At 56.2% G+C, this 140,579-nt stretch overlaps 2 protein-coding genes across 2 annotated transcripts; one reads left to right on the top strand and one right to left on the bottom strand.

Moving 5' to 3' along the window:
• Positions 1-53,809: 53,809 nt before the first annotated feature.
• LOC128835693 (maestro heat-like repeat-containing protein family member 7) lies at positions 53,810-89,510 on the bottom strand. The gene is made up of 20 exons (XM_054025279.1): positions 89,409-89,510; positions 88,052-88,131; positions 86,506-86,626; positions 85,797-85,883; positions 83,440-83,544; positions 82,126-82,255; positions 78,286-78,392; positions 77,020-77,169; positions 75,567-75,721; positions 75,060-75,195; positions 69,293-69,471; positions 69,048-69,185; positions 67,515-67,629; positions 65,403-65,543; positions 63,016-63,192; positions 57,141-57,296; positions 56,158-56,259; positions 55,787-55,889; positions 55,282-55,341; positions 53,810-54,279 (listed from the first exon to the last, which is right to left on the bottom strand). The coding sequence occupies exons 1-20, from the start codon at positions 89,508-89,510 to the stop codon at positions 54,095-54,097; spliced, it is 2,529 nt and encodes an 842-aa protein (XP_053881254.1). The 3' UTR covers positions 53,810-54,094.
• Positions 89,511-105,721: 16,211 nt separating this feature from the next.
• On the top strand, positions 105,722-122,654 carry LOC128835692 (voltage-dependent L-type calcium channel subunit alpha-1S-like). Its single transcript, XM_054025278.1, has 9 exons — positions 105,722-105,777; positions 106,564-106,651; positions 107,098-107,205; positions 108,070-108,122; positions 110,801-111,002; positions 115,715-115,873; positions 116,461-116,571; positions 118,410-118,493; positions 122,085-122,654. Exons 1-9 carry the CDS (start codon positions 105,722-105,724, stop codon positions 122,136-122,138), a joined length of 915 nt encoding a protein of 304 aa, XP_053881253.1. The 3' UTR covers positions 122,139-122,654.
• Positions 122,655-140,579: the final 17,925 nt, after the last annotated feature.

The following is a 140,579-nucleotide window of genomic DNA, read 5'->3' as shown; positions in this document are numbered from 1 at the left end:
TCCCGCTCTGCACCCCCCAGCCTGCCCCCTGGAGCACACCGCCAGCCGGCCCCCCCCAGCACGCCCCTTCCCGCTCCGCACCTCCCAGCCTGCCCCCCCAAGCATTCCCTCCAGACTGCCCCCTCCGCCCCTGCTGCTCTGCACCCCCCGGCCTGCCCTCCAAGCATGTCCCCCAGCCTGCCCCCTCCAGCATGCCCGCTCCTCGCCTGCCTGTCCCCCCAGTCTGCCCCCTCCTGTCCCTGGCAGGTACAGCTCCCCTGCCCATGTTGGAGGGGCACAGGTGTTGGCTCTCCCCCGATGCATCGCTGCAGGCCGGTTTGGCTCCTGACGGCGTGTGAGGAGCTGATTTGTCTGGCCAGACCCCAAGCTGGCTGAGTCACCCTGTCTCCCCCCGCCCTCCTCAGGTCCAACGCCATCTCCGTGGTGAAAATCCTGAGGGTGCTGAGAGTCCTGCGGCCGCTGCGGGCCATTAACAGAGCGAAGGGGCTGAAGGTGAGAGCAAGGTGGGGACAAGGGCCCTCCATAGGGGGTGGACACGGCCCCCCTCAGATCTGCCACAGGAATCTAGGACCTGCCAGATCATGGGCCATCTGAGCAGGATGCCAGGACTGCACGTCCCAGGGCTCAGGCCACCTGATTTCACTCTTACCCAGGTGTTTTGTTAGGTGTCTGTGGGCAGCTGGGAGGTAACCCATTGGTTTTGTATTAGGTCCCCTGGCTCCATCTGGAACAGCCGCTTCCCTTGCACACCAGTGTGGTGCCGGGTCCCCCATCCGTGTCTGGGACGGCCGTGTCCCCTGCACACCGGTGTGGTGCTGTGTCCCCAGTCTGTGTCTGGGATGGCCCCTTCCCCTACACAGGGGCATGGTCGATACCCACAGCAGGTCGTGGTGCTGCAGGCCTGGCCCATCTCTGCATTGGCCTCTCTCTCTCTCTAGCACGTAGTCCAGTGCGTGTTCGTGGCCATCAAGACCATCGGCAACATTGTGATTGTCACCACCCTGCTGCAGTTCATGTTGGCCTGCATCGGGGTGCAGCTCTTCAAGGTGAGAGCCCCTCCCGGCCAGAACCCAGTGCTGGTCTCACCCAACCCACCCTGTCCTGGGGAGAGCTGGGGTGGAGCTGAGCTCAGGGAAGCGCCAGGAAGTGGCTCCTCTTCGTTTCTTTTAAGAGAGGGGATTCTCCCATGTCAGAAATTCAGAGGGAGGCCGAGGACCATCCCCGGCCATCCCCTTGGGGGTACCAGCACGCTGCAGGCAGAACAGGGCAGTGTATGCATAATCTGTGCCCACGCAAGGCAGCCCCATGGCCCAGTGGGAGTCAGCCAATTTGGGGGTCTCTTGCCAGCTTTGGTGCTGACCAGCCAGGTAGCCTTGGGCCAGTCCCTTCCCCACCTGTGACTCGGTTTCCCCCGCCCGCTCCAGCTCCCCACCGTGTTGCAGGATCACAGGTGTGTCCTCCTGACCACCCGTGGCACTGCAGGCCGGTCTGCGCTTGCGCTGTTGTGCGAATGGATGAGGTTGACGTGACTCTTTGGCTAGAAGTGCTACGGGTTGCTGCAGCAGTGGTCTGGCCTTCGGGCCTTGCAGGGCTCCTAGGGGTTGTCAGTGCTGCTGAGTGCGCAGGGAGAGTTGAGGGCTGGCACATCTGGCTGGGCTCTAAGCACCTCTAAGGAAAGGCCCAGCTGGGGTAGGGCCCAGACGCTCACGGCTGGCACTAACCAGCCCCTTTCAGGCTGGAATGGGCCGTGGAGACGCTGCCCCCTGGGTCGGGGCCAAGCCGTGGGGTCATGTCAGGATGTACTGCAGTTGCCAGCAGCTGCCCTTGTCCTTGCTCCCCAGGTCTATCAGTCAGGCTCCCTGCGGTTCACAGTACAATCCCTGATTCTTCTGCTCTCTGCTTAAACCTAGGGGAAGTTTAGCAGCTGTACGGATCCGGCCAAGATGACAGAAGAGGAATGCAGGTAGGAGCCCCCTGTCATCACTGCATGTACCTCGCAGCCAGAGCGCAGGGACCGGGGGTGTCATTGCCTGAGGGGGGACTGGTGGGGAAGGCGAGGAACCAGTCCTGGTTTGTTGTCTCTTGTGCTCACAGCCTGTTCCCGGGACCCTGCTGAGCAGAGGAGCCCAGGCGTGGGTCTCTATGCAGAGCAAAGCCTGCAGCACAGGGCAGTTTGCTCTAGGGGGCAGGGAGCCGAGGGGAGTGTTGAATGGCCAGGACCAAGGAGGAGTTGGGCTCGTAAGCCAGAGGAAGGCCAGGCCAATGGTTAAGGCACTAGCAGGGTTGCCAGGTGTCCGGGTTTTGACCGGAACACCTGGTCGAAAAGGGACCCTGGTGGCTCCGGTCAGCACCACTGACCAGGCCATTAAAAGTCCGGTCAGCGGCACAGCAGGGATAAGTCAGCCGCGGCTTCTGGAAGCAGGAGCATGTCCCCCCTGTGGCTCCTATGTGTAGGGGCAGCCAGGGGGCTCCGTACGCTGTTCCCGCCCCAAGTGCCAGCTCTGCAGCTCCCATTGGTCAGAAACTACAGCCAATGGGAGCTGCAGGGGGGGTGCCTGCGGACAGGGCAGCACGCAGAGCCACCTGGCCGCACCTCCACGTAGGAGCCAGAGGGAGGACAAGCCACTGCTTCCGGGAGCTGCTTGAGGTAACCGCCGCCCAGAACCTTCACCCCTGACCCCCTCCCACGCCCCAACCCCCTGCCCCAGCCCTGATCCCCCTCACGCCTTTGGCTCAGAGCACACTCCTGCACCCCAAACCCCTCATCCCCAGCCCCACCCCAGAGACTGCACCTCCACCCCCAAACCCCCTGCCCCAGCCCAGAGCTCCCTCATTTCTGGCCCCCTTCCAGAACACACACCCCCAGCCCAGAGCCCGTACCCCCTCCCACCCCCCAGCCCCCTGCCTCAGCCCGGAACCCCCTCCCATACTTCGTACCCCTCGTCTCCATCCCCCAGCCCGGAGCCCCTCCAACACCTCAAACCCCTCATTTTTGGCCCCACCCCAGAACCCGCATTCCCAGCCGGAGCCCTCACCCCCTCACGCATCCCAACCCCCTGCCCCAGCCTGGTGGAAATGAGGGAGTGAGTGAGAGTGGGGAGAGCGAGTGACAGAGGGAGTGAGCAGGGAGCGGGGCCTGGGAGGCAGGCAGGGCTGTTCAGTTTTGTGTGAGTAGAAAGTTGGCAACCCTAAGCCTGGGACTGTCTTGTGTTTTATGGAACGACCTGGGAAAGCTCTTTCAGGCCTTCTTCACTCATCATCAAAAGCAGGAGTAGAAGATGGCAGCCCCCAGGCATGGGTGGTGGGTATAAGAGCCAGAGGGGGCTAAGCCTCCCCAAACAGACGGCCTGCCGCCTTTGGAGCGCACCGCTGCCAAAAGGGTGGGCACCCTGGCTGTGGTCCTGCCCGCACTCCACTTGAGTTCCCGCTCCCACTCGTCCTCTTCCTGTCCCCAGTCTGCTTGCAGGGGAGCCTTGCAGGAGGGGGTGAAGAGACACACGCATGCACGAGGGGTGAGCGGCCGGAAGCCGGCGGGCAGGCAGGGGAACCCCAGGGGAGGGGCTGAAGAGGCGCAGGCGGGGATGAGTGGGGCAGGAGCTGGAGCAGGGGCGGGGCCATAATCTGGGCACACGCAGCCTCCCCAAATGGAGGAGTCACGTGCCGCCCATATCCCCAGGTGTTATGTCACCTTTGCAGGTCCCCTTTCAGACACGCTAGTGGGTGAAGTACGTGTCTGGGTGTATAGGGGGCTCCCCTGGGGCATGAGTCTCCCTGGCTGTGGAAGGGCAGAGCTCATCCCGGACGGCAGGATTTGCCAGGCATGTGGTGGGATTTGCCAAGCTGCTCCAGCCTGTAGATCCAGGCTGCCACCTGATCCCAGGTACTCTGGGGAGAGGCACCAAGGGTGGATCTTGGTGAGGCTGCTGGGCAGGTTGTAGACGGGTTGTAGCCCTGGCATCCACATGTGATCATTCCTCAGCACACCCTGATTGCATGACTGCCGATTCCTGTTATTGTCAGAACTAGCATACTCGGCCATGGTGCTTGTCGTGACCAGCACTGGCCTCTGGCTTCCTGCTGCTGTGAGTTCCCCAGGTTGATTTGGTGAGACAGTAACGTGCTCTGAGCAGCATGGAGTCTTCAGCAGGCGGGCACGTGTGTGTCATGGGCAAGGGGACCGGAGAGTTTCTGGGCCCAGTCCCCCACTCGCTCACCCCTCGTCTGTAAATGCGCTGCTGCCTCCCATTCCAGAGGCAACTTCTGTACATGGACAGCGGCCCCAAGCAGCAAGAGCTGTACCCGCGCGAGTGGCTGCACAACGACTTCCACTTCGACAACGTCCTTCAGCCATGATGCCGCTCTTCACTGTCTCCACCTTCGAGGGCTGGCCCCAGTGAGTCCGTCGAGGGGAGCACGCAGCATGGGGGCCGGGCACTGGGTCAGGCTGCACGGGGGGAGATCCCAGCACCCCACTGGTGCTGCTGCCTGGCTGGGGAATGCCATGTGAGGGGACTTCTCCCGAAGATGGGGAGAGGGGTCAGACCCCCCCGCCCCCGATCAGGGGCACAGAGGTGCCAGTGCAGTCAAAGGGGAAGCAGCTGTCTGGGATGTCCTGACCTCTCTGCCTTAGTTCAGCTGGACTGAGCCGCCCCCCCATGCAGCCTGGTAAACTGCATGCTCTCTACTCGCTACCCCCCAGGCTGCTGTACAAGGCCATTGACACCCACACCGAGGACATGGGCCCCATCTACAACTACCGGGTGGAGATCGCCATCTTCTTCATCATCTACATCATCCTCATCGCCTTCTTCATGATGAACCTCTTCGTCGGCTTTGTCCTCGTCACCTTCCAGGAGCAGGGCGAGAGCGAATACAAGAACTGCGAGCTGGACAAGAACCAGGTACTCCCCGTGGAATCCCCCCCATGGAACCTCCCCCACCCTGCCGAGACCTCCCTCCAACCCCCCAGTCTCCTCCCACCCCAGCCCCCATGACCTGGGTTCCAGGGATGCCCAGGCTCTGGGTGCGAGGAGCCAGTTGTACCAGAGCTAGGTGCCAGGGTCTGGACGTGGCTAAGCATGCGGAATGAGTGCCAGCTGGACGAGAGCCGGGGTGCCCTAGCTGGGTGTGAACTAGCAAGACCAAGGTGCAGGGGACCCCAGGCAGGAGAGGCTGGGAGCCCAGGCACGAGGGTGTGTCCAAGCTGCAGAGTTGAAAGATGAGACCCCTGTTCTTCTGTGCCTCTCTCTGTCTGCTCTCTGACACCTTCACCGACACATCCAGGCTTGGCCACCACACTGGGAGCCCAGGATGGTTCCAATAAGCCAGGCTGCACAGACCTCTAACTTAGGGTTACCACATTTCCACAATCAAAAAAGAGGACACGGGGGGGGGGGGGTAAGTCCCGCTCTAGACCCGCCCTGCCCCCATCCACTCCAACCCACTTCCCACCCCCTGACTACTTCCCTCAGTACCCCCAACCCCCCCCGCTCCTTGTCCCCTGACTGCCTCCTCCTGAGAACCCCCCACCCTAACTGCCCCCATAGGACCCTAGCTGTCCCCTGACTGCCCCGACCGTTATCCACATCCCCACCCCATAGTCACACCCCTGCCCCCAGACAGACCCCTGGGACTCCCATGCCCTATCCAACTGCTCCCCGCCCCCTGACAGGACCCCCAGAACTCCCGACCCATCCAACCCCCTCTTCTCCCTGCCTGCCTCGACCCCTCTCCACACCCCTGCCCCCTGACAGCCCCCCCAGAACCCCTGACCCATCCAACCCCCGCCCCCCGCTCCCTGTCCCCTGACTGCCCCCCTTCTCCAACTCCCCGGCCCCCTTACCGTGCCGCTCGGCTTAGAGCAGATGTCTGGCTCCGCCCCGCCCAAGCGGCGTGCTGAGGCTGTGGAGGAGGGGGGAAGCAGGGGAGGGGCTCTGGCCACTGCTCTGGGCTCCACCCCAGAGATGGTTGTGTTTCAGTGGTGCTGTAGTTTGTGGGTAGGATGCAAGGGACTATGGCGAGGTAGGCTGTTAAAGGGCTGTATGTCATGTCTGAACAGGGAGAAGGCTTCAGGGTATCTTTCGGAGCTGGGAAGGCACCTCCTGCTTTATATCCCTGTCCTGTGCGGCATATCCGACATCCTGCTTCATGCTGAGCTTGGCTGGACTGGTTTCCCAGGAGCACCAGCCCTTAGGCAGCCAGAGGTTGCTAGTGAGCTGAGTCATGTATCTCCCCAGCCGGAGAGGAAGGATGGCCCAGTGGTCATGGCACTGGCCTGGGACTTGGGAGCCCTGTGGTCAAGTCCTTGCTCTGCCACAGACTCCCCGTGTGACCTTGGGCAACTCCCTTAGCCTCAGGGCCTCAATCCCCAGCTGCCCAGCCGGGGTCAGAGCACTGCCCTGCCCCCTGGAGGTGCATGAGGGTAAATGCATTAAACTGGGAGGTGCTCAGCTATTGCCATCATGGGGCTCAGATCAGTACCTTACCTGAGTAAAAGGCACTTACAGCATGTCAGGTGCTCCCTGTTTCTGCTGTCCCCTGACCACGGCCTTCCCACGGGCACGCCTGCCATTTTTTGAGTCTCCGCCTTTTCCCTGCTCCTCTTGCTGTGACCCATCTTTAAGGTGACCATATTTCCCAAAGGGAAAACAGAACACCCCGTGGGACTGGCCTGAGCCCCTCCTCCTCCCCCCCCCCCACGGGGTTGCCTCGAACCACTCGCCTGAGTCCCTCCCCCCATGTGGGGCTGGCCTGAGCCGCTCACGCGAGCCCCCCTCCCTGTGCAGAGGGTAGGCGGGGCTGGGGCGAGCAGCAAAGCACATACGGGATAGGCCGACTATTTCCCAAAGGCTGGGGCCAGCGTCGCTGCTCACCTGAGCCCTGCCTGCCCCCCGTTGGATCCCGGCCTCCCCCCCACATTCCTCTGCACCCCACTTTCTTGACAAAACTGGGTGTTTGTCCCGTTTGCCCTTGGAGACAAATGCCCACTTTTGCAAAAAAAAAGTCGGGACGCCCGGGACATGGCTTAAAAAAGGGACTTGTCCCAGCCGAAATGGGACGTAGGGTTACCCTACCCATCTTCCTCAGTGCGGCGCCATTGAGCACGTTGTGACGGAGCAGGGAGCAGGGCAGATTTGACCTGGGAATGTTGCAGGGGGATTGCAGTGAGGAGGGGGGACTTCCCTTGAAGGAAGCTACCTGAGCTGTAACCTGAGCCAGGAACGGGGGTGGGGAGAATTAACACCTTCTGGCCGGGAGACTGAACAAAGGAGAGGAGCAGCGGGAGGAGTGGGGAGTTTAGTTTCGGTTTGGGCTGGGTGGTGCAACGCAGGGAACCCCCAAGCTGGGGTCTAAGCTCCCTGAACCTCCCAGAGGGACCTAATTGAGGGGGTCTGGTCGTACCTACACGCTCTGCTTGAGACTGTGTTCCTGTCCTTAAATAAACCTTCTGCTTTACTGGCTGGTTGAGAGTCGCAGTGAATCTCGGGAAGAGGGGTGCAGGGCCCTGACTCCCCCACACTCCGCAACAACTGGTGGCAGCGGTGGGATCTACTGCACCCCGTGGACGGCGCTTCCTGCAGTAAGTGACTGGGGAGCAGTAAAACGAAGGGGGATTGACGGGGACCAGGCGTGCTGAAGAGTGAGAGAGAGACGGTTATTACCCCTGGGAGTGTGTGACCAGCGAGAAGGACTTTTGCAGTAACAGGGTCCCCCAGGGGGATCGCAGCGAGTGGTCCCAGGGGCGGAGGAGTCTGCAGCTCGACCCTGGCAGAGAGGCGGTGACCTCGAGAAGGGCTGGCACACTAGGGGTCCCCCTGGGAACTGTGGGGAGCTGTGAGCACCCAGGCCTGGGAGTGGCCAGCAGGAAGATGTATGCCAAGCGGCTTAAGAGCGACCTGGTGGAGCTGTGCAAGCAGAGGCGGCTGCGCATTGGGAGGCTCACCAAAGCACAGCTCATTGCCCGGCTGGAGGAGGAAGATCGCGCGAATGAACTGATCCCTGTGTCTCAGGGAAGCAGCCTGGCAAATGCAGCGCAGGCACCAGTGTCTGTCCCAGCTGGGAGTGGTCAGCCGGCTGCTGAGGGCTTCCCGAGACCCCTCCTTCCTATGCCTAGGGGAAGGGTGGGGAGGAGCCCAGCAAATACCGAAGGCGCCGTGGGCCCCCCGGCCAGCAGGGGACCCTCCCGGCGAAGCTCGCCGGCCAGCAGAGGATCCTCCCGGCGACGTTCGGCATCCGTGGAGCAGAATTGGCTGGAATGGGAGAAAGAGCTAAAACTGAGAGAGCTGGAGGATCGTGAACAACAGAGACAGCATGAACGGGAGGAGAAAGAGAGACAGAGACAGCATGAACGGGAGGAGAATGAGAGACAGCATCAGCGTGAACTGGAACTGGCGAGACTGAGGGGCAGTGAACCCCCGGCTGCGGTGAGTGAGGGGGGACCCGGGACTGCACGGAGCTTTGATAAGTGCATCATGGCCCCATACAAGGAGGGGGAGGACATGGATGACTTCCTGGAGGCCTTTGAGACGGCCTGCGAGCTGCACCGGGTTGATCCCGCGGACAGACTCCGGGTCCTTACCCCCTTACTGGACCCCAAATCCGTGGCATTGTACTGCCAACTGGGAGAGGCAGAGAAAGGGGACTACGAACTATTCAAAAAGGCCCTGCTACGTGAGTTTGGGCTGACTCCTGAGATGTACCGGGAAAGGTTCCGGAGTCAGGATAAAACCCCTGAGATCTCATATCTGCAACTAGCCGTCCGCATGGAAAGATACGCCAGCAAGTGGGCTGGTGGGGCCCAGACGAAGGAGGACCTGATTAAACTGCTGGTACTGGAGCAACTGTATGAGCGGTGCCCATCCGACCTGAGGCTGTGGTTGGTGGACAGAAAGCCAGAGAACCCGCGACACGCAGGGCAGCTGGCTGATGAGTTTGTAAAGAGCCGGTCAGGGGGTGGCAGGGAGGAGCCCCAAAGGAACAGGCCCGCCGCGATGCAGAGAGAGAGTCACCCTGGGACCTCCCAAAGGGGGAATATGGGGAATCCCCTCCCACGGGGAATGCCCAGCGTCAGGGACAACCGACCGGCTCGAGGGGACCCACGGGACATGAGCTGCTATTACTGCGGCCGAAGAGGCCACGTTCGGGCCCAGTGCCCCAAGCTCAAGGACAGACTGAGCAGACCGAACCCGCACCGGGTTAACTTGGTAGAGGCCCAGACGGACGAGGGGCAGGCTTCTCACGCAAGAGGGGCTGGCAGCTTATCAACTGCTCAAGAAAGAGAAGGGCCCCAGGCCAGCTTCTCTGGGGGGCCAGATGCTCCGGATTCAAAGTTCTCCGTTTACAGGGTGGCGCGGGGCTGTCCCTGCGGAGCGAGTGCCTTGTTCCCCTGGAGGTGGATGGGAAGAAAGTTTATGGATACTGGGACACGGGCGCAGAGGTGACACTGGCCCGGCCCGAGGTGGTGGCCCCAGATCGGGTGGTGCCCAACACCTTCCTGACCCTGACCGGGGTGGGCGGGACCCCATTCAAGGTTCCCGTAGCGAGGGTACACCTGAAATGGGGGGCCAAGGAGGGCCCCAAGGACGTGGGAGTGCACCACCATTTGCCCACTGAGGTGTTGATGGGGGGGGGGACCTAGAGGACTGGCCAAGCAGCCCCCAGACCGCCTTAGTCGTGACCCGTAGCCAGAGCCGGCGAGGGGCACTATGCCCTGACCTTGGGAAGGATGTCCCACCGGAGGCACCGAACCCTTCCCGGGTGGGGAGGGAACACCCAAGGACAGGCCTCGGGGTGGCTGGGGCTTCCGACCCAGCCGACGAGAGGGAGCAGGTCCCCATCCCTTCCCCAGCCGCCGAGTTCCAGGCCGAGTTGCAGAAGGACCCCTCACTGCGGAAGCTAAGGGGCCTGGCTGACCTCAGTGTGGTACAGACCATGAGGAGAGGATGCAAGGAGAGGTTCCTGTGGGAGAAGGGGTTCCTGTACCGAGAGTGGGCTCCCCCAGGGGAAGTGGAGTCGTGGGGGATCAGGAGGCAGCTGGTGGTTCCCCAGAAGTTTCGCCACAAGCTACTGTACCTGGCCCATGACATCCCTCTCGCAGGGCACCAGGGGATCCGGCGCACCAGGCAGAGGCTGCTACAGAACTTTTACTGGCCCAGGGTCTTCACCAACGTCCGGCAGTACTGCCGATCCTGTGACCCCTGCCAGAGGGTGGGGAAGGCCCGGGACAAGGGGAAAGCAGCATTGAGACCTTTGCCCATCATAGAGGAGCCTTTCCAGAAGGTGGCCATGGACATAGTGGGACCTCTCAGCAAGACGACCCGGTCTGGGAAGAAATACATCCTGGTGGTGGTAGATTTCGCCACCCGCTACCCCGAGGCAGTGCCCTTATCGTCCATCGAAGCAGACACTGTGGCGGATGCGCTGCTGACCATTTTCAGCCGAGTGGGGTTCCCCAAGGAAGTCTTGACGGACCAAGGGTCCAACTTCATGTCGGCCCTACTCCGGTGCTTGTGGGAGAGATGTGGGGTCCGGCACAACTGGGCCTCAGCATATCACCCCCAATCCAACGGGCTGGTGGAGAGGTTCAATGGGACGCTAAACATGATGCTGAAAACATTTATGAATCAGCACCCGCAGGACTGGGACAAGTACTTACCTCACCTGCTGTTTGCGTACAGGGAGGTACCCCAGGAGTCTACCGGGTTTTCGCCTTTCGAACTGCTATATGGAAGGCGGGTAAGGGGGCCCCTGGACCTGATGAGAGACGAATGGGAGGGGAAGGCCAATCCCGAGGGAGAGTCGGTGGTGGAGTATGTCCTGACCTTCCGGGAACGACTTGCCGAGCTCATGGGCCTGGCCAGGGAGAATCTGGCCAGAGCCCAGAGGAAGCAGAAGGTCTGGTATGACCGCACAGCACGGGCCCGCGCCTTCGCCACTGGGGATCAGGTGATGGTCCTCATCCCCGTGAGGAAAAACAAACTCCAGGCCGCCTGGGAAGGGCCCTTCAAGGTTGTCAAGCAACTAAACAAGGTAAACTATGTGGTGGAGCTGTCGAACCGGGCACACCACCACCGGGTGTACCATGTGAATATGATGAAGCCATATTATGACAGGGGGAATATGGTGTTGGCCGTGTGCGGACATTGGGAGGGGCAGGGAGATGACCCTTTAGTAGATCTATTCCCTGGGACAAAAGTTGGCTTCCCCCTGGAAGCAATCCCCCTCTCTGATCGGCTAACCCCTGCCCAGCGAGCTGAGATCGGAGGGGTGCTGCATCTGTACCAACAGCTGTTTTCCAACCAGCCTGGACGCACTAATCTGACTGTCCACCGGGTGCAGACAGGATCGCACCCGCCTATAAAATGCTCCCCCTTCCGAGCCACAGGGAAAACTGCTCAGGACCTGGAAAGAGAGGTCAATGACATGCTGGCTTTGGGGGTGATCCAGCCGTCTTCCAGCCCTTGGGCCTCGCCGGTGGTGCTGGTCCCCAAAAAGGACGGGTCGATCCGGTTCTGTGTGGACTATCGGAAGCTCAATGCCATCACTGTAGCCGATGCCTACCCCATGCCCAGGCCGGACGAGCTCCTAGACAAGCTGGGAGGTGCTCGGTACCTTACCACCATGGATCTTACAAAGGGCTATTGGCAAGTGCCGCTGGATGCAGATGCCAGGCTGAAATCGGCCTTTGTCACCCCTCTGGGGCTCTATGAGTTCCTGACCCTGCCCTTCGGCCTCAAGGGAGCGCCGGCCACCTTCCAATGCCTGGTGGATCAGCTACTGAGGGGGATGGAGAGTTTTGCCGTGGCGTATATCGATGACATCTGTGTCTTTAGCCAGACCTGGGAGGACCACATATCCCAGGTTAGACAAGTGCTGGACCGACTCCAGAAGGCTGGGCTGACCGTAAAACCGGAGAAGTGCAAGGTGGGGATGGCTGAGGTATCCTACCTAGGCCACCGGGTGGGAAGCGGCTGCCTAAAGCCGGAACCAGCCAAAGTGGAGGTGATCAGAGACTGGCCCGCTCCTCAAACCAAAAAGCAGGTCCAAGCCTTTATTGGGATGGCAGGGTACTATCGGAGGTTCGTGCCCCACTTTAGCGCCATAGCCGCCCCCATCACTGAGCTGTGCAAGAAGGGGAAGCCAGACAAAGTGGTCTGGACCGAGGAGTGCCAGGAGGCTCTCCGGGCGCTGAAGGAGGCTCTGGTCAGTGGCCCAGTTCTGGCAAACCCAGACTTTGACAAGCCCTTTATGGTGTTCACCGATGCCTCAGACACAGGACTGGGGGCGGTGTTAATGCAGGAGGATGAAAAGGGGGAGAGACACCCCATCGTGTACCTGAGCAAGAAGTTGCTACCCCGGGAGCAGAACTACGCGGCCATCGAGAAGGAATGCCTGGCCATGGTGTGGGCCCTCAAGAAACTAGAGCCATATCTCTTTGGGCGTCACTTCACCGTGCACACCGACCACTCTCCCCTGACCTGGCTGCACCAGATGAAAGGAGCCAACGCCAAGCTCCTGAGATGGAGCCTGCTCCTGCAGGATTATGACATGGACGTGGTCCATGTGAAGGCACGTGACAACCTGATAGCGGACGCATTGTCCCGGAGAGGGAGCCCTGAACTTCCCCAGGTCACTGGTCAGAGTGACCCCGCTCAGTTCAGTCTTGAAGGGGGGAGAGATGTGACGGAGCAGGGAGCAGGGCAGATTTGACCTGGGAATGTTGCAGGGGGATTGCAGTGAGGAGGGGGGACTTCCCTTGAAGGAAGCTACCTGAGCTGTAACCTGAGCCAGGAACGGGGGTGGGGAGAATTAACACCTTCTGGCCGGGAGACTGAACAAAGGAGAGGAGCAGCGGGAGGAGTGGGGAGTTTAGTTTCGGTTTGGGCTGGGTGGTGCAACGCAGGGAACCCCCAAGCTGGGGTCTAAGCTCCCTGAACCTCCCAGAGGGACCTAATTGAGGGGGTCTGGTCGTACCTACACGCTCTGCTTGAGACTGTGTTCCTGTCCTTAAATAAACCTTCTGCTTTACTGGCTGGTTGAGAGTCGCAGTGAATCTCGGGAAGAGGGGTGCAGGGCCCTGACTCCCCCACACTCTGCAACACACGTGGCCGGCTGGGTTTGGCCAGGGCTGACCGACGCTGTGGCTTTGCCCTCTCTGCATCTCCCTTTCTCCTCTCCCCGCAGGGCAAGCGTGTGATCGGGGAGGACGGCGCCGAGGGCTACAGTGACTTGTTCCAGGAGAACGCCATGCTCCAGAAGGAGAACGCCACCTTGCTCATGAGGGTGAAGGCCATGCAGGAGGCCATTGATGCCATCAACAGCCGGGTCACCCACCTGAGAGCCAGGAGGCCAATTTGATACTGGCCAAGGCAGGTGAGGATGGGCACCTCCAGAGAACATGTATGTGAGGTGGGGCATGCGGATCGGTCCCACGAAAATTACAGCCACCCCAGAGCTCAGGTCCAAGGACAGCTGAGTGGCAGCCCAGCTGCTAGGTGTTTCTGATCTTGTCTGTGATCCTAATTCTGTCCCTCCAGGTGACGGCAACGAGGCCATCGGCTCCCTGATCCAGAACTACATCTGGGAGATCGAGCAGCTCAGGTGGGCGTGGGTCACGTTCTCTCCTTCCGCCCGTCTGGGGGGGCCACATATCGCGTGCAGCTTGAGAGGACCTGCAAAGAGGCAGTGCGGGCTAGCGGGGGGGCTGCTGACCTGGGGCTCTGGAGGCCCAGATTCCCTCTCTGGCTCTGCCGCTCCCGGCTGGGTGACTGGTGCCGCGGGCACTGGGTTCAAATAGTAGGCTGGCATCGCAGCTCTGCCAATGACCTCAGGCAAGTCACTTCCCCTCTCTCTTGCCTTTGGTCTGATGCGACCATTTAGATTGTCGGTGCTTTGGGGCAGCGCCCGTCTCACGGGTGTGTGCAGCACCTGGCACAACAGGGCCTTGAGCCCGTCTCTCTCGGTGCTGCTGAAATATAAATAAAAGCCCCACATTCGAGATGGAAATGTCTCCATCCTGTAGGGCGTCCTGTCCGGCCCTTGTGCTCCCAAGCTTTCTCTGGAGCCTTGGCTGATCCAGACTTAAATGCCTCCCAGGGGTACATTGAAATGCAGTCTGATAGCTAGTGCTGCTCATATGTGGATTTCGTGCTGGAGAAACTGACAACCCTGGAGACAGGAATCCCCTCGCTCGTTCTGGGCCAGATTCTCAGCTGGTGTAAAATCAGCGTTGTCCCACTGGGGTCCCTGGAGCAATGCCGATTTACGCCCCTCCCGCTGAGGATCCAGACCCCGTCTGTAATGCTAGAAAACAGAGGCAGCCGCTGCTGAAGATTAACCCTTAGGCTGCCATGTCAGCGTATCACCGTGGCTGTTGAGAACTGGCTGTCGGCCATAGGGTTGCTTCTCTCCCGTTAGCGTTCAGACCTGGTGGGAAGCCCTGGGGCCTTTGTGACGTGGCCTGGGCTGCATTGCCATCTAAGTGAAGGCACTAAATCCATGAAATGGCATCTGCTGTGACTCTTTGCTCCCACAAGAGGCATGCAGATGGTTAGTGGTGGCCATGCCAGCTTTCCTTCCCTGCGATGTCCTTCTGCAGCACCCCTCCCCGGGAGCAGAGCCCTGAGCCCCTTTGTCCGAGCTGAGCGAGGGCAGTTTAGGTTCCAGACACACACTCTCCTGGTCACCCCTCCTTAGAGGTTGGGGGGAGGGGGTGTCTTTTCCCCTGGGGTTTTTGGACATCTGCCCAGGGCAGCAGATCTCCATAACCAAAAGCCCCTCCGATCCCCAGGACAAAGCTCTTGGAGAGCGAAGCCATGAACGAGTCGCTCCGCCGGAGTCTGTCGCGGGTCTCCTCCAGGCCCCCATACTCCCTGGGCTCGTCTCCAGGCCCAGGCCTGGGGGCACTCAGCAGCCCCGTGGTCTCCATGGAGGCAGAGGCCACCTAAGTCCTCCAGCGGGCCAAGCAGGACCTGGAGCAGCTGAAGAAGGAGACCAAGCAGCGGAGGAAGAGGTGATGGCCAACTCCTTGCTGGGAACAGAGTGGGGGGGAGAGAAGGGGGTTTTCTGGGTGCTCCCATCCCTGGCTCTTCATTATTATGGCAGGACCATAGTTATTGGGATGCCCACTTCTCCTTTGGCTTCCAGCCCTGGCACCCTCCAGCCCCCATCAGCCCTGCTGGTCCAGACATTGTCCTGCCCCATCCCTGGGAAGCCAAAGCCATACAGCAGAGAATCAGGCCTCCTGGGTTCTTTTCTCAGCTCTGCCTCTGACGTGCCACATGACCTTGGGTGAGTCCCTTCCCCTCCTTGTGCCTCAGTCTCCCCATCTGGTAACACTGCCTGGCCCGTCTCTCTGGAGGGCAGTGAAGCTGGGTTCCTGAAGGGCTCTGAGATGGAGGGTGTTGGGGATGTATGGTCTAAGGGGACCGTGTGCCAGGGCTCCCCTGTCACCGGGGTTCATCCCATCTCTTCCTGGCAGCCCGGAGAAGGAGGCCTTTAAGAAGAGGCCAAAGCTGCAGCAGGAGAACGGGGAGGAGACGGACGAGAATGAGGAGGTGCGAGAGGCTTCCCCCGTGGAGTGTGTGGTGGGAGCCCGATTGCTAGCCAGAATGCCAGTGGCCTTCTCTGTTCCTCGCCCGTGGTTGGGGCAGCTGTGTCCTGCCGCACCCAGGGAGGTGGGGCAAAGCCCAGCCTGTCTGTGGGAGTCGCAGGGGATCCGGGGGGCAGGGGCAGGGGCAGGGTCCATGACCACCCCCCCGTAGGGCAGCCAGTCTGCTGCTGTTTGGCCCTGCCTAGGTGTGGAGAGTGGGGGCAGGGCATGGCCGAGGATGGCAGGTAAGACAGTCCCCTCTGCCCCCTGGCAGTGCCCTGTGCCATCTGACACCCTGGCAACAGGTGGGGCAGGACAACTAGCCACAGGCCTTTTCATGCAGCTGGGCTTTGTCCCGTGAACCGTGTCCCCTCTGCCCCAGCCGTCCCGGAGGTTCTCATCAGGTCCTTCATTTTCAGCTGCCATCTCAGCGGGGAGGGTCGGGGGAGCTCCCCAGACATGGCCCACTGCCTTTGCACACAGGGATCAGCCCTGCCCCTGGCCCCGGGTCAAACGTCGTCTCTCCTGCCTCTGCCTGGCACTGGTTTCCGAGGCAATCGCTTTAATTCACCCACATCTGGGGGTGGCGGATGGGGAGAGGCCTGAGCCCCTGCGACGATAAGAGAGGGGCCGAAGGCTCCTGATCTCTGCCCTAACCCTGCGCTTGTTTCCCAGGAGGAGGAGGAGCGGGAGGAGAGTGGCTGTGAGGATGAGGACGAGGATTCGGGCAGCGAGGAGAGCCTGGTGGACTCGGACTCCGATGCGGAGGAGAAGGGTAACTCGGAGGGCACGGCGCCCAGTTCTGTGCTTAGGCTGGGGCCGGGGATATCTGCAGTGACTCAGGGCTGTGCCCCTTTTGGGGAGGCGGTAGGCGGCTGCAGTGGGCCTGTAGGGTGAGCTGGGCAGGTCTTGGCTGGAGGTGCACGAGGTGCCAGTCAGGGTGCTAAGGTGCCCCGGCTCAGCTGTTGCTCAGTGGCACAGGCCTGGCTGCCAAGCTCTGTCCCTTCCTCCTCAGCCCCCCGCATTCGCCTTCGGGTACCCAGGCAAGGCTAAGACCGCAGGAGCGAGATGCCATCCCCTCTGAGTCCTGCCTCATCTGCCTCCTTTCCTCTGCAATGCCAGAGTCCATAGGGGACCCGTGAGCCAGGCACTGCCCCTCCCCTCTCCAGGCCGGCCCAGGGCTGCCAGGCTCTCTCCTCCTGACCTCCCCGGGGCTGCCTGGCTGACTGACTCTCCCCCCACCTCTAATCAGGGAGTCAGGAGGCCGGGGGGGGTCCCCTCCTCCGGGTGAGCTGGAATTGCCTGGGTCAGACAGGGTGGGGCCGAGCTAAGGAGAGAGCAGGGGCCCGAGCTGAGCTGAGCTGCTGGGAGCAGAGCTGCAGCCCCAAAGCCAGAGCACAGCCCAGAGAGAGCAGAGCTGCCCTGGGGGCAGAGCTGCAGCAACCGGAGCCAGAGGGGCCAGAGAAGCAGCCCAGGAAGCTGAAGGTAGAGCAGCAGCAGCAGCAGCCGGGCTGAGGCCGAGTGGAGCTGGAGCCGGGGCTGGAGCCGTCCGGAGCTGGGTGCGGTGAGCAGCTGGGGAGAGTGAGGGGGACCCTGGGCAGTGGGCCCAGCACAGGGAGACGCCTCAGCCAAGAGGCCTTGCAGGCCAGACTCGGAGGGGGGATCATAACCCCGACCGGGCGGGGGCGACGCTGGGAAAAAGGGTCCTGCCACCTAGAGCCTGAGAGCGTGTGGCCACCGCCAGAGCAAGTGTCCGACCCGCAGCGTCTCTGCAGCACAGCCAGGGCCTGAGAAGGAGCCTGGGACCTACAAGGAACAGACGGTGACCTGCCCTGACATTCCAGAGACACAGTTTGTGATGTTCCCTGCCACAGAGCGGGGTGATGTGTTTTTCTTTAACCTTTCCCATTTTTCCTTATTCTTTTATAAAGTTAATTGTTAATTAAACAACTTGTATTTGCTTTAAATTTTATGAAATGATCAGTGGGTCAGGGAGGTGCCCAGTGCAGAGAGAGTACTCCAGAGTGGGGACACCCTAGCCCCTGTCCTGGGTGACCACAGCAGGGTTGGGGGTCGAGCCCCCCAGGAATCCTGGGCCCAGCCTTGTCGTGGTTTACGAGGACTCTGCCAGACAGGAGAGTGGAAGGGGAGCCCTCAAGGGCAGGGAGGCCTCTGGGTAAAGGAAGTGGGAGCGAGGACTCGGATCCTTTCGCTAGCCCACTTCACCGGGGTAGTGCAGAAGCCAGGAAAGTTTACCACAGTAGCGGGACCATTCCCCCGCTAACACCTGCATTCCATGCCTTTCTTGCGGTCCCCAGAGATTCCCGCTGGCTGCTCCGTGTCTGGCTTCCCAGCTCCTGGGATCGATCCTTCTCCTCTGCTGTGTGCCACTTGTCCCGCCTCTTGATCAGGGCTGGGCCTGGTGACCCCGTGACCTCCCAGCTGTGCAGCCCGCTGGCTGTGGGGAGACAGTGGGTGTAGGGCCAAGGGAAAGTCCCTTCCCTCGGAGGAGCTCCAAGCTCTGACACGCGTCAGGGAGACAGGGCCAGGCAAAGAGGCAAAGCCGCCTGGCATCTGCGGCCAAGCTCCCAGCTGCTCCCGACTTCCTCCCAGCGAGGAAACTGTGGCTCTCCAATGCAGGAGCAGCAGCGTAGCCTGCCCATGCAGAGAGCTCCATCTCCAGGGCTTTTCAGTCCTGGGCATCTTCCCCGAGTGGGGCAGCTGATGCTATAACTGAGACTTTAGTGATTGAGACACCTGCCCCCAGCTGAGTCCCACCAAACTCATCTCAGCAGCATGCCCCTCTGGGCTGAACAGCAATGGCTGCCTGGAGGAGAACAGCCTGGAGCGGTGCGGTCCCTGGCACACGCCTGGCACTGCTCTGCTGCCGGGGTTATTGGTCTAAAATAGGCCCATGGTTCTGGCTTGCAGGCAATGACTGGTCTGGGCTACTCGGCCATTGAACATCTCCTAAGCTGCTGGACCAGGCAGGCTTGTCCCTGGAGGCCAAGAGTTAATCTAAAGTGCCCCCCACTGAGGGTGCTTTCCCTGGGGGCCTGGTGGGTCCAGAGGGCAGCTGGGTGGGATGGAGCGTGATGGGCTCGGCCTAGCCTGGCACTCTGAGCGTCTCTGCGCCACCCCCTTCAGGCACCATGGAATGCTACACGGAGGAGAAGGCCAACAAGATCAAGGCGGACTACGAGAAGCGGCTGAAGGAGATGAATCGGGAGCTGCAGAAGCTGCAGGCAGCCCAGAAGGAACGTGCTCGCCTGCTCAAGAACCAGTCGCGCTATGAGCGGGAGCTCAAGAAGCTGCAGGCTGAGGTGGCAGAGATGAAGAAGGTGAAGGTACCTGGCTGGGCAGAGGAGGAGGGGGCTGGAGGGGCATGGCCTGCTTGTGCTAGCTCTTCAAACTGGGGAGGGACGGTGGATGGGCACAGCCCCTTGTGCACACTCCTTATGCTGGGTGTGGCTGTCGGGGGGCCCGCAGGTGGCACTGATGAAGCAGATGCGGGAGGAGCAGCAGCGGAGGCGGCTGGTGGAGACCAAGCGGAATCGGGAGATCGCTCAGCTGAAGAAGGAGCAGCGCAGGCAGGAGGTGAGAACCCAGCTCCTTGCCAGGGCTCTGCAGATAGGGCAGCTCTGGCTGGGGCCTGTGCCCCTCACTCAGCTCTGAGCTCCCACACCAGCTGGCCAGGGTGCAGCGGGGAGTGCGAGTTCTCCAATGGGTCTGGGCCTTTCCTGGGGAGATGCCCCAAGCCAGGCTCCTTGGGACCAGATGGGGAGGGTGCTGGAGAGCCCTCGCTGATGCATGATGTGTCAGGTCCCCTCCCCTGTGCACAGGTGAGCAGTTACCTGGGTGAGCCAGCCTGCACCCAGAGTCCCTGACGCAGGGTGGGGCAGGGGCAGGGGAGCCCCTGTGACGGGGCAGGGCTGAGACAGGGAGTGGGGCCATTCAGGATATGGGGCAGCAGGGGAGCCCTGCAAAGCTGGGGCTGAGCCGCAGGGATGGCTGAGCAAGGCGATGGGAAATCTGGAGCAAGCGCTGCACCAACAGAGGACCGGATTCCACTCTCTATTACGCTCATTGTAAATCTGGAGTAACTGCATTGACATTAGCGGAGTCGCTCCAGATTTACACTGCTGCTGCTGCGATGTGAATCCAGCCGTCACCTGCATCAAGAACATTCCACGTTCAGTCCTGCCCTACCTCTGCTTGACAGTGTGTTAGAGCTCTTCCGGGTGCCCGGCCGCTGGGATCAGTGCCCGGCTTGGCCCCCAGGCCCGCTCCTCTCAGAGCCCGTGTTGGGCCACTGGCCGGCCAAGGCCTGCAGGTCCTGTGAAGCCAGGAATGGGGCCGGCAGCATAGAACAGCGCAAAACCCTGCCTGGTTGGGGAGCTGTGTGCTGGGCACCCTGTGCGGAAACCAGCCACCCCACCGACTGTCTGGGGACTCCTCCCCCTGCTGAAGGCGCAGCACGTCCCCCTCTCCCAACCACATGTCCATCTGTCTGTCCATCCCTTGAGATCAGCACCTGGTGGGGTGGCAGGTTCCGCCTTCCCCAGGTCAGAGGAGGTGATTGCTTCCTCCTGCATCTCTGGTTGCTGCTCAGGGCAGGTACAAATGCCACAGTGCTGCCATCGGTTACAGCAGAATAAATCCCGATTAGCCCCAGTTGCTCCAGGTTTTATACTGCTGCTGGTGAGATCTCAGTGCAGGCCATGGGCCAGATTTTGAACATCCCATGTGCTGGCCCCAGGCAAGGGGGTGGGGGAGCCCTGGGTCCCCTCCCCTTCCCCCATTGCTGCCATGGGTTCTACCCCAGACCCTGGGTTCCTCTTTAGCGGCTCACGCCCGCTCAGGACTCGACTGAGGCTCGGCTTCTCTCCCGCGCAGTTTCAGATCCGGGCGCTGGAGTCTCAGAAGCGGCAGCAGGAAATCGTGCTGCGAAGGAAAACCCAGGAGGTGAGTGCGAGCCCCTGCACCTGCGGGGGTCTGGAGAGCCGCTCACGGGGCCGTGACTGGGTGGGCGCTAAGGCCTGGCTCCTGGATTGGGCCGTTGGCAGGGCAGGGCCCTGGGGCCTCTCCAGACGGAATAGTCCCCTCCGCTGTCCCAGTGGGTCGTGCTCCGCCAATCCTGGGTTGTTCCCAAGGCGCTGGCCCTGGGGGGGGGGTGGATTTCCCACAGAGCCTGGTGGTTTTATGGCCAGGAGTAACCAGGCAGGAGATGACAGTGATTGCGAGGGAAGAAACGCCTGCCTCCGGGGGCAGCTGATCTTCTGGGGTCAGGAAGGAGGAATTCTCTGCATGCCATGTGCGACCGTGCACAACAGGCTGTGTCTCCTCCCTCCTTCCTGGAGCTGGGTCCTGGCAGCTGAGTTGGTCACGTGACTCGTCCAGGCTGCCTCCTGCCCCAGCACCCGTACAGCTCGCGGGATGGTGCGGTGCTTCGATCCCAGCCCCTCCTGATGCATTCTGGGAAACTGCTATCCACGGGTACCGGACCTTCACCCAGCCCAGATAGGCTCAGCTCTCTTGAAAGGTGCTCAGCTGCTCCCGGGCTCCCTTTGCCACCTGAGAAGCCTTGGAGTCGCTCTGCGGCTGGGGGGCGATGCCCCCTGCGGGTGTTCCCAGGAGGCCCAGCCCTCAGGCACTGCTCTCACCCAGGTCTCTGCTCTGCGCCGCCGGGCCAAGCCCATGTCGGACGGGGTCTCTGGGAGGGTGAGTCAGAAGCCAGCCATGCTGGACTCAGGTGCGGAGGTGTCCGCCAGCACCACCTCCTCGGAATTGGAGTCCGGCTCTCGCTCGGTCTCCAGCATCGTGCGCCAGTGGAACCGGAAAATCGACCACTTCCTGGGAGACCCTTCGCCCTCCGTGAATGGGGCTCGGCCCGTCAGGTCAGACCAGTGCTTCCGAATCTGTGTCCCCCATGGCCTCGTTCCCTGCTTGGCCCTCAGGCCCCGGGCTCCTGGGTGTTAGATGGGAGCGGAGTTCTGTGGGAACACGGGAAACGATCGCTCTATCATCGTGGGCGACTCTGCCATGTGGTTTGACACGTGAGACTCTCCACATTGGCGGGAGACCTGATGTGTAAATGCCCCTCTGTCCTGAGCACTAGCGGGCGTGATGGCCGAGCGCCCGCCTGGTGGAAGCCCCCTGACCGTGTCCCATCCCACTGCAGGAAGAAGTTCCCAAAGAAGGGGATGAGCCAGACCTTCAGCAAGGCGGCCCGGCTCAAGTGGCAGTCGCTGGAGTGGCGCATCTTTGACGTTGTCATGCAGAGGATGACCATCGTCAACCTGGAGGCGGACATGGAGCGGCTGATCAAGGTGAGGTGTGGGGGGCAGTGCCCTGGTGGGGATTGGGTGGCCTGAGCATGACCGAGGGCCAGGAGTGCTGGGAGGCTGCTGGCACCTGGACAGCGCCGGCTGAGGCGTTTCCTTCCCACCCGCCCCCCAGAAACGCGAGGAGCTGGCGCTGCTGCAGGAGGCGCTGCAGGGGAAGAGGGGAAAGCTGCAGGCGGAGAGCCCGGAGGAGCAGAAGGGCCTGCAGGAGCTGAACGAGGAGATCAGGTGCTGACCGCCAACATTGACTACATCACCGACAGCATCGCCGACTGCCAGGCCACCATCATGCAGCTGGAGGAGACCAAGGTGCCGGGGGAGGGGGCCTGCGGGCGGGGGTGAGGTGCAGGGGGTCTGTATATGGGGAGTTGGTCTCACGGGAGGGGGAGCAGGGGAGATCACCCCAGGGCATTGTGTGCTGTAAGGGAAAGGGGGTGCTCTGGGGGCTGGTTGATAGTTGGGGTGGGGACTGGGCATGAGCAGGAGGCTGACTGGCTGGACTCTTCCTCTAGACAGTTTAAGCATAAGGGGTGCAGGAGGCAGGTTTGCAGGGTCCTCTTGCTTTCTAAGCTCCAACTTCTGGGCTGAAACGTTGTGTCGTGGGTCACGCGGGGAGTCAGGGCCGAGCTGGCTCCCTGCTCTTAGCCCCCAGAGCTCGCCCCCTCCCTACAGAAACGTCACAGAGCAGCTGTTGCAGTCTGGCTGCTTTCTCTGCTTGTTTGCTGATGACGGCTGTATAAGGCCCAGTTCAGCAGGTGCCTGAGCACTCACGGGGCTGGTGCGATAGGCAGCCGTAGGCCCGTGGGCGCCAGGCTAATGGACATGGCTGTGGCTTGGCTTGGACCAGCAGAGGCCAAGAATCAGCCCTCTTCCGCTGCACGGTCTGCAAGGTCGGGGCCAGGATTTAGGAAGCCCCTTATATGTTGGTCCGTCAGGGTCTCCATCGGTGCTGGATGGTTTATTTGTGGAAGGGACGGCTGCGGAGAGCATGATGTCCACCACCAGCTGCTAGGCCCAACAGCCCTGATGGGAGTTCTGCACATGCTGGAGTCAGTGGAAGCCCTGTCCGTACCATGGGACAAATGAACCCATGATGTATCCAGTACTGCGGGCAAGGCGTGGTCTAGCCACGCTCAATCCTGTCTGTGTGCACAGAAAAACCCATGTCAGCACCAGGCTCCAGCCTGGGTTGCCGCCAGGCTCCAAACATGCTTAGAACATGGGCTTTCTCCATTCCCTGCGTATACGGCAACACAACCTCCTGTGAGAAACTGCCTCGACCCAGCCCAGTTCCACAGTGGCGTTCCTGTAGCCTAGACCGAAGCCAAGCCCAGGGGGCAGCCCGGTATTCAGAGCCAACTCCAGGTGTAGCCATGGGAGAGGGTTGAAGATGCTGTTTGCTTTTGTAGGAAATCTCAAACCCTTTTAGTTTTTCTTTTGAAATTTCCCAGGGGGAAGAAAAAATCAGTTTCTCCTCCCCTCCCCTCCTACCCCTCCCCCCGAGAAACTGGAATTTTTGTGGGTTTTGAAAATCAGTTTTGATGGTTTAAGGCAAAAAAATTGTTGGTCTTGGGAAAGGGTTTCCCTTTTCTGAAACCGCGAACTTGTGCTGAAAGCTGTTGACAAACATTGAGTCTCTTTTCTGATGTCAGATTTTTGTAAAGGGAGGGTGGGATTTTGACCAGAAAGGAAATTTTTGTTTAATCAAATATTTCCACAGAGAAACAATAGCCTAATAATGAGGCCTTTCTCCCTGGCACCTGTCGGGTGTCTGTGCTGCAAGGCAAACCCCACAGCACAAGTCTCAGAGCCTGGATCCATTGCCTTGGCTCGCAGGGCTACGGGGCTAAAACGAAGAGTGTAGACATTCACACAAGGGCTGGAGCCTGGGCTCTGGAGGGTCTTGGAGCCCATGAGCGGGAATGTCTACACTGCTACTTTTAGCCCCGTAGTGCAAGCCCGAATCCTTTGGCCAGAGGCTCGCTGCTGTGGGTTTTTCTTTGCTGTGTGGACGCACCGTTAATGACATGGGGGGTCTGACCCAGGTTCAGCACAGTGTAGCTCTCTGCTCCCCTCCTAGCAGCTGGAGGTCGTAAACAGGTTTTTAGTATATGTCTACGCTTAATCTGCTACAGCTGCAAGGCTTTAGGTGTAGATACTCCCCGTCAGAGTAGGTAATCCACCTCCCAAGGAGGTGGCTGTTTAGTTCGGTCGGCAGAGCTACACTCTCCGGGATGGGCGGGGCAGGATTTTCACACCCTGGAGAGACATAGCTATGCTGGTATAAGTTCCCAGTGTAAACCTGCCCTTGGTCTGCTCTGGTCACCTGGCTAGCGAGCAGCTCCTGCCGTCCAGGCGGTAGAAGCTCCTCTTCTTTAAATCCGCAGGTGTGTGGTTCAGTCCCCATAGATGGCCCAATCAGGGGCCTGGTTCCAGGCACACGTCCAGTGCGAGTGCTCATGCACAGTATTGGCATGCAAGTCGTCTTCCCCGCCACCTGCTCGCAGAGCACCTGTGTCCCTGCCGGCATCAGCCAGTCAAGGAACCCCTCCCAGTTCCGTGGTGCTGGTGTCTCTGCTGGCCCTCTGCTTTCTGCCCTTCACCGCCCTCAGCGCCGTTCTAATTCCCCTCCCTAGGGGTCTCTCTTGCACCGTAGGAGGAGCTGGACTCCACCGACACCTCCGTGGTGATCAGCTCCTGCTCCTTGGCCGAGGCGCGCCTCCTGCTGGACAACTTCCTCAAGGCATCCATCAATAAGGTCAGGCAAAGGGCCTTCAAGTGGGGGTGCAGCTCTGTGGGGTGGGTCGCAGAACATGGGATCCCAGGAGGCCCCCTGTTAGCGTGGGATCACAATTGCTGCAGGTCAGGTTTGGAGCCAGGGCTATTTGGCTGCGCCTGGGGCATCCTTTGTGCATGGGTGAGGGAGACTGAGAGGCCTGCCTGGCCTGTGTGCTGCTGAACCCAGAGAGGGGAATGGGTTTGTGACGTTATTGATATCCTCTGGGACCATATAGATCATTGTTGCAACCAAGGTCCTGTAGTGGCACCCAGATCTTGTATAAGGGGGGTCAAATGGGGTGTCTAAGACAAGGTTATGGTTTACTGGTTATAATTATGCTGTCTATATGTGTGTATCAATTTTGTAGTTGAAGTTATGAATATTGGCTCTATACTGTCTGTATTTCAAACTTCTGCTCTGCTGCTGGGTGACATCCCAGACAAAATGGTGTTAGCTCTGCCTAGCCTGCTTGATGGCCCATTAAGGACCATCAGCTATACAATGGACCCATTGAGAGAAGGCAGATACACCTTGTAACTCAGCAAAGTATGCAGGGACTGGCCCATGTGACTCCAGACTCCATTTTGCTGTAATTTTCCACAATAAGAACAAAGGTGTTCTTACACCTGGAAAAGACTATATAAGGCGGATGCCTCATCTCCATCTGGTCTTCAATCCTGCTTCATACCTCTGAAGGAACTTTGCTACAAGCTGAAGCTTTGAACAAAGGACTGAGGACCCATCCCAGTGGGGGATGTATTCCAGAGACTTGATTTGAACCTGCAGTTTATTCTATTGCTGCTGCAAGCCTGAACCAAGAACTTTGCCATTACTGTATGTAATTGATTCCATTTAACCAATTCTAACTCTCCTCTCTCTCTTTTTCCTTTTATGAATAAACCTTTAGATTCTAAAGGATTGGCAACAGCGTGATTTGTGAGTAAGATCTGATTTGTATATTGACCTGGGTCTGGGGCTTGGCCCTTTGGGATCAGGAGAACCTTTTTTCTTTTACTGCGGTATTGCTTTTCATAACCATTTGTCCCCATAACGAGTGGCACTGGTGGTAATACTGGGAAACTGGAGTGTCTAAGGAGACCGCTTGTGAGACTTGCAGTTAGCCAGTGGGGTGAGACCAAAGTCCTCCTAGTCTGGCTGGTTTGGTTTGCCTTAGAGGTGGAAAAAGCCCAGCCTTGGGCTGTAACTGCCCTATTTGAGCAATTTGTCCTGAGTTGGCACTCTCAGTTGGGTTCCGCCAGAACCGCATTGTCACAGGGGTACAAGCAGCAGCTGAGTGAGGCTGGTGTGGAACCTGCATCTGTGCCCAGGGACAGGGACTGAAGCCAGGAGCTGATTCCCCGTTCCACCCACTGGCCCGTCCTGTGTGCTGGACGGAAGGTAACCTCCTGCTCCCGCCAAACAGGGGCTGCAGGTGGCTCAGAAAGAAGCCCAGATTCGCCTGCTGGAAGGGCGCCTGAGACAAAGGGATGTGACCGGCTCCTCCCAGAACCATGTGATCCTGGATGCCCTGCGGGAGAAAGCGGAGTCCCACCCCGAGCTGCAGGCGCTCATCCACAACGTGCAGCAAGGTGGGTGCTGGGCTTTTCCCTCCTGGGGACCCCCGTGAGTACTGGGCATTGGCTGGCAAAGCAGCCGGCAGCGCTGATGTGGGGCCTGGGGCTGGCAGCAGCTGGGAAGGCTTGGGGTGTTTCCCTGCCCCTACAGATGGCACGTCTGCCCATTGGGACAGATGGAGCCCACCCCTGGGCTCTTGGCATTGCTCTGACCCTGTGGGCAGGAGTGATAGGCCCGCTTCTTCCAGACGTATCAGCCCACATGGTCACAGCCTGTCCAGCCGTGAGGATGCACTGATGGCGCTTTGGTGGCAAAGAGTTAATGATAGCAGGTCTGGGGGGTGGTCCCAAGGACCTAAAGGGCCACACGCTGATTGGCGACCGCCTGCTGGCTGGCTCTGATCGGACCAGCCCAGTGCGGTGCCCTCCCACCCTCTGTCGCGTTGACGCACCCTTGTCGGCCGTTCCTTGTGCAGAGAACGGCTACGCCAGCACGGACGAGGAGATCTGGGAGTTCAGCCTGGCCTCGGAGGGGAGGTAAGCGCACCAGGGAGCGTGCAGTGTCCCAGCCTCGTGCGCCCCTGAGCGGCGGGATCTATGGAGGGAGGGGGGCACATCTCTGTGGCACTCATTGGCAAGGTAGACCCGTTAGAGCTTGGCAGCTAAATTCTCCAGGTTCTGTCTGCACCGAGCATGCTCCAGCCCCTCGGAGCTCCTACGTGGGACCCGACGGTGCACAGGCTACTCACACGCGATGACTGGCCATGCTCAAACCCAGGCGTGCAGGGGCTGTACAGAACTGTCCCAGTAATGGTTCCTCTTGAGGGCCAGGGGCAAGACGGAGCTGGGAGGGAAGAGGGCCCCGAAAGGGACCTGGGGATGGGCTGTACCTCGGGGAATGGGAGGAGGAACCGTAGCCGGGCTGGTGATAGGGTGTTATGGGGTGGGGGTGATGGGCAGTGGTTTCTTCCTTTAGCTTTAAGTTAAGCCTTAAAGGGGATCGGCCATTTAACCCTTTGTTTCCTACAGCTTCTCCCAGTCTTTCACCCTGAAGGGCTCGGCCAGCCAGGACGACTTCAAGTTCAAGGTCAGTTCGCAGCCACAGACAGGGCCATTTAACATCCAGATGTGGGGTCTTTGGTCCATTGTACCCCCTCTCCCTTTGTGCTCACGGCTGGGCGGTGACCCTTGGCGGGAGTCTTCTCCATGGGCGGAATGTCTTGGGTCTGGAACTGAAATAGCCCGGGGTCTGGTCTCCTGGTGACGGCCGTGCCTGGCATGTTACTTTGGCCCTATAAATGGCTCCTTGAGTCGTAGAGCCCACTTTAAACCCCCAAATGCCACATCATTGAGCTGTACTGGGCTTCCCTGAATCCAGGCAAGGTGCCCTGGTGCTGTCTAGCCCTCCTCTGGGAGCAAATAAAACCCATGTGACGCCCTGGTGCTGTGCGCCCTTCCCAGAGGCTAATTGACTGGACCAGTCCCTCCATGTGCCAAATCCTCCTGGGAGAGCTGCTCCGGCACTCTGGGCCATACACGTTTCAGCCTTGCACAGGGGGTACTTCCTGTTGCCCTCATTAATGAGCTCATGAAACGTTAATGCTGGCAACCGGGGCCCAACTGAAAGGTTTCTCTAGATCTGCCACTGCTGGGTGCTTGGCCCCAGAGGCTTCTTGGAACTGAATGGCCAAGGGGCGCCAGCGTCTCAGACTCGCTCCACGTGCTACCCTCGGGGCAGTGAACTCCTCGCCTCTCAGCCCACCCCTTCCTGTGCCACGCCATAGGGGGAACCCAAGCTGTCAGGCCAGATGAAGGCTGTGTCGGCCGAGTGCCTGGGACCCACGTTGGACATCTCCACCAAAAACATCACCAATTCCTTGGTGTCCCTCATGGAGATCAAGGAAGACGGGATTGGCTTTTCCATCCGGGATTCCTACTACAAGGATAAGGTCTCCCGCACCATCAGCCTGCCCACCCGTGGCAGCACCTTGTAAGCCCTGGCAAGCATGGTCCCCACGTGCTTACAGGCCCTTGGGGGAAGAGGTGGGCTGGGCCATCGTATTCTGCCCTTGGAGCCTTGAGTCTGGACTCCTCTCGGTCGAGCCAGCCTGTCCCAGCATGCAGTGGTGGGGCCAGCTTGCTCTGCCATCTTGGATTGCCAGTGTCCACAAACTGCCCGTCGGGGGGACGGGGCCTGGGGAAGGCGGGCACAAACCGGGTTCTGCTGTCGGACAGAGTTGGGCGTCCAGTCTCCACAGCCCTCTTATCGAAGGCACGGAGCTGCCTTCTCCAGCAGCAGTCTCGGTGATGAAGCCAACAGGACCTGCGCTCACAGCGCAAACCCTTAGCTGGGGCCGCTGGCCTGGTCTTGGGCCCTGCCGGGGCCTGATCCAGCGCGCTGGACCCCTGGCTCGGGAGGTGGATCTGTGCGCTGCCCCAGGGCTCTCGGCTCGCTTGCTCTGGGGTAGGCCTGTTCAGTGCTGAAGGGCCCTGGCCCCAAGGAGGGGCAATTGCTGATCAGGTCTTGCTCTGTTCCAGCCCTAGGCAGTCCCGTGGCTCGGACACCTCGCCTCTGACCCGGAGGAAATCCTATGACCGGGGCAGCCTGCCAGGTGAGTGGGGAGAGGCTGGAGAGCACATGGGCCTAGCTCCTCATCGGGGACCGGCCTGTGCACTCGGCTTTGCCCAGGCACGACGCTGGGTGCTGGATCCAGCTGTGCCATAGAATCATAGAATATCAGGGTTGGAAAGGATCTCAGGAGGTCGTCTAGTCCAACGCCCTGCTCAAAGCAGCACCAATCCCCAACTAAAGCATCCCAGCCAGGGCTTTGTCAAGCCGGACCTTAAAAACCCCTAAGGAAGGAGATTCCACCACCTCCCTAGGGAACCCATTCCAGTGCTTCACCACCCTCCTAGTGAAATCGTTTTTCCTAATATCCAACCTAGACCTCCCTCACTGCAACTTGAGACCATTACTCCTCATTTGCCAAGCTCCATTCTCTTTGGAACCCCCCTTCAGGTAGTTGAAGGCTGCTATTAAATCCCCCCATACTCTTCTCTTCTGCAGACTAAACAAGCCCAGTTCCCTTAGCCTCTCCTCATAAGTCATGTACCCCAGCTCCCTAATCATTTCTGTTGCCCTCTGCTGGACTCTCTCCAATATGTCCACATTCTTTCTGTAGCGGGGGGCCCAAAACTGGATGCAATACTCCAGATGTGACTCACCAGTGCCGAATAGAGGGGAATAATCACTTCACCATGGGCTGGCACTGCAGGCCTCCCTGTGCTGAGTGGAGGTGCGGGGCAGGGGGTAGATCCCCGGACCAGGCTTGTGATCATGGGTCTCTTTCTGAACACCCCGGCTCAGGACTTCGGACGTTGGCTTCACGCCTCCCTCGTCCCCTCCCACCAGGCCGCGCAATGACCGCAACGTCTTCTCCCGCCTCACCAGCAACCAGAGCCAGGGCTCCGCGCTGGACAAGTAAGAGCCTCGCGGGGCAAGGAGCGGGTAGGGGGGTGAAGCTCCAGGGAGCCCAGCCCCAAGAGCAGTGAATGGCAGACGGTGACTCCCATGGCTGTCCCCAGGTACCGTCCCCGCTCTGCTTCGGGCCCGGCAGTCCCAGCTGGAGTCAGCCCCAGGCTCCTGCCGAGCTCGTGAAGCGACCAGGGCGAAGGCAGAGAGCTGCGATACCGGTGCAGTAGAACTTCACATGGGGCAGCATCTCCCTGGGCAGGGGCCCTATGCCAGACCTGTCTATAACCCCATTGATATGGAGGGGGGTCTTTGGTCCCCCTCTACTGGCTGGACCTTGTCTCGGGGCTGCCCCTGAGCTGCCAAACCTGGGCCTTTAGCTCAGGCAGAAGCAGCTGCTGTTGAGAGCCTGGGGTGGCAGATGCCCTCCCTGTAGATGATCCAGCTGGAGGCTCGTTGTAACATTGCACTGCTAGAGCCCTCAGAACAGGCCTGAAGCGGTGCCCTGGCCTTTAGCGTTGTGTGCGCACACGTGGCAGTGCCCGGTCCCCCGCTGGGCCCGTGGGGATTCCCTGGTGGGCTGGGGCTGTCACAAGCCCCACTAGCGGCCCTGGGCTCTTTAGCTCCTGCTCGTAGCTCTGGAGGGCCCTGGTTCAGGCCCCAGTGTGTTGGCCAAGATGGCGGCTGTCACACTGGCTGCTGGCAGAGGAGAATTTCACCCGCAGGGACGCTGCTGGGTGGGTTTGGCTGCAGTTATAAAGCGGGTGAGGTGGGTCCAGGGGGCTGCTAGCTGAGGACACTAAGCCGCCATCCCGTCCCCAGCGAAGCATGGGGCTTGTCGGCGCTGGGCTTGGCAGGGGTCCCCAGGCGGTGGGGAAGCCATTTCCCAGTCAGCCCTACCCCGATTCTGTGTGGCACTGGCTGTGCCATCGCACCTGCCCCTTCTGGGCCCTGCTTCCTCTCCCACTGTGCTCTGTGGGGAGATGCCGGCTGCTCACAGGTCCCGGTCCCCCTCAGGAGGTGACATGGCTGCTCTCGGTGGGGCGAGCTTTCTGCCAGGGGCCCGTAGGTGCTCCGATTGCTCCTGGTGTCAGGGGCTGTGACCCTTCGGAGGTGGGGTGGGGGTGCTCTCCAGTGGCAGCCTTTGGTTTCTACGGAGGAACGAGCCCACCTTAGGACTGCCTTTGACCGTCACGGGCCAGCCCCTGCACGGGTGCAAATTGGCCTAGCTGCCGTGGGGGCAGCAGAGCGGCTTTGATTTACAGCTCCCGAGGACCTGGCCCTATGGTAGCAACCACCTCCCATCTGCCTCCCTGCAGAATCCCAGTTTGGTGGCGATGTTCTAACCTGGGGGAGCCCATGGCACTGCCTGCAGCTCAGGACCAGCCCCTGGTCCCCATCCCGCCTGCTATCAGACCGCACGATAGCGCAGAGCCGGACCGTGTCAGAACGCCCCAGCTGTACCCCAAAACCAGGAGTGCGGAACCTGAGGGGCTAGGTTGGATGGCTGGTGGGAGTGATGAGACGGGGGGTTCCATGGGAAGATTAAATGAAGACTGGATGCAGGAATCCCCGGGCGAGGCCTCAGGCGTGCACTGTACTGGGTGATTTTAACAGTCCCTTCTGGCTGAATGACTCCAGTCCAGCCTGAAAGATCTTGTGTCCGAGCCACGTATCCCTTCCTGCTCCTCTGCCCCTTTCCTCTCTGGTTTTCTGTGTCCGCTCCTCCCTCTCTACCCCGCTAGCTTGGATGCAATAACAACACTCCACTCTCTGACTCCGCTGCTGCCTCTCTCATCCGGGATTTTTTCTCCCGTAATCCTGCTAATTTTCTGTCCCTAGGTCTGACGACAGCGATTCCTCTGTCTCGGAGGTGCTGAGGTACATACAACTTTCTATTGATTAGAACTCTCCTGCTTCTCGCATTTCCCTCCCCCTGCCCTGCATGCTGAATCCGTGCTGGCCAAACTCTGGGCCTTGCTTCTTTGCTAAATCTATTGGGGCTCTGTCCTGGTGCTGCTCTTGCTCGCTGTGTGTCCCTCTTTCCTTCTCTCTGCTTCCCCGCATGGCCCTGGCATGCCGTGTCCGGCTGTGGAAGTCCCTTTCTGCCTCTGGTCTCCAGTGCCTTAAGGTCTGAGCCATCGTCTTGAAATGCAGTGCTGGGGATTTAAGCGGATAGCGTACGGTGCTTTCACTGAATGGGGACAGCTGCATGCTCTATTCTGCCTCGAGGGCAGGGCGGGTAGTGATGATATCTCGCGCTGTGTCTGGCCTAGCTGCAAGAGGCAGGGCAGGCCAGCTGTTGGAGCCGGTGGATGCTTGGAGGGTCCAGACTATGATGCTTTTTGTGTGTGTGTGTGTGTGTGTGTGTCTTCTCTCGCACCTTCAGTTCAGACATCTCCAAGCACTTGACAAACGTGGCTTCAGCCTCCCAGCACCCATGGCGAGGCTGGTCAGGATTGTTATCCCTGTCTTGTGCCTCGGTTTCCCCATCTTCAAAGAGTAAACACCTGGGGTGCAGCCTCTTGGCACCGAGGATCCTGTGGCTGCTGCTGAGGCCTGTGCAGCCTCCCAGATATATTAGAGCAGCCTTGGGGTTGCTCTAACTCACTGCAACCTCCCAAAGGGCTGCTTGCCAGCTATGCCACAACCCAGAGTTCCCCTAATGGGGTGTGCTAAGGCCCTGGCTCTGCCCCCAGCATGCCTGGGTTTGCAACACGAGCCACATAGAACCAATTACGCTAGCCCAAGGCAGTGTCTGTGCCAGGACAACTCTCCTTCCCCCATTCCCTGCACATCAAAAGGGCCAGGCTGGCAGAGGAGCATCTCCCCACTGGCCTTTGGGTGCCTATTTGAGACACCGTGGGCCTGACTCTGACACCCTGAGCACCATCAGCTGGAGTAGTGGGTGCTCAGTGCCCCTCAAAAAATCCATTCCAACCATGCCACAAATGTGCCGTGTGACCCTGGGCAAGCCCTTTCCCCTCCCTTTGCCTCAGTGTCCCCACCTGTAATCTAACCCTGCTGGGAGGAGGGGAGGTGCTTAGAGATCCTGGCTGGGAAGCTGCTTTGGGGCTATCAACCCTCTCCATGATGGGCTCTTCCACCTGGGCTCTTTCCTCAGGGGTGTCGATTCTCATGTGCTCAGCGCTCTAGAACCGCCCTCTGAACTCTGCTCACAGCCCCATTGGCTGTTGCTGGGGCAAAGCCTAGAACTGGTTTGAGAAGAGAAGGGCCACTAGGATGATCAGAGGAATGGAAAAGCTGTCGTACGAAAGGAGACTAGAGGAGCTTGGGTTGTTTAGTCTGACAAAGCGAAGGCTGAGAGGGGATATGATTGCTATCTTTAAATATATTAGAGGGATTAATACAAGGGAGGGAGAAGAATTATTCCAGCTTAGTACTAACGTGGATACCAGAACGAATGGATACAAACTGGCCGTGGGGAAGTTCAGACTTGAAATTAGACGAAGGTTTCTGACCGTCAGAGGGGTGAAATATTGGAACGGCCTACCGAGGGAAACGGTGGGGGCGACGGACCTGTCTGGTTTTAAGATAAAGTTAGATAAGTTTATGGAGGGAATGGTTTAATGGTAAAACATAGTAGTCAAGGAAAGCCAAGCAATGGTGGGTAAATAGTATAATGGCTAACGGGGTCGGGCTGGAGACTCTTGCCTATATGCTCGGGGTCTTACTGATCGCCACATTTGGGGTCGGGAAGGAATTTTCCTCCAGGGCAGATTGGCTGAGCCTCTGGAGGTTTTTCGCCTTCCTCCGCAGCATGGGGCAGGGATCTCTAGCAGGAGGGTCTCTGCCGATTGAAGTCACTAAAAACAGGATTGGGGACTTCAACAGCAGAGTCCAGGGAAGGGGTAGGGACGGTTTTATGGCCTGCAGCATGCAGGGGGTCAGACCAGATGATCATAATGGTCCCTTCTGACCTTAAAGTCTATGAGTCTATGAGACAGGATTGTCTCCTGGCCAGGGAGCCAGGATTCCTGGGTTCTCTCCCTGTTCTCGGGGGATTGAGAACTCCTGGGCTCCGTTCCCAGCTCTGCCATTGATTCGATTGTGACCTGTTAAAAATCCCTTCCCCATCTGCCAAAGCAGGGTGAAGCTCGTTGCAAAACCGGAGTGGGTCAGATGGAGAGAGGGCGCTTCCCCCCCGCTGGCCACAGGGTGGTGCCCTTATGCCCCACACAGCACGGCTGGAGCAGGGCCCCAGTTTGTTCAAGCCTGGAGGTTCTGGGGGTTGGGTCCGGAGCCAGCCTGTCCCTGCTAGTCTCTGACCCCACAGGGGATGGGGCAGCGTGTGCCATGCAGCAGCCTGGACTCTGTTGGCTTCGGGATCTTGCCTGGAAGGGGCACAGGGGCCACCCACAGCTCTCACGGCGGGAGGGGGGTAGCTCATCTGTGCCAGCAGCAAGATGGCCAGGGGGTGAAGCCCGTTTCCTTTCCAAGCCCCTGCCCCAAGCCAAGGCAGGGTCTGCACGAGTCTCTGAGCCCTTAGCACCAGCGGGGTGTGACCTGCCCCCGGGGGGCCTGTCTGGGGAGCAGGCTGCCCGGCAGCTTCTGTCTGTGGTTTGCTTTGCTCCGGAGTCCCACTAGCAGGCCCTGGCAGCCCCGTGGGGCGGGATCTGGCTTCGTCCTGGGTCACCCAGCCAGCACCCTCCTGCTGACGCCCTTGCTCTCTCTCTCCCACGGAAAGGGCCTCATTAACCCCGTGGGCGGTGCCAGGAGCGCCCGGACAGCCCCGCTGCAGTGCATCTCCGTGGCGGAAGGACACTCCAAGCCCGTTCTCCGCGTGGACGCCACCAACGAGCTGCTCTTCTCCGGATCCAAAGGTGCGCGCCTCAGGGGCGGGCTGGCTGCTGAGCTCTGGGTGTGATCATTGGGGAGTGAGCCTGTTACCCAGGGGAGGGGCTGAGCCACCCCAAACTGCGGGGGCAGGACAGGAGCCTCTTGCTCAGACGGCACCCGCCTGCCTGAAAGCCACAACGGGCCGGTGCAGTTCTGGGTCCCCCCAGCAGAGGGCAGCAATGCTGCACGAGTCATTAGGCTGAACAGCTGTGTGGTGACATCCCTGAAGCGAGTTGTTGGGGCCTCTGCCCGGTTCCTAGTGGCTGGATGTTCACCTTGCACCTGGCACTAATAGACCCTCCCCCCGTTGGCAGGTCTGGCGGAGGTGCCAGAGGCTGGATGGGCCACAGGGACTGAGCTCCCCTGGGGCACTCGTGGGAGCAGGGGGAGGGAGGGAGGAAGCCATGGGGATCCTTTGCTGAGGACAGGAAGGGTCCCGCAGTGTCATGTGCTCCTGCCTCCTCCCGCAGACCGGAGCTGCAAAATGTGGAACCTGGTGACGGGCCAGGATATCGCCTTGCTAAAGGTCCACCCCAATAATGTGGTGTCCATCAAGTACTGCAGCCACTCAGGGTTGGTCTTCACTGTCTCCACCTCCTACATCAAGGTGTGGGATATCCGGGATTCGGCCAACTGCATCCGCACCCTCACGTAAGTACCTGACGCACCGAGGCTGCCCTGTGGGCCTGGCCAAGCTCGACGCGCTGTCCTGCCAGCGTTCTGCACTCAGGGCAGCATTGCAAAGGCCAAGTGGCCGGGCTGGTCTGCAGGGCTGAGTCTAGGAATGCTGCAATGCTGGTCGTTCTAGCCTGGCCTGGCTCGTGGAAGCTCCGTGGCTTGGTGCTCTGCTCTCAGGGAAGTTGCTCCTCTCGTCTGTTTCAGGGGGCACCGTTCACCCTACAGTTGCTTTGATCAGGGATGATGGGTAATGACCCATCTGCAGCTGCCAGCGCCGTTTCCAGACCCCAGCGAAACAGCCCCTCTCTCTGGTGCCCAGCCACAGACTGAGACTTCTCTTTTAGGCTTCCCCAATCTGACTGGCGGGAACAGGAGCGGCGCCAGGGGTTTTGGCGCCCTAGATGGGAGTCCTTCTGTGCTCCCGGTCGTCGGCGGCAATTCAGCGGTGGGGGGGTCCTTCCGTGCTCGCGGTCGTCGGCGGCAATTCAGCGGTGGGGGGGTCCTTCCGTGCTCCCGGTCGTCGGCGGCAATTCAGCGGTGGGGGGGTCCTTCCGTGCTCCCGGTCGTAGGCGGCAATTCAGCGGTGGGGGGGTCCTTCCATGCTCCCGGTCGTAGGCGGCAATTCAGCGGTGGGGGGGTCCTTCCGTGCTCCCGGTCGGCGGCGGCAATTCAGCGGTGGGGGGGTCCTTCTGTGCTCCCGGTCGGCGGCGGCAATTCAGCGGTGGGGGGGGGGTCCTTCCGTGCTCCCGGTCGGCGGCGGCAATTCAGCGGTGGGGGGGGGTCCTTCCGTGCTCCCGGTCGTCGGCGGCAATTCAGCGGTGGGGGGGTCCTTCCGTGCTCCCGGTCTTCGGGTCACTTCGGCGGCGGGTCCTGGAGCAAGTGAAGGACCCGCTGCAGAATTGCCGCCGAACACCCGGAGCGCGGAAGGACCCCCCACCGCCGAATTGCCGCCCCTCCCCCCCGCCCCCCCCCCAAATCCTGGTGCGGTCACCTAAATGGAAGCGCCGGCCCTGGGCGGGAACATGCCTGGGCTGCCTGTCAACATCAACTCCAGGCCAGGGGTGGGGTTTGTGTCGCTCCGCCCTGGGCGTGGAGCTGGCATGCCTGCTGGTACGGGTCTGGCTGGCTGCGCGGCAAGGCACCTCCCTTGGGTGCCGAAAGCTGCTGCCTGGGTCACCCTTGCTGTGCCGTTGCTCCCGGCTTGAGGGGACGTGGGGCTGAGCGGGAGGGTCTCATCCTGGCACCACTGGCACTGCATATGGCCAGGAAGTGGCGTTGCTTCCCCCTATAGATGGCTGGGGACAGACGCTGTCCAGCCTTCTAATCAGTCCACAATGGGCTAGATCTTCCATTCCACATTGTGTAAATTGCCCCCTCCCTCCCCCGAGGGTCTCTGCCTTGAGGCTCACCTGTTTGTCTCTTTGGCTTAGCTCTTCAGGTCAGGTGATCTCTGGGGACGCCTGTGCTGGGACCACCACCCGCACCATCGCCAGCGTACAGGGGGAGCACCAGATCAACCAGATCGCACTCAACCCCACCGGCACCATGCTCTACGTTGCCGCCGGGAACTCTGTCCGCATCTGGGAGCTCAACAGGTCTGGGCGGGGCTAACTCGGGCCCCCAGGCAGGGGCAGCTCTTGTGGGGAGGCAGACGGGTGCTGCATAGGCAGAGGGAGCAGTCGTTCTGGGCTGAGCGGGGGCCCGCTCCCTCCCGGCTGGAAGCTGTGTTATTGAGGCAGGGGCGGATTTGGACTGGCACCGGGGGAAGCTGCACTGGCACAAACCCCAGCGTGGAGCAGCTTAGCTTGTTTGTCTTGGGCTTTGCACTACATCAGAATGATCTGGACAAATTGGAGAAATGGGCTGAGGTAAACAGGATGAAGTTTAACAAAGACAAATGCAAAGTGCTCCACTTAGGAAGGAAAAATCAGTTTCACACATACAGAATGGGAAGAGACTGTCTAGGAAGGAGTACGGCAGAAAGGGATCTAGGGGTTATAGTGGACCACAAGCTAAATAGGAGTCAACTGTGTGATGCTGTTGCAAAAAAAGCAAACATGATTCTGGGATGTATTAACAGGTGTGTTGTGAGCAAGACACGAGAAGTCATTCTTCCGCTCTACTCTGCTCTGGTTAGGCCTCAGCTGGAGTATTGTGTCCAGTTCTGGGCACCGCATTTTAAAAAAGATGTGGAGAAATTGGAAAGGGTCCAGAGAAGAGCAACAAGAATGATTAAAGGTCTTGAGAACATGACCTATGAAGGAAGGCTGAAAGAATTGGGATTGTTTAGTTTGGAAAAGAGAAGACTGAGAAGGGACATGATAGCAGTTTTCAGGTATTTAAAAGGGTGTCATAAGGAGGAGGGAGAAAACTTGTTCACCTTAGCCTCTAAGGATAGAGCCAGAAGCAATGGGTTTAAACTGCAGCAAGGGAGGTCTAGGTTGGACATTAGGAAAAAGTTCCTAACTGTCAGGGTGGTTAAACACTGGAATAAATTGCCTAGGGAGGTTGTGGAATCTCCATCTCTGGAGATATTTAAGAGTAGGTTAGATAAATGTCTATCAGGGATGGTCTAGGCAGTATTTGGTCCTGCCATGCGGGCAGGGGACTGGACTCGATGACCTCTCGAGGTCCCTTCCAGTCCTAGAATCTATGAATCAGCCCCAGCAGCTGCTGATCATGCCCAAGGGTGGCTGAAAGTAGGACCCAGTGCTCCTCTCCCAGCTGCAGCCCTTAGGGCAGGGGTGGGGAACCTTTTCTCTGTCACTGGCCATTGACCCACAGGAAAAATCAATCACGGGCCACTTACCTGCCAGGAGGGCGTGGAGGCTTGGTGCTTCCCCTGCAGTGGGTGGTGGGAGAGGGCGCCACGGGCCAGATGAAATTAACTAAGGGGCTGGATCCAGCCTGCGGGCCGTAGCTTTCCCCGCCCCTGCCTTAGGAGATCGGTGGACAAGCCGGTCACCCCCTGACACCGCATCTGAGCCCAGCTCCCTGCCCCTAGCCCAAGGCCACAGTCACGGCCCATGGTGCTGAGGGATGTGGTATCCCCGAGATTGCTCCGTGCTCTGCGCCCCGGAGCCCGAGGTCCCCACTTCTGCTTGGGATGGTGGAGAGGGGCCTGGGGCTGGGAGGGTCCCTGCTGGGAGCCTTGGAGACTGGGCCAGCGAAGGGCCTGCAGGAACGAGCGCCTCCTGCTGAGCGCACCCCAGACCCTGACGCCCCGGGCTCCTGCTTGTAGGTTGCAGCCTATCGGGAAGCTGACCGGCCACATCAGGCCTGTGATGTGTCTCACTGTGAACCAGACTGCGAGCAACCATGACCTGGTCGTCACCGGCTCCAAGGATCACTACGTCAAGGTACCCTGGGACCCTCCCTCCCTCCCGCTCACAGGCAGCACAAGGGGCCTTTGAGCCCAGGAACCGCTGCTTGTGCCAGCCCTCCCCACCCCCATGCATAGCCGCTCTCCCGGAGGTGCCAGCTACAGGGGCTCGCTGCCCACCAAAGGCCTGGCGAGGAGGGGACATGCTGGGTGGTTTTGTCCAGAGCGCCCAGCGTCGGCCTAACTCCGCTCCCATGGGGGGCGGGAAGGAGCCGTTCTGTTGATCTCAGCGGGCGCAGAGGGAGGCCAGTACTGAGCACATTTGCAAATGCCACCAGGGTCTGAGAAATGCCATGAGCCCCCCAGCGCTCGTGGCCTGAAGGACCTGGTGGCTTTGCAGCTGGCCAGCGTTCCTGTCCCCACACCTGCCAGGTGTGTCTGTGGGTCACGGGGAGCAGGGTCTGTGCACTGCCCCTAAGAGCGTCCTGGAACCCAGATCTGGGAAATGATGGAGGAGCTGCCATGTCTCAAAGTGCTGGGCAGCTCGGCAGCCGTGGAGACCAGAATTCCAGGTGCCCGGCCCAGGCCTCCCCTCCGCACCCCCCGCTTCCTCCTGATGCCTCACACGTGGAAAGTGGAACCCACCTCCTCCTGCCCTCTGTGGCCTCTGCTGAACCTGCTGCCAAGGAGGCTATTTTGTCTTTGCAACGTGGCCCCTGCCAGCCGGACGCTGAGCTGCGTCCGCACGTTGGCCACCAAACCATTGGAGGAGGTGGAGATTTCCAGTCCCAGCTGAGCCGGGCGAGGTTCGAACCTGCGACCTGTATCTCAGCCCTAGTGCTGAGCCATCGTGTCCCCACATGGCCTCTGCCCAAGGATCCCAGCGTGGCGTAAGCAGGCAGAACCCTGCCGCTGCCAATCCATCCCTGTCTCATTTCACTGGGCCGTGGCTCAGCATCCTAGTGGTAGCTGTGTGGTCGGACGCTCTCGCCATCCCCCTGCCTTGCTGAAAGGGCTGTTGCTGGCCTAATGACCTGAGAGCGACTGGTCTCCTTTGCCACCGGGGTTCACAGCAGCTGCCCTCCGGGCTGTTGCCTTGCAGATGTTTGAGATTGCGGACAGCGTGGTGGGGAACGTCGGCCCCACCCATAACTTCGAGCCCCCGCACTACGACGGCATTGAGTGTCTGGCCATCCAGGGCGACGTGCTCTTCAGCGGCTCCGGGGACAACGGGATCAAGAAGTGGGACCTGCAGCAGCAGGAGCTCCTCCAGGTACGGAGGGGGACGAGCAGGAAGGCCCTGCTGCTGGGCGGGGGGCAGAGAGATGGGCTAGACCCGCAGCGTGCCGTTTCGAGGGCCAGTGCCAGGGTCTGGAGCGAGGACTTAGAACCTGCTGGAGAGTCGCTGTCCAGTCTGGAGCGTGCTCCCGCCATCCTGGGGGCAGAGGATCAGACAGCAGACACAAGGACCCCATCCCTACGTTGCACATGGGGCCTCCAGGCAATGGAAGAGCCCCGGGGGTTGCAAACGACAGTGGCTGGCAGGGTGGGTCCCGAAGGCAGTTTACAGCCGTGGGCAATGCACGGTAGCCAGTTCTATAGGGCTGGGCCCCACCTGCTGCGGTTAAAGGGCTCAGTGGCCTATGGGGAATGGGGACAGGTTGGTCTGGGGGTAGATAGCGCTCGGCGGTGTCCCTATTTCTGACCCCGGTGAGTGTGGCTGTCTGGTCTCCGGGCGCCACAGGCCGCGGTGCCTGGCTCTCCAGGTCAGTGGTGACGCGCTGCAGTGCGGGGATGGCCTCCGGTGGGTCTGGGATAGAGCAGCAGCCGAAGGGGGCGTGCAGGCCGGTGCTGGGAGGCAGGAGGTCTGGCTCTGCCATGAGACTTGGCTAACATTTCAGAGGCCTCCAGTGATTTTATTTATTTATTTTTTTTTTAGTGGTGGGGGGCTCTGTTTTGGAGAACCTACCATGTGCCCGCCCGGGGCTGGGTTGTTCAGAGGAGCTGGGCACTGTGGGAGTCAAGGGGAGCAGTGGGGGCTCTGCCCCTCTGAAAATGGGGTGGTCGGGGTGTCCCCCAAAATGGAGCTGCCCAGAGCTAGTCACCATTTGTGGCTGTGTGACCCTCCCCCACAGTCTCTCCCCTATGAAATGAGGCTAATGCTCATTTTTCTTCCCACTGGAGCACTGAGGATTGATGGCAGACAAATAATTAGAGAGATGGGGGGTGAGGGGGAATCTCTTTTATTGGACCAGCTCCTGTGGGTGGAAGGGACAAGCTTTCAAGCCCCACCCTGGAAGAAGAGCTGAGTTTGCAGACTTGTCCCTTCCCCCCCTCCCCCCACCGAAATTGGTCCAATCAAAGAGATTCTCTCCCCCATCTTGTGTGTCTCGTATCCTGGTTGCCAGCTCGGCTTGGATTGATTAGAGCTTGGAGATCCCCTGGTCAATCCCAATGAGCAATTGTCTCCTGGGGAGGAGCCCTCTTCTCTCCTGCTGAGCTGCTTCTGTAGCTCACCAGAGTCCCCTTGTCTTGAATTCAAATCCTCGGCTGCTGCTTGATGAGAAATCGAGCGGAGCTTAAAAATTCCAGCTCTCAGCCACGGTACAGATGTGGGGGGTTTGTCTCAGCCCATTACAGAGCCAGCAGCCAGCTGCAAACCCAGCATCTGGCTCTGGCTGCTGGCCTGACCCTGCCCTGGAGCTCAGGGGGCAGTTTGGGTCTTGATGGCCCCGGCTGGCAGCGTGGATCGTGGGCGCTCACTGGCTCTGCCCTGTCTCTGTGCCTGCCAGCAAATCCCCAACGCGCACAAGGACTGGGTCTGTGCCCTGGCCTTCGTCCCCGGCCGCCCCATGCTGCTGAGCGCCTGCCGCGGGGGTGTGGTGAAGGTCTGGAACATGGAGAACTTCTCGCCCGTTGGGGAGATCAAGGGCCACGACAGCCCCATCAATGCCATCTGCACCAATTCCAAGCACATATTCACTGCTTCCAGGTGAGGGCAGTGGGTAGGGCTAGGCCCCTGCGGCATGGGAGAGGGAGGTCTGACCCCCAACTCCCCCCAGTGCAGCAGAGCTGCAGGAGCTCTCCAAACCCACTGTTGCTCCCCCCATGTGGCAGGGCCTGGAATGGCACTGGGAGCGAGGGATGGGAACAGCGCCGGAGCCAGGCTGCAGGCGGTTTGGTGTGGGGCAGCAGTCGGCTGCAGGGCCCCCAACCCCTCCCCATCTAGCCTCTCCTCTCCTCCATCTCTCAGCCATTGTTAGGTCGCCCCACAGTGAGGCTCTTCTGCCCCATCCAGTTATGCCAAGCGCTGGTCCTGCCCTGCCCCGCCATGCTTTTGGGATGCTCTTGCCAGCTCCTTTGATGTGCCGGGACTAGCCAGACCTGGTGCTGCTGGCCCTGCCACCCTCAGCGCAGAGAACGGACTTCCTGCCAACCGGGCACCAGCTCCTCCTCGACGGCGCCTTGTGCATCTCCAATGAGAGCACCACCGCCCCCTCCTTCCGCTCCCCGGCCCCTGTGCACAGCCCTGGCCCCCAGAGTGGGTCCCCGGGTTCACAATGTCTCTGGCACCGTCTCTGATCTCCTCTTTTCCGACCATGTCCCTTTTCTCCTTTCCTTTCTCTTCCCCCCCCCCCTCCACCCTCTGTTTCTCTCTGTGCCGCAGTGACTGCCAGGTAAAGCTATGGACTTACGTGCCTGGGCTCACCCCCTGCCTTCCTCACCGCGTCCTTGCCATAAAGGGGCATGCCACTAGCCTGCCTTGACCCTCCTCCTCCTCCTCTCTCTGGCTCTCACCCCCTCTGGCTCTCTCTCCTTTTCTTTCTCTGTCTCTTCTCTCTCCGCTCTGGTCTCAGCTGCTTCTTAACAGTATGAGATTCTTTTGGATTTTCCCCCCATGTAGAGCTCTTTGCAAGAGGAGACTGTCCTCTTGCCCCCCCCCTCCCAGTCCCCCAGGTGATTGGATCCAGCGGCCAGCTCGGGGCTGCATGGGGTTTGCCCATCTGACTACTGCTCCTCCTGGGCCACTGCTGGGGGGATCCCCGCCCCATCCCCATCCCCCACTGCGTCACTGGCCACTGCCAGTGAGGTGCCACTGGCTGAGCCTGCGCTCTGGTAGAGTGCCCCGTTACTGGCGCTCTGGGGGATTATCCCGCTGGCGGGCAGCTGGGCGCATCTGCTCCCTCCTTGCGCCGGTGCCCGCCCGCTTGGGGCACAGCGGCCTTGCTCTCCTGGGCTGCAGCGTGATGCATTTGGGGGCGGGGGAGTTGGGGGCAGGGCGTGGCCTGTAGCTGATTGTACTCGCTGTGCTGCCTCTCCCAGCTGGGGCAGGGGCAGCCCCCAGCCTCACTTCCTCTCTCTCTTCCTTCCCCAGCGACCTGACAGTGAAGCTCTGGAGCTGGAGAAGATTGCTGAACGGCCCGACCTAGGCACTGGAAAGGCCGGAGCCAGGGGGACTGTCGGGCTCCCTGGCGGGCCCAGGCCCCAGCCCCTCTCCCTGGCTGTGAAGAGCTGGGAGCGGCCTGGCCTGTGTGTGCTCCAGTTTCCAGGACTCTGGGGTGACGGCGTCTCAGCTGGGGCTTTGTGAACTGCCCGCTTCCACGGCTAGGGGGCGTTGTTCCCGTCCAGCCCCACGCTGGGTTTCCATGATGCAGAGGGCTTTCTGCTGACCAGGGCGTGGCCAGGCAGTGCTTCGGGACATGGCCTTGCCAGCCACGGGGAGGCCCCCAAGCTGAGAGACTCAACGGGATCATTCCAATCTGTCCCGCAGCCCGTTCAGCAGTCCCAAATCCTGGATGTGCGAGAGGGATCCTGCCAGCTGCATCCTGCTGCTGGCCTCTGCTCCTCCTGGGTGCCTGGGGTCTCATTCCTTCTGCAAGCGGGTGCAGGCCCCTCTCCACGCTTCGTCGTTCAGCAGAGCTGGGATCTGCCGGACGGTACCGAAATACGGAGAGGGCTTGTGTGCTGCCGACCCCAGCCTAGCACCAGCAGGGTGCATGGAGCCCCGTTCGCAGCACTGGCTGCGGTACCATCCTGGAGCTGGGACTCACTCTGTCCCATCTGCTACCATGTGTGCTGCAGGGGCAGGGCTGACTAAGGTCTAGCACCCTACGGCTCACCCCTTTCAGGCCCCCAATTAGCGGTTAGCACCGTAGAGCCAGAGTGCTAGCCCGGTTCCCACTAATCACTGGTGACAGGGCACAGTGTCCACTTCAGAAGCTGACTCCTTTAGCCCCCAAAGCCTTGGGGGAAGCCTGTGGTTCCGACAGGTCCCATCCCTTATGCTCCTCAGGACACAGTAGTAACCCCCCTTCTGAGGGCCCTGTTCTGCAGGGCCGTGGGCCTGCAGCAGGAGACTGCTTGGCAGCGCTCCCCAGCATAAGGGTTACAGACCTGGGGCCGCACTACTCGGAAGGTGGAGTCTCATGAGCAACGGGGTGTCCCAGCACTGACTCTCTTCCAGGACCCTGTTTCCTTCCTGGTCCTTTACACTCAGCCCTTCCACCTCCCGCTGACCCCCATTTCAGGTACGATCCCCCAAAGAGCACAAGGGTCAGTTTTTTCTCTGAGCTGACAGCGTCTCCCATGCCACCACCCACTTCAGCCCTAGAAACAAAGTCACTCGCTTTAAGATTCCAAGGCAAAGTTTCTCTCTGGCCAGAGCTGGGTTGTGGGACCCAGGGGAGTAGGACAAATGGCCTTCATCGGTGGCCTCTTCAAAGGCAGTGGGCCATTGGCACTGGGACTGACCCAGAGCGGGGCTCGTTCCACCCCTCCCTGCCATACCCCAAAGTTCCACCCCGCGATTCTTCTGGTGCCCAGCCCTGCAACTCTTAGCTGAATTGTCCCATGCCTCACCCTGTTCGTCCAGGGGCTCCTCCACCTTCCACTACAGCCCTGCTTTACCCTGGGACAATGCCCAGCCTGGGGTGTAGTCTGTCTGCGTGATCCCCACCAGGCACTGGCAGGAGCACTGCTTTACATTAAGGTTCTTTTGGTGATGGGCTAACCTTACCCCGTCCTGCATTTCCAGTGTGAACAGCTGTAGATGGAAACCCAGACAATAGAGATGGAGCAGGACTAACCGTGGTCACTTTGTCTAGCCCTCACCCTGTGTCTATACTATAGAAGTGTTGCAAACAGCAGGTGCATTTTCCTGCCCGGATAGGATTTTGGAGATGTTAACGCTTGCTACGGCTTTCTCGCTGTATGGGTTGTGGGATCCATTGGAGCAGTCTGTGTTCAGGAGAAGATGTGTAGATCTTTTATACCCTGATGTATTACTGTAATTACAATTATTTAATCAATAAAATGAAGAAAAGCATTAAAGTACATCAAAAAACATCAAAATGAAACAGAGGATTGCTATGTACAGGGTGGGGGATTGCATGTGAGTGATGTTCGTCCATCGTTATCGATGAAGACCTCAACCACTCATTCTTTCGATGACCGGGCTCTGTACGTCTGAAGATGACTGATCAGTCCTATTCGGGCGTGGAACGTCCTGTCACACGTCGGGCAGACATGTAATGGCACTGTCGATGATGTACAAGCAGTTCTGGACTTGCGCAGCTCACGCTTTTTTTCAGCCTCAGCAATTCGCCTCGCCTCAGAGGTATTACTGCCTGTGTGAATGAATGTATAGCCACAGCCTGACTGGGACAGCTGTCCTTCATTAGCAAGGCGAGTTTCGCTAAGGGCTGCAATGTCAATGTTGTAGCGTGCGAGCTCTCTAGCGACAAGTGCTGTTCTTCTCTCCGGTCTATCTGCCGTGATGTTGTCCAGTAACATGTGCACATTCCATGTGCCAATAGTGATCGGTGTCACTCTAAGTTTTGTTTTTATACGACCGCTTTTGTGGGATCCCCGCCAGCCGCGGTATGCTGGCCAGGGTAAGGTGAAGCAGGCAATGTTTAAGGCACCTTTTCTAGCCCCCTCCTCATTCTACGGAGGCGAGCAGTGCAATCCTGAATAGGGCTGCTCAGTCGCTCAAGAAGATGCCAAGCTCCACTGCTGCTTCGGTCAGTGAGGAACGACCATTATGCCTGAGCCGCCTATGTGCAGGTCCGCAGCTACAGCTCCCAGTGTATCCACACCTGCTGCTTCGTCGCTCGCCCATCGCCACAGGACTTGATATGATGTAATAGGATACGATATTATGTCGAGACTTGCACATGAATTGGATTAAAGTGAGGGAGAGTTGCGCGACGTCAGCCTCACTCTCTCTTCCCAGTTCCTATCTGTATCCAGTGGCAAGAACAGAAGTAGAGACGGCTGGAGATAGGGCAGGGCTCAGTGGATGACCAGGACGCCTACGTGTCTTGTGCTCTTAAGCGTTCCACAACGCTTGCTGTCATCACCTTCCTGACCATTGAACCAGGTTGCCTCAGTCAGCCAGATCCAGCCTTCGCATGCAATGGGTAGACAGGCCCTAACTCACAGAGAGTCTCATACTCATCGGCTACCCTCACCTGGTTTAGCCCACCGGTCGAGACGGTCTCCGGGGTGTGGCCGCTGTCACATGCTGACAGCTACTTGGAGCCACAGGTGAGAGCTGGGTATTGTCAAGTGGGGACCAAAGTGGATGAGCTACTCCTAGGAGTACGACTGCTCCCCCATCAGAGGTACTACCCCTCCCTGACAACCCCATGTGAGTAGGTAACCGCTCGATAGCTTTCTTCACCATATAGTTTTTGACAGGTTACCACACCCCATCCCCATTGCCGGCGCCGTCCCCATTTTTCTGTGATTTGCCGGGGGAAGGTTGCGTACTTGTGTTTTGACATATTTAGAGAAAAAAGTATGAAAGACTAGAAAGAGAGGCTGTAAGGGGTTTGCAGCTCCCTCCCCCTCCGTCTGCGCAGGAGACAACACTAGGGTGACCAGACGTCCCGATAAAATCGGGACCGTCCCGATATTTAGGTATTTGTCCCGCGTCCCGCTTGATCTTCGGTCGGGACGCTGCACTCCGCTTTTTTTTTTTTTTTTTTTCTCCGCCGGCAGCACTCAGCTGTTCTCGGCTTTTTTTTTTTTCTTCTCCTCTGACTGCCGGCAGCACTCAGCTGTTCTCCGTTGGTTCCCCCGCCCCCTCCTAAAAACCAGAGGCTGAAGGTATGCATACCTAAGGAAGGGTGCATAATCTCCTCTGACTGCCCACAGCACTCGGCTGTTCTCAGCTCCTGCCCCCGCCTGCCGGCAGCAATGGGCCACAGTAGGGAATTGGGAGAGGGAGCTGTTTGTGTCCTTATACCGGCAGCACTCAGTTTTTTGGGTTTTTTTGCTCCACCAGTGACCCCCCCCCCCCTCGTGTCCCGATATTTTCTTCCTGTCATCTGGTCACCCTAGACAACGCCCCTCGCTATGATACTTCTGGGATACCTTGGTTCAGGGGAAAATTAGCTCAGTGTTAATGGTTCAGGCCTGCAGTCAGACCGAGCAAAGATAGAGAGTCTGTGTCACAGGGCAACGGTGAGGGATGATCTCTTCCGGCCTCTAAGTGCCCTCTACAGGCTGGTGTCTCGCCTGCCGCTGGTCCCGGTGTACCTCCCAGACCCCAGTACCCCTCTACGTCAGGGTCCTGCCCCCGGCAGTAACCCACTATCTGGGTGTCCAGGGGAACCCCCAACCCTCTAACCACACCTTGCCTCAGTGGCTACTGCCAGTCACTGTCTAGCCCCCGCTCACTGGGGCGGACTGCAGCATCATCGGCAAGGGGGGTTGGACCAGCTGCCTCTGCCTATCTCTCGGGTGCCCCTCTGCAGCCCGAGTACCTTTTTTAGGTGTAAGAGTATCCGGACTCACCCCTGCGGCGCCTCCTGCTGGTCATCCAGGGAATTAGCTCTCCAGCCTCTGGAGCGCCCTCTGCAGGCCAGTGATCCGCCTGGCCTCTGCACGCAGGCTCCCGTGTCCTTCCCAGGACCCCGGTGCCCCTTGCTCTGGGTGCTGCCCCCTGGCAGTACCCACACATGCTAGGTCTCCCCTCCCAGGTGAACCCCTACCCACTAACCCCACCTCACCTCAGGATAAGGCCACTGCCAGTCACCAGCTAGCCCCCACTCTCTGGGGCAGACTGCAGTATAAGCCACTCATCGGCAAGGTTGGGTTCGGACCTGCTGCCTTGGCTTGGGCTGCCCTCTGCAACCCCCAGTACCCCTTGGCCTATTACCAGGCCACAGCCTGGGGCTATCCAGGCTGGAGCTCCACAGCTCCTCAGCCTTTCCCCAGCCCTGCTCCACTCAGGTATCCTGTCTAGCTCCCTGCAGCCAGGCCCTTCTCTCTCTGCACTCAGAGAGAGACTCTTGAGTGCCTGGCTCCCAGCCTTCTTATACAGGCCAGCTGGGGCCTGATTGGGGCATGGCCCAGCTGTGGCTACTTCCCCAATCAGCCCAGTAGCTTTTCCCTTTGCCCCAGCCCTCTGCCAGGGCTGTTTTAAACCCCTCAGGCAGGAGTGCAGTAGCCACCCTGCTACACACCCCCCACCTCAAGATCCCCTCCACCGGGGGGGTAGGGTGTCTGTCTATCCCTAACGCCCCAGCATTCCTCTCAGCTGGGCCCGCAGGAAATCCCTCTCTGCTCGCAGGCTGTCCAGTGCAAGGAGCAGCTGCTCACTTCCTCCATAGTTTGGGTTCCCATGCTTGCCTTTTCAGCTCCCCCATGGGATCCCAGGTTTGTCTGGGGCCTCCCTGCCCCTGACAATCCCCTCTGTGGGGCCCTGGTCGTCACCACCCCCTCCTTCGGGGCAGTCTCAGACCCAGCCTGATCCTCTGGCCTCCCCCGCCGTCTCTGGGAGCTAGGCCGCTTTTCCCGGCGCCCCTTGTGGCAGAGGAGGCACAGCCAGTGCTCACCCCTGCCCACCTCAGGGCTAGCCTGGGCCCTGCGAGTTCCGTGAGGGCACTCCCCCTTCTTGTGCCCTGGCTCCCCACAGGCCCAACACAATTTGAGCCCCCCTGTTGGCTTCACAGGGGGCACTCGAGTCAGTCCACGGTCTGTCTCTGGCACAGCCCTTCCTTCAGGGCTCGCCTGGGCCCTGTGAGGGCACACCCTCTTCAAGTGTCCTGGTTCCCCACAGGCCCAACAGTTCTTTGACCTTGGCACCGGCCTCCTGCCCAAGGTGCCTGGCCCCCAATAAGGTCCTTGTGCCCTCCCCCACAGCAGCTGGAGCAGCCTGGCTTGCTGCTCGGCGAGACGGGCCACACGGGCTCTCCAATAATAGTCCTTCATGGTTTTCTCCACCTTTGGTTCTCAAGACTCTGCATTGGGCAATAGTCCACAGTCCTTGCCTTGGCCCCTTGTGTCACGGGTGGACCACTATACCCGTATTCTCCACCATATGTAAGAGTATCCGGACTCACCCCTGCGGCGCCTCCTGCTGGTCGTCCAGGGAATTAGCTCTCCAGCCTCTGGAGTGACCTCTGCAGGCCAGTGATCCGCCTGTCCTCTGCACTCAGGCTCCAGTGTCCCTCCCGGGACCCCGGTGCCCCTTGCTCTGGGTGCTGCCCCCTGGCAGTACCCACACACGCTAGGTCTCCCCTCCCAGGGGAACCCCCACCCACTAACCCCACCTCACCTCAGGATAAGGCCACTGCCAGTCACCAGCTAGCCCCCACTCTCTGGGGCAGACTGCAGTATAGGCCACTCATCATCGGCAAGGTTGGGTTCGGACCTGCTGCCTTGGCCTAGCCCTGGGCTGCCCTCTGCAACCCCCAGTACCTCTTGGCCTATTACCAGGCCACAGCCTGGGGCTATCCAGGCTGGAGCTCCCCAGCTCCTCAGCCTTTCCCCAGCCCTGCTCCACTCAGGTATCCTGTCTAGCTCCCTGCAGCCAGGCCCTTCTCTCTCTGCACTCAGAGAGAGACTCTTGAGCTCCTGGCTCCCAGCCTTCTTATACAGGCCAGCTGGGGCCTGATTGGGGCATGGCCCAGCTGTGGCTACTTCCCCAATCAGCCCAGTAGCTTTTCCCTTTGCCCCAGCCCTCTTCTAGGGCTGTTTTAAACCTCTCAGGCAGGAGCGGGCTAGCCAACCTGCTACAGTAGGCCTTTATCTAGGCCTGCAGCCTGGGGTTTTGCCCAGCGCCCTCAATCAGGGCGGGGCGGCAATCGAGAAGGGGCTGTGGCCTACAGGCAGGCAGGCAGAGCAACAGAAGGTCCATTTGCCTGGCCACTGATCAGGGTGGGGCAGCAAGCAAGTAGGGGGGCTCTGGCCTACATCCGGCAGAGCTGTGGCAGTCTAGGGGAGGTTACCTCTCTGGTGGGAGAGTCAGCACAACCGTCTGGCATCCGGATTCAGGTGGGAGCCAGACCAATGCAGGCCTCCTGACAACCAGGTGGGGATGCTACCACTCCTGACGTTGGGTTGCCGGGGGTAGGGGAACCCAGGCCCTCCCACTCACCTACGTCCCATCCCAGGGCCCTAATAGAAGCGGAGTGGCCTGCCACTGGGTCAGTGGGGAAAATCCAACTGCAACACACTGGCTGGCTTGTAGTCAATGACACAGCTGAATCTGATTTGGCTTCCCTGGGCTCCTTCCTGCACGACCATTCTGTGTGTACATGGGTTCCAGGGTTGTTGTTTGCTTTGGACCACGAAAAAGTTCAAGGAGCTGAGATTACAGAAAAGTCCCATAAAATGTAAAAGGGCTTAAAGCCAATGGGGTTCTCTCTCTCCCTCTTTCTCTCTCCACATACACCACATCTATCTATCTATCCCCATACACCCCCTCTATCTATCTAGCTACATACTCCATAGACTCATAGACTTTAAGGTCAGAAGGGACCATTATGATCATCTGGTCTGACCCCCTGCATGCTGCAGGCCACAAAACCGTCCCTACCCTTCCCTTGACTCTGCTGATGAAGTCCCCAAATCCTGTGTTTTAGTGACTTCAATTGGCAGAGAACCCTCCTGCTAGCGATCCCTGCCCCATGCTGCGGAGGAAGGCGAAAAACCTCCAGGGCCTCAGCCAATCTACTCTGGAGGAAAATTCCTTCCCAACCCCAAATATGGCGATCAGTAATACCCCGAGCATGTAGGCAAGAGTCTCCGGCCTGACCCTTGTTAGCCATTATACTATTTACCTACCATTGCTCGGTATTCCTCAGATAATATGTTTTATCATTAAACCATTCCCTCCATAAACTTATCTAACTTAATCTTAAAACCAGACAGGTCCCTCACCCCCACCGTTTCCCTCGGAAGGCCGTTCCAATATTTCACCCCTCTGACGGTCAGAAACCTTCGTCTAATTTCAAGCCTAAACTTCCCCACGGCCAGTTTATATCCATTCGTTCTCGTGTCCACATTAGTACTAAGCTGGAATAATTCCTCTCCCTCCCTTGTATTTATCCCTCTGATATATTTAAAGAGAGCAATCATATCCCCCCTCAGCCTTCGTTTTGTCAGACTAAACAACCCGAGCTCCTCCAGTCTCCTTTCATACGACAGGTTTTCCATTCCTCTGATCATCCTAGTGGCCCTTCTCTGCACCCGTTCCAATTTGAGTTCATCTTTTTTAAACATGGGAGACCAGAACTGCACACAGTACTCCAAATGAGGTCTCACCAGCGCCTTATACAACGGAAGCAGCACCTCCTTATCCCTACTAGATATGCCTCGCCTAATGCATCCCAAGACCGCATTGGCTTTTTTCACCGCCACATCACATTGTCGACTCATAGTCATCCTCCGGTCTACAAGAACCCCTAGGTCCTTCTCCTCTTCCGTTACTTCTAACCAATGCGTCCCCAGCTTGTAACTAAAATTGTTGTTAGTCATCCCTAAATGCATCACCTTACACTTTTCACTATTAAATTTCATCCTATTTCTGATACTCCAATTCACAAGCTCATTCAAGTCTCCCTGCAGCATATCCCTATCCTCCTCCGAATTGGCAACGCCTCCCACCTTCGTATCGTCCGCAAACTTTATCAGTCCACTCCTGCAATCGGTTCCGAGGTCAGTTCTAAATAGATTAAATAAAATGGGTCCCAAAACCGAACCCTGAGGAACTCCACTGGTAACCTCCCTCCAACCTGACAGTTCACCCTTCAATACCACCCGCTGCATTCTCCCCATTAACCAATTCCTTATCCACCTCTGGATTTTCATATCGATCCCCATCTTTTCCAGTTTAATCAATAATTCCTCATGGGGTACAGTATCAAACGCTTTACTGAAATCCAGGTATATTAGGTCCACCGCATTTCCCTTATCTAATAAGTCCATTACTTTCTCGAAGAAGGGGATCAGATTCGTTTGGCACGATCTGCCCTTCGTAAAACCATGTTGTAATTTATCGCACTTGCCATTAACCTCAAGGTCCTCAACTACTTTCCCTTTCAGAATTTTCTCCAGCACCTTGCACACTACAGATGTTAAACTAACAGGCCTGTAGTTACCCGGATCACTTTTTTTCCCTTTCTTGAAAATAGGAACCACATTAGCTATTCTCCAGTCTAACGGAACCACTCCCGAGTTTACAGATTCATTAAATATTATCGCTAATGGGCCTGCTATTTCCCGCGCCAATTCCTTCAATATTCTCGGATGAAGATCGTCCGGTCCTCCCGATTTAGCACCATTAAGGCATTCGAGTTTTGTTTCTACCTCGGATACGGTAATCCCCCATTCTGCTTGCCCCTCTGTCACGGTGCTAGTATCCCTAATACCTTCATTGGCCTCATTAAACACCGATGCAAAATATTCATTGAGATATTGTGCCATGCCTAGATTATCTTTAATCTCCTCTCCGGCGAAAGTCTTCAGCGGTCCGACTTCTTCCTTCCCCCCTCTATCTATCCCCATACACCCCATCTATCTATCTATCCCCATATACCACATTTATCTATCTATCTACATACTCCCCCTCTATCTATCTATCTATCCCCATACACCCCATCTATCTATCTATCTACATACTCCTCCTCTATCTATCTATGTATCTATCCGCATACACCCCATCTATCTATCTATCTATCCCCATACACCACATCTATCTATCTACACACTCCCCCTCTATCTATGTATCTATCCGCATACACCCCATCTATCTATCTATCTATCCCCATACACCACATCTATCTATTTATCTATCTACATACTCCCTCTATCTATCTATCTATCTATCTATCTAGAGGGGGAGTATGTAGATAGATAGATGGGGTGTATGCGGATAGATAGATACATAGATAGATAGAGGGGGAGTATGTAGATAGATAGATAGATGGGGTGTATGGGGATAGATAGAGGGGGAGTATGTAGCTAGATAGATAGAGGGGGGTGATGTCGCTAGATATGTGTATGGGGATAGATAAATAGATAGAGGGGGTGTATGGGGATAGATAGATGTGGGGGTGTATGGGGGTAGATAGATAGATGTGGTGTATGTGGAGAGAGAAAAAGGGAGAGAGAGAACTCCATTGGCTTTAAGCCCTTTTACATTTTATGGGACTTTTCTGTAATCTCAGCTCCTTGAACTTTTTCGTGGTCCAAAGCAAACAACAACCCTGGAACCCATGTACACAGAGAATGGTCGTGTAGGAAGGAGCCCAGGGAAGCCAAATCAGATTCAGCTGTGTCATTGACTACAAGCCGGCCAGTGTGTTGCAGTTGGATTTTCCCCGCTGACCCAGTGGCAGGCCACTCCGCTTCTATTAGGGCCCTGGGATGGGACGTAAGTGAGTGGGAGGGCCTGGGTTCCCCTACCCCCGGCAACCCAACGTCAGAAGTGGTAGCCTCCCCACATGGTTGTCAGGAGGCCTGCATTGGTCTGGCTCCCACCTGAATCCGGATGCCAGACGGTTGTGCTGACTCTCCCACCAGAGAGGTAACCTCCCCTAGACTGCCACAGCTCTGCCGGACTGTAGGCCAGAGCCCCCCTACTTGCTTGCTGCCCCACCCTGATCAGTGGCCAGGCAAATGGACCTTCTGTTGCTCTGCCTGCCTGCCTGTAGGCCACAGCCCCTTCTCGATTGCTGCCCTGCCCTGATTGAGGGCCCTGGGCAAACAGACTCTCTACCATTACTTGGCCTGACTGCAGGCTAGAACCATTAACACTGAGCTACTTTTCCCCTGAACCAAGGTACCCGGAAGTATCATAGCAAAGGGCGTGGTCTCCCGCCCAGACGGACGGGGAGGGAGCCGTGAATCCCTTACAGTCTCTCTTTCTACTCATTCATACTTTTTCTCTAAATATGTCAAAACACAGGCACACAACCTTCCCCCGGCCAAACACAGAAAAATAATACAAAATAAATTTTCAAAATGGCAGACGGCACCAAAAACATACACGACTGGAAATGGGGAGGGAGGGCGGGACGTAAATGCTACACAGTGCATGGAAACCTATCAAAAAGTACATGGTGATGAAAGCTATCGAGCAGTTAACTACTCACATGGCTGCGCAGAGCAGGCGGCCAATGGGGAAGAAGCCATGGTCTGGCACGAAGCTCCCAGGGAAGGGAGGCTGGCTTTTCCCAGAGCTAGGGCAGCTGGGCAGCTTCAATGACCGGGCTCTCCTTAGTGCACATTGTTCTTATCCTATGAAAGCATGTCCATAGGCTGCTGTGGGCTGGCGGGTGGTTCTTGAACGCCTCCAGGATGAAGATGGTCTGAGAAGCCAGGCTTTGGACCGAGGAGTTGCTGTCCTGCTGCAAGCCTTTGAGGTCTAAGATTGAAAGGAAGGAAATGGAGGTCAGAGCCACAGAGCTCTGGAGAGCCCCAGCAAACCAAGCCAGTGCTGTACCTCTCGGCCTGTGACAAGGAGGCAGCAGGCTGGGAGGCGGGAGGCAGGGGACTAGCAGGAACAACCAGCAACCTTCACTAAACATCCCTGCTGCCCTCCACAAATGAGGGAGCCTCCAGACACAGGCAAGAAGTCCCAATGAACCCCATTTACTCACTATTTCTAGGACTGCCCCATCCCTGCAGTATCTGAGCACCTCATCCCTGCCTGTATTTACCCTCCGCCTTCCCCCCAATGCACAGATGGGCACTTAGGTCCAGAGAGGGGGAGAGTCATAAAGGGGGCTTGGACATTGTTAGGCTATGCCTAACTTTAGGTGCCCTGCTGCCATCCAGGAAATGCCGAGGAGGGAGCTCAGCCATTCTCTAGCTCTGGTTGGGAGGCCCAGCTGTGAACCTGCTCTGGGAGTGAGAAGCCTGAGCTATATCACTCCCCCCCTCCACCATTCGCCAACAATGTGGAGATGCTGCTCTGCCCTGCGCTGCCCAGGGGTCCGGGCACGCAGCAAGGAGGTAGGTGACCGGACGTCACCTCTGCCTCATTTGGAGCAGTGGCTTCACCCCAGGCACCCCACGTGGAGGTGACTGCTCTAAACACTGGGCTAGTGAGTGCAAGGGGGGAGGCAGCACCCCACCTCGGCTGTGTTTGGGGGGGGGGCAATCGTCTCTGAAGGCCAGCCAGCTCAGGCCCAGTTTGGGGATCTGCCAGGCCGCAGCTCTGAGGTCAGGGCTAAGTGCCTGGCACATGCCAACCAGCAGACACGACAGGGTGAGGAGGCAGCTGATCAGGGGTTTGGGGATCTACATTTTGCATCCCTTTGTGGCTCTCGCCCGAGATCCTGCTGGCGTCGGAGATTGAACCCAGCCCACGGCCCTGGGCCGTTCATCCCCCTAGCGCTCAGTGCTCAAAGCAGGTACCACCCACCGTTGCAGATGGCATCCAGCTTGTCCTGGCTCCTCTGGTCCAGCTGCCGGGCAGCGAGCCCTACACATACAAACAGCTCGTCACATCCCCGCAGCCCCAGCGAGGGTGTCAAATGTCACCCTCCAAGCAACCCCTCGCTTCCCCCGCCCCTCGCTGGCCAGGACGGTGCTCCCGAGTCCCCAGGGGAAAGGGTGAGTCCCCAGGGATGGTTACAGGGCTGGTTGCCAAAGGAGAGCACAGCACCTTGAGGGTTCACTACCAAGAGCCCATGGTGGGGTATGGGGGGGGGGAATGGGGACTGCATGGGGAGCAGTGGGGTTAGAGGGGGCCCATCAGCCGATCAGGGCAGTTTGGGGTGAGCTTGCTCCTGCGGACTTCTGACACCCTTGATCCTGCATTGGACAATCAGGAGCCCAAGGGTTACTTCTCGCTGCTGGCAGGGACTGAGGAGAGCCTGGGACCGGATCCAGCCCCCCTGTTAAAGGGACCCCTGCTCTGTGGTTACCTATGAACCTGATGGCCGCTTGTCTAAGTGGAGTCTGTGGGTTCTCCAGAAAGGCCATGGTCTGGCACAGAAAGTTGTTGGCTCTCCCCTTGTAGCGCGTCAGCTAGGACCAGAACAAGGGAGCACAAGGTTATTAAAGGCCTTTCCGTCCCGCAGGCCGGGTTCCAGGTGTGTGGAGCGCACGTCCTGTTTTCACCCCTCTTTCCTGTGCCGGGGGGATCACGCAGAGGGACTACACCCAGGGCCAGGAGTGGTCCCAGGGCTGGGGCTCAGTGTGGGCACAGAGCCGGGCAATGGGGGGTGCCCTATCCACCGATTCCCCCGCTCCTACCACGAGGGCTGCGCAGTGAATGACCTGAGGGCTCCCTCACCAGGCAGTCACAGCTTTGCCAGATATCCTTGCGCTGGATGAAGCCACCAAGCTGGTGCCACTTCAGGAATTCTGCCGCACTGCTGAGGGTGTCCCAACACACCTGCAAAACAAGTGGGGCCAGGGCGAGCCGGCCACGGTTACGGGAGCTGGAAGCCACTAGCCTCGTTACCCGGAGGCGGGGAGACCGTGCATGCTGAACGCTTCCCGGCCCCAGGTTGCTTGCGGAAGGGCGGTGGTGTGGCTAAGGCAATAGCTGGAGACCTGACTCAATTCCCAGCTCTCCCTGCAGGAACTCAGGCAAGTTGCTTAGGCCCAGGGCTGCAAAGGGATTTAGGTGCCTAATGCCTATGGGTGATCAATACTTTTGAGGCGCTAGGCCTCATGCTGTGCCTCAGTTCCCCTCCTCATGGTGGGTAGGAGGGAGAATTCATTAGTGCTGGTGGCATTTGGCTCCCAAGTGATGGTGGCCATGAGCGCTAGCATGTGCAGAGACACCTGGGGCGGGGAGTGGGGGGGCGGCTTGGGCATCTCATGTCTAGTACAGGCTGTCCGGGCCGCTTGGCCAAGGGCACACTGGGTCCTGCGCACCATCTGGAGACTGGGTAGCTCTGCTCCTGGTAGGGGCCATGGCCAGGGTTGTGCTCTTCCCACCAGCACAGCCAGGGAATGTGCGGAGGCCAGTGGCTGTAGGAGTGGTGAGGCGACCCCTCCCCCCACCCAATCTCTCAGCCTGGCTGCAGGGGGGGAGTGTTGGGCTCAGAGGATGCAGGGAAGACTCAGCAGTTGGGTGGGGCGCCATGGTCATGGCGCTACTGCACTCAACGTTCAAGTGATTTTGAGCGCCTGACTGTCACAGCACTGAGCACCTGCCCTCTGTCAGCGAGACCCTTTAAAGAGGGGGTGTCACATGCTGCCCCCTCAAAACAAATTACTGGTCACTCTGTAACGGTATCCGCTGCAGGCTCCAGCTCGTGGCCTCACCTGGGACACGTTGGGACGCTCATCATGCACAAGGAGGAGCAGCGGGACCAGGCTCTGGAGCACATGCGCCTTCATCCGCCTCCTGTCGAGCCCCCTTACAAGCTCCAGCAGGTGTTTAAAGAGGGTGATGGAGAGCACCCGGAGCCTGCTGGTCACCTGCAAGAGACGACGTGGGGAGGAGACGCTGTGACAGTCATTCTCACCCAGCGGGGCGAGCGCTCACTGTGCCAGAGATGTCTGCCCTGCAGGGGGTATTGGTAACTCACCCCCCAGCCATACAGCCACAGCTGGGGCCAGAGTCTCATGGGCATAGCGCCATTGAAGGCAATCGAGATGCAGATTTCCACCAGTTGAGGGGCTGGCCTGGTAACTTCTTGGCCAGGGAGAGCAGTAAGGTGGGGTGAGACTGCCCCTGGGCTCTCACAGCCAGCTCTGGGCACACTGACATCAGCACACACCTGTGTCAGCCAAGGGGGAATGCTCAGGGCAGAGCAGCGCCAGGACAGGGGCGGCAGAGAGGGAGTGATGAGGAAAGATTCAAAGAGCGAAGGAGGGGGTGTAGTTTGTCCTCCTGCTTTGTGGGCCCAGCTCACACTGCTCTTGACCCACAGCGGCCCTCTAGCCAGGCCAAGGGGGCCAAGCGTGGGGGGCAAATTCCTACACTGGTGTTTGTTCAAGCCACGCACAGGGACCTGGGGTGGATTTAACCCAGGGCCAAGGAGTGGTAAATGTGCAGGAGTTCCCAGATAGGGGGCCTTGGAAGCCATGACTGGAAGCCACCCAGCCTCCAGGGGCTCGGAGTGGGCTGAGGGTTGCCCCACTCCTGTGCATGGGTTTCTTGTTAACTCAGAGCCAGCCCCGCTTGGTCACATGGTGCTGCTGGGCCCCCGCCCTGCATGGCTGCTGGCAGAGCTGAACCAGTCCAGTGACCAGGGAGGCTGGGCGAGCTGTGCCAAGCAGGGAGAACCAGGAGCAATAGCTGGATGCTGTAGGGAGGGGCCACTGCTTTCTGGGAGGTGAGGCTGAGGGGGCAGCCTGGGGACGGGGTGACTTGAGCTGTTCTGGGAGTGGCTGAACCTTTAAACGGTGACCCCAATCAGCAGTTACATGTCACCTCCGGGCACCAGGTTCTAGACAAGGCAGTTCTCTGCGTGACATCTGTTGTAAAAGTGTTCATAAGTTCACCTCACCTCAGTCCCTGGAAAAATCATGGAGCAGGTCCTCAAGGAATCAATTATGAAACACTTAGAGGAGAGGAAAGTGATCAGGAACAGTCAGCATGGATTCACCAAGGGGAAGTCGTGCCTGACTAACCTAATTGCCTTCTATGAGGAGATAACTGGCTCTGTGGATGAGGGGAAAGCAGTGGATGTGTTATTCCTTGACTTTAGCAAAGCTTTTGATACAGTCTCCCACAGTATTCTTGCCGCCAAGTTAAAGAAGTATGGGCTGGATGAACGGACTGTAAGGTGGATAGAAAGCTGGCTAGATCGTCGGGCTCAAGGGATAGTGATCAATGGTTCCATGTCTAGTTGGCAGCCGGTTTCAAGCGGAGTGCCCTAAGGGTCGGTCCTGGGGCCAGTTTTGTTTAATATCTTTATTAATGATCTGGAGGATGGTGTGGACTGCACTCTCAGCAAGTTTGCAGATGACACTAAACTGGGAGGCGTGGTAGATACGCTGGAGGGTAGGGATCAGATACAGAGGGACCTAGACAGATTTGAGGATTGGGCCAAAAGAAACCTGATGAGGTTCAACAAGGACAAGTGCAGAGTCCTGCACTTAGGATGGAAGAATCCTATGCACTGCTACAGACTAGGGACCGAATGGCTAGGTAGCAGTTCTGCAGAAAAGGACCTAGGGGTCACAGTGGACGAGAAGCTGGATATGAGTCAACAGTGTGCTCTTGTTGCCAAGAAGGCTAATGGCATTTTGGGTTGTATAAGTAGGGGCATTGCCAGCAGATCAAGGGATGTGATCGTTCCCCTTTATGCGACATTGGTGAGGCCTCATCTGGAGTACTGTGTCCAGTTTTGGGCCCCACACTACAAGAAGGATGTGGAAATATTGGAAAGAGTCCAGCGGAGGGCAACAAAAATGATTAGGGGTCTGGAGCACATGACTTATGAGGAGAGGCTGAGGGAACTGGGATTGTTTATTCTCCAGAAGAGAAGAATGAGGGGGGGGGGGATTTGATAGCTGCTTTCAACTACCTGAAGGGGGGTTCCAAAGAGGATGGAGCTCGGCTGTTCTCAGTGGTGGCAGTTGACAGAACAAGGAGCAATGGTCTCAAGTTGCAGTGGGGGAGGTCTAGGTTGGATATTAGGAAACACTATTTCACTAGGAGGGTGGTGAAGCACTGGAATGCTTTACCTAGGGATGTGGTGGAATCTCCTTCCTTGGAGGTTTTTAAGGCCCGGGTTGACAAAGCCCTGGCTGGGATGATTTAGTTGGGAATTGGTCCTGCTTTGAGCAGAGGGTTGGACTAGATGACCTCCTGAGGTCCCTTCCAACCCTGATATTCTATGATTCTATGATTCTTTTAGCCTGTTTATCTGATTTGGCTGCGCTCTTCCTGTCTGGCCACTTCGTAGTAGGTTCTTGGAACAGTAGTTCTGAGTTGTCTTTCCATGAGGAGTTGTGCTAGACTAGATGCAGGAGCTGCTGTTGGTGTTGATCTGTAATTCAGAGGAGCAAGGAATGGATCTTCCTGCTGTCAGATGTTTTTGGCTGTCTGCGCAGCTCTCTCAGCCTCTCCATTCGCTTGTGAGTAATTTGGGCTGCCAGTGATATGAGCAAAATCATATTTCATTCAGACTGACTTAAATTCTGCTGCAGTGAATTGTGGGACATTGTCCATCACTAGTTGTTCTGGATACAGAAATGAGCAAACGTACACTTCAGTTTCTCAATAACACTGCAACATGTTATGTCTTTCAAGTACATTATTTCTATATAGCTGGAAAAGTAGTCCACAATGACCTGGCAATGATGTCCTCTGAATTCACAAAAATCTGCAGCTAGTCTTTCCCAGTTCTCTCTCTTGTAGAGGTGGTTGTTCACTGGTTCAGCATTGCCTCTTAAGTTGATTTGGACTAGATCACCTTTCAAAAGCCCAATAGCATCAGATCCTCAAGTTCTTCCATCTTTCTCACTAGGCCCATCATGGCTGCTACACTGCAGCTGAGAAGGTTGTTGGTCTTTGATCTCATACACACGGAACGCAAAGCTTTTGTCTTTGTAAATTGCTTCGGTGCCCATGCAGTTCAAAATCCCTTCAGGGAGGGTCAGAGCTGTGTGACATCAGCTCTCGAGTCAACTTTAAAGTCAATAGTCTTGCTTTGAATATTCAATGTCACTTTCCAGGCGGGCGCCATGTCATCACAAGTGATAGATCCCAGAATCAATGGGTCTTGATTGTCTGCAATATGAGTCAACTCCCTGACTGCTTCAGTGCAACGAACAGCTGCAAAATGTCCATATTTCAGGCATTTATTACAGCATGCGCCTCTGGCTGGACATGTATCATCCCTTGGGATATGACTTTTCCACACCTTGTGCATGTAGACTGGCATTTGTCCCTCTTAGCCTGCGAATTCTCTCTCCTTACCTCAGGGATTTTATGAGAAAGACTTTTAACACTTAAGTGTCTGTTTGTAGCTTTTAAGCTAGTTGCAGGTTTTTCAATTTGCTTTTGCCTGTTGTTTGACTAATTCTGACTCTTGCTAGCTGTATAGCTGTGGGTAGAGTTAAATCTCTCTTCGGCGGTAGCTACTGTGAAAGGTTTTTAGCAGTGTTGTTATAGCTGTGACAGTCCCAGGATATTAGAGGTAGGTGAGGGAATATCATTTAGACCTCACCTGGCTTGTCTCTATGAAAGGTTTTTATCTTTTAACCCAATAACCAGCCTGTTTCTGAAATTTTCATGTTTTACATTCCCCAAATCACAGTTTTCAGCCAGGGGATGCAGAGGTCTTCTAAAACTTTCAACATTTTCCCCTGGTTCTTGAATTCTTTGCTGAAAACATGCTCTTTAATAAACCACATTTCCCTTGGTTATAAAGTGTGCATCAATCCTAACCACAACCCTTGCATAGTTGTCTTTGTGATGGTCTTCAGTAAAGTCAAAGGAGGTAAAGATATGCTCTGCGTGCTTCTCCATAGCCTAAATTAAAGTCAATACCTGTATATCCCCAGTTCCTTTGTGCAGCTTGTTTGCAATGCAAAATCGTGCCAAACATTGTTTCCAGTCTGTCCATTGTGAAGGGTTATGAAAGGTGACGTTCTCTGGGGAATCAGAGTGGGACATGTTGATGAGGTCCTGCAAACTTCGTTGCTGTTCCTTCCGTCTGCAACCTGTGTTGCTGTTTTCCTTTGGTTTCTGTTCTTAGTTTACTCCTGACACCATATCATGTTCTGTACCAGATATGTACTGCCTACAGAGCTTGTTTACACACACCAGATGGACAGTGCTTAATTTGTAATGAAAGAGGTGCTGGGGCTCAAGCAATTTTTTTACAATCATAACTGATGCAGCAAGCCCAGAGATGCCAGGGCTAAGCCCTGGCAAGCCCTGGCACAAGTTGAGCACTGCAGATGGGTTCATCATAAGAACCGTTAATGCTCTGCTGGATACAGCTGAGGTTCATTTAAATAAGGTATTTTACAGAGCATCACCTAGTAGTCGAACAGTATCATACAGGGTAACATGCCATTACACAGGTAGCCTGGCTTGTTTGCTAGACTCCATCCCATGTTAATCTTACTAGCCAGCTGCTCCTGCCCCCGGTGTCAGCTCAGAGCAGCCGGGCAGGCTCTGCACAAAACTTATGGGAGCGGTCTGGGGGCATCAGAGCTGCACTGCAGTGGGCATAGGCAGATGTTGAATTGGCACCTCGCTGGTCTTCCCTCCAGTTGTTGAGGCCTATTTGCCTTTCCCTGGTGATGGGCGTTGTGTTCATTAACGCTATTTGGATTTAACACCCCCCCCATAAAGAACCTGTTCTGTTCCCCCCGGGCCCGAGAGAGGTTTGGTTTAAAGGGCTCGCCCCAGGGCGAGATCCTGCAGCTGGGGTCCAGGAGACCCTGGGAACAGCTTGAGCCGGGCCTGTGCCACTACTAAATAAAGAGCGGCAGGGTCCCAGCAGAGTTCGGCAGGGCTGAGGGTAGTATTTAGTGTTGTGAAAGCTGGGGAGGTGGGTGGACGCTCCAGGAGCCCCCACTGGGGGTTACCCCTAGAAGGCAGTAATGGATGGGCCCCTTTCTCCTGCCCACTTGCTGGATCTCATCATCCAGTGGGGGACTGGACATCAGTCTGGTGAACGTGCCGGCGGGGGCTAGTTTGTGGTTATGAAAGACCTGGGGAGAACTAGGCCCTCCTTTGACGCTGCGCTGCCATGAGAACAAAGGGGAGAGGAAAGGGTGGTAGCTGCAGAACCTACAAACGGAGCCGTTTCCTTATGGAGCTCCCAGGCCAGCTGTGGGATTCCTGGCCAGGGAGAGGAGGGGCAGGATTTTCACCAGGGTACCATCACTTGTCACCCTGGAAGCCAGCAAGAGCATTGCAGCACCCTGTGCTGCAGAGGCCCCCTCACTGCATGCAGACTCAGGAATGCATGTCCTTCCACAAGGGGAGCCTTGTCCCCAGGCTGCCCTGATCCTTGTCAGCAGGCCTGCAGGACACAAGGGTTCCCATCCTTTCTGCCATACGCTCTGATGGAGAGTGAGGTAGCAGAGGAAGGTGGGAATGGGCTCACGTCATTTACAACAATCCTTTTTCTGGCTAGGACCATACACAGGCCCCGCTAGCCCACCCGCCAGTCCCCATTCACAGGTCCGCAGTTTGAACGGTCTCCCATGGGCCACCAGGCCTTACATCATCAATGAAAGGCAGGAGTTTCTCAGCCACTTGCACAGCCGCGCGGCTGGCGCTCTGCCTGTCCATGCCGGCAAGGATGTTTTTCAGCACGGTGATGGCCTCGGCGATGATGTCCCTGTCTACCTCCTGTAGTTGCTCCAGGACCTCTGGCAGCAGACGCTGGAGTTTCCCCACCTGCGTGAAATGAGGAGCTGCTTTACAAAACACCCTCCAGTGACCCACAAGCCATTTCCAAAACAACGTCCACCTCCCCTGCAGACAGAGGCATGGGAACTAAGGGGGTGCTGCAGCACTCCCAGGTTTTACACGGGGCTCTGCTCCTGGCCCCGCTCACAGGGTCCCAGCTGTCAGCCCTGCGCCAACCCCCATCTGTGGCCCCAGCCTCGGTTCCCTTGCTCCATCCACCTCCCCCGCCCCCGGCTCCTGGAGCCATGGCCCTGCTCCTGAGCCCAGCTCTAGGGGTGGCAGGGGGTGTGGGCAGGGGTAAGGTGGGGTGCAGCACCTCCACTATAAAAAGTCTTCCAGCGCCCCTGCCTCCAGGTGACATGTTAGAACCTCAAAGCCTTTGCACAGCCAGCTAGGATCACGGGCAGCAGGGCCGGCTACCTGCAACATAAGCAGCTGCTTCCTTGTACCCCAGATCTCAGGGGATGGTATTTATTAGCGGGTATCATCTGTGGAAAGTTCTCTGCACAACACATTGACCCCAAATAAATCAAGTCTATTATTGTTATAGGGGTTCAAATAGCACCTCGAGGGCCTATCTGCAATCAGGGCTTGTGCCGGGGGATTTCCAGGCACAGTAAGAGACGTCCCCTGCCCTAGAGCTTACAGGCTAGGCACACAAAGGAAGGATTTCTATCCCCATTGTACAGACATGGAACTCAGGCACAGAGAGGCTACGTGACTCGCCCATGGTCACCCAGGGAGTCTGGAAGAGCCAGGAACCGAACCTGGCTTCTCCCGAGTCCCTGTCCTTACAGCCCAGCCTAGAGGAGGGAGCCAATTTTGCACACGAGTTCTAGGGTTGGTCTGTTACTAAAAGCCAGATTCAATCATTTCTGTATTTGGTTTTTGAACCTTTCAAAGACAGCCCCACAAAACATTTTTGGAGAGGGTCCAGAGAAGAGCTTGAGAACATGACCTATGAAGGAAGGCTGAAAGAATTGTGTTTGTTTAGTTTGAAAAAGAGAAGACTGAGAGGGGACATGATAGCAGTTTTCAGGTATCTAAAAGGGTGTCATAAGGAGGAGGGAGAAAACTTGTTCACCTTAGTCTCTAAGGATAGAACAAGAAGCAATGGGCTTAAACTGCAGCAAGGGAGGTTTAGGTTGGACATTAGGAAAAAATTCCTAACTGTTAGGGTGGTTAAACACTGGAATAAATTGCCTAGGGAGGTTGTGGAATCTCCATCTCTGGAGGTATTTAAGAGTAGGTTAGATAACTGTCTATCAAGGATGGTCTAGGCAATATTTGGTCCTGCCATGAGGGCAGGGAACTGGACTCGATGACCTCTCGAGGTCTCTTCCAGTCCTAGAATCTATGAATCTATGAAAATCTCAACCGGCATCAGGGAAAAAAATGTGTCAAATACAGGCTAACCGGTTCCGGAAGAAAAAATGAACCACAAGCAAGTGAAAACCAGGCTGAGGCGCATGGAACGATGGGAATGGTGTATGACAAAGAATTACAGTCACGCCCTCTCCATGTCTGATAGAATCGTAGTCCGGGTTTAATAAACCGGACTGACCCGCTATTCTCAAGGTAAGTAAATTATCATTAGTGAGAGTTGCCTTCAGATTGTCTCCTCTTTACCAGGCTGCCAGATCTGTGTATTTAAGCCCCAAGGGTTTTCTCTGCCTTCACTATACTGTGTGTATCAAACTTGTTATGAGATCTTAGCAGCAAAAGGCCCCTGTAGAGCTCTTCAGAGGAGCAAGTGCTGCGGGACAGAGCTGTGACATCAACAGTTAAAACCTATGAGGCTTTAAAAGGGGATTTGTAGGAAAAAATGGTTCCTAATTGAAGCGAAATGGCTCTGTCTGGGCGTCCCTGATCACTGGTGTCACCAGCATTCCCTGGGGTCTAGAGTCCACAGCTCTGCTGCTAATCTAGTGCTAGGGTTCTTTGGATCACAGAGACCCCAGACACAATCAGGCCCGGCAGTGCCAGGTACTGCACACACCCAGAGACACACCCCGCAGGAGCCAGGCTTGGAGACTTGCCCAAGGTCACCAAGCAGGTCAGTGACAGAGCCAGGAATAGAAGCCAGGGCTCCTGACTCGAGGCCAGGGCCATGTCCCCATGGAAGGTTTCAATGACCCCAGCCCTGCAGCAGCTCCCTGCGGTTCTGGGTTTATCCCCCAGCCCTCCTCCCCTCTCACCTTCTCTGGGCACAGGGACAGGTTCAGGAGGCCTTTGAGCGCCAGCCAGCGCACCACAGTGTTGGGGTCTCTCAGCTGCCCACTCAAGTGGTCCAGGATGGCGTCTTCCTGCTTATTGCCAAGGTCAGGGCACTGGAGGAGCTAACACATCAACAGCGAAACAAGCTAGAGAACGGGGCTGGACCCTCACGACTCATCTCTGCCAAGGGGCCCTTAGCTCCACCTGCCACGGGCACAGCATGCGCTGTACGCCGGGCACCGCGATTGGTCACTGTGTGTGCCCCACTGAAACGCTGCTAGCGCAACGGGCCCTCGAGGCTCCAGCCGAGATCAAGGCCTACCCTGCTCCCTCACTAAGGCTCAGCTGCATGCGGAGCAGGGAGGGAGGGGGCTGCAGCCTTGTGTTCCAAAGGGCCGCCCGGTCTACGGGGGGCAGGTGAATTGGCCGTGGATGGGCCCGGCCTGCGCATGGCATACGGACGTCAGAGGGGGCTTCAGGGCCGAGGTCACACAAGGGACCATTCTATGGAGCTGAGCCTTGGGGAACAAGAGACACCCGACCCTGGGCTTTGCTCCAGCCCCGCAACACCAGCTGGGGCCGGTAACAATGTCCAGAGTCAGTGACTCCACCCATAGGGCTTTAGGAGCTTTCCCTGCCCCTGGTCACCCACCCACCCCCAGAGCCACCTACTCCTCTCCTGGCCATAGGCATGGGCGGCGAGTTCTATGGGCCCTCGGTGCCTGGGCACCATGGGCCTCGGCCCCGCCTTCTGCCCCCACGTCTCCCGGGCCATTTAAAAGAGCCCGGGGCCCCCACTCACCACCCGCAGTGCAGCGGAGCTGAGCGGCTTCCTGCCTGCTTGCTCCACATGGCTGCCGGCCCCTCCCTGCGGCCCCTGAGTGGGGTGGGTCTGTGTCCCACTGTCACGGAGTGTGGGGGAGTCAGGGCCCCGCACCCCCCACTTCCTGTGATTCACCGTGACTCTCACCAGCCAGTAAAACAGAAGGTTTATTAGATGACAGGAACACAGTCCCAAGCAGGGCTTGTAAGTACAACCAGGACCCCTTTAGCCAGGTCCCTCTGGGGGGCAAGGATCTTAGACCCCAGACTTGGGGTTCCCTGCCTCTTCCCACCCAGCCCAAAACTGAAACCAAAACCCCTCCTGCAGGCTCTCTCCTCCTCCTTCTCTCCCCCTCTCCCTTTGTCCAGTTTCCAGGGCAAAGGTGTCAACTTGCCCCACCCCCCTTCCTGGCTCAGGTTAACAGGCTCAGGTACTGTCCCTCACCTAAAGTCATCCCCTGCTCTCCCATCCCCCATGCAGACAGTCCAGTAAAACTAACCGACATACCCAGGTCAATCCACCCCGCTCCCTACTGCGTCACACCCACCCCAAGCGCCCCTGCAGCCAGTAGGAAGCTGCGCGGGCAGTGCCTGGGGGTAGCAGCACACGGAGGCCCCCAGGCCCGCCCTGCCTAGGAGCCCCAGGTAAGCGCCGCACCCTCCCAACTCCTCCCAGAGCCTGCACCCCCACCCCTTTCCCACACCCCACTCCGGCCCCCAAACTCCTCCCAGAGCCTGTACCCCCTCCCTCCACACCCCCTCCTGCCCCCAAACTCCTCCCAGAGCCTGCACCCCCACCCCTTTCCCACACCCCACTCCGGCCCCCAAACTCCCTCCCAGAGCCTGTACCCCCTCCCTCCACACCCCCTCCTGCCCCCAAACTCCTCCCAGAGCCTGCACCCCTCACCCCTTCCTGCACCCCCACCTTCTGCCCCAGCCTGGAGCCTGCACCCAGCACCCAAACTCCATCCCAGAGCCTGCACCGCAGGCCCCTTCCCCCACCCAAACTCCCTCCCAGGGCCCAACCTCTCACCCCTCCTGCACCCCAATCCCCTACCCCAGCCCAGTGCCTGTACCCCAGACCTCCTCCCCCCGCCCAAACTCCCTCCCAGAGACTTAGACAGGTGGGAGGCAGTTTGGAGGGGCGGGCTCTGCTGGTCACCACCAAAATTTCTACAAACCTGCCGCCCCTGGCCATAGGTCAGTCCCATGCCACAGTCACCGCTGGGCTAGGGCTGTTCTCACGACCCTCACCCGCCAGTGAGGCTCACCTGAATGAAGAACGCCATGGCCGGGATGTACCGCCTATCATCCCTGCAGTTGAGGATGGCCATCAGCTCCTGGAAAATCCAGCAACGCTCCTGGAAACTGACCGAAACCATGGCCCTGGCATGGGAAACACAAACACCACATCATTGAGGTGGGCAAGGACTGGTTCTCCATTTACAAATCTAACCAGACCAGTGCCACAGGACAGGGGATCCCGGGTGACTAGTCACGTGCAGCTGGCATGGACTAGTTCCTGCTGGCTTAAAATGCCCAGCAGCCTAACTGCTAGAGACCCAGACCCTTAATCACTCTACAGGGAGCCCTTCCACGAGGCCAGCTCCGAGCACGCAGCGCTGGGCTGTGTGACCAAGTGGGAGGGACGTTCTTAATGTCTCCTCTGAATACTGTGTGGTTGCCTCAGTTTCCCCTATGCATTTCTTAAGTCTCCAGTGTGCATAAATGGCTGACAATCTGTCTCCTAGCAACAAATGGCCAGGGCCCTTCCCCCCTTGCAAGGGGATAGCTAAAGGTGAACAAAGATCAGGTGACCTCCTGGCCCAGGAAAGAGACAAAGGCCAGAAAGGAGGGGCTGGAGGGGGGTTTCAGTTGGGAGTTGGCTGGGGACGGGAAGTGAGTGCGGACGGAGTTGTCTGCCTCGCTGGGCCCCAGAATGGACCCGGCTGAGGGGTCCCGTTTGCTGTACCTACAAGCTCTGTTTTAGACTGTGTTCCTGTCATCGAATAAACCTCTGTTTTACTGGCTGGCTAAGAGTCACGTCTGACTGCGAAGTGGGGGTGCGTGCAGGATCCTCTGGCTTCCTCAGGACCCCACCTGGGGGGACTCGCTGTGGGAAGCGCACGGAGGGGCATATGCTGAATGCTCCAAGGAGAGACCCAGGAAGGTGAAGCCGTGTGAGCTTCTTGCCCTGAAGACAGTCTGCTCCGAGGGAGAGGAGGCTCCCCAAAGTCCTGACTGGCTTTGTGGGGAGCAGTTCCAGAGCATTGCCCGGGGACTCCGTGATAGGCTGCAAGAGAACTGCAGATAAAGAAGGGCGTCGGTGGGCTCGGTGGCCTTTCTCATGTGCCCAGATATTGGGTGATGAGAGACAGAAGGTGGGTTAGGGAATATCTTAGATTGGTCTAAGACAAGTGTTAGAGCTTTCTGTGTTAGCGTCTCTCTCTCACACACAGATGCTGGGCCAGCCAAAGACATTCCCTCCCCCGCCTTGTCTCTCTCATGTGCTGGGCCTGACAGGGCTACACCAACGCTGCAGACAGACATGACGGAGGCTGTCTTTGCCCAGCCACGCCTGCCAGAGCCACGCAGGAAGCGGTTTACGCCAGGCAGCGCAGGGTGGAGAAGTAGCCGACTGACCCCTCGGCCAACGGCACAGAGGCTGTGGCCTCTTCCACGCAGGCGATTGGGAGCCGCGTCTCACCCAGCGGGGAAGGCGATGTGGCCGTGTCCTGGGCCCAGGGACGGGAGATGCTACTGCGGTCAGTTCTGGGCAGCAGCCCCAGGGACAAGACACTCACCGGGCAAGCACCAAGACGCCTTCGTGGTGCATGTCGGCGTTCACGAGCATGCCCCAGCCACCCTGCTTGTGGATGAACGTGGTCTGGTCCCTGTAGCCAGCACATTGGAGCAAGGCTTGCATGGCATCCACCGCATACCTGCATGCAGAGCGAGCCTCTTGTTACTGAGCGAGCCCAGGCCAGGCTCTGCCGTGTGCCTGCGGGCGACAGTTCAGAACCAAGGCGGGATGTCGGGCTGGTGGTACCTGACAGGGCTGAAGGATGCAGGCGTGTCCCCCTGGTTATTCACCCTCTCGTTATGCATGGACAGCTCCACCGTATATGTGATCTGGAATAGCAGGGCGATGGAGAGCTGAGGGAAGAGCTCCTTCACTTGCTGTCTGCAGGCCTGCTCCTTGAAGATCTCGTACAGGGCTCTGGTGGCCTGCAGCCAAGAACAGGAGACAGATGTCACTGCAGGGCCTTCGCCCTTTCCACGCTCCCCCGAGGCACCTAGAGAGGAGGGGTGGGCTGGGGGCTAAGGCCTGGGATGCTGGATTCAATTCCTAGCCTGTGTGATCTTGGCTAGAACCACAGAAGGGACTTCGGCTCAGCGTTGCCATGCCTAGCTTCATGTGCCCTGCTGCCCAGTGGACTCACAGCCCTGAGTTAAGTGCCCAGGCTCCATATACGCTCCAGAGGGAGAGTCAGTTGGGCCAATTGTTAAAGAGGGTAAACGGGATGGCCTGGGTAATTTCAGGCCTGTCAGCCTGACATCGATCCCAGGCAAGATAATGGAGCGGCTGGTACAAGATTAAATTAATAAAGAATTAAAGAAGATAATTTAATTAATGCAAATCAACATGGGTGTATGGAAAATATTTCCGGCCAAGAGAATTGCGATCTGTTTTTTGATGAGATTACAAGTTTGGTAGAGAAAGGAAATAGCATTGGCATAATGTATGTAGACTTCTGTAAGGCGCTTGAGTTGGCGCCACACTCCAGTTTGATCGGAATCCTAGAAGGATACAAAAGTAACGTGGCACACATGAATTGGTTATAAACTGGCTGACAGGTCTCAAAATGTAATTGTAAACTGGGAATCAGCATTGCACTGGTGTGTTTCCAGTGTGGTCCCCGCAGGGATCGGGTCTTGGCCCTACACGATTTAACATTTTTATCAATGACCTGGAAGAAAACATAAAATCATCACTGATAAAATTTGCAGATGACACAAGAATTGGGTGAGTGGTAAATAATGAAGAGGACAAGTCACTGATACAGAGCGATCTGAATCGCTTGGTAAACTGGGGGGCAATCAAACAGTATGTGTTTTACTATGGCTCATTGTAAATGAATACATCTAGGAACAGGACGGGGAATTCTCTCCTGGGAAGCAGAGACTCTGAAAAGGACCTGGGAGTCCTGGTGGATAATCAGCTGAACAGGAGCTCCCAGTGTGGCGCTGTGGCCAAAAGAGCTCATGTGATCCTGGGATAAATAAACAGAAGAATCTCGAGTGGGAGTATCTGGCACTGGTGTGACCCACTGCTGGGATCCTGGGTCCTGTTCCAGTGCCCACAATGCAAGAAGATTGTTGATAAATTGCAGAGGGTTCAGAGAAGAGTCGTGAGAATGATTAAAGGATTAGAAACCATGTCTTATAGTGACAGGGTGACCAGACAGCAAGTGTGAAAAATCAGGACGGGGGTTGCGGGGTATTAGGAGCCTATATAAGAAAACGTCCCTAAAATCAGGACTGTCCCTATAAAATCTGGTCACCCTACACAGTGAGAGACTCAAGAAGCTTGATCTATTCAGCTTAACAAAGAGAAGGTTGAGGGATGACTTGATTACTGTCCATAGGTATTTCCCTGGGGAACAAATATTTAGTAATTGGCTTTTCAGTCTAGCAGAGAAAGGTCTAACATGATCCAGTGGCTGGAAGTTGAAGGTAGACATTCAGATTGGAAATAAGGCATACACATCACAGTGAGAGTAATTAATCATTGGAACAATTTACCCAGGGTGGTGATAGATTCTCCATCACTGACCATTTTTGAATCACGATGGGATGTTTTTCTTCAAAGACCTGCTCTAGGAATGATCTGGGGGCAGTTCTCTGGCCTGTGTCATGCAGGGGATCTGACTAGATGATCACAGAGGTCCCTTCTGGCCTTGAAATCTATGAAGCTAAGAGTGGGGAGCTGCCTAAACCAGCCAATAGGAAATGCTGAGGAGAGGGGTGTGGCCTAAGCCCTACCCCCAAAGGGAATTCGGTATCTATCTCTACTTGGGAACACTTAAATAGTCATTGGAGCAGAGTTTAGACCCCGGGTCTCCCAGTTGGGTGCCCTAACCACTCGGCTAGAGACAGTGGTGTAGTCCAAAATCGGAAGGTACTGGAATGCCACTAAAATATTGATTTTCATAAACATGAATTATACAAATTCACATTTTATTTGTCTACTGAATTTCTGGTACAGTAATACTTGGCTAAACCAGGCCTGGCTGGAGACAGGCTGGCTGTCCAAAATAACAAGGTATTGGATTTTCTTTTTTTTAATTGTGTACACAGGGGTCGGCAACATTTGGCACACGGCTCGCCAGGGTAAGCACCCTGGCAGGCCAGGCAAGTTTATTTACCTGCTGACGCAGCAGGTTCGGCCGATTGCGGCCCCCACTCGCTGCGGTTCGCCATCCCGGGCCAATGGGCGCGGTGAGAAACCGCGGCCAGCACATCCCTCGCCCGCGCCGCGTCAGCAGGTAAATAAACTGGCCCGGCCCGCCAGGGTGCTTACCCTGGCGAGCCGCGTGCCAAACGTTGCCGACCCCTGGTATACACGCGCACACACACACAACTATAGTAGCTATTCAATTCATTTTAACTGTTGAAATCATTATGCTGAAATGCCATTAATGTGTACACAGCACACTATGTAAAAGATCTAAAGCTAGACAGTACAGTGAGAGAAACCCAATGAATGCGTAGCACGTTTTCTTTTTACTTTAGCCTATAGGCTAATGAAAATACAAAATAAATCATGCTGCTGCACTATAGACATTACTCTATCAGGTGGAAATAATAAAAGTTTATTTTAAATTGAAACTAGCTAGTAGGTTACACAAGTAACACAAAATACATCAAGGCATAACAGGGGCTGAAGTAGCAAAGGCCTGCTGTAATGCATTTATCTAATTTCTACAAGTATTTCCACAAAGTGTCTTTCTCCATCTTGTAATGTATGTGTCTGTGAATCAGAGGGAGAACAAGGATGTCTGAGCCAAGTTCTGGCACAGCTGAGAGGATGCCACATGGAAAATGAAGGGCCACGGAGCCTGCTAAACATGAGCAATGACATATGCGGAATAAGCCGCTTGCTACATTTGCCATTCACAATCATAGTCATGTGGCTAAATCCACGCTCACACTCAGCCGTGCTGCATGAAATCACACACGTGGAGCTGAACAGAGGTTTCAGCTGAGCTGGCACTTCTGACCAGTATAGTCAAGAAAGTCACGCTAGGCATTGACTATTCCAAATCGGTTGCACAGCTGCCCTACCTCCTTTTCACTTTATCTAAGAATAATGGGTCACTACAAAAAGTAATTTTCCCTCTGCTGATACTCACACCTTCTTCTTGTTCTTTCTTGGTTTCAGGTGACCGGCAGTAAAGCGTATACAGTTTGTCAAAGAATTCCAAGTGATTTACAGTTCTTACTTCACTTAACGTTTCAGCAGCTGCCAAATCCAACCTGTGATTCACACACTACCTCGCTAGAACATTTGGGTACTTCTTCACAATACAGCTCGCTACGCCAGAGTTCTTCCGAAGCATAACACTAGCACCACCACTCGCAAATACTACAAGAGTAATTGTAATCAGAATTCGATTTATTGAGGCATTTCAGCTCACAATCTACAGTGCCTGAAGCCGTCTGACGTGGAAGTGCAATCAGATCAAGAAACATGAAGTGAGGATAATCATCCTTCAAAGTGTCACATTTTAAATAGATTCTAACTGTTGATTCATTGCTCAGAGTAGTTGATTCATCAACAGACATGGCTATCTTTCCGTCACTCTCCGGCATCTGAGCACACATTCGTCATTTGCAAGGCTTTCGGTGCATTGCAGATGAGATAGGGTCTAGCATGTCTGTAGCACTGAATTGTGAACACAGACCGATACCAATATCTACACCATGCAGTATGTGGAATTCAGTTAAATCGGGACGATCCGAGTAGGGTCTGTCATGTTTAGCAATGTAATATGCCATTCGCTTTACCTGCACAGTTGTGTCAAGTTCTGATTTTGTCATGTTAACCACTTCATCTTCAAAAGTTGAGGTTTCTGCTTCTGTTGAAAGCTGTAAAGCTACCTGCAGTTGAATCTTTGTGTTCCTTTATCTTCATTGGCAGAGATGTTAATCTGGACTCTCAGCTAGGTCCATAAGGAGAAACAGAAAACTACCACCACCCTACTGCTATGGAGAGACCCTGATGAAACTTTGCTACCGTTAAGGCATCCAAGCTTACCATCATGGCAGGACAACCAAGGATAATCCCTCTTCTTCAGCATCCACTAACCAGAATTCATGCCAGCTGGTCTTTGGCTGTTGAAGGGTAATCTTCACAGTTCGTTCTCACTGCAATAGCCACCTCAGTGAACTCCATTACAGGAAGAGCTCTGTTTTTGTGTTTGTGTCTGCAGTCGAAGCACGGCTGCTACTGTCTTCGTCAGCACCTTTAGCCTTCTCAAAGAAGTAGTTAGGAAGAGAAGAATTTCCTAATGCTCTTTTCACTGCATCAGAGGACTGCTGGCTGTAACAGACAGTTGTGCCGGAGATGTGAATCATGTCATTTAGCTTGCCTACTATGTGCGTTCTGGCTCGATTACAATATTGTTGTCTGGTGTTGTTTCACATCTTTATTAATGACCTGGATGTAGATAGAGAGAGCAAACTGGTCAAGTTTGCAGATGACACAAAGCTAGGAGGAGTCACCAATACTTTAGAGGAAAGAGCTAAAATTACGAGGGATCATGGTAAATTGGAGGACCGGGCTATAGACAACAAAATGAAATTCACCAAAGACAAATGTGAGGTGCTACATTTAGAGAAGAAAAATCAAATGCACAGATACAGAATAGGGGATAACCAGCTTGGCCGTGGCACTTCTGAGAAGGATCTGGGAGCTGTGGTCGATCACAACCTCAGCATGAGTCAGCAATGCGATGCTGTTGCAAAAAAAAGCAAATGCAATTTTAGGTTGCATTAACAGAGGTATAGCATGCAAGTTATGGGAGGCGATAGTACTGCTCTACTCAGCACTGGTTAGGCCTCAGCTGGAGGACAGTGTCCAGTTTTGGTCACCAATGTCTAGAAAGGATGTGGAGAAACTGTAATGGATCCAGAGGCGAGTAACAAAGATGATCAGAGGGATGGAACACAAGCCATACGAGCAAAGGCTGAAGGAACTGGCTATGTTTAGTTTGGAAAAGAGGAGATTAAGGGGGGACTTGATAACGGTCTTCAGACTTGGAAGGCTGCCATAAAAAAAAGATGGAGAAAAGTTGTTCTCTCTTTCCACAGAGGGCAGGACAAGAGGCGATGGGGTCAAACTACAGCACAGCAGATGTAGATTAAACCTCAGGAAAAGCTTCCTAACGGTAAGAAGAGTAGGACGATGGGACAGACGCCTAGGGAGCTTGTGGAAACTCCTTCGCTGGAGGTTTTCAGAAGGAGGCTGGAGCCATCTGTCTGGGGTGGGTTAGACACAACAAGTCCTGCCTCGTGGCAGGGCGCTGGACGAGCTGACCCTGCGCTCCCTTCTCACCCTGTGGTTCTAGGAGTGCTGCTGAATAGCACCAGGAGAGCGTTTCGGCGTGTTCCGGCTCGACTATAGCACTGGCTAGAGTCACGCTCTCTCTCTTCGGCCCAATGACTATACCCAGTGGGAGACTGAGAGACACCCTCAGGCAGTGACGGGGACACACGGCGCTCCTTCCCTTGCTGCAGGGGCTGATACTTACAGCCAAGGGGACCTCTCTCTGAGAGACATGCTGGTGGTGCAGCGGCTGCTCCTGCAGCGTGTTGAGCAGCTCCTTTAGGACCTTTCCTGTGGTCTGGCAGTGGGATGCCAGCATCCGCCACATCTCCGCAGCAACGCTGCAAAGGGAGAGAGCCAACGGCACTTGGTCAGAGCCCGGTCAGCCTCCTGCACCACGCCCCCCCCGGCACCGGCACCCTGCTGGGTCTCCTTGCACCAGCCAGCTCTTTGTTGCCCTCCCGCTGCTGCTGGTGCAGGCTGCCTGGGGACCGGGTCTGAGTGTCAGCCCCAGGGGAGGCTGAGGGATGCCATACAGGGTTTTGCAGGCTGGTCTGTCTCCAGGGCAAGCCAGCCTGCAAAACCCTCCAGGAGAAGCAGCAGCTCTGCAGGGAGAAGGAGATCTCTGGAAGGTTCTGCACTCCCCTGTCCCTGGCAGCGGAACCAGTCCGGGGGACCCGGAGCGCAAGCGACGGCAGCCCCAGCCCCGTACCTGTCACATGACAGCGAGCAGCCCAGCAGGGTTCTGACCACCTCCTCGCTGTACTGGTTGCCCAGCACGAGAAGGGTCCTGAACAGCTCCTTCCGGGACAGCGGCTCGCTGATGGAGTCCAGGTTCTTGTAAATGCTCATCACAGCCTCCGACACCTGGAAGGGAAATGAGGAGATGGGGGCCTCGGCTTCCTCGCACTGCTATTGATCTGGGGTGCCAGGGACCTGCTGCACCTGAAAGCCATCTGCCCTCCCAGATCCTCTTTGCCAGCCCCAGACCTAGAGCACAGGACCAGTTCCCAGCCTATCGATTCATAGACTGCAAGGCCACAAGCGGCCATGGTGATCACCTAGACCAGGGGTCTCAAACTCAAATGACCACAAGGGCCACATGAGGACTAGTACATTGGTCCGAGGGCCGCATTACTGACACCTCCCCCCCGCCGCCCTCGGCCCCACCCCCACTCCACCCCTTCCATGAGGCCCCACCCCTGCCCCGCCTCTTCCCACCCCTTCCCTGCCCCCATTCCAACCCCTTCCCCGAAATCCCCACCCCAACGCTGCCCCCTCCCTGCCCCCAGGGGGTACAGGAGGGCTGTGGGGTGTGGCAGGGGCTCAGGGCAGTGGGTTGGGGTGTGGGGTGCAGGAGGGGTGAGGGGTGTGGCAGGGGGTTAGGGCAGGGGATTGGGGTGCAAGAGGGGTGCAGCAGGGGGCTCAGGGCAGTGGATTGGGGTGCAGGAGGGGTGCAAGGTGCGTCAGGCGGCTCAGGGAAGGGGGTTGGGGTGCAGGAGGGGTGTGGGGTGCGACAGGGGCTCAGGGCAGGGGGTCGGGGTGCGGCGGGGGCTCAGGGCAGTGGGTTGGGGTGCAGGAGGGCTGTGGCAGGGGGTCAGGGTGCAGGATGCGACAAGGGGTTCAGGGCAGGGCGTTCGGCTGCAGGAGGAGTTCGGGGGGCGGGCTCTGGCCTGCCCTGCCCCGCCCCCACGCTGCTCCGGGATGTATGTATTGCTGTTGCTTCAGGCACCGCCCCCAGCATCTCCCATTGGCCGGGAATGGGGAAACGCGGGCAATGGGAGCTGCTGGGGGCGGTGCCTGAAGCAACATCAACACACACAGCAGTGTGCCCCCTCTTCTCCATGTTCCGGCCGCTTCCCGGCACGGCGCGGGGGCAGGGCAGGCAGGCAGGGAGTCTGCCCTGCCCCGGTGCACGTCGGGCCGGAGCCGCTCTAGGTAAACGCTGGGGGAGGGCAGGAGCGGGGGCTGCGAGGGGCTCGCGGGCTGCAGAAAATTACCTCGCGGGCCGCATGTGGCCCATGCGCCGTGTGTTTGAGACCCCTGACCTAGACTGACCCCCCCTCCCCCCCACATTGCACAAGCCAGAGACCTGCCCCCCAATAACACCTAGAGTCTCCCACGGATGGGCTCCCCCAGCAGGGTGTTCTCACTGCGGCTCTTACCCTCTCCAGCCTTGGGCCGGGGACCATCAGGATCTCATGCAGCATGTGCCTGGCCACCACCGAGTCATGGACGCTGGTGTCTCTCATGCTATCAATAGCAGTGCAGAGGAAGTCCATGCGCTCGGATCCGTTGAGGTACTTCCCAAACATCTGAAACAAACCCGCCAGTGAAACCACTTTTGCTGCCCAGCGCGGTTCCAGTCAGTCACTGGCCCAGCCAGGAGTGCAGGCAAACCCCACTCTGCCGGGACAGGGCTGGGTTACTGCACCTGGGCAGCACAGTATCCAGTCAGCAATCAGGAACTGCCGTGCATGGCAGAGGCCAGCCGGGCAGTCCACGGGGGCACAATACTGCACAGCACGGATACACTCTCTAGTTCTCAGCAGGGGCTGGCACTGGTGCACAGATGCAATGATGCCTTTTGTTGCATTAATCTCTGGGGAAGCTCCCACCACGCCTGACAAGGAGCTGGGATCAGGTTTGGATGAGCCCCAGTGCATCTTGGGATGTGGCATGTAGGGAGGCATATTGGGCTGCATTAGTAGAAGCATTGCCAGCAGATTGAGGGAAGTGATTATTCCCCTCTATTCGGCACTGGTGAGTTCACATCCGGAGTATTGCATCCAGTTTTGGGCCCCCCACAAGAGAAAGGATGTGGACAAATCGGAGAGAGTCCAGCAGAGGGCAATGAAAATGATTAGGGGCCTGGGGCACATGACTTATGAGGAGAGACTGAGGGAACTGGGCTTATTTAGTCTGCAGAAGAGAAGAGTGAGGGGGGATTTGACAGCAGCCTTCAACTACCTGCAGGGGGTGGGGGGTTCCAAAGAGGATGGAGCTAGGCTGTTCTCAGTGGTGGCAGATGAGAGAACAAGGAGTAATGGTCTCAAGTTGCAGTGGGGAAGGTCTAGGTTGGATATTAGGAAAAACGATTTCACTAGGAGGGGGGTGAAGCACTGGAATGGGTTATCTGGGGAGGTGGTGGAATCTCCATCCTTAGAGGTTTTTAAGGCCTGGCTTGACAAAGACCTGGCTGTGATGATTTAGTTGGGGTTGGTCCTGCTTTGAGCAGGGCGTTGGATTAGATGATCTCCTGAGGTCTATGATTCTATGAGGTAGAGTGGGCCATAGGCAGGGCTCTGGCCCAGATGAATGGGCTCAGTCACACGCCTGGGTCTGTCCCTTCCCCCGACTCCTAGGGTGTTAATTTCTGACTCCTGATAACTCTGCGCACAACAATCCCGTGAAGCACTGACTGTACTTACCCATGTGATATCGCTAGTGTTGGTGAACAAGGTGTCCCAGGAGCCGTACAAGGTTTGCCTGTCCTTGAGGAGCTGCCGATGCTCTTCACTGTTCCCCAGTGGCATAGCTATAAAGGGAAGGGTGTAACAGCTGACCTGTGTACAGTACTATAAAATCCCTCCTGGCCAGAGCCCCCAAAATCCTTTTCCCTGTAAAGGGTTAAGAAGCTCAGGTAACCTGGCTGGCATCTGACCCAAAGGACCAATAAGGGGACAAGATACTTTCAAATCTTGGCGGGGGGAAGGCTTTTGTTTGTGCTCTTTGTTTGGGAGTTCGTTCGCTCTTGGGACTGAGAGGGACCAGACATCAATCCAGGTTCTCCCCATCTTTCTAAACAAGTCTCTCATATTTCAAACTTGTAAGTAAAAAGCTAGGCAAGGCGTCTTAGTTTTACTTTGTTTTCTCAACTTGTAAATGTACCTTTTACTAGAGTGTTTATCTTTGTTGCTATGCTTTGAACCTGAGGCTAGAGGGAGGTCCTCTGAGCTCTTTAAGTTTGATTACCCTGTAAAGTTATTTTCCATACGGATTTTACGGAGATGATTTTTACCTTTTTTCTTTAATTAAAAAGGTAATTAATTTCTTTTTAAGAACCTGATTGATTTTTCCTTGTTTTAAGATCCAAGGGGTTTGGATCTTGATCCACCAGGAGTTGGTGGGAGGAAGGAGGGGAATGGTTAATTTCTCCTTGTTTTAAGATCCAAGGGGTTTGGATCTGTATTCACCAGGGAATTGGTGAAGGTCTCTCAAGGCTATCCAGGGAAGGGAATTAGCTTTGGGATGGTGGCAGCAGACCAGACCTAAGCTGGTAGTTAAGCTTAGAAGTTTTCATGCAGGCCCCCACATTTGTACCCTAAAGTTCAGAGTGGGGAAGCAGCCTTGACAGCCACCATCATTGAGGCTGAGCCAGGGAGGGGAAACAGACAGCAGGCAATATAAATCAGATGTTCGGTTAGCAAACGGGAGTTTTGCAAGAAAGTTTAGAGAGGGTGTGTGAGAGACAAGTACATCTAACAACCATACTGTAAACTCAGGCCAATAACCCCCTCCCCAAAAACAAAACTAAACAAACTAACCCCCCTGGAAGAGTAAAAATAAACCAGGCAGAAGGGCAGCAGCAGCATGGGGCTCGCCAGTTGATTGCACTGAATGCAGCATGTATGATTACCAGCCCTATGGGCAGGTAGCATATGTGGGCATTTGGCCCAAGGAGCTACTGGCCCTCGGAGACCAGGAGGCCAGAGGGGCTGAACTGGTGGAGCCAAGGAAGACAGCGAGGTACATAGAGGAGACTTTTAGGGACACAGTAGAGTGGTCCCACCCCCAGTCTGACAGCCTCTGTGCTGCTGAGGAGGGTGAAAGTTTCGGGGAAGGAGAACATCGAGCTAGAGCAGAGGGAGACGATCCCATAGTTGGGACCCACCTTCCAGAGGAAGTCATGATGTCCTCTCAAATTGAGGTAGGAACCCCAGTTACAAAGAAAAGCCTGGTAATAATAATGGGGGATTCAATCAATAGACATATAAACAGTTTGGTTTGTGATGGCTGGGAAAACCACATGGTAAATTGCCTGCCTGGTGCAAAGGTTGCAGCTCTCACGAGACATCCAGACAGACTTATGTGCCCTGTGGTATGTAACCTAGCGTTTAAATCGGCCTCTGTATGAGATAGCTAATGTGACAGTGAATTTTAAAAAAGTCTCCAGATGTGATCCCTGGTAAGCCTGACTTCAGTACCAGGCAAATTGTTGAAACTATAGGAAAGAACAGAATTATCAGACACGTCGGTGAACACAATTTGTTGGGGCAGAGTCAACATGGCTTTTGTAAAAGGAAATCATGCTTCACCAATCTACTAGAATTCTTTGAAGGGGTCAACAAGAATGTGGAGAAGGGTGATCCAGTAGATATAGTGTCCTTGGACTCCTTTGACAGGGTCCCTCACCAAAGGCTCTTAACCAAAGGAAGATGTCATGGGATAAGAGGGAAGGTTCTCTCATGGGTCAGTGGTTAAAAGATAGGAAGCAAAGGACAGGAATAAATGGTCAGTTTTCGCAGTGGAGAGAGGTAAATAGCAGGGTCCCCCCCAAGGATCTGTGTTGAGACCAGTGTAGTTCAACATAGTCATAAATGATCCAGAAAAAGGGGTAACCAGTGAGGTGGCAAAATTTGCAGATGATACAAAATGACTCAAGATCGTTAAATCCAAAGCAGACTGCGAAGAGCTACAAAGGGATGTCACAAAACTGGGGGACTGGACAACAAAATGGCAGATGAAATTCAATGTTGATAAATGCAAAGTAATGCACATTGGAAATCATAATCCCAACTATATATACAAAATTATGGGGTTTAAATTACCACTCAAGAAAGGTTTCAGAGTAGCAGCCGTGTTAGTCTGTATCCGCAAAAAGAAGAACAGGAGTACTTGTGGCACCTTAGAGACTAACAAATTTATTAGAGCATAAGCTTTCGTGGACTACAGCCCACTTCTTCGGATGCAGAAAGAGATTTTGGAGTCATCGTAAATAGTTCTCTGAAAACATCCACTCAATGTGCAGTGGCAGTTAAAAAAGCAAACAGAATGTTGGGAACCATTAGGAAAGGGATAGATAATAAAACAGAAAAATATCATAATGTCTCTATATAAATCCATGGTGCGCCCACACCTTGAATACTGCGTGCAGTTCTGGTCGCCCCATCTCAAAACAGATATACCAGAACTGTAAAAGGTGCAGAGAAGGGCGACAAAAATGATTAGGGGGATGGAACAGCTTCCATATGAGGAAGGATGAAAAAGACTGGGGGCAAGTCTACACTTCAAACACTGTATCGCCTGTTGGAGAATAACAGAGTTCTCACTCTTTTGGTTGGGTACAGCACACGCCGTAGCTGCACTGGCGCTGTAGCATTTAAGTGAAGATGTTCCTATGCCAACAAGCTCTTAATCCACCTCCCGGAGAGGCGCTAGCTAGGTCAGTGGGAGAGGTGCTCCTGCGACAGGGGTGTGGATTTTTCACACCCCTGAGCAATGTCGTTATAACAATATAGGTCTGTAGTATAGACCTGGGACCATTTAGTTTAGATAAGAGATGACTAACGGGGGATATGATAGAGGTCTATAAAATCATGACTGGTGTGACGAAAGTGAATAAGAAAGTGTTATTTACCCCTGCACATAACACGAGAACTACGGGTCACTTTATGAAATGAATAGGCAGCAAGTTAAAAACGAACAGAAGAAGGTATCTCTGCACACAATGCACAGGCAACCTGTGGAAATTGTTGCCGTGGGATGTTGTGAAGGCTAAAAGTATAATTGGGTTCAAGATAATCAGGGCATGCAAACCCATACTCTGCATGTCCCTAAACCTCTGACTACCAGAAGCTGGGACTAGATGTCAGGGGATGGATCACTCCAAATTTCCCTGTTCAGTTCATTCCCTCTGAAGCATGAGGTACTGGCCACTATCAGAAGACACAATACTGGGCTAGATGAACCATTGGTCTGAGTCAGTATGTCCATTCTTATGTGAGTTATGAAGAGTAGCATATAGATAGGGGAAGCTAAAGACATCAGGGGAAACTCCATGGCTTGCAGGACTAAGGATAATAAGGAGGTTTTTTAAAAAAAGTGATTTAGGAACAAAAGAAATCTTAGCAGTGGTGTAGGCTCATTACTAGATGGAGACTCTTTAAAAGGTTGCAGAAAAGGCAGAAGTGTTCAAGAAATATGTTTTCCGTGTTTGGAAACCCCATGTTAGTGTATTTAGGAAGGACAAGGGTCTCCACGGCTCTTACATTTTAGCTGCAGCATGAAGGAGTAGAGGTGGTAAAATGCCTCCATAGACGATCGGCAGATCTCCTGCTCCGGATGGCACAGAGTGACACACGCCACCAGCTGGCCCAGGATTCTGAACTCCTCCGCTTCCTGATGGAGAGAGGGCGCAAAGGGAGTCACTCGCCCCTGCAGGCCTAGCGCAGCGTGTCCCCCTGGCATTGCCCTAGCAATGGGTTAGAACTGGGGGAGGCAGAGCCCAGTGCAGAGAGACTGGGGACAAGGAGAGCAGGAGGAGCCGTGGGGCCCATCACCAGGGGCTGAGGAAAGCTCAGCAGGGACGGGGAAATCTGGTCAGCAAAGTCAGCAAACCTTGCTCCCGAGTGGGGACCCGGGTAACGAATGAACTAACGTCCAGTCTCCATCTCAAGGGCAAGCGCCTAATCCCAGCCCCTTCTCCCACCCCCCACCCTCCATTGACCTCAGGCCCAGGAGCTTGGGGTCACTTTGGACTCCTCTGCTCTGCATCCCGCCTCTCTCACTCCATCCTGGAGTTCCCCAGAGCCCTCCCTTCCTGCGCCATCCCCAGCCTGCCGGCTCTCTCCCGCCGGCTCTCTCCTGCAGGCTTGTCCTCTCATCTCCCCCTCCTGCCAGACCTTCCCTTGCCCCTCCTGCAGCACCTGCGCTGGCTCCCTGCTCTTCCCCACCTCGCCCCAAACCCCTTGCCCTCCTCTCCAGGGGTCTGCACAGCCTCCCCACACCCACTCCCCAGTGCTCTGGCTCCTTTGGCCCCTCCCATCCCTTTCAGTGTGTCCCCTCCCACCTCCCTCCTTCTGTTCTGCTGCCCCAGCCTCTGGGGGCACATCATCCAAACGCCCCCCTCCAGCTGCTGGAGGGGAGGCCCTGACACAGGGGGGATGGAGCAGCTGGAGCAGCTAAATGGCCCTGAGCACCCAGAGCAGGGGGCGTTCTTCTGGCAGCCTGGCAGGAGCTGATGCCAAAGCATCCCACAGGCAACTGACAAAGGGGGTGAACAGATACCTGGGTTCAGAGGCTGCTCTCAGGGCCATCCTGTGTAAATGCACTGACCCTGTGGAGCAGACTTTGGTGCTAGGGGAACAGCGGGGAGAGTCCTTGGAGACAGAATTATGGGGCTCGACCCAAAGCCCACTGGAGTCAGAGGACAGACCCATCGACATCAGTGCTCGGTAGATTGGACTCCTACCGAGGATCTTGCTGAGTCACTATTCTAGGCCCGGGTTTTCCCTGCCAGGGAGCGCTGCACCGCGAGGCTGCTCAGTGCAGTTAGGAGGCGGCCAGGGTCACAGGCTGCTCACCTTGCATTTGGGTTGACAAGCCATTAATTTCATGAGGAAGGTGATCCTTTCCACTGCCCTCAGCTGCCCATGCACCTCCTTGGATGCGGTCCAGGGGAGCAGGGCCTGAGAGAAACAAATTGGGACAAATTGCTGAGGAGAAGTACCAAAAAATAGCACAAGCACATAGGGAGAAAATCAGAAAGCTTAAGGCAAAAATGAGTTCTAACTGGCAAGGGACATAAAAGACAATCAGAAGCAGCTCTATAAATGCATTCGGAGCAAGAGAAAGACAAAGGAAAGTGAGGGGCCACTACTCAGCAGGGAAGGAGAGCAAATAATGGATGACACAGACAAAGCCAAGGTGTTTAATGCCTTTTTTGCTTCAGTTTTCACTAAAAAGGTTAATGGCAACTAGATGCTTAACACAATATTAACAACGAGGGGGAAGGAAAACAGGCCAGACTCGGGAGAGAACAGGTAAAAGACAATTTAGGTCAGTTAGATGAATTCAAGCTGGCAGAGCCACATGATATTCACCCTAGAGGGAGCTAGGCAAAGCAATCTCTGACCCGTTAGGAGGGCTGAGGTCCCAGAGGACTGGAGAAGGGCAGACACAGAACCTATCTTCAAAAAGGGGAACGAGGAGGCCTCAAGGAATTATAGACCTGTCAGCCTAACTTTGGTACCCAGAAAGATACTGAACAACTTATTAAACAGTTTGTAAGAACCTAGAGGAGATAATAGGGTGATAAGGAAGAGCACCATGGATTTGTCCAGAACAAACCATGCCAAACAAAGCTAATTTCCTTCTTTGACAGGGTTACTTGCCTAGTGGATGGAAGGAGGCAGTATATGATGATGTATATGAAGTTTAGTAAGGCTTTTGACACAGTTCCACAAGACATTCTCAGAAGCCAACTAAGCCAGTATGATCCAGATGAGATTACTATAAAGTGGGTGCACAACTGATGGAAAGACCATACTCAAAGAGGAGTTATCACTGACTCGCTGGCAAAGTGGAAGGGTGTCTCAAGTGGGGTTCCCCAGGGGTGTGCCTGGATCCAGTACTAGTCAATATTTTCATTAAGAACTTGGTTAACGGAGAGGAGAGTATGCTTGTAAAGTTTGCAGATGACACCAAACTGGGAAGGGTTGCAAGCACTTTGGAGGACAGATTAGAATTCAAACTGAGCTTGCTAAATTGGAGAGTTGGTCTCAAGTCAACAAGATGAAATTCAGTCAAAACAAATGTGACGTAACGCACTTAGGAAGGAAAAATCAAATGCATAAAAACAAAGTGAGGGATAACCGGCTAGGTGGCAGTACTGCAGAAAAGGATCTGGGGGTTATCATGGGTCTCACACTGAATAGGAATCAACAGTGTGATGCTGTTGTGAAAAAGGGAAATGTCCTTCTGAGGTGTATTAGCTTGTAGCACTGTGTCCAGTTCTGGGCACCACGCTTTAAGAAAGATGTGAACAAACTGGGGCCAGTCCAGAGGACAGCGACAAAAGTGCTCAGCGGTTTAGAAAACCTGACCTGTGAAGAAAGGTTGAACAAACTGGGCATTTTCGTCTTGAGAAGACGGAGGGGGCACCTGGTAACAGTCTTCAAATACGTTAAGGGCTCTTATACAGAGGATGGTGACAAATTGTTCTCCATGTCCCCTGAAGGTAGGACAAGAAGTAATGGGCTTAATCTGCAGCAAGGGAGATTTAGGTTAAATATTAGGAAAAAGTCTAAGGGTGGCTAAGCACTGGAACAGGTGACCTAGGGAAGTGGTGGACTCCCCATCACGGAGGTTTTAAAAAACAGGCTGGACAAACACTCATCAGGGACGGTCTAGGAATGCTTGGCCCTGCCTCAGTGCAGGGGGTGGAGTAGATGACCTCTTGAGATCCCTTCCAGCCCTGCACTTCTGTGTTCCCTCTTCCCAGGCTCTGGAATCGAGGAGACCGAATCTCTGTCAAGGACATTTCCCTCTTTTTGGAGCACAAACCACCCACAGAATCTACTTCCTGTGGCCCCAGAACTAGAACGTTGGGGGAATCTCGCTCTGGGCTCTGGCCAGGTTGGTGGGGCCCATGGTGAACACAAATGAATGCCAGGGTCAGATGGGGGCTCAGTGGAGAACACGACAGATCCTGCACTCCTCCACCCCCACCCCGTGCAGACGTTTTTCAGATATAATGGGGGCACTTGGCCCTCCAGCCCAAGAACCTTTGTATAGAACGTACTTTGAGGAGCCAAAGGCACCGGGGGGGGAGGGGGAGAGGAGGAGGAGTGTCCCATGCTTGTGATTAAATGGAGTCTTGGTCCCTGAGCCCCACCCCAGCTACAGGACTAGTCCCCTTCCTGCCCCCACGGCTCCAGACCTCCAAGATCTTCTCCACCACCAGAAGTCTGGGCTCCTGATTCTCACACGCCAAGGCCTTCAGCATCTGATCCATGGCTCTCAGAGTCTGTGTGCAGAGCAGAGGAGACACCAGAGCAAGTGGCATTACCCAGCCAGGAGATGAACCAAGGCCCTGGCATGTGACACCCCCCAGGCCACGGCAGCACCTGGTATTCCAGCTCACCCACTCACTTGTACCCACAGGGGACCTACTGCAAACTCCTGGCAATAGGACACCACTTGCCTTTGCTGTCCCCAGAAAGGCCACTGCATGGAGTCTAACCCACTGGAAGAGTCAGAAAGGACTGCACATTTGGAGGGGAGATTTCCAGCCAAGCTTCGGTTCCTCTGGCCTGTGTGCGTCTGAAGCAGCCAATCACAGGCCTGTGCCCCCAGCCACGCACTGGGGATGAATGTGCTTGTGAAGGGAGTGTCTGTTCCCCACTAATTGTCGGTGCATGTGAAGGAGAAATGCCTACTACTGCTACCCTATGAGGGAGTTACTCCTTTATCTGCAGTGGTGGGGCCTGTGCTTTGGTGCTGCAGGTCCTGAGCTGAAGTCCTGCCGAGGAGCTGTGATTATTATACTCATGTGCCAGTGCCAGGTTACCCGGGGGACAGGTACACGAGCGACCGGCAGGATTCCCACTTGGTTTCGGGTGGCTCTGCGTGGCCGGTTTGGGGCTTACCTTGGTGTAGAGAGCAGCCTCCTTGCCCTGCATGGTCTCTGCTGGAGGCAGGGAGAAGACGCTGGAGAAGCAGGCTGCGAGCAGGTTGGATCGTTCCAGGTCCTGCAGCGGTGGCTTCACTCTGCTAAGAGAAGAGACACGTGCGGATTGGAGGGCTGAGGCGGGACTGATGCGCTAATGTTGGCGTCAGGCTCCCAGGACATGGAAACACCTGAGGGGGCTCCAACTGGGGGGTGGCAGATGAGAACAGGTCAGGGGGCGGTGGAGGGAGCTGGTGCTGCCTTCTCTCATACCAACAGGCAGGGACTTAGTGCAGTCTGCAGCTGTCTGCTGTGACCCCACCAGGACTCACCAGCTGGGGCAGAGAGCGCTGCGCTTCGCCGAGAAATGACATCCCGCAAACGGCACGGACAGGAGACTAGAGCCTGCTGGCACCAAAGTGCCTCTGAACCAAGTGGCCACAGTGCAAAGGAGCCTGCCAGTCCTGTCCCGCTGGGGGCAAAGAGACTCTTCCACCACAGCTGTCTGCACTGCGGCTGCACAGTCCGGGCCAGCAGAGAGATGCTGCATCAGCCCGCAGCAGGGCAGAATCCAGGCAGGGATCCAAGCCCTGCCCCTTGCCCAGAGCTCTCAGCCTGCTGGACAGGGCACCCAGCTGTGTGCAGGGGGGGAGGAAGGTGGAGACAGCCCAGACAGCATTAACCCCTTCACCCCCACTGCCAGAGCATGGCCCCAGCACATGCAATGAGGTGCCAGGTGACTACTTGCCCCCTGCAGGACAGAGCCGTGCCCCTCGTGGCAGGCGGCAGCCAGTGAGGAACAGCTACGCCCACTGCTGACGCAAATCACCCCCCTCCGCCCCAGCAGAGACGGGATCGTAGCCAATGCTGTCGCCTGCCCCGCTGTCAGGAAGCCAGTGCCCAGTGGGGAGAGCCGCTCCAGCGCCTGCTCTGCCTCCCCCTCCCATTCCTGGGGAACCTATTGAGCCAACAGCGAGAGCCCAGCTCCAGCCCGCAGCATCTGCCACCTCCGGACGCCTGATGGGCAGGCTTCTGGGAAGCTCAGAGCAGGGCACCAGCGGCGCTGAGAGAGAGCCCCCCATGGCACAGACAGTGCCACGGGCCAGGGCTCAGCCTGTCCAACTTCTCAGCCACAGGGGGTCGCTGAGCTGCCGGTGTGACGCAGCTGGCACAGCTGGCAGTGACTTCAGTTGCTCCGCTCCAGCAGCACCCAACTGCCCCTCTCCCCCCAGAGCCATCTCCTGCGGGGTCCCAGAGGGGACCAGTCCTAACCCCCTCACTCCCTCCCCCACATCTTCATAAGGCCACGTGGAGAGGTCGCCAGGCATCGAAGAATCCTCCACCATCTACCCACTGGTGCCAGCCCACATGCACCAGCACCATCACCTGCTGCCACGTGCCCGGCGGAATCAGAAGATGGGGGAGGAGCAGAGGGGGGAATGCCCTGGAGAACTGGCCATGCCAAGAGGCTGGCGTGTCTGGCTGCACACAACACTGGCTGGGGCTGGGCCGGGCAGGCTGGGTACCTCATCTCCATGATGGTGAGCATCGCTTGCTGACGCACCATGTCGGTCAGGGAGTCGACGGACTCGTGCTGAAGCAGATCCTGGGGAGACAATGTGGGGAAATGCCAGCCAGGCTCCAAGCTCCTTCAAGGCTCCGACTGGGGAGCAAAGCGCAGGGCCTGCAACATGTGGGCTCGGCAGCCAGGTCGTCCTACTGCGGACTTGATGGTGTGCAGGGCTCCAGACGGGGAGCGCAGTGCAGGGCCTGTGGTCAGTGCCCGGCCTGTGGTCAGTGCCCCAGTGTCACGCACCAGTGCACTGAAAGGCTCCATCCGCATTAGCACCCAGGGACACCACCTGAGATCAGGCCCCCTTGTGCCCGGTGCTGCACACACACAGTGAGAGCCAGTCCCTGCCCCAGAGAACTCACGAGCTAACTAGAAGAGACAAGGCATGGAAGGGAAACTGAGGCACAGAGGGGGAAGTGACTTGCCCAAAGTCTTACTGCAGAACTGGGAGTAGAACCCAGGTGTGCTGAGTCCCAGCCCACTGGACCACCCCCCAGCCCACGCTGTCCCACGTTCAGGGAAGGGAGGTGAGCTCTGGAAAGCTTTCTGCAGTGCTGGAGAGCAAAGACTTGCCAAATCTACAGAGCAGATTTGTTGCTAGTTCCCTAGTGGGCACTGACTGCAGAGTGTTGGGGCTCTGGGCAGGGAGACTGGCGTATACAGAGCGACCCGGTGACTTGGGAAGCTGGGTGCAAGGGAACAATCTACATTTCCATACAGTTCTATGTTTAGGAACAAAGAATGCAGGCCACACTCACAGCATGGGGGGCTCTAACCTGGGAAGCGGTGACTCTGGAAAAGACTTGGCAGTCAGGGTAATCAGCTGCCCATGAGCGCCCAGTGCGATGCTGGGGCCAAAAGGGCTAATGCCATCCTGGGATGTAGAAACAGGGCAAACTCCAGTTGTTAGAGAGGTTATTTTCCCTCTGTATTTGGCACTGGTGCGACCGCTGCTGGGATCCTGTGTCCAGGTCCGGTGCCCACAATTCAAGGAGAATGTTGATAAATTGGAGAGGGGTCAGAGAAGAGCCACAAGAGTGATTGGAGGATTGGGAAACATGCCTGACAGTGAGAGACTCAAGGAGCTCAATTAGTTCAGCTGAACGAAGGGAAGGTTACAGGGTGACTTGATGACAGTCTGTAAGTACCTACACGGGGAGCAAATATTTGATAATGGGCTCTTCAGTCTAACAGACAAACGTCTAACACGATCCAATGATTGGCAGCTCAAGTTAGACAAATCTGCAGAGATCTCCAGGCCAATCACTAAACCCGCCAGGTAACACAGCCCCAGTGTGTGTTTTACTCACCGCTATCTTCTCCACTAGCAGGGCTTTGCGGTCCATATCTATTTCTGGGCTCCATGCCACGATGTCTATGACGAGGTTCAGGATGGAATTCAAAAAATTCATTTTCTGGGCCTCGTCCTACGCCCCGCAGAGATTAGACACAAACAGGAAGGTTAGCGTGGAAAGGAGCTGCCAGTGGGAGAGATGTTAGAAAGCTTCCCCCCAGTGCTGCTCAGGCTTTGATATGCCGAGTGGCAGAAGGCCATTCATCTGGTAACAGGAGTGACTATCTGGGGAGGGCAGGGCAGCTCTGTGTGAAACCGGACTAGAGAGGGAGCAGCTCTCACGGGGTAGGTGTCCAAAGAGGAACTGCAACATGGGGGGTAGGCAGCCAGACAGTGTTACTGGGGGCTTGACAGAGTGGGAGGAACAGCTGGGTGGGACACCCTGACACCCCAATATTCGCCACTGTCATGTCATTAGGATATGTTTTGTACAAAGTACGTATTGTAAGGTATCATTCTAAAAGTCTTTATCTGCTAGACATTAATGTCTCATTGGATTGTATGTGCTATCGTTGTATGTGAAATTATGAAGTTCAGCTACGTCTGTGTTCCTGAAACACGTTGTGAGGTTCAAAACAGCCTTTCAGGTACAACAGTAAAAACGCCAAACAATGGCTTATTGAGGAAATGCACATAAGCAGCAGGGTTACCCCAGGAACTGTCCACAATAGAAACCTCTCCGAGAGAACGCTACACAATGGGAACTGTTGGACCCAGGTCACAGCAAAAGAGTTTTCCAGCGGGTGGGAAGAGGAGATAAAAGGGGAACAATGACATCAGGGGGGACCTCACGCTCCCTGCAATAAGACACCTGGAAACACCTGAGGGACAAAGATTGAACTATGAGAAGTGATGGTGCCAGGCTGGAGAGAGATTCCTAGCCTGTGTAAGAAAACCTGGGAAATCCAAGCTGCAAAGCCAAGGCAGCTTGTGCCTTAAGAATCTGCCCACCTGTTTATCACTCAGGGTGAGAATTTGCTCATGTAGAGCCTATCTATCCAGTGTGGAAAGCTTAGTTTGCGTGTTGTGTTTATTTACTAATGCAATCTGCTTTGTACCGTTTGCTATCTCTTATAACCACTTACAAGCTACCTCTTGTAGTTAATAATCTTATTGCTTGTTTATACCATAACCCAGTTTGTGCAATTAGTAACTGGGGGGAGGGGCAAAGAGTTGTGCATACCTCTCTCCACATGGAGGGAGGGGGCGAATTTCATAAAACCTTTGGGTCTGTACTCCAAAGGAGGTGGGCACCAGAGTACTGGGACAAGCCCTTTCACCTGAGTCTTCCCAGAGCTGATCTCAGTGTCTGTGTCTTTCTGCAGCTGGGCGTGGCCCTGCCTGAGTGTATGGCTGGAAGAGGCTTGTGAGCCTAGCCCAGCAAGACGAGGTAAAGGGGGCCCAGGCTGGCAGAACAGGTGGGCTCGGTGGTAGCCCGGTACAGCAGGTGGCACCTCAAAGGGGGGCAACCCATCACACTAGGGACTGACCAAATCCAGTGGGCACAAGTCCACAAGGGGCTGGAAATTGAAGCTAGACAAATTCAGACTGGAAATGTACGTTTTTAACAGAGAAAGTAATAGACCATTGGAACAACTGAGCAAGGGGCATGGTGGGTGACCTTTTGTAACTCAAGATGGGACTTTTTAAAATGCTGTAGTTTAAACAGGAATTATTTGGGGGCAGGTCCCTGGCCTGTGTTATACAGGAGGTCACAGTGGTTCCGTCTGGCCTTAGAATCCATGCGTCATCTGGAGAAGGGCAGATGTGCATGTGGACAGGGCACTAGCTGACAGGTCAGAGGAGGGCTCTTGGTACCTGGTCATTGCCCTTCAGAAAGGAGTCTATGCATTCCAGGGCCTCTCTCTCCTTCCAGTTTGGCCCCTTAAAGCAGGCGGTGCTACATGGCCATCGTGAATCTGATCAAAGACAGAGCAGTGGTAATACCTGGGTCTGCCAAGCTGCAGTCTGGGTGACAGAGATCTTAGAGAAAACCCTTGCCCCCACTCCCGCCCCAGCAGGGGAGCAGCCCCGATGCACGGCAGGGTCTGGCACAGCGATCCCTGGCTTCCCCACCTCTTTGCTGCCCAGCCCAGCAAAGACCCAGTCGGAGCCCTGGTTCCCAGCGGCCACCCCACTTCCCCGCCCAGCATGCAGGCTCAGTCTGGGGATTTGGGGAGCGCCACACCTGGAAGGAGGGACGATGTCAGGCCATGAGGGGTGTCCCCACTCTCTGGCCCATTGCTGGAGGGGGCAGAGGGACTGGGAGTGAATCGGTCTGGTCCTTGCAGCAGGAGAGGGAACTGCTGCCCAGTCTGCATGGGATATGGGGACCCAGGGCCTGCCCGTTCTGCTTGTTCTCACTGCCTCTCCTGCCACCAACAGCCAGCCAGAGCCACTGGGTGTAACCTGGGCAGGCACTGGGCTCCCATCGTCAACACTCCCCCCAAATGCCCTGTGCTGCGACATGCGACAAAGGAGCCAACAGATGGGGCTGCAACATCAGGGAGCATCTTACGCTCTGGCCGGCGCCCTGCAATCCTAGGCTTTAACAACCCACCGTGCACCAAGCATCCCCTTCGACTGGTGGAAAACATCCTCCGACCCTGCAGCGTGACAGATCGGGGTGGGCGATTCAATCAGTCTCCACCTGATGCTTCTGCCGCTATGCCCCAATCAGCTTTAGTGGCTGCAGCTGCTGCCAGCAGGAGGGGCCATTCCCCCCTGCCTGGGTTTTCCTGTCTCTCCATCTCGTGGCAACCCAGAGCAGTACAAGGTCTATGGAGTCTTCTCCCCACAATGACACCCTAGTCTTGCCCCCCAACCCCCACAGGGGCCAAGCCCCACCCCAATGCAGGGCCATGGCCCCAGCCATTTTTGCAGCCCCCTCCGCCCACCCAGAAGGCGCCCACTCACCGGGATGGCGCGCACACTGCTGCTGCTGCCATACCCTCCTCTGTCGACTCTTCCCTGGGGGAGGTTTTGTCTCCTCCCAAGCGAGCCTGGGCTCTGGGCTGCCCTCCTCAGCCATCCTACAAGAAGCCAGGACAAGGCATTGCTTGTGAGTGACGAGAGGCGATGGCCCCGTTCAGCATCAGGGCCAGCCCAGTTATTTCTGTCCCACCAGCACCTACAGATGCCAGCTGAGTTCAGGGCCCTGTTGCACCAGGTGCTGCAGACAATCGCTGGGCTGGAGGGCTCAGACTCTAACTAGCCAAGGCAGCCAGCAAGGAAACAAGGGAAGGGATGTGCTCAAAGTCACCCAGGATTAGAACCCAGGTGTCTGAACTCCCAGGCCAGCAGCCCATCCCACAGGCCAAACGGCCTCCTCTGGGTCACTCCCACCTCTCCTTCTCCCGGTTCACAAGCTGCACAGCAGACAGGCTGGATCCAACCACTCAGGATTCTTCCTGCCCAATGAAATGACCCTGATCCCTTCCCCAAGGAATATTGGGGCCGTGGCAGTTCGCAGGTGGGCGAGGCCAGCGGGGTGGGGGAGGTGGGGCGGGCTCGTGAGCAGCAGGAGTTGCTCAGACACACCCGTGAAGGGGCAGGAGCAGAAGGCAGGAGAGCGGCAGGGAGGCTGGTACCTTCTCATCCAACCTCGGTGTGGCTGGCGATGCAATGGAAAAGCAGAGGCGGGCAATAGAAGATTCTCCTACCTGGAGTCAGGAGTGGGCAGAAGCTGGCGTGTATATGGGCCACCCACTTTCTGCTGCCGGTGGCGGAGCTGAAATGGCTGGCTCAGCTTTCCCAGCGGCACGTGCCAGCTCTCGCTCTGCCAGAGCCAAGCCTGGCAGTGAGGGGATGAGGCTGTGCCAGCCAACAGGGGGCGTGTCACAATGGGCAGGCGAGTCACAAGCCAGTCAATGTGTGACTGCCCAGCCATGGGCTGCCCCAGCCCAGACTAGTTCTGGCCTGGCCGGGGCTTTAGAGCCTCTCCTTCCCCACCGGGGTCATGGGAGGGACCTTCCGCTCCCCACAGTCACAGACTTTAGGCCGGAAGGGACCGCTGGGCTCATCTAGTCCCAGCTACTGCAGACCCCAGGCCAGAGCCCCTCCCCGCGTCCATACAGCTGGAGCCGGGGGGCGGGGTCTCCGGATCCCCGAGTGGGAGAATCAGTTCCATCCCGGTTCCTCCTCCTTGTGACAGCGCAGAACAGGGGTTCCCGAACGCTCCCCTCCCCCAGCTCCCAGCCCACGCGGGCGGCTCTTTGTCCTTGCCCAAGCTGCTGGGCGCCTTGGCCGTAGGATGTAAAATGGCCCCATCTCTGCTTCCCCTCCCACCGTGGCAACAACACAGAAACTGCTTTCATAGCACCCACCCCCCCGCCCAACTGAGCCTCAGGCCTTGCTAGCCGCTCAGTGCCATGGCAGCCCCAGGAGATGATTGCTGCAGGAGTCTCGGCCCAGGGGGAGGCAGTGACTCCTAGAAGCAGGGAGAGCAGCAGCACCATAGATCAGGGAGGTCTGGCAATGCCAGTGGCTGGCTGGGGTCTGACAGCCCAGTCAACCAGAGCAGAGTGTCAAAGGCCAAACCCCTCTCACCACCAGTTCTGTAGCTCCCCCTTGCTTTTGGTCTGTCTTAGGCACCATCCTGGCCCTCATCCTCGTGGCATCAGAGCACTGTCCAACCTCGATTGCATTTATTCTAACCTCCCCCTGCAGGGCAGGGCCTGGCTGCTACCTCCACTGAACAGACAGGGAACTGAAGCACAGAGGGAATAAGGGATTTGCCCGAGGCCACACAGAGCATCTGTGGCAGAGCTGGGAATTGACTATGGGTCTCCTGGGTCCCAGGCTGGCACCTTCTCTTCCAACCTCCTGCCCCCTTTGTCCCTGGTTCAGTGTGAGCTGTGAGAGCTCTCTGGGGCACAGGAGCTGGCTGGTGCCCAGATGGAACTACATTGCCTATTGCACATATCTCGCTTTTCCCAAACATTGAGTCTGCTGCTACAACCATACCAGGGCCCGCCAGGATCCTTGCAGCTGGTCAGTGCTAAGTTTTGAACTGTGCTAAGTAGGGAAGACAAAATAGATCTTCCATCACTAGCGCAGCTCTGTGTTACTGGGGACTCACTGCTGGCTCAACCCAACCAGCCCTCCTCACACGGAGCCTGAAAATCCTCCAGCCCTGCTGTTCTCCTTTGTATTTCGGCAGTGCCCAGAGGGCTCAGTCCCGGATCACGGCCCTGCAGTGCTAGACATTGTACACACACAGCCCGATTCCCCCCACGCTGGGTCTCCTGAATGGCTCCTGCCCGAAGGCGGGACGGCTCTATTCCTCACCCAATGTCTCCTGCTGGCAGAGATGCTCTGAGAGACGTCTACGCTCTGGGTCTCTGGGCTTCCCGGGCTGGGAGGCAAGCGTGGCTGTCTCCGGGCGGTTCTGCTGACTCTCCAGCAGCTGCACTTCCGGTGTCCTAATGCAGCCCTAGTCCTCTCCAGTGCTCAGGGGCACTGTCCTGGCATCGGACTGTCCTGGTAAATAGAACAATGGCTCCTGGCACCCTGAGAATTCCTGTTCCCCCGGCAACCTCAGTGCCATTTCCTATGGAAGTGATGGTGTCAGCAAAGGTGATGGAGGTGGTCAGGCCTAGTGGTTGGAGCTGGACTCAGGGGGCGGGGCAGAGCAGGGTGGAGCAAGGCTGGACGAGACCAGGGCTGGAGTAGGACTAGGAACAGGGCTGGAGCAGGCTCAGCCTGTTGCCTATGTCAGGCAGGAGCGAGTTCCTGGCCCTGGAGTGATGTTGAGCGGACTGAGCTGCTGCTGTGAGACTGATATACCTGCTCTGGGAGACACAAGGCCAGTTCCTGGCTTGTGGATTAGCTGAAGCCCAGCACAGGAGGGAATCAGCACCTTACAGATGGCTCCCGGGACGCTTGGCTCCCGGCCCTCTGGGTATTGACATGCCAGGTGCAGGGGGTGAGGTGCAGCGCCAGGGAGGAGATTGGGGAGGCAGGAGCACTGAGGTGGGGCTGAGCGGGCAGGTGCTGAGGAGTTGCGGCCGGCTGGCCAGCAGAGAGGAGCAGCAGCAGCTCGGCTCTGGAGGGCCCAGCTGCAGCTCCACACAGGGCGCTGCCAGAGCCTGGCAGGCGGCTGGCTGAAGTGGCACTTTGTGATCTGGCACGGGCGGGAGCTAGCTCCCCACATCTGAACGCTCCGCAGCGCCGGTGGATTCAGATCCAAACCAGGATCTGACTCCAAATTCACAGCTGGCCCCTTCCCCCGATCTGGAGCAGCTCGCACCGTCTGGGGGTGAAAAGAAGAACAGGAGTACTTGTGGCACCTTAGAGACTAACAAATTTATTAGAGCATAAGCTTTCGTGGACTACAGCCCACTTCTTCGGATGCATATAGAATGGAACATATAATGAGGAGATATATATACACACATACAGAGAGCATAAACAGGTGGGAGTTGTCTTACCAACTCTGAGAGGCCAATTAATTAAGAGAAAAAAAAAAAAAAACTTTTGAAGTTATAATCAAGCTAGCCGAGTACAGACAGTTTGATAAGAAGTGTGAGAGTACTTACAAGGGGAGATAGAGTCAACGTTTGTAATGGCTCAGCCATTCCCAGTCCTTATTCAAACCGGAGTTGATTGTGTCTAGTTTGCATATCAATTCTAGCTCTGCAGTCTCTCTTTGGAGTCTGTTTTTGAAGTTTTTCTGTTGTAATATAGCCACCCGCAGGTCTGTCACTGAATGACCAGACAGGTTAAAGTGTTCTCCCACTGGTTTTTGAGTATTTTGATTCCTGATGTCAGATTTGTGTCCATTAATTCTTTTGCGTAGAGACTTGGAATGGCTGAGCCATTACAAACGTTGACTCTATCTTCCCTTGTAAGTACTCTCACACTTCTTATCAACCTGTCTGTACTCGGCTAGCTTGATTATCACTTCAAAAGTTTTTTTTTTTTTTCTCTCTTAATTAATTGGCCTCTCAGAGTTGGTAAGACAACTCCCACCTGTTTATGCTCTCTGTATGTGTGTATATATATCTCCTCATTATATGTTCCATTCTATATGCATCCGAAGAAGTGGGCTGTAGTCCACGAAAGCTTATGCTCTAATAAATTTGTTAGTCTCTAAGGTGCCACAAGTACTCCTGTTCTTCTAGTTAATGGGAGTCATCAAGATGCCAAATCACCATTAATGGTCCACACTTTGCATAATTACAATAGGCCCTCAGAGCTATATTTCATATTTCTAGTTTCAGATACAAGAGTGGTACATTTATACAAATCGGATGATCACACTCGGTAGACAATAAGCTTTGTAATGATACCTTACAAGAGACCTTTTGCACGAAGCATATCTCAGTTACATTATATTCACTTATTCAATGTTTATAAAACCATACAGACTGCACAACGTCACACCACCGCCCAGGCCGGCGCTGGGAGGCCACCTGTGAGATTCAGCTCCCTGCCCAGTCCAAGGCTCCAGCCCTGCCCTGTGATGCTGAGCCAGGGCAGCAGGCAGGAAGGCCGAGTGCTGTAGACAACAGGCTGCCGAGCTGGGCCCCATCCCTCAGCAGGCTGGGATAGGGCTGGCCCTGCCCATGCCCTACTGTCCAACCTTGTTCCTAGCCCACCCCAGTGGGCCCTGTGGGCTGGCCCCAGCCTCCATGACTCAATGTACCCGCCGCTGGGGCTCCCCTACATTCCAGATTCAGCAACTGCCCTGGAATTCAGCAGCCGTTCGCCTCTCCTGAGCTCCACCCCAGGCCTCCTGGCTCTCCCCTCGGGCTGCCCTCCATCCGCCCTCTGCTCCGGGCCAGTCACCCGCTTGTCGCCATCCTCCCCCCAGCCCTTCGGCCAAGCCTACACAGTGTAGTTAGCGCCTAACAATTCTCTTCCTCACTCAGCTCCTCCATCACCTGGCTCTTTCTCTGCACCTCCTCCTGTGGCGTTCTGCTGCTGAAGGGCCTAGACCGGCAGAGGGGCATCCAGAGGACGGGCTGAGGCCTGAGGAGCCAAGTTCTCCCCAGCAGCGCGGCAGGGTGCCCGGCTCCCCCGCGGCACAGCTCCCGTTAGGGCTAACCCTGCAGAGACATGTTGGCAGCTGGGAGAGAGAAAAGCTGGTTGCTTTGCTGCTCTGCCAGCAGCTCAATTTCCTGGGAGGATGAAAGCCCTCAGCCAGCTCCCACGCCCAGCACAGGCTGGTGAGACCCAGACAGTGCTAGGGGCTGGCGGGGAGGGGAGCGGGGACAAGGAAGGGGAGAGAAAGGGAGCGAATGAAGGGAGGGGTGGAAGGGCAGAGGGGGGAGGTGAGGCAAGCAGAGTGCTGGGGGGGGGGGGACAGAGAAGGGGGGAAGGGAGGGGTCGGGGTTCCCGGGAATGATGTGCAGACAAAAGCTCCACCCAGGAATCTGCTGCTGCTGCCTAGCCAATAGCTGGGAGATCCGCTGTGCAGGGGTGGGGTGTGCAGTGGCAAGGGGCAATTCAGCGGGATGGGGTGTGCAGTGGGCAGAGGGGGGCTGTGCAGTGAGATGGGGTGTAGCAGACAAGGGGGCTGCGGAACGGTAGAGGGGGCTGTGCAGTGAGATGGGGTGTAGCAGGCGGGAGGGGCTGTGCAGTGAGGGGGTGTAGCAGGCGGGAGGGGCTGTGCAGTGAGATGGGGTGTAACGGGCAGGGGGCTGTGCAGTGAGGGGTGCAGTAGGTGGTGGGATCTGCCGTGAGCTGCGGTGTAGCAGGTGGGAGGAGCTGTGCAGTGGGCAGAGGGGGGCTGTGCAGTGAGGGGATGTAGCAGGCAGGAGATGCTGTGCAGTGGCAGAGGGGGCTGTGCAGTGAGGGAGTGTAGCAGGTGAGAGGGGCTGTGCAGTGAGATGGGGTGTAGTAGGCGGGGGGCTGTGCAGTGAGGGGGTGTAAGGGTTTTTTTTTGTTTTTGTTTTGCTCTGTTTAAGAGCCGGGCTGCCCGAGCGCTACCGGCTTTGGGCAGCCCCCGTGCCTCCGGACCCTGCGCCCCTGGAGCCCGGGAGGGGAAGTGCCCGGCTGGGGGCGCAGGGTCCGGAGGCATAGGGGCTGCCCAAAGCCCGAGCGCTACAGGCTTCACGGTTTGCCGGGCAGCCTCCAGACCCTGCGCCCCCGGCTGGGCGCTTCCCCTCCCGGGCTCCAGCTGTGCTGGGGAAGCGCCGGCCAGGGGCGCAGGGTCTGGGGGCTGCCCGGCAAACCCTGAAGCTGGTAGCGCTGGGGCAGCCCTTTCCCCATGGCTGGGAGTGGGAGGGAGGAGGGGGCGGAGTTAGGGCGGGGAAGGGGCGGAGTTGGGTGGGGCTAGGGGTGGGAAATGGGCGGGATCAGGGCCCGTGGAGGGTCCTCTTTTTTTATTTATTAGATATGGTAACCCTATCTTCAGCCCAACCAACAAATAGGTGCTGCTTCTCCTCCCATCTGTCAGAAACCCAGCAGTGATCAGCGAGAATAGAACCTGGAACCTCCCGACTGAGCTACAAAGTAACACCTTTAACTGTAATGGGCTGTTACAGCCTCTGGAGCCAGCTGGGCCCACACGCTGTCCCAGGGTCGAAGCATGCCGGGCACACAGAATGAGGGGTGCCACCCCCGAGACTCACGCAGGGATCTCCCCAGCTGCACCACTCCCCAAGCTCTAACCTGGGCTGTCACTCAGCCCCTTGGAGCTGACAATGCTTTGACTGCCTGCCTCCCCTCTCTCCCTTCCCCGGGATCCGAGTGCTGTGCCACCGAATCGTCAACGCCACCTGGTTCACCAACTTCATCCTGCTCTTCATCCTGCTCAGCAGCGTCTCCCTGGCAGCCGAGGATCCCATCCGGCCTGTGTCCTTCAGGAACAAGGTTCCCAGGATGGGCTGTTGGGGAAAGCAGTTTGAGCCACCAGAAATGTGCAGCTTCAGGGGAGCTGCTTGCCAGGCTATCGCCTTGTGCCCAAGGAGAGTTTAGTGCAGGGGATGAGGAATCAGGAGTCCTTGGTTCGTTTCCTGGCTCGGGAAGGAAAACCTGTTCCAGAGCTGCAGCAGGGGATTCTGGGTTCTCATTCCTGGCTGGCACTAACTTTACTTTGTGGCCCTGGGCAAGTCACTTCCTCTCTGTGCCTCACCATCCCAGTCTGTAGCAGAGGGATAATAAAGCTGCCCTGTGAGGTTACATTCGTTCCCCGCTGGGATCTGCTCGGCCCCTGTGGTGCAGGGAGCGGTAGAGATACCCACAGAGAAGTCCATTGCCCTGTGAAGCACTCGGAGACCCCACAAGTGTGGATGGAGTTATTCATCAGAACTCCACGGCTGGAGGTGGGCCATTGGGCAGGGTGCAGAGGTGGCACCAAGCATTCGTGCTGTCAGGCGCTCGGCTGGCTGGTTCTTGCTCACGTGCTCAGGGTCCAACCGATCACCATATTTGGGGTCAGGAAGGAGTTTCCCCCCAGGTCACACCAGCTGGCATCTTGGGGCTGGCTGGTTTTGCCTTCCTCTGGGGCACAGATCACTTGCAAGGACCCGCTGGGTATGTCTCAATAAAACAAATCCCTGCCATTGCAGGGGCCTGAGCCATTGGTGGGCCCCTCAATCACTGGACTGCTGGCTTAGGTTTCCGTGGAAAGCTCAGCAGCGTGGGGCACACAGCTGAGGTAAAATGGGACTGCTCTAAAAAACTGGAATCAGGACTCCTGGCTTCTGCCCCTAGCACTGCCACTAACTGCCTGTGTGATCACTGGCAAGTCACTTAACATCACTCTGTCAAGTATCAGGGGGTAGCCGTGTTAGTCTGTATCTACAAAAACAACAAGGAGTCTGGTGCATCCGAAGAAGTGAGGTTTTAACTCACGAAAGCTGATGCCCAAATAAATCTGTTAGTCTTTAAGGTGCCACCAGACTCCTTGTTGTTAACATCACTCTGTGCCTCAGATTCCCCACCTTTAAATTGTCTTGGATTGTAATACTGTGAATGTACAGAGCCTTTCATCTGAGGACCCCAAAGCACTGTCACTAACCTCGTTTTACACACAGGGAAACTGAGGCCCAGAGAGGGGAAATTACTTGCCCAAGGTCACCCAGCTAGATGCTTACAGAGCTGGGAAAAGAACCCAGGGATCCTGACACCTTAGGCCATGGTCGTTTCCCAGAACCAGGAATTGAACCCAGGAGTCCTGACCCTAAATCGCCAGCATTAACCACTAGAACACTGACTGGCGAGGCCACATCTGGAGTACTGTGTCCAGTTTTGGGCCTCCCACTACAAAAGGGATGTGGACAAATTGGAGAGAGTCCAGCGGAGGGCAATGAAAATGATCAGGGGGTTGGGGCACATGACTTACAAGGAGAGGCTGAGGGAACTGGGATTATTTAGTCTGCAGAAGAGAAGAGTGAGAGGGGATTTGATAGCAGCCTTCAACTACCTAAACAGGGGTTCCAAAGAGGATGAAGCTCGGCTGTTCTCAGTGATGGCAGATGACAGAACAAGGAGTAATGGTCTCAAGTTGCAGTGAGGGAGGTCTAGGTTGGATATTAGGAAAAACGATTTCACTAGGAGGGTGGTGAAGCACTGGAATGGGTTACCTAGGGAGGTGGTGGAATCTCCATCCTTAGTGGTTTTTAAGTTCCGTCTTGACAAAGCCCTGTCTGGGATGATTTAGTTGGGGTTGTTCCTGCTCTGAGCAGGGGGTTGGATTTGATGACCTCCTGAGGTCCCTTCCAACCCTAATCTTCTATGATTCTATGAACACTCTCCCCTCCCAAAGATGGGAACAGTAGCTAGGAATCCTGGCTCCTGGGCTCTAACCCTTGGACTGCTGTGCTCTGCTAAGGATAATCCTTTTCTGACTGCTTTGGGGACTGGGAGGCTTAATTCATTAGTGTCGTAAAGATGCTGGCGCGAAAGAAGCAGTCACAGTGCAAAGCATGTATGTATTATTGTGGTATTTATTATTAGCACCAGGTGTGCAGTTTCCATTCAGCGGGGCAGTGTGCCGTCTGTCTGCCAAAGCTCCTGGTTGTAGGCCGTTCAAATAACATCTGGTCTCCCGAGTTACCAAAACCTCTCCCTGATTTTTATCTTCAGGTTCTGGGATATTTTGACATCGGCTTCACCTCCGTGTTCACAGTTGAAATAGTCCTGAAGGTGAGTCACACCCCATCTTTCTGGAGCCAGTGCATAATGGGGTGATGCCAACGGTGAGGGGAGCCGCTGATCGGGGCAGAGCAGAGGCAGGCGTCAGCAGTGGCTGCAGTGAATGGGGAATCTTTGATTGAGGCTGCTGCTGCACACAGACAGCACTGGGGGTTCGCTGGCCAGCCTGTGCCACTTACTGTCACCACTAGGGCGGCCTCCTCCGTACAGCGAGTCAGAACATTTGCCTCAAACGTTTTTCGTTAGTTTCTCCAAAACTGAAATTTGTCATGAAATTGTGTTGATTCTGACAAAAATTCCTGCCAAAAAAAAAACCACGTTTGGAAATGTTCAAAATGTTGTTTAGAATTTGATGTCCTTTCTTTTTTCATGTTTACATTATTTCATACCATGGCAGGAGTAACACTGCACTAGGTTTCCATCAATACGAACTACCAACTGCCATTAATGTACACCCATAATATGCCCTATTACTGTGACATGTCATAATATAATAGAAATTAGGGCTGTCAATTAATCGCAGTTAACTCATGCGATTAAATAAAAAATCACGATTAGTCGCAGTTTTAATCGCACTGTTAATCGATAGAATGCCACTTGAAATTTGTTAAATATTTGTGGATGTTTTTCTACATTTTCAAATATATTGATTTCAATGACAACACAGAATACAAAGTGTACAGTGCTCACTTTATATTATTTTTGATTACAGATATTTGCACTGTAAAAATGATAAATAAAAGAAATAGTATTTTTCAGTTCACCTCATACAAGTACTGGAGTGCAATCTCTTTACTGTGAAAATGCAACTTACAAATGTAGATTTTTTTGGTTCCATAATTGCATTCAAAAACAAAACAATGCAAAACTTTAGAGCAGGGGTGGCCAGCCTGTGGCTCCGGAGCCACATGCAGCTCTTCAGAAGTTAACATGCGGCTCCTTGTATAGGCACCGACTCTGGGGCTGGAGCTACAGGCGCCAACTTTCCAATGTGCCGGGGGGGATGTGCTCACTGCTCAACCCCTGGCTCTGCCACAGGCCCTGCCCCCACTCCACTCCTTCTCTGAGCCTGCCGTGTCCTCATTCCTCCCCCACCCCAGAGCCTCCTGCACACCACAAAACAGCTGACTGGGAGGTGTGGGGAGGGAGGGGGAGGTGCTGATCGGCGGGGCTGCTGGTGGGCAGGGGATGGCGGGGAGCTGATGGGGGGCTGCTGACATATTACTGTGGCTCTTTGGCAATGTACATTGGTAAATTCTGGCTCCTTCTCAGGCTCAGGTTGGCCACCCTTGCTTTAGAGCAGTGGCTCTCAAACCTTTTTTACTGGTGACCCCTTTCGCATAGGAAGCTCCTGAGTGCGACCCCCATTATAAATTAAGAACACTTTTTTATATATTTAACACCATTCTAAATGCTGGAGGCAAAGCGGGGTTTGGGAGAGGTTGACAGCTCTCAACCCCCCATGTAATAACCTTGTGACCCCCTGAGAGGTCCCAAACCCCAGTTTGAGAACCCCTGCTTTAGAGCCTACAAGTCCACTCAATCCTACTTCTTGTTCAGCCAATCACTCAGGCAAAAAAGGTTTCAAAGTAGCAGCCGTGTTAGTCTGTATCTGCAAAAAGAACAGGAGTACTTGTGGCACCTTAGAGACTAACAAATTTATTTCAGCATAAGCTTCTTCGGATGCATAGAATGGAACACACAGACAGAAGATATTTATACATACAGAGAAGGTGAAAAGGTGGAAGAACGCATACCAACTGTAAGAGGCCAATCGATTGAGATGAGCTATCAGCAGCAGAAGAAAAAAACCCTTTGAAGTGATAATTGAGATGACCCATAGAAGGTGTGAGGAGAACTTAACATGGGGAAAAAAATTCAATTAGTGTAATGACCCAAACGTTCCCAGTCTCTAAAGTTTGTTTACATTGACAGGAGATACTGCTGCCTGCTTCTTATTTACAATGTCACCAGAAAGTGAGAACCGGCGTTCACATGGCACTTTTGTAGCTGGCATTACAAAGTATTTACATGCCAGCTATGCTAAATATTCGTATGCCCCTTCATGCTTCGGCCACCATTCCAGAGGACAGGCTTCCATGCTGATGACGCTTGTTAAAAAAATAATGCATTAATAAAATTTGTGACTGAACTCCTTGGGGGAGAACTGTATGTCTCTGGCTCTGTTTTACCCGCATTCTGCCATATATCATGTTATAGCAGTCTCAGATGATGACCCAGCACATGTTGTTCATTTTAAGAACACTTTTGCTGCAGATTTCACAAAACGCAAAGAAGGTACCATATGAGATTTCGAAAGATAGCTACAGCACTCAACTCGAGGTTTAAGAATCTGAAGTGCCTTCCAAAATCTGAGAGGGACAAGGTGTGGAACATGCTTTCGGAAGTCTTAAAAGTGCAATATTCTGATGCAAAAACTACAGAACCCGAACCACCAAAAAAGAAAATCAACCTTCTGCTAGTGGCATCTGACTCAGATTATGAAAATGAACATGCGGCGGTCCACTCTGCTTTGGATTGTTATCAGTCAGAACCCATCGTCAGCATGGACGCATGTCCTCTGGAATGGTGGATGAAGCATGAAGGGACATACGAATCTTTAGCGCATCTGGCATGTAAATAACTAGTGATGCCGGCTACAACAGTGCCATGAGAACACCTGTTCTCACTTTCAGGTGAGATTGTAAATAAGAAGCGGGCAGCATTAGCTCCTGCAAATGTAAACAAACTTGTTTGTCTGAGTGATTGGCTGAACAAGAAATAGGACTGAGTGGACTTGTAGGCTCTAAAGTTTTACATTGTTTTATTTTTGAATGCAGTTATTTTTTGTACATAATTCTACATTTTTAAGTTCAACTTTCATGATAAAGAGATTGCACTACAGTACTTGTATTGGGTGAATTGAAAAATACTATTTCATTTGTTTTTTACAGTGCAAGTATTTGTAATCAAAAATAAATATAAAGTGAGCAGTGTGCACTTTGTATTCTGTGTTGTAATTGAAATCAATATATTTGAAAATGTAGAAAACACCCAAAAATATTTAAAGAAATGGTATTCTATTATTGTTTAACAGCAAGATTAATCAATATTATTTTTTTTAATCGCTTGACAGCCCTAGCAGAAATATTATTTTAATATAGTTTATTTTAAAACTCTTTAAGGGCAGCTGCCACTTAGCATGGATTGAAACAGCTTCGCTTTTCTTTTAGATCAAAATGTCTCCTGTTTGTGTTGTAATGAAATAGTTTGACACTGGAGTTACAATGCAAACAGCAGACGTTTTGACCTAGAAGAGAAGATGTTTCAATCAGTGCTAAGTAGCAGCTGCCCTTAACTGTTTTTAAAATGCACAGATTAATCCATTCCAAGGCTAGAAGGCACCACTACGATCACCTGGTTTGACCTACTATGTGACACAGACCATAGAACGTAGAGAATGCCTTTAGAAAAACATCCCCTCTTGATTTAAAAATTGTCAGTGCTGGAGTCTCCACCACGTCCCTGGGTAAATTGCTCCTATGATTAATTACCCTCACTGTAAACAATTTACACCTTCTTTCCAGTCTGAATTTGTCTAGTTTCAGCTTCCAGCCATGGGACTATATTATGCCTTTCTCTGCTAGACTGAAGCACCCGTTATTAAATATTTAAAATAAAATCAATAGAATCATTAAATGATTGTCATTTTACGACACCAGTAGTAGTAGTGTATGCCACAGACATGTCATTAAATAATAGAAAAATAAAAATATTAAACAAACAAACAAAAAGAAATAAAATAAAATAAAATAAAATAAAACAAAATTTCAAAGTGTTCCAGAACCAACATTTTTCAAAACTTCCATTTCATGGGATATTTTGAAAATATTTTTTTTGTTCCAATCAGGACCAAAACCAAATGACGATGTGTCGAAATTTCCCCCGAAACAGAAATGCCGAGTTTTGACCAGCTCTGCTCCTGAGTCCCACCCTAGACGGACCAGTCAGAGAAGGCCCTGCGGGCCGTGCTCTACTGTGGCCGGTTGGGCGCCCAGGGAAGCATTTGTTTAGTGGCTGTCAGCCCAGTTCCTAGGCCACAGGTGTCTGCGTGAGAAAAGCACCATCACAATTGGCAGCTGGGCCAAGAATGGGCTGTGGAGAATGAACTCCCTGGAGAGACTCCTGTGGGGTGGGGCTGAGGCTCGCTGGCTCCCACGGTGGGAAGCGCCTGGAAGTGCTGCCTTTGGGGAGCTCTGTCAAACTGGATTGCAATCCCCTCCTAGAACACATGACAGCCTGGCCTCGCCAGAGCATGCTCCCGGCCTGTCCTTCTGGCCCTGCCGCTCCGCACCCCCTGGCCTGCCCCCTGCAGCACACCGCCAGCCTGCCCCCCAGCACGCCCCCTCCCGCTCTGCACCCCCCAGCCTGCCCCCTGCAGCACACCACCAGCAGGCCCTCCCAGCGCGCCCCCTCCCGCTCTGCACCCCCCAGCCTGCCCCCCAAGCATGCCCCCCAGACTGCCCCCTCCTGTCCCTGTCGCTCCGCACCCCCCGGCCTGTCCCTGCAGCACACTGCCAGCCTGCCCCCCAGCGCGCCCCCTCCCGCTCCGCACCCCCCAGCCTGCCCCCTGGAGCACACCGCCAGCCGGCCCCCCCCAGCACGCCCCTTCCCGCTCCGCACCTCCCAGCCTGCCCCCCCAAGCATTCCCTCCAGACTGCCCCCTCCGCCCCTGCTGCTCTGCACCCCCCGGCCTGCCCTCCAAGCATGTCCCCCAGCCTGCCCCCTCCAGCATGCCCCCTCCTCGCCTGCCTGTCCCCCCAGTCTGCCCCCTCCTGTCCCTGGCAGGTACAGCTCCCCTGCCCATGTTGGAGGGGCACAGGTGTTGGCTCTCCCCCGATGCATCGCTGCAGGCCGGTTTGGCTCCTGACGGCGTGTGAGGAGCTGATTTGTCTGGCCAGACCCCAAGCTGGCTGAGTCAACCCGTCTCCCCCCGCCCTCCCCAGGTCCAGCGCCATCTCCGTGGTGAAAATCCTGAGGGTGCTGAGAGTCCTGCGGCCGCTGCGGGCCATTAACAGAGCGAAGGGGCTGAAGGTGAGAGCAAGGTGGGGACAAGGGCCCTCCATAGGGGGTGGACACGGCCCCCCTCAGATCTGCCACAGGAATCCAGGACCTGCCAGATCATGGGCCATCTGAGCAGGATGCCAGGACTGCACGTCCCAGGGCTCAGGCCACCTGATTTCACTCTTACCCAGGTGTTTTGTTAGGTGTCTGTGGGCAGCTGGGAGGTAACCCATTGGTTTTGTATTAGGTCCCCTGGCTGCATCTGGAACAGCCGCTTCCCTTGCACACCAGTGTGGTGCCGGGTCCCCCATCCGTGTCTGGGACGGCCGTGTCCCCTGCACACCGGTGTGGTGCTGTGTCCCCCGTCTGTGTCTGGGATGGCCCCTTCCCCTACACAGGGGCATGGTCGATACCCACAGCAGGTCGTGGTGCTGCAGGCCTGGCCCATCTCTGCATTGGCCTCTCTCTCTCTCTAGCACGTAGTCCAGTGCGTGTTCGTGGCCATCAAGACCATCGGCAACATTGTGATTGTCACCACCCTGCTGCAGTTCATGTTGGCCTGCATCGGGGTGCAGCTCTTCAAGGTGAGAGCCCCTCCCGGCCAGAACCCAGTGCTGGTCTCACCCAACCCACCCTGTCCTGGGGAGAGCTGGGGTGGAGCTGAGCTCAGGGAAGCGCCAGGAAGTGGCTCCTCTTCGTTTCTTTTAAGAGAGGGGATTCCCCCATGTCAGAAATTCAGAGGGAGGCCGAGGACCATCCCCGGCCATCCCCTTGGGGGTACCAGCATGCTGCAGGCAGAACAGGGCAGTGTATGCATAATCTGTGCCCACGCAAGGCAGCCCCATGGCCCAGTGGGAGTCAGCCAATTTGGGGGTCTCTTGCCAGCTTTGGTGCTGACCAGCCAGGTAGCCTTGGGCCAGTCCCTTCCCCACCTGTGACTCGGTTTCCCCCGCCCGTTCCAGCTCCCCACCGTGTTGCAGGATCACAGGTGTTTCCTCCTGACCACCCGTGGCACTGCAGGCCGGTCTGCGCTTGCGCTGTTGTGCGAATGGATGAGGTTGACGTGACTCTTTGGCTAGAAGTGCTACGGGTTGCTGCAGCAGTGGTCTGGCCTTCGGGCCTTGCAGGGCTCCTAGGGGTTGTCAGTGCTGCTGACTGCGCAGGGAGAGTTGAGGGCTGGCACATCTGGCTGGGCTCTAAGCACCTCTAAGGAAAGGCCCAGCTGGGGTAGGGCCCAGACGCTCACGGCTGGCACTAACCAGCCCCTTTCAGGCTGGAATGGGCCGTGGAGACGCTGCCCCCTGGGTCGGGGCCAAGCCGTGGGGTCATGTCAGGATGTACTGCAGTTGCCAGCAGCTGCCCTTGTCCTTACTCCCCAGGTCTATCAGTCAGGCTCCCTGCGGTTCACAGTACAATCCCTGATTCTTCTGCTCTCTGCTTAAACCTAGGGGAAGTTTAGCAGCTGTACGGATCCGGCCAAGATGACAGAAGAGGAATGCAGGTAGGAGCCCCCTGTCATCACTGCATGTACCTCGCAGCCAGAGCGCAGGGACCGGGGGTGTCATTGCCTGAGGGGGGACTGGTGGGGAAGGCGAGGAACCAGTCCTGGTTTGTTGTCTCTTGTGCTCACAGCCTGTTCCCGGGACCCTGCTGAGCAGAGGAGCCCAGGCGTGGGTCTCTATGCAGAGCAAAGCCTGCAGCACAGGGCAGTTTGCTCTAGGGGGCAGGGAGCCGAGGGGAGTGTTGAATGGCCAGGACCAAGGAGGAGTTGGGCTCGTAAGCCAGAGGAAGGCCAGGCCAATGGTTAAGGCACTAGCAGGGTTGCCAGGTGTCCGGGTTTTGACCGGAACACCTGGTCGAAAAGGGACCCTGGTGGCTCCGGTCAGCACCACTGACCAGGCCATTAAAAGTCCGGTCAGCGGCACAGCAGGGATAAGTCAGCCGCGGCTTCTGGAAGCAGGAGCATGTCCCCCCTGTGGCTCCTATGTGTAGGGGCAGCCAGGGGGCTCCGTACGCTGTTCCCGCCCCAAGTGCCAGCTCTGCAGCTCCCATTGGCCAGAAACTACAGCCAATGGGAGCTGCGGGGGGGGGGGGGGTGCCTGCGGACAGGGCAGCACGCAGAGCCACCTGGCCGCACCTCCATGTAGGAGCCAGAGGGAGGACAAGCCACTGCTTCCGGGAGCTGCTTGAGGTAACCGCCGCCCAGAACCTTCACCCCTGACCCCCTCCCACGCCCCAACCCCCTGCCCCAGCCCTGATCCCCCTCACGCCTTTGGCTCAGAGCACACTCCTGCACCCCAAACCCCTCATCCCCAGCCCCACCCCAGAGTCTGCACCTCCACCTCCAAACCCCCTGCCCCAGCCTGGAGCCCCCTCGTGCACCCTGAACCCCTCATTTCTGGCCCCACTCCAGAACACACACCCCAGCCCAGAGCCCGTACCCCCTCTCACCCCCCAGCCCCCTGCCTCAGCCCGGAACCCCCTCCCATACTACGAACCCCTCAGCTCCATCCCCCAGCCCGGAGCCCCTCCTACACCTCAAACCCCTCATTTTTGGCCCCACCCCAGAACCCGCATTCCCAGCCGGAGCCCTCACCCCCTCACGCATCCCAACCCCCTGCCCCAGCCTGGTGGAAATGAGGGAGTGAGTGAGAGTGGGGAGAGCGAGTGACAGAGGGAGTGAGCAGGGAGCGGGGCCTGGGAGGCAGGCAGGGCTGTTCAGTTTTGTGTGAGTAGAAAGTTGGCAACCCTAAGCCTGGGACTGTCTTGTGTTTTATGGAACGACCTGGGAAAGCTCTTTCAGGCCTTCTTCACTCATCATCAAAAGCAGGAGCAGAAGATGGCAGCCCCCAGGCATGGGTGGTGGGTATAAGAGCCAGAGGGGGCTAAGCCTCCCCAAACAGACGGCCTGCCGCCTTTGGAGCGCACCGCTGCCAAAAGGGTGGGCACCCTGGCTGTGGTCCTGCCCGCACTCCACTTGAGTTCCCGCTCCCACTCGTCCTCTTCCTGTCCCCAGTCTGCTTGCAGGGGAGCCTTGCAGGAGGGGGTGAAGAGACACACGCATGCACGAGGGGTGAGCGGCCGGAAGCCGGCGAACAGGCAGGGGAACCCCAGGGGAGGGGCTGAAGAGGCGCAGGCGGGGATGAGTGGGGCAGGAGCTGGAGCAGGGGCGGGGCCATAATCTGGGCACACGCAGCCTCCCCAAATGGAGGAGTCACGTGCCGCCCATATCCCCAGGTGTTATGTCACCTTTGCAGGTCCCCTTTCAGACACGCTAGTGGGTGAAGTATGTGTCTGGGTGTATAGGGGGCTCCCCTGGGGCATGAGTCTCCCTGGCTGTGGAAGGGCAGAGCTCATCCCGGACGGCAGGATTTGCCAGGCATGTGATGGGATTTGCCAAGCTGCTCCAGCCTGTAGATCCAGGCTGCCACCTGATCCCAGGTACTCTGGGGAGAGGCACCAAGGGTGGATCTTGGTGAGGCTGCTGGGCAGGTTGTAGACGGGTTGTAGCCCTGGCATCCACATGTGATCATTCCTCAGCACACCCTGATTGCATGACTGCCGATTCCTGTTATTGTCAGAACTCGCATACTCGGCCATGGTGCTTGTCGCGACCAGCACTGGCCTCTGGCTTCCTGCTGCTGTGAGTTCCCCAGGTTGATTTGGTGAGACAGTAACGTGCTCTGAGCAGCATGGAGTCTTCAGCAGGCGGGCACGTGTGTGTCATGGGCAAGGGGACCGGAGAGTTTCTGGGCCCAGTCCCCCACTCGCTCACCCCTCGTCTGTAAATGCGCACAACGACTTCCACTTTGACAAAGTCATCTCAGCCATGATGTCACACTTCACCGTCTCCACCTTCGAGGGCTGGCCCCAGTGAGTCCGTCGGGGGGAGCACGCAGCATGGGGGCCGGGCACTGGGTCAGGCTGCACGGGGGGAGATCCCAGCACCCCACTGGCACTGCTGCCTGGCTGGGGAATGCCATGTGAGGGGACTTCTCCCGAAGATGGAGAGAGGGGTCAGACCCCCCCACCCCCGATCAGGGGCAGAGAGGTGCCAGTGCAGTCAAAGGGGAAGCAGCTGTCTGGGATGTCCTGACCTCTCTGCCTTAGCTCAGCTGGACTGAGCCGCCCCCCCATGCAGCCTGGTAAACTGCATGCTCTCTACTCGCTACCCCCCAGGCTGCTGTACAAGGCCATTGACACCCACACCGAGGACATGGGCCCCATCTACAACTACCGGGTGGAGATCGCCATCTTCTTCATCATCTACATCATCCTCATCGCCTTCTTCATGATGAACCTCTTCGTCGGCTTTGTCATCGTCACCTTCCAGGAGCAGGGCGAGAACGAATACAAGAACTGCGAGCTGGACAAGAACCAGGTACTCCCCGTGGAATCCCCCCCATGGAACCTCCCCCACCCTGCCGAGACCTCCCTCCGACCCCCCAGTCTCCTCCCACCCCAGCCCCCATGACCTGGGTTCCAGGGATGCCCAGGCTCTGGGTGCGAGGAGCCAGTTGTACCAGAGCTAGGTGCTAGGGTCTGGACATGGCTAAGCATGCGGAATGAGTGCCAGCTGGACGAGAGCCGGGGTGCGCTAGCTGGGTGTGAACTAGGCAAGACCAAGGTGCAGGGGACCCCAGGCAGGAGAGGCTGGGAGCCCAGGCACGAGGGTGTGTCCAAGCTGCAGAGTTGAAAGATGAGACCCCTGTTCTTCTGTGCCTCTCTCTGTCTGCTCTCTGACACCTTCACCGACACATCCAGGCTTGGCCACCACACTGGGAGCCCAGGATGGTTCCAATAAGCCAGGCTGCACAGACCACTAACTTAGGGTTACCATATTTCCACAATCAAAAAAGAGGACGGGGGGGGGGGTGGTGGTGGTAAGTTCCGCTCTAGACCCGCCCTGCCCCCATCCACTCCAACCCACTTCCCACCCCCTGACTACTCCCCTCAGTACCCCCAACCCCCCCCGCTCCTTGTCCCCTGACTGCCTCCTCCTGAGAACCCCCCACCCTAACTGCCCCCATAGGACCCTACCTGTCCCCTGACTGCCCCGACCCTTATCCACATCCCCACCCCATAGTCACACCCCTGCCCCCAGACAGACCCCCGGGACTCCCATGCCCTATCTAACTGCTCCCCGCCCCCTGACAGGACCCCCAGAACTCCCGACCCATCCAACCCCCTCTGCTCCCTGCCTGCCTCAATCCCTCTCTACACCCCTGCCCCCTGACAGCCCCCCCAGAACCCCTGACCCATCCAACCCCCGCCCCCCGCTCCCTGTCCCCTGACTGCCCCCCTTCTCCAACTCCCCGGCCCCCTTACCGTGCCGCTCGGCTTAGAGCAGATGTCTGGCTCCGCCCCGCCCAAGCGGCGTGCTGAGACTGTGGAGGAGGGGTGAAGCGGGGAGGGGCTCTGGACACCGCTGCCAGCCCCACCGCCGCGTTCCCTCACAGGTGCACAGCCCTGCCCCCAGCGTTGCCGGGCGGCGTGGTAAGGCTGCAGGGGATCGGGGGAGCTGGGAAGGGGCTTTGACTGCCGAGGCCCCAATGCGAGCGGTGCTCGGCCACCCTGTCAGCTGCTTTTCGCTCTTTAAATAGCCGACTGGGGGAAATCCTGGACATTTTTAGATTATTAAAATTCCCCCCGGACGGCTATTTAAAGAGCGAAAAGCCGGACATGTCCGGGGAAACCTAGAAGTATGGTAACCCTACACTAACTAGTTGTGACGGAGCGAGACTCACCACCATGGCGCCTCCTGCTGGCCATTCTGGAATTAGCTCAAATCCTTCCACAGGGCGGCCTCCTCCGGTGGTGTCTCGCTCGCCGTTACTCCCGCTTTGCTGTCTCCACAACTCTGTGACCCGCGTTGCTCCCCGGCGTCCTCTTCTCTCCGCTGTCTCCCACCCCTTTCGGGGGGACTGGCAGTCTATAGTCCAGCCACTCGCCTCAGTGGCCTGCTGCAGTCACCAGTCTAGTCCCTTGCTCCAGGGGCAAACTGCAGTCTGTGTGAGCCACTTCCCTCAGGGCAAGTCGGGGGCAGCCCTAACATGTTGTCTGCCCTTCCTCCGGGGCCTCAGTCTGGCAGTGGTCAGCCAGAAGCTCCTTCTGCTCTGCTACCCTGCCCAGCACTGCTCTAGCCACGGTGCTCCTAGGCACCCAGCCCTTCTCCCTAGCAGACCAGGGAGAGACTGCCTTTTGCTCTGTTGAGCAGCCCTTTATATATGGCTTCTGCTGGCCCTGATTGGCCACTGCAACAAGCCACCTCCTGATTGGCTCGCCTCTCTAATGGGAGGGTTCTGCGCAGGCTCCCTCTGGCCTGCTTTAACCCTTCCTCCCTGTGTGGGGCAGCCGCCCCACCACACTAGCGTATTGGCTATGTGGGAGCAGCACAGTATCGACCCTTTGAGCTGCAGTGGGGGCCTGCCCCAAGTCAGGAGGGTGACCAGACGTTCCGATAAAATCGGGACTTTCCCGATATTTAACTCTCTGTCCTGTGTCCTGACCGATGTATGATGGACATGAATCCTGCATGACAGTCGTGGTGGGAACTAGCACCACTGGGAATGCTAGAGGTCCCTCATGCGGTGTGGCTCGGGCCCAGCTGCGAGGCCAGTGTGCAATGGTGGGAGCGTTTTCTGCACCTTCTTAAAGGGAGCAGCAGGTCCCACTCCCAAGGGGGCTCCCCACCCCATTTGTCCCAATATTGTAGGGCTGCCAGGCCTCCGGTTGGTGCAGAGCTGGTAGGCTCCCTACCCAGATGGCTAGTGGTAAAATCTCCCTCTGGGTCCTAAGTGCAGGGACGGCTGGGGGGCTCTGCGCACTGCCCCGCCATGAGCACCGGCTCCGCAGCTCCCATTGGCTGGGGACTGCGGCCAATGGGAGATGCTGTGGCGGCACCTGTGGGCGTGGCAATGCACAGAGCCACCCAACCGCCCCTCTGCCTAGAAGCCAGAGGGAGATGTTGCCACTTCTGGGGAGCTGCCTGATGTAAGCGCCGCCCAGAGCCCGCACCTCTGCCCCAGCCCTGAGCCCCCTTCCACACCCAAATTCTCTCCCGGAGTCAGCACCCTGAACCCCCTTCCTGAGCCCCAACCCACTGCACCAGCCCTGTGACCCCCTCTTGCGGCGGGGGCCAGAGCAAGGCCGTGCGTCCCCGACTTGCGGCTTGCAGAGGGGGCTGGAACCGGCGCCGTGTGTCCCCGACCCGTGGCTTGCAGAGGGGGCCGGAGCCGGGGCCATGCACCCCCCTTGCAACTTCCTAAGGTTGTGCACTCCCCACCCCATGCCTCTGGTGTGCCCCCCCATGTGTCCTGATATTTTACTCTTGAGATCTGGTCACCCTACAGGTCAGTGACTGGCGGTGGCCTGCCAACAAGGGGTGGCGGTGGGCTGGGGAGCCCCCTCGGGAGTGGGACCTGCTGCTCCCTTTAAGAAGGTGCAGAAAATGCTCCCACTGTTGCACACTGGCCTCGCAGCTGGGTCTCAGCCACACCCATGAGGGACATCCGGCATTCCCAGTGGTGCTAGTCCCCGCCACGACTGTCATGCAGGATTCATGCTGCCCCCGGTGCCCTCTCAACTGCCCAAGGAAAGCTAGAATATGGCCCTATATGGCACATTCCTGCCTGGGAGTGCAAGGGGCTCTGGCTTCCCACCCAGACTAATAACTGGTTAGAACTGGATCCAGGGAAGGCAAAGTCCAGGAATGAGCCGAGGGTCAGAAGCCAAATGCCAGAGCCGAAGGCGTGGTAAGCCACGGGCAGAGCTGGGGATCGAAGCCAGAAATTTGAAGCTGGAAGGGAGCAGGGACTGGAACAAGGGCAAGTGATGCTGCAGGCAAGGTACCCGGTAAGAAGCCGCTGATCTGCGGTGGGGGCCGGGCTTAGAACTGTCAGGGGCTGTGACCTCTCTGTCAGTTCCAAGGTAGTGCAGATAGGCTCACTGATTGCTTTGCAGCGAAGTTAGTCAGGGACTAGGCCAGCGGCTGGTCCTAGCTGGTCTGATACCTGACAGCAACCCGCTTCTTTTAGGGTTGCCTCCCTGGAGCCCTTGGGCTGGGTTTCTTGGGGAGCCTGCAGGAGGTCCCGGGCATGGACTTTTCCAGGGATTCCCACAAATGCTCTTCTGGGCCGCATCCCTCCCCATCACTCAGCTATTGGAGTCATCCCCGGACTCGGCGGGAGTCCCGAATCCGCTGGCCCATGCGTTCCTCTTGGCCCAGCCCAGTTATTGGCAGAGGGGGAGGAGTAGCATGGGGTGGGAAGGGATTCTCGGTGAAAGGTTTCAAGAAGGAGATGTGGAACAAGGGGTGGACTTTGAGGGATTCTGGCAGCTGCAATCAAAAGGTTACCGGGTCAAGTTTTTCTGTGATCACAAATGGCCCTAAGGACTTGTGGTCCAGCTTCACAGATGGATGGGTGGATCCCAGATCCTGAGCACCTGGGGTTGTTATGAGTCTCATGCCCAATGTGCAAGAACAGAGGGAGTTAATCCAGGATACCTGGGCCAGAAGGGGCTGAGAGCAGAACGCCCAAGTGATTGCTGGTAACCGTGCACCAGGGCAGCGTGGTGTCAGAGAGGGGCAGAAATGTTTCATCACAATTCTCCTATGGAAAATGCTGATGCTGTTGAAAACGTGTCCCTTCTGATGAAATATCATTTGGAACCCCCTCCCGCAATGAAGCGTTTTGCTAGCGTCAGCCATTCAGCCATTTTCTGAATGGATTGTCTGGGGGGGTTTTGGTTTGATTTTTCATTCGAAACAAACCACAGATTTAAGCTGACGAAGGTCGAAGGCGGCGGGAAACATTCCCGTTTTCTCAGAGCAAAACATTTAGATCGGCTCCAAACACAACTTTTGTTTCATGGGAACTTTCTAATTTTTATGTTTTCAGAACAGGGAAAAAAATGTTCAAAATCACAGGATTTCCTGCGCATTGAGAAATCGGGCCTGGCCTGGCTCTGCAGGGGAGAGGGGCAGGGAATGGAGCTGGAGGTTTTACAGCTGGGAGTGTTTCATAATTGTCCACGGTGCCACCTCTGCTCCACGGGCGTCAATGCTTGACCTTTTTCCTCCTGTCACCCCAGCGCCAGTGTGTCCAGTACGCACTGAAAGCCCGCCCTCTGAGACGCTACATCCCCAAGAACCCCTATCAGTACCAGATTTGGTATGTGGTGACCTCCTACTACTTCGAGTACCTCATGTTCTTCCTGATCATGCTGAACACCATCTGCCTGGGCATGCAGGTGAGGAGGGAGCAAAGCTAATGACCTCGCTGTTGGCTGGCAACCTTTGATCGCTGTCCATGGGGCCTGGGGGTGGGGTGTCCGAGACCACCCTGCTCTTGGTAGCAGACTAGCAAGCCATCAAAGTGAGACTCAGGCTGGGCCACTGGTCGGGTGCCCCTGGATATCTGGGTTTGGATCTTGGCTTGGGATACTTCAGGCAATTCAGCATCACTGCTCCAGGGAGGCCCCTCCTATGGAAAAGCCGCAGGTGCTGTAGGTGAGGAGGGAGGGACGGTGGCACACTGTGTGTGAGTGCGGAGACGGCCCGGGCTGTGGATCAGGAGTCAGGAACATCTACAGAGCTGTGGGGCAGGACCCAGGGCTGGAACAGGGAGGGGGCTAGGGGGCAGGACTATTGGCAGGGCTGTGTGTGGAATGGGGGAAAGCATCACAACTTCTGCTCACATTCCAACCCCGCCAGAGCTCTAGGTTTGTATGTTGCTCTCAGGCTCTCACATCTGGCCCAGAATCTGAGACCCCAGCCAGCCCCATACCTGCTCCCCATAGCCCAGTGGGCTAACCTGTGCCTCTTCCTGGCTCCCCAGCACTACAACCAGTCAGCTGAGATGAACCACCTCTCAGACAACTTGAATGTGGCCTTCACCATCCTCTTCACCCTGGAGATGTTCCTCAAGCTCATGGCCTTCAAAGCCAAGGTGAGTGTGGGGTGAAAGTCTGGGGGCATGAGTCTGGAGAGGGGTGCAGGGGGGGGGTACATAATGTGACCAGGATGTGGGCAGCCATGCCCAGTGGTTGGAGCAGGAGTCAGAGCCCAGGGTCAGAACCGAGTTACCTGAGCTGAGACAAGGCAGAGCTGTCCCAGCCATGGACAAATGCTTTGAGTAGCCACTGGACTGCTGCTACTGCCGCTGCTGGGCTTAAGAGCCTGTCCACTGGCTCTCCCCACCCCTCAAGCGCGGTATCCATAGGCATCCTGCTGCAGGCCAGCTGTGCTCGTTGGGTTGCCTGGAGACTGGCTCCACTGCAGACCCTGATTCCTGACTGGCGGGTGCGAGTCCAGAGGGGAGCCCAGGGGGTGTGAATCTGGAGGAGGGCAGGGGCTCACCCTAAGCGGTGGGCATGGCATTTTCTCCCTATGCGGCATCCCGGGAACACAATCGCCTCAGAGCCTGGGGCCCCGAAGAGACCTGCTCACGCCCAGTCACTCATGTGGACAGTGCCACTGAAGACACCTGGGCAAGGGCTGCAGGCTGACCTGGCAGCTCCTGAGGGGAAGAGCCTGGCCAATCCAGGCCACAAGGGGGAACCCTTCCTCCAGCTACCTGTTCGCCCAACACCCCCACCCCCACTCCGCTGCTCTCACTGTCCTGGGTGTCTCTCCAATGGGGGTGGGAGGCTAGTGGTCCTCCCGGGAGCTCTCCGGACCCCCCATCAAACCAAGCTTGCGTGTGAGAGGCCCTGGGAGAGCCCCTGAACCTCCCCCCACCACAGCCACTGAGCCACGTGAGAGGCGAGGCAGAGCCCCCCGCCCCACCCTGCAGGCATGTCCCCGATGCCCATTGAGAGATGGCCATCACCTCCGTGGTCCCTGTCGATGTACCCGGAGGGGAATCCCTCCCCTGCCCGACCTCACGAGCGATTCAGCCACGTGAGCCCCTGCTCCATGGGCTGCCTTGGCATCCAATGGTCGCTTTTTCCCTGAACCCCACCAATGCCAGCCCTCGGGGGTAGAGAACCCCAAATGTGGATGGTCCTCTGGGAACCAAGCCCCCTCCAGGTCATCCCTCTGAGCGTAAGGGATAATCACAGGTTGTCTTGCTGCCACTTGGTTCAAACAGATCCATGCCCATCGGGCACTTACCTAGTACAAAATCAGCCTCCTCCTGCCTTCCCTATACGCCTGTAGACCCAGGCAGCCAGCGTGGGGCATGCCACAAGAGCCGCTGCTTGCGACCCATCCACAGTGATGTGGGCCGGGGCAGGTGCACTGCAGGGAATGTTTCCCAGTGCAGCTCCTTGGCCACACACCTCCCCTGTACTCGTGAGCTGTGTCTTCCCCACCATCTCAGCCCTGACTCGAGCTCCCTTGATGGACAATCACATTGTTGCTGGGCCTGTTGGGGGCTAGGAGCATTCGTTCCCTGGCGTGCCGAGGACTCGCCCAGAATAAGCATCGGCACCAATCAGCTGGGAAGGTCTGACCCCAAGACCTCAGTGGGTGCTGGGTGCCAGCGGATAAGAGTAGACATGGAAGGAAATCTAAATCCAAGCTCTGCAGTGCTCTCTCCATCTCGGGGCATGGGGGGCAGCCTGGCCGTGCTGGCATTGTTCTGCGTGGGCGAACGGAGACCATCCCTCTGGCGCGGTGAGCAGGGCAGCGGTTTGCAAGGGAGAAAGCGCGCTGCGCTCAGGAACGGCAGGTCTCCTCCACAGGGAGTTTATAACTCCCCTGTCTGACCCTCAGCTTCTTCCTTTCCTTTCCCCCTGTTCAGACCCCCAGTCATTCCCACCTCATTACTCTCTCCAATCTCAGGGCTATTTCAGCAACCCCTGGAACGTCTTTGATTTCCTCATCGTCATCGGTAGCATCATCGACGTCATCCTGAGCGAGATCGATGTAAGTGCCGCGGTGGGCGGAGGGAACGTGTCCAAGAGCACGGGCAGGACAGTAATGTCATGGCAGTGACAGCCTTGGCAGGCTGCCAGCGTCCCACTGTCACATGGGAGACCCGGGTTCCTGCAGGACTGTGCGGGACACTGGTCCGGCTGGCAGAGCAACCTGGGCCAGGCAGAAGGAGAATGGGGCAGGGGCGTGGGCACACGGGTTAACCTTCTCCTCGCTGTTTAAGAGGGCTGACGGGATCTCTCCTCAGCCATTACACAGCCATGGTGGACCCCCCCAGCCTCAGTGACCCTCAACCCACCCCTCCTCCTGAATCTGCCTGGAGAGGTACCCTGTGGAAACTGCCCTTGTCCTGGGACAGAACCAGAACCTCAAGCTGACTCCGCAGTGACATATGCCAGTACTCCCCAGAGGCTGCACCCATGCCATGCCCTGCCCGCGTTCTTTAAACACATGCCCAGATGGCTAGTAATCAGCTCATTGGCCTGAGATCACCATAGAGATGGCTGAAAGGGTTCCCCTTGCCTCATGGTCCCTATAAGAAGTTTCTGCCCTGCGCTCCGTGAGGGTCAGGCACCGTTTCAATCTGCTGCGTGTGCTTGGAGTGTGTCAGTGTGTATGACGATTGCCACATATACCCGGTGCCTACTCTGTATATGTGTGCCTGTATATCCAATAGACACCGGAGTATATTCGGTACATACCGTCTACATGGTACCACATGTGTACGCTGCAGTGGGTATGTACCGAGCAGCCTGCACACAGGAGCATTGTCAGAGAGGTGTGCACAGCGCATTGCTGGGAGCTGTGTACCTCGTTGCTAGCATGTGGCACGGAAACCGGCTCCATACACACATCGGGTGTGCGGTGCGTACAATCGACCCAGCTGTAGTCGGAGAAGTAGCTTCTGAAGTGAGCACTCCAGTGGGGTTAGCACGTCCTCGCTAATAAAAAAGCCCATCCAGTTGTCACTGCAGAGTGTCCCTGCTGTCTGTGCTGTCCCAGAGTAGCTGGGTAGCATCTGAGAGCGAACCATCAGCAAGGAGATCTGGCCCGGAGGAGATGAAATGTCATCCTCTCCTGTTCTCGGGCACAGCTTCCCAGCCCCAATGCACACCAGTCCTGCATGGTGGATTGCCCTCCCTACAGCCCAGAGGAGCCCTCTGGCTGACTCCGTTCTCCTGAGGCGACTGCACTGGTTGAGCGAGCTGCCGAACTCCAGAGAGCAGGACTCCTCAGAGCCGCCCCCCACCAGGTATTGGATCATTGGCACCATTCCCATGTCACCACCAGCTAACAGCAACCAAAAGCCCTCCTAAACAGGACTGCCACCCCGGCTTTAGTGACCGGCACTGTGTCAGCCCCTCCACTTTTTCACCATTCCCAGCCAGCACGAAGGACAAACCCCTTAGGGAGCTTGCAGAGGTCCACAAATTGCCTGCTCATTTGGGCAGTTGCCAGCTGCTGTCAGGAGTTCCAGGCAGAGCAGCAGCTACCAGCCCCTTTCCCCAAGCACCGAGCTGGCATAGAGCGGCTCTGTGACCACGGAGTGCTCTCTGTCTGCCCGGGGGGCCTTGAAACACATTCTGGGCTGCTGTGTCCTTCCCAGCAGTTCTCAGGCCTGGTCTACACTAGGCGTTTATGTCGAAGTTAGCGCCGTTACATCGAATTAACCCTGCACCCGTCCACACTGCGATGCTATTTAGTTCGACATAGAGGTCTCTTTAATTCGACTTCTGTACTCCTCCCCGACGAGGGGAGTAGCGCTAAATTCGACATGGCGATGTCGAATTAGGCTAGGTGTGGATGGAAATCGACACTAATAGCTCCGGGAGCTATCCCACAGTGCACCACTCTGTTGACGCTCTGGACAGCAGTACGAGCTCGGATGCTCTGACCAGCCACACAGGAAAAGCCCCGGGAAAATTTGAATTTGAATTCCTTTTCCTGTCTGGCCAGTTTGAATCTCATTTCCTGTCTGGACATCGTGACGATCACAGCAGCACTGGCAACGATGCAGAGCTCTCCAGCAGTGATGGCCGTGCAGTCTGTGAATGGAAAGAGGGCCCCAGCATGGACTAATCGGGAAGTCTTGGACCTCATCGCTGTGTGGGGCGATGAGTCCGTGCTTTCCGAGCTGCGATCCAAAAGACGGAATGCAAAGATCTAAGAGAAGATCTCTAAAGACATGTCAGAGAGAGGATACAGCCAGGATGCAACGCAGTGCCACGTGAAAATCAAGGAGCTGAGACAAGGCTACCAGAAGACCAAAGAGGCAAACGGACGCACCGGATCCCATCCCCAGACATCCCGTTTCTACGAGGCACTGCATTCCATCCTCGGTGCGGCCGCCACCACTACCCCACCAGTGACCGTGGACTCTGAGGATGGGATAGTGTCCACGGCCGGTTCCTCGGACATGTTAGGGGACGGGGAAGATGAGGAAGGAGATGAGGAGGGCGAGGCAGTCGGCAGCGCTCACAACGCTGATTTCCCCGACAGCCAGGATCTCTTCATCACCCTTACAGAGATCCCCTACGAAGCGTCCCCAGCCGTTACCCCAGACACAGAATCTGGGGAAGGATCAGCCAGTAAGTGTTGTAAACATCTAAACATTTATTTTTAACAGAACAGGAATATTAACAATTAAAAGAATGGGTTGTTCATGATTACTGTGCCCTAGGCGCTTAACGGTTTAGTCATGGGCAGTGCAAGTTTTGAAAAAAAATCTAGCAATGTCCGGTTTTCCGTGATTGTCCTGCCCAAGCCGCTCTACTGTTTAGTCCCTGCTACTGCAGCTACAGTAAAATGCGGTCTATATGTCCGGGGATAGAGCAGTAATCCTCCTGGGACATCTCGATGAAGCTCTCCTGGAGGTAATTGGAAAGCCGTTGCATGAGGTTCCTGGGGAGAGCGGCCTTATTGGGTCTTCCAAAGTACGACATGTTGCCGCGCCACGAGACTATCAAGTACTCGGGAATCATTGCTCTGCACAGCAGGGCGGCATACGGCCCTGGTCTTTGGAGGCTTTCCCGGAGCATTCTCTCTCTCTCGCTCTCAGAGATCCTCATCAGGGTGATGTCGCCCATGGTGACCTGCTTTGAATTAGGTAGGGGAATGTTAGTGTTGGGACTGCTTGCCCATTCCTTTACAGAACTGTAACCACTGGTTTGCAGCCACGCGGTGGAGGCGGGAGAGGGGCAGCCGAAAGGGATCGTTCCCGGGGACAGCCGCGAGGGGGTGGGACAGGGGCAGAGTTCCCGCTTGCCGGATTGCTGGCAGCAGGGACTGACATTGCTTTAAATGTGAAATGAGGCCAGTGGTAATATAAAAGTTTTAAACTGCCACAAGTCTACTGCTTACCATGTCTGCCTGCAACAGAAATTCCATTGTGCTGCCCTGCTTCTCAAATGTGCTGTGCAAGACCCCAGGCACTGAATGCGAAGGCCGAGAATTCGACCTTGTGCTGAGTGCGCATGTGATAGGTGCTGTGCATGGTCTTGTTCACAGAGAAAGACTATGTTCTTTGTTCACAACTACATTTATCTTTCTGAGGAATTCACTCCCTTTTTCCCATTTCCACAGCCCCATCTGCGACTGTCTCACAACCTAGCCTGGCATCACACTCCCAGAGGCTAGCGCGGATTAGGCGTAGGAAGAAGAGGACACGGGAGGACATGTTCTCTGAGCTTATGGCCTGTTCCCAAGCCCAGGCAGCACAGCAGACCCAGTGGCGGGAGAACTTGACCCGAATGCACCAAGCAAACATGGATCCGGAGGAGAGGTGGCGGCAGGAAGACCAGCAGGCGACTCAAACGCTGCTTGGACTACTGAGCGAGCAAACAGACACGCTCCGGCGCCTTGTGGATGTTCTGCAGGAACGGAGGCAGGAGGACAGAGCCCCGCTGCAGTCCATCTCTAACCGCCCTCCCCCGCCACCAAGTCCCATACCCACCTCACCCAAAGTGCAAAGAAGGAGAGGCGGCAGAGTCCGTGCTAACTCTCACTCCACCCCTGCAGAGAGCTCTAGTAACAGAAGGCTCTCATTCCCCAAAATTTGAAAAGTTCTTTCCTTCCCGCCTGACACAAGCCCCCGTCCAAGTTTCACCTCCCAGTTCCATGTGTAGTTGATAATAAAAAATACGTTTCTGTTAACTACTGTTTCAATCATGTTCTTTTGGAGGAGGAGGGGAAAGGGGGTTGGTAATTGGACAGGACAGTCACCTTTGGCAGGGTACATAGGCGGGGGCAGGCACAGCACCAGGGCACATACACAGTGCAGTGATGCAGTGACTAGTTACCCTGGTTAGTCTGGGAGGTTGTTTTCATGTTATGTGGTGGGGGGTGGGTTGCTCTGTGACTTTGTGGCAGGGGAGGGCAGTTACAGATCTTAAGCGGCGGTCCTTATGCAGGATCACAGAGCCACACAGCAGGGGATCTGTAACCGTCCTCCCCCTGCCACAAAGTCACATAGATCCCCCATACACACAGTCCCGATCAGGAGGGGTGACAGGCTCCGTTGAAACAACCATCCCACCGCAGCGGAGCCTGTCAATCCTTGAGTTTAGAAGCTGCATTCGCGTCACTACACTACACCCGCTCCGCACCACAGTCTGCGTCCCAGTTTTAAAAAATTCCCGCGAAAACAGTATTAAAGAAAACGGTGTGCATTAACAAAGTAGAACTATTTTTATTTCGAAACGTGTGTTGGAAGGGGGTGAAGGGGGTATGTAACTGGATAGGACAGTCAACATTAACTGGGTAAAGAAACGGGGGCAGGTTCAGCTTCTCTGTACACAAACTTTAAAGTCACAGGTTACCCTGCTCACTCAGGAACTTTGCTTTCAAAGCCTCCCGGATGCACAGCGCTTCCCGCTGGTCTCTTCTAATCGCCCGGCTGTCTGGCTGTGCGTAATCAGCAGCCAGGCTATTTTCCTCAACCTCCAACCCCGCCAGAAAGGTCTCCCCCTTGCTCTCACAGAGATTGTGGAGCACACAGCAAGCTGCTATAACAATGGGGATATTGGTTTCGCTGAGATCACAGCGAGTCAGTAAGCTTCTCCATCTCCCCTTGAGACGGCCAAAAGCACACTCCACCACCATTCTGCACTTGCTCAGCCGGTAGTTGAAGAGTTCTTTTTCACTGTCCAGGGCGCCAGTATAGGGCTTCATGAGCCAGGGCATTAGTGGGTAGGCTGGGTCCCCGTGGATGACTATAGGCATCTCCACATCCCCAACAGTTATTTTGTGGTCCGGGAAGTAAATATCTTGTTGCAGCCGTCTAAACAGACCAGAGTTCCTGAAAACACGAGCGTCATGAACCTTGCCCGGCCATCCCACGTAGATGTTGGTAAAACGTCCCCTGTGGTCCACCAGTGCTTGCAGCACCATGGAAAAGTAGCCCTTTCGGTTAATGTACTGGGTGGCCTGGTGGTCCGGTGCCAGGATAGGGATGTGAGTTCCATCTATGGCCCCACCGCAGTTTGGGAATCCCATCGCTGCGAAGCCATCTATGATCGCCTCCACGTTTCCCAGGGTCACTACCTTTGGCAGCAGTACATCAACGATTGCCTTCGCTACTTGCATCACAACAACCCCCACGGTAGATTTGCCCACCCCAAACTGGTTCGCGACTGACCGGTAGCTGTCTGGCGTTGCAAGCTTCCAGAGGGCTATGGCCACTCGCTTCTGTACACTCAGTGCAGCTCGCAACCGGGTGTCACTGCGCTTCAGGGCAGGGGACAGCAACTCACAAAGTTCCAGGAAAGTTCCCTTCCGCATGCGAAAGTTTCGCAGCCACTGGGATTCATCCCAGACCTGCAGCACTATGCGGTCCCACCACTCAGTGCTTGTTTCCCGTGCCCAGAATCGCCGTTCCATGGCATCAACATGACCCATTGCCACCGTGATGTCCTCGGCGCTGGGTCCCGTGCTTTCTGAGAGGTCTGTGCTACTCTCAGACTTCAGGCCATCACCGCGGTGCCGTAGCCTCCTCGCCTGACTTTTCTGCATCTGCCTCAGGGAAACCTGTATGATAAGCTGCGAGGCGTTGAGAGCGGCCACAACTGCAGCGATGGTCGCAGCGTGCTCCATGCTCGCAGTGCTGTGGCGTCCGCGCTGTCAATGACTGGAAAAGTGCGCGAACTGATTTCCCGCCGGCGCTTTCAGGGAGGGAGGGCGGGAGTGATGGACGGATGACGACAGTTACCCAAAAGCACCCTCGACACATTTTGTTACCCAGAAGGCATTGCCGGCTACACCCAGAATTCCAATGGGCAGAGGGGACTGTGGAAATGTGGGATAGCTGACCACAGTGCACCGCTTCGAATGTCGACGCTTTCACCGTTAGTGTGGACGCACAAAGTCGAATTACTGTCCTTAGTGTGGACACACACGTTCGACTTTGCAATATCAATTCCAAAAATTAGATGCAAGTAAAATCGAACTACTCTCGTAGTGTAGACAAGGCCTCAGACACGAGGGCACCTGGGCTCCAGATCCCTTTGTTGCTTGGGAAGGGATCCACTGGAGCTCTGGCTTCCCTCTGGAAAGAGCTTGCCATTCAGTGGGTATCGAGAAACACTAATGGGTTGGGCACGCTGCCCAAATCACCCCACATCCCCTCCTCCAACAAGAGACCTCGGGGCTGGTTTTTTGGTCTCGTTCCAGAGGGTTCACTCGGCCATCCCACGATCCCCCCACCCCTCATTTCCCCCTTGACATCGCTCCCAGGCACACCGCACCTTGACAGCCTCCCTCATGGCCACTGTCAAAGCTCCAGGGGTAAGGGGAGATCCTGTCTGGCCACCAGGAGCTAAGGGACCCAGAGTTCTAGGGACCGTGCTGGAGGTTTTGGTTAGGGGGAACTATGCTTAGTGAAGCTGGGCATGTAGCTGGAGAGCATCAACCCCACCCGGTAAGTACTCCTCTCTGCCCACCGTTGGCAGCTGGGGTTTCTGGGTCATTGCAAGTGGTCATTGCCCATCAGGCTATGTGTTTGCACCTGTCTCACCTGGAGTCTGTAGCCTTGTCTGCTCTGGAGACTGAGCGATTGCTTAGGGCCCCGAGCAGCTGATGGAGGCTCCCTACTGGCTTTTTCAGTATGTGCTGTGTGGGGGCCCCTCAAAATGTTCCTGCTTAGCCCAATGGGCTAGCACTGCCTCTGGCTCTGGAATGCTGCTTCCTGCCCAAGCGCACAGACCCCGGGAGCACTGTGGTTTAGGGAGACAGCACCCTCACGAAACTCTGCCAACTGGGTCCCAGCGGCGCCACTGGGACGGGGTCACCAGTAACAAAGCCGTCCCTGGCAGTTGTTTTCTCCCAGAAAAATGTTAACGCTGGTTTGCTATGTCTATCCTCTCTTGCCTGCTCTCTGCTTCCTTTCTCTCTTGTGTTTCTGTGTATGGCTGTTCACTGACTCGTGCAAGATGGGGAGGAGAATGCCTTGCTATTTGAAGCCCTTTCCTGAGTCACTCAGGTCCCGATCCAGCAAAACATTTAAGCACATGCAAGCGGTCCCAATGGGACTTAAAGTTAAGCACCGTTGCTGGATCATGCCCTGTGACCGTGATCCAAAGCCCACTGAGTCAATACACTCGTTGACATCACTGCACGGTGGGTGAGGCCTTACAAGTGAAATTCACTCCTGCACACAGGGCCAGCACGAGGGCTAGACACCACTTAGGCCTGGTGTGACGCTGTAAGTGGTGCTTGTAGCTGTATTCCGGGCATAGGGGAGAATTGCTTTCTATCCGCGGACTATTTTTGCAGATCGAATTTGGATAGAAATTTTGTATCCGCTCAGGGCTCTAGGAATAGCTACTCTCTAGGAAGTAACGAATTCAGCACACTTGGGTGAGAGGGTTTTGTGTGTGGACGCAAGCCGGGGTCGGGGCAACACCCGAGAAAGAGCCTGCATTAACTTGATAGTGAAGATGAACCCGAAGTGACTTAGGAGCTGAAGTCTCATTTTCAAAAGTGGCTCAGACACCTTGGTATTTCCTTCAAACTGCCCTAGGGGTTGGACCCGGATTCAGATCTGCCTTGTTCTGTGTGTTAGATTTTCATAGATTCATAGATGGTGGTGATGGGGGACTTCAACTATCCGGATATATGTTGGGAAAATAACTCAGCGGGGCACAGACTATCCAACAAATTCTTGGACTGCATTGGAGACAACTTTTTATTTCAGAAGGTTGAAAAAGCTACTAGGGGGGAAGCTGTTCTAGACTTGATTTTAACAAATAGGGAGGAACTCGTTGAGAATGTGAAAGTAGAAGGCAGCCTGGGTGAAAGTGATCATGAAATCATAGAGTTTGCAATTCTAAGGAAGGGTAGAAGGGAGAACAGCAAAATAGAGACAATGGATTTCAGGAAGGCAGATTTTGGGAAGCTCAGAGAGCTGATAGGTAAGGTCCCATGGGAATCAAGACTGAGGGGAAAAACAACTGAGGAGAGTTGGCAGTTTTTCAAAGGGACACTATTAAGGGCCCAAAAGCAAGCTATTCCGCTGGTTAGGAAAGATAGAAAATGTGGCAAAAGACCACCTTGGCTTAACCACGAGATCTTGCACGATCTAAAAAATAAAAAGGAGTCATATAAAAAATGGAAACTAGGACAGATTACAAAGGATGAATATAGGCAAACAACACAGGAATGCAGGGGCAAGATTAGAAAGGCAAAGGCACAAAATGAGCTCAAACTAGCTACGGGAATAAAAGGAAACAAGAAGACTTTTTATCAATACATTAGAAGCAAGAGGAAGACCAAAGACAGGGTAGGCCCACTGCTTAGTGAAGAGGGAGAAACAGTAACAGGAAACTTGGAAATGGCAGAGATGCTTAATGACTTCTTTGTTTCGGTGTTCACCGAGAAGTCTGAAGGAATGCCTAACATAGTGAATACTAATGGGAAGGGGGTAGGTTTAGCGGATAAAATAAAAAAAGAACAAGTTAAAAATCACTTAGAAAAGTTAGATGCCTGCAAGTCACCCGGGCCTGATGAAATGCATCCTAGAATACTCAAGGAGCTAATAGAGGAGGTATCTGAGCCTCTAGCTATTATCTTTGGAAAGTCATGGGAGACGGGAGAGATTCCAGAAGACTGGAAAAGGGCAAATATAGTGCCCATCTATAAAAAGGGAAATAAAAACAACCCAGGAAACTACAGACCAGTTAGTTTAACTTCTGTGCCAGGGAAGATAATGGAGCAAGTAATTAAGGAAATCATCTGCAAACACTTGGAAGGTGGTAAGGTGATAGGGAACAGCCAGCATGGATTTGTGAAGAACAAATCATGTCAAACCAATCTGATAGCTTTCTTTGATAGGATAACGAGCCTTGTGGATAAGGGTGAAGCGGTGGATGTGGTATACCTAGACTTTAGTAAGGCATTTGATACGGTCTCGCATGATATTCTTATCGATAAACTAGGCAAATACAATTTAGATGGGGCTACTATAAGGTGGGTGCATAACTGGCTGGATAACCATACTCAGAGAGTTGTTATTAATGGTTCCCAATCCTGCTGGAAAGGCGTAACGAGTGGGGTACCGCAGGGGTCTGTTTTGGGACCGGCTCTGTTCAATATCTTCATCAACGACTTAGATATTGGCATAGAAAGTACGCTTATTAAGTTTGCGGATGATACCAAACTGGGAGGGATTGCAACTGCTTTGGAGGACAGGGTCATAATTCAAAATGATCTGGACAAATTGGAGAAATGGGCTGAGGTAAACAGGATGAAGTTTAACAAAGACAAATGCAAAGTGCTCCACTTAGGAAGGAAAAATCAGTTTCACACATACAGAATGGGAAAAGACTGTCTAGGAAGGAGTACGGCAGAAAGGGATCTAGGGGTTATAGTGGACCACAAACTAAATATGAGTCAACAGTGTGATGCTGTTGCAAAAAAAGCAAACATGATTCTGGGATGTATTAACAGGTGTGTTGTGAGCAAGACACGAGAAGTCATTCTTCCGCTCTACTCTGCTCTGGTTAGGCCTCAGCTGGAGTATTGTGTCCAGTTCTGGGCGCCGCATTTTTAAAAAGATGTGGAGAAATTGGAAAGGGTCCAGAGAAGAGCAACAAGAATGATTAAAGGTCTTGAGAAAATGACCTATGAAGGAAGGCTGAAAGAATTGGGATTGTTTAGTTTGGAAAAGAGAAGACTGAGAGGGGACATGATAGCGGTTTTCAGGTATTTAAAAGGGTGTCATAAGGAGGAGGGAGAGAACTTGTTCACCTTAGCCTCTAAGGATAGAACTAGAAACAATGGGTTTAAACTGCAGCAAGGGAGGTCTAGGTTGGACATTAGGAAAAAGTTCCTAACTGTCAGGGTGGTTAAACACTGGAATAAATTGCCTAGGGAGGTTGTGGAATCTCCATCTCTGGAGATATTTAAGAGTAGGTTAGATAAATGTCTATCAGGGATGGTCTAGACAGTATTTGGTCCTGCCATGCGGGCAGGGGACTGGACTCGATGACCTCTCGAGGTCCCTTCCAGTCCTAGAATCTATGAATCAGCCCCAGCAGCTGCTGATCACGCCCAAGGGTGGCTGAAAGTAGGACCCAGTGCTCCTCTCCCAGCTGCAGCCCTTAGGGCAGGGGTGGGGAACCTTTTCTCTGTCACTGGCCATTGACCCACAGGAAAAATCAATCACGGGCCACTTACCTGCCAGGAGGGCGTGGAGGCTTGGTGCTTCCCCTGCAGCGGGTGGTGGGAGAGGGCGCCACGGGCCAGATGAAATTAACTAAGGGGCTGGATCCAGCCTGCGGGCCGTAGCTTTCCCCGCCCCTGCCTTAGGAGATCGGTGGACAAGCCGGTCACTCCCTGACACCGCATCTGAGCCCAGCTCCCTGCCCCTAGCCCAAGGCCACAGTCACGGCCCATGGTGCTGAAGGATGTGGTATCCCCGAGATTGCTCCGTGCTCTGCACCCCGGAGCCCGAGGTCCCCACTTCTGCTTGGGATGGTGGAGAGGGGCCTGGGGCTGGGAGGGTCCCTGCTGGGAGCCTTGGAGACTGGGCCAGCGAAGGGCCTGCAGGAACGAGCGCCTCCTGCTGAGCGCACCCCAGACCCTGACGCCCCGGGCTCAGGCTGCAACCTACAAGCAGATCGGGAAGCTGACCGGCCACATCAGGCCTGTGATGTGTCTCACTGTGAACCAGACTGCGAGCAACCATGACCTGGTCGTCACCGGCTCCAAGGATCACTACGTCAAGGTACCCTGGGACCCTCCCTCCCTCCCGCTCACAGGCAGCATAAGGGGCCTTTGAGCCCAGGAACCGCTGCTTGTGCCAGCCCTCCCCACCCCCATGCATAGCCGCTCTCCCGGAGGTGCCAGCTACAGGGGCTCGCTGCCCACCAAAGGCCTGGCGAGGAGGGGACATGCTGGGTGGTTTTGTCCAGAGCGCCCAGCGTCGGCCTAACTCCGCTCCCATGGGGGGCAGGAAGGAGCCGTTCTGTTGATCTCAGCGGGCGCAGAGGGAGGCCAGTACTGAGCACATTTGCAAATGCCACCAGGGTCTGAGAAATGCCATGAGCCCCCCAGCGCTCGTGGCCTGAAGGACCTGGTGGCTTTGCAGCTGGCCAGCGTTCCTGTCCCCACACCTGCCAGGTGTGTCTGTGGGTCACGGGGAGCAGGGTCTGTGCACTGCCCCTAAGAGCATCCTGGAACCCAGATCTGGGAAATGATGGAGGAGCTGCCATGTCTCAAAGTGCTGGGCAGCTCGGCAGCCGTGGAGACCAGAATTCCAGGTGCCCGGCCCAGGCCTCCCCTCCGCACCCCCCGCTTCCTCCTGATGCCTCACGCGTGGAAAGTGGAACCCACCTCCTCCTGCCCTCTGTGGCCTCTGCTGAACCTGCTGCCAAGGAGGCTATTTTGTCTTTGCAACGTGGCCCCTGCCAGCCGGACGCTGAGCTGCGTCCGCACGTTGGCCACCAAACCATTGGAGGAGGTGGAGATTTCCAGTCCCAGCTGAGCCGGGCGAGGTTCGAACCTGCGACCTGTATCTCAGCCCTAGTGCTGAGCCATCGTGTCCCCACATGGCCTCTGCCCAAGGATCCCAGCATGGCATAAGCAGGCAGAACCCTGCCGCTGCCAATCCATCCCTGTCTCATTTCACTGGGCCGTGGCTCAGCATCCCAGTGATAGCTGTGTGGTCGGACGCTCTCACCATCCCCCTGCCTTGCTGAAAGGGCTGTTGCTGGCCTAATGACCTGAGAGCGACTGGTCTCCTTTGCCACCGGGGTTCACAGCAGCTGCCCTCCGGGCTGTTGCCTTGCAGATGTTTGAGATTGCGGACAGCGTGGTGGGGAACGTCGGCCCCACCCATAACTTCGAGCCCCCGCACTACGACGGCATCGAGTGTCTGGCCATCCAGGGCGACGTGCTTGGGGCACAGCGGCCTTGCTCTCCTGGGCTGCAGCGTGATGCATTTGGGGGCGGGGGAGTTGGGGGCAGGGCGTGGCCTATAGCTGATTGTACTCGCTGTGCTGCCTCTCCCAGCTGGGGCAGGGGCAGCCCCCGGCCTCACTTCCTCTCTCTCTTCCTTCCCCAGCGACCTGACAGTGAAGCTCTGGAGCTGGAGAAGATTGCTGAACGGCCCGACCTAGGCACTGGAAAGGCCGGAGCCAGGGGGACTGTCAGGCTCCCTGGCGGGCCCAGGCCCCAGCCCCTCTCCCTGGCTGTGAAGAGCTGGGAGCGGCCTGGCCTGTGTGTGCTCCAGTTTCCAGGACTCTGGGGTGACGGCGTCTCAGCTGGGGCTTTGTGAACTGCCCGCTTCCACGGCTAGGGGGCGTCGTTCCCGTCCAGCCCCACGCTGGGTTTCCATGATGCAGAGGGCTTTCTGCTGACCAGGGCGTGGCCAGGCAGTGCTTCGGGACATGGCCTTGCCAGCCACGGGGAGGCCCCCAAGCTGAGAGACTCAACGGGATCATTCCAATCTGTCCCGCAGCCCGTTCAGCAGCCCCAGATCCTGGATGTGCGAGAGGGATCCTGCCAGCTGCATCCTGCTGCTGGCCTCTGCTCCTCCTGGGTGCCTGGGGTCTCATTCCTTCTGCAAGCGGGTGCAGGCCCCTCTCCACGCTTCGTCGTTCAGCAGAGCTGGGATCTGCCGGACGGTACCGAAATACGGAGAGGGCTTGTGTGCTGCCGACCCCAGCCTAGCACCAGCAGGGTGCATGGAGCCCCGTTCGCAGCACTGGCTGCGGTACCATCCTGGAGCTGGGACTCACTCTGTCCCATCTGCTACCATGTGTGCTGCAGGGGCAGGGCTGACTAAGGTCTAGCACCCTACGGCTCACCCCTTTCAGGCCCCCAATTAGCGGTTAGCACCGTAGAGCCAGAGTGCTAGCCCGGTTCCCACTAATCACTGGTGACAGGGCACAGTGTCCACTTCAGAAGCTGACTCCTTTAGCCCCCAAAGCCTTGGGGGAAGCCTGTGGTTCCGACAGGTCCCATCCCTTATGCTCCTCAGGACACAGTAGTAACCCCCCTTCTGAGGGCCCTGTTCTGCAGCCCTTATGTTGGGCAGGGCCGTGGGCCTGCAGCAGGAGACTGCTTGGCAGCGCTCCCCAGCATAAGGGTTACAGACCTGGGGCCGCACTACTCGGAAGGTGGAGTCTCATGAGCAACGGGGTGTCCCAGCACTGACTCTCTCCCAGGACCCTGTTTCCTTCCTGGTCCTTTACACTCAGCCCTTCCACCTCCCGCTGACCCCCATTTCAGGTACGATCCCCCAAAGAGCACAAGGGTCAGTTTTTTCTCTGAGCTGACAGCGTCTCCCATGCCACCACCCACTTCAGCCCTAGAAACAAAGTCACTTGCTTTAAGATTCCAAGGCAAAGTTTCTCTCTGGCCAGAGCTGGGTTGTGGGACCCAGGGGAGTAGGACAAATGGCCTTCATCAGTGGCCTCTTCAAAGGCAGTGGGCCATTGGCACTGGGACTGACCCAGAGCGGGGCTCGTTCCACCCCTCCCTGCCATACCCCAAAGTTCCACCCCGCGATTCTTCTGGTGCCCAGCCCTGCAACTCTTAGCTGAATTGTCCCAGGCCTCACCCTGTTCGTCCAGGGGCTCCTCCACCTTCCACTACAGCCCTGCTTTACCCTGGGACAATGCCCAGCCTGGGGTGTAGTCTGTCTGCGTGATCCCCACCAGGCACTGGCAGGAGCACTGCTTTACATTAAGGTTCTTTTGGTGATGGGCTAACCTTACCCCTGTCCTGCATTTCCAGTGTGAACAGCTGTAGATGGAAACCCAGACAGTAGAGATGGAGCAGGACTAACCATGGTCACTTTGTCTAGCCCTCACCCTGTGTCTATACTATAGAAGTGTTGCAAACAGCAGGTGCATTTTCCTGCCCGGATAGGATTTTGGAGATGTTAACGCTTGCTACGGCTTTCTCGCTGTATGGGTTGTGGGATCCATTGGAGCAGTCTGTGTTCAGGAGAAGATGTGTAGATCTTTTATACCCTGATGTATTACTGTAATTACAATTATTTAATCAATAAAATGAATAAAAGCATTAAAGTACATCAAAAAACATCAAAATGAAACAGAGGATTGCTATGTACAGGGTGGGAGATTGCATGTGAGTGATGTTCGTCCATCGTTATCGATGAAGACCTCAACCACTCATTCTTTCGATGACCGGGCTCTGTACGTCTGAAGATGACTGATCAGTCCTATTCGGGCGTGGAACGTCCTGTCACACGTCGGGCAGACAAGTAATGGCACTGTCGATGATGTACAAGCAGCTCTAGACTTGCGCAGCTCACGCTTTTTTCCAGCCTCAGCAATTCGCCTCGCCTCAGAGGTATTACTGCCTGTGTGAATGAATGTATAGCCACAGCCTGACTGGGACAGCTGTCCTTCATTAGCAAGGCGAGTTTCGCTAAGGGCTGCAATGTCAATGTTGTAGCGTGCGAGCTCTCTAGCGACAAGTGCTTTTCTTCTCTCCAGTCTATCTGCCGTGATGTTGTCCAGTAACATGTGCACATTCCATGTGCCAATAGTGATCGGTGTCACTCTTAAGTTTTGTTTTTATACGACCGCTTTTGTGGGATCCCCGCCAGCCGCGGTATGCTGGCCAGGGTAAGGTGAAGCAGGCAATGTTTAAGGCACCTTTTCTAGCCTCCTCCTCATTCTACGGAGGTGAGCAGTGCAATCCTGAATAGGGCTGCTCAGTCGCTCAAGAAGATGCCGAGCTCCACTGCTGCTTCGGTCAGTGAGGAACGACCATTATGCCTGAGCCGCCTATGTGCAGGTCCGCAGCTACAGCTCCCAGTGTATCCACACCTGCTGCTTCGTCGCTCGCCCATCGCCACAGGACTTGATATGATGTAATAGGATACGATATGTCGAGACTTGCGCATGAATTGGATTAAAGTGAGGGAGAGTTGCGCGACGTCAGCCTCACTCTCTCTTCCCAGTTCCTATCTGTATCCAGTGGCAAGAACAGAAGTCGAGACGGCTGGAGATAGGGCAGGGCGCAGTGGATGACCAGGACGCCTACGTGTCTTGTTGTGCTCTTAAGCGTTCCACAACGCTTGCTGTCATCACCTTCGTGACCATTGAACCAGGTTGCCTCAGTCAGCCAGATCCAGCCTTCGCATGCAATGGGTAGACAGGCCCTAACTCACAGAGAGTCTCATACTCATCGGCTACCCTCACCTGGTTTAGCCCACCGGTCGAGACGGTCTCCGGGGTGTGGCCGCTGTCACATGCTGACAGCTCCTTGGAGTCACAGGTGAGAGCTGGGTATTGTCAAGTGGGGACCAAAGTGGATGAGCTACTCCTAGGAGTACGACTGCTCCCCCATCAGAGGTACTACCCCTCCCTGACAACCCCATGTGAGTAGATAACCGCTCGATAGCTTTCTTCACCATGTAGTTTTTGACAGGTTACCACACCCCATCCCCATTGCCGGCGCCGTCCCCATTTTTCTGTGTTTTGCCGGGGGAAGGTTGCGTACTTGTGTTTTGACATATTTAGAGAAAAAAGTATGAAAGACTAGAAAGAGAGACTGTAAGGGGTTTGCAGCTCCCTCCCCGTCCGTCTGCGCAGGAGACAACACTAGGGTGACCAGACGTCCCGATAAAATCGGGACCGTCCCGATATTTAGGTATTTGTCCCGCATCCCGATTGATCTTCGGTCGGGACGCTGCACTCCGCTTTTTTTTTTTTTTTTCTCCGCCGGCAGCACTCAGCTGTTCTCGGCTTTTTTTTTTTTTTCTTCTCCTCTGACTGCCGGCAGCACTCAGCTGTTCTCCGTTGGTTCCCCCCCCCCCTCCTAAAAACCAGAGGCTGAAGGTATGCATACCTAAGGAAGGGTGAATAATCTCCTCTGACTGCCCACAGCACTCGGCTGTTCTCAGCTCCTGCCCCCGACTGCCGGCAGCACTGGGCCACAGTAGAGAATTGGGAGAGGGAGCTGTTTGTGTCCTTATACCGGCAGCACTCAGTTTTTTGGGTTTTTTTGCTCCACCAGATACCCCCCCCCTTGTGTCCCGATATTTTCTTCCTGTCATCTGGTCACCCTAGACAACACCCCTCGCTATGATACTTCTGGGATACCTTGGTTCAGGGGAAAATTAGCTCAGTGTTAATGGTTCAGGCCTGCAGTCAGACCGAGCAAAGATAGAGAGTCTGTGTCACAGGGCAACGGTGAGGGATGATCTCTTCCGGCCTCTAAGTGCCCTCTACAGGCTGGTGTCTCGCCTGCCGCTGGTCCCGGTGTACCTCCCAGACCCCGGTGCCCCTCTACGTCAGGGTCCTGCCCCCGGCAGTAACCCACTATCTGGGTGTCCAGGGGAACCCCCAACCCTCTAACCACACCTTGCCTCAGTGGCTACTGCCAGTCACTGTCTAGCCCCCGCTCACTGGGGCGGACTGCAGTATATAAACCACGCATCATCGGCAAGGGGGGTTGGACCAGCTGCCTCTGCCTATCTCTCGGGTGCCCCTCTGCAGCCCGAGTACCTTTTTTAGGTGTAAGAGTATCCGGACTCACCCCTGCGGCGCCTCCTGCTGGTCGTCCAGGGAATTAGCTCTCCAGCCTCTGGAGCGCCCTCTGCAGGCCAGTGATCCGCCTGGCCTCTGCACGCAGGCTCCCGTGTCCTTCCCAGGACCCCGGTGCCCCTTGTTCTGGGTGCTGCCCCCTGGCAGTACCCACACATGCTAGGTCTCCCCTCCCAGGTGAACCCCTACCCACTAACCCCACCTCACCTCAGGATAAGGCCACTGCCAGTTACCAGGTAGCCCCCACTCTCTGGGGCAGACTGCAGTATAAGCCACTCATCGGCAAGGTTGGGTTCGGACCTGCTGCCTTGGCTTGGGCTGCCCTCTGCAACCCCCAGTACCCCTTGGCCTATTACCAGGCCACAGCCTGGGGCTATCCAGGCTGGAGCTCCACAGCTCCTCAGCCTTTCCCCAGCCCTGCTCCACTCAGGTATCCTGTCTAGCTCCCTGCAGCCAGGCCCTTCTCTCTCTGCACTCAGAGAGAGACTCTTGAGCGCCTGGCTCCCAGCCTTCTTATACAGGCCAGCTGGGGCTGATTGGGGCATGGCCCAGCTGTGGCTACTTCCCCAATCAGCCCAGTAGCTTTTCCCTTTGCCCCAGCCCTCTGCCAGGGCTGTTTTAAACCCCTCAGGCAGGAGTGCAGTAGCCACCCTGCTACACACCCCCCACCTCAAGATCCCCTCCACCGGGGGGGTAGGGTGTCTGTCTATCCCTAACGCCCCAGCATTCCTCTCAGCTGGGCCCGCAGGAAATCCCTCTCTGCTCGCAGGCTGTCCAGTGCAAGGAGCAGCTGCTCACTTCCTCCATAGTTTGGGTTCCCATGGTTGCCTTTTCAGCTCCCCCATGGGATCCCAGGTTTGTCTGGGGCCTCCCTGCCCCTGACAATCCCCTCTGTGGGGCCCTGGTCGTCACCACCCCCTCCTTCGGGGCAGTCTCAGACCCAGCCTGATCCTCTGGCCTCCCCCTCCGTCTCTGGGGGCTAGGCCGCTTTTCCCGGCGCCCCTTGTGGCAGAGGAGGCACAGCCAGTGCTCACCCCTGCCCACCTCAGGGCTAGCCTGGGCCCTGCGAGTTCCGTGAGGGCACTCCCCCTTCTTGTGCCCTGGCTCCCCACAGGCCCAACACAATTTGAGCCCCCCTGTTGGCTTCACAGGGGGCACTCGAGTCAGTCCACGGTCTGTCTCTGGCACAGCCCTTCCTTCAGGGCTCGCCTGGGCCCTGTGAGGGCACACCCTCTTCAAGTGTCCTGGTTCCCCACAGGCCCAACAGTTCTTTGACCTTGGCACCGGCCTCCTGCCCAAGGTGCCTGGCCCCCAATGAGGTCCTTGTGCCCTCCCCCGCAGCAGCTGGAGCAGCCTGGCTTGCTGCTCGGCGAGACGGGCCACACGGGCTCTCCAATAATAGTCCTTCATGGTTTTCTCCACCTTTGGTTCTCAAGTCTCTGCATTGGGCAATAGTCCACAGTCCTTGCCTTGGCCCCTTGTGTCACGGGTGGACCGCTATACCCGCATTCTCCACCATATGTAAGAGTATCCGGACTCACCCCTGCGGCGCCTCCTGCTGGTCGTCCAGGGAATTAGCTCTCCAGCCTCTGGAGCGCCCTCTGCAGGCCAGTGATGCGCCTGTCCTCTGCATTCAGGCTCCAGTGTCCCTCCCAGGACCCCGGTGCCCCTTGCTCTGGGTGCTGCCCCCTGGCAGTACCCACACACGCTAGGTCTCCCCTCCCAGGGGAACCCCCACCCACTAACCCCACCTCACCTCAGGATAAGGCCACTGCCAGTCACCAGCTAGCCCCCACTCTCTGGGGCAGACTGCAGTATAGGCCACTCATCATCGGCAAGGTTGGGTTCGGACCTGCTGCCTTGGCCTAGCCCTGGGCTGCCCTCTGCAACCCCCAGTACCTCTTGGCCTATTACCAGGCCACAGCCTGGGGCTATCCAGGCTGGAGCTCCCCAGCTCCTCAGCCTTTCCCCAGTCCTGCTCCACTCAGGTATCCTGTCTAGCTCCCTGCAGCCAAGCCCTTCTCTCTCTGCACTCAGAGAGAGACTCTTGAGCTCCTGGCTCCCAGCCTTCTTATACAGGCCAGCTGGGGCCTGATTGGGGCATGGCCCAGCTGTGGCTACTTCCCCAATCAGCCCAGTAGCTTTTCCCTTTGCCCCAGCCCTCTTCCAGGACTCTTTTAAACCCCTCAGGCAGGAGCGGGGTAGCCACCCTGCTACAGTAGGCCTTTATCTAGGCCTGCAGCCTGGGGTTTTGCCCAGCGCCCTCAATCAGGGCGGGGCGGCAATCGAGAAGGGGCTGTGGCCTACAGGCAGGCAGGCAGGCAGAGCAACAGAAGGTCCATTTGCCTGGCCACTGATCAGGGTGGGGCAGCAAGCAAGTAGGGGGGCTCTGGCCTACAGTCCGGCAGAGCTGTGGCAGTCTAGGGGAGGTTACCTCTCTGGTGGGAGAGTCAGCACAACCGTCTGGCATCCGGATTCAGGTGGGAGCCAGACCAATGCAGGCCTCCTGACAACCAGGTGGGGATGCTACCACTCCTGACGTTGGGTTGCCAGGGGTAGGGGAACCCAGGCCCTCCCACTCACCTACATCCCATCCCAGGGCCCTAATAGAAGCAGAGTGGCCTGCCACTGGGTCAGCGGGGAAAATCCAACTGCAACACACTGGCTGGCTTGTAGTCAATGACACAGCTGAATCTGATTTGGCTTCCCTGGGCTCCTTCCTGCACGACCATTCTGTGTGTACATGGGTTCCAGGGTTGTTGTTTGCCTTGGACCACGAAAAAGTTCAAGGAGCTGAGATTACAGAAAAGTCCCATAAAATGTAAAAGGGCTTAAAGCCAATGGGGTTCTCTCTCTCCCTCTTTCTCTCTCCACATACACCACATCTATCTATCTATCTATCCCCATACACCCCCTCTATCTATCTAGCTACATACTCCATAGACTCATAGACTCATAGACTTTAAGGTCAGAAGGGACCATTATGATCATCTGGTCTGACCCCCTGCATGCTGCAGGCCACAAAACCGTCCCTACCCTTCCCTTGACTCTGCTGATGAAGTCCCCAAATCCTGTGTTTTAGTGACTTCAATTGGCAGAGAACCCTCCTGCTAGCGATCCCTGCCCCATGCTGCGGAGGAAGGCGAAAAACCTCCAGAGCCTCAGCCAATCTACCCTGGAGGAAAATTCCTTCCCAACCCCAAATATGGCGATCAGTAATACCCCGAGCATGTAGGCAAGAGTCTCCGGCCTGACCCTTGTTAGCCATTATACTATTTACCTACCATTGCTCGGTATTCCTCAGATAATATGTTTTATCATTAAACCATTCCCTCCATAAACTTATCTAACTTAATCTTAAAACCAGACAGGTCCCTCGCCCCCACCGTTTCCCTCGGAAGGCCGTTCCAATATTTCACCCCTCTGACGGTCAGAAACCTTCGTCTAATTTCAAGCCTAAACTTCCCCACGGCCAGTTTATATCCATTCGTTCTCGTGTCCACATTAGTACTAAGCTGGAATAATTCCTCTCCCTCCCTTGTATTTATCCCTCTGATATATTTAAAGAGAGCAATCATATCCCCCCTCAGCCTTCGTTTTGTCAGACTAAACAACCCGAGCTCCTCCAGTCTCCTTTCATACGACAGGTTTTCCATTCCTCTGATCATCCTAGTGGCCCTTCTCTGCACCCGTTCCAATTTGAGTTCATCTTTTTTAAACATGGGAGACCAGAACTGCACACAGTACTCCAAATGAGGTCTCACCAGCGCCTTATACAACGGAAGCAGCACCTCCTTATCCCTACTAGATATGCCTCGCCTAATGCATCCCAAGACCGCATTGGCTTTTTTCACCGCCACGTCACATTGTCGACTCATAGTCATCCTCCGGTCTACAAGAACCCCTAGGTCCTTCTCCTTTTCCGTTACTTCTAACCAATGCGTCCCCAGCTTGTAACTAAAATTGTTGTTAGTCATCCCTAAATGCATCACCTTACACTTTTCACTATTAAATTTCATCCTATTTCTGATACTCCAATTCACAAGCTCATTCAAGTCTCCCTGCAGCATATCCCTATCCTCCTCCGAATTGGCAACGCCTCCCACCTTCGTATCGTCCGCAAACTTTATCGGTCCACTCCTGCAATCGGTTCCGAGGTCAGTTATAATAAAATGGGTCCCAAAACCGAACCCTGAGGAACTCCACTGGTAACCTCCCTCCAACCTGACAGTTCACCCTTCAATACCACCCGCTGCATTCTCCCCATTAACCAATTCCTTATCCACCTCTGGATTTTCATATCGATCCCCATCTTTTCCAGTTTAATCAATAATTCCTCATGGGGTACAGTATCAAACGCTTTACTGAAATCCAGGTATATTAGGTCCACCGCATTTCCCTTATCTAATAAGTCCGTTACTTTCTCGAAGAAGGGGATCAGATTCGTTTGGCACGATCTGCCCTTCGTAAAACCATGTTGTAATTTATCGCACTTGCCATTAACCTCAAGGTCCTCAACTACTTTCCCTTTCAGAATTTTCTCCAGCACCTTGCACACTACAGATGTTAAACTAACAGGCCTGTAGTTACCCGGATCACTTTTTTTCCCTTTCTTGAAAATAGGAACCACATTAGCTATTCTCCAGTCTAACGGAACCACTCCTGAGTTTACAGATTCATTAAATATTATCGCTAATGGGCCTGCTATTTCCCGCGCCAATTCCTTCAATATTCTCGGATGAAGATCATCCGGTCCTCCCGATTTAGCACCATTAAGGCATTCGAGTTTTGTTTCTACCTCGGATACGGTAATCCCCCATTCTGTTTGCCCCTCTGTCACGGTGCTAGTATCCCTAATACCTTCATTGGCCTCATTAAACACCGATGCAAAATATTCATTGAGATATTGTGCCATGCCTAGATTATCTTTAATCTCCTCTCCGGCGAAAGTCTTCAGCGGTCCGACTTCTTCCTTCCCCCCTCTATCTATCCCCATACACCCCATCTATCTATCTATCCCCATATACCACATTTATCTATCTATCTACATACTCCCCCT

This window comes from Malaclemys terrapin, chromosome 4 (genome assembly GCF_027887155.1).
Source record: "Malaclemys terrapin pileata isolate rMalTer1 chromosome 4, rMalTer1.hap1, whole genome shotgun sequence".
In the NCBI taxonomy this organism is placed as follows: domain Eukaryota; kingdom Metazoa; phylum Chordata; order Testudines; family Emydidae; genus Malaclemys; species Malaclemys terrapin.
Note: the sequence above shows the minus strand (reverse complement) of the source record. Positions and strands in the feature narration are given on the sequence as shown.

Excerpts from the sequence above, each read along its gene's own strand:
- LOC128835693 (XM_054025279.1), bottom strand. The coding sequence starts at position 89,510 with ATGAATTTTTTGAATTCCATCCTGAACCTCGTCATAGACATCGTGGCA. Across the intron at positions 69,186-69,292 it reads GCATCCTTCAGCCCTGTCAG|GTATGCGGTGGATGCCATGC; the intron begins GTACCACCAGCC and ends CTCTGCATGCAG. Across the intron at positions 65,544-67,514 it reads CCATGGCGTTCTTCATTCAG|CTCCTCCAGTGCCCTGACCT; the intron begins GTGAGCCTCACT and ends TTGATGTGTTAG.
- LOC128835692 (XM_054025278.1), top strand. The coding sequence starts at position 105,722 with ATGAACTCCCTGGAGAGACTCCTGTGGGGTGGGGCTGAGGCTCGCTGG. Across the intron at positions 106,652-107,097 it reads ACAGAGCGAAGGGGCTGAAG|CACGTAGTCCAGTGCGTGTT; the intron begins GTGAGAGCAAGG and ends CTCTCTCTCTAG. Across the intron at positions 107,206-108,069 it reads TCGGGGTGCAGCTCTTCAAG|GGGAAGTTTAGCAGCTGTAC; the intron begins GTGAGAGCCCCT and ends GCTTAAACCTAG.